The sequence below is a fragment of the Lissotriton vulgaris genome, chromosome 10 (genome assembly GCF_964263255.1).
Source record: "Lissotriton vulgaris chromosome 10, aLisVul1.2, whole genome shotgun sequence".
Taxonomy (NCBI): domain Eukaryota; kingdom Metazoa; phylum Chordata; class Amphibia; order Caudata; family Salamandridae; genus Lissotriton; species Lissotriton vulgaris.
The window spans coordinates 995,800,226-995,944,404 of record NC_141698.1 but is presented as its reverse complement, the minus strand read 5'-3'; positions in this window follow the sequence as shown (position 1 = coordinate 995,944,404).

Here is a 144,179-nt window from a genome sequence, read left to right as displayed (position 1 = left end):
GGTAAGTGAATTGCAGAACGAGGCAAGAGAACTGCAGAACGATAAAAGAGTTGCAGAAAGAGAGAAGAGGGATGCAAAGAAAGGTAAGAGGGATGCAGACATTTGGAACAGAGGTGCAGAAAGAAGCAAGAGCAGTGCAGAAAGAACCAACAGAGGTGCAGAAAGAGGCAAGAGGGGTACAGAAAGAGGTACGTGAAATGCAGAACGAAGCAAAAGAGGTGGAGAAAAAACCAAAAGAGGTGCAAAAAGAGATAAGCAGGGTGCAGAAAAGGTTAGAAGAGATGCACAAAGAGGCAAGAGGGGTACAGAAAGAGGCAGTAGGGGTGCAGAAAAAATGAAGAGAACTGCAGAAAGAAGCAACAGAGGTGCTGAAAGAGGCATGAAGGGTGCAGAAAGAGACAAGAGAGGTGCAGAAAGAAGCAACAGAGGTACAGAAAGAGGCAACAGTGTTGCAGAATGAGGGAAGAGAGGTGTAGAAAGAGGTAAGAGAGTTGCACAAATAGGAAAGAGCGGTGCAGAAATGGGCAAAAGGGGTGCAGAAAGAAGTAAGTGAGGTACAGAAACAGGCAAGAGAGGTGCAGAAATAGACAACAGAAGTGTTGAAAGAGGCAAGTGAGGTAGAGAAGGAGGCAAGAGAACTGTGGAAAGATGCAAGAGAGTTGCAGAAACAGGCAAAAGGGGTGCAGAAATTTCCAAGAGAGGTGCAGAAGGAAGCAAAAGCAGTATAAAAGAACCAACAGAGGTGCAAAAAGAGGTAAGTGAATTGCAGAACGAGGCAAGAGAACTGCAGAACGATAAAAGAGTTGCAGAAAGAGAGAAGAGGGATGCAAAGAAAGGTAAGAGGGATGCAGACATTTGGAACAGAGGTGCAGAAAGAAGCAAGAGCAGTGCAGAAAGAACCAACAGAGGTGCAGAAAGAGGCAAGAGGGGTACAGAAAGAGGTACGTGAAATGCAGAACGAAGCAAAAGAGGTGGAGAAAAAACCAAAAGAGGTGCAAAAAGAGATAAGCAGGGTGCAGAAAAGGTTAGAAGAGATGCACAAAGAGGCAAGAGGGGTACAGAAAGAGGCAGTAGGGGTGCAGAAAAAATGAAGAGAACTGCAGAAAGAAGCAACAGAGGTGCTGAAAGAGGCATGAAGGGTGCAGAAAGAGACAAGAGAGGTGCAGAAAGAAGCAACAGAGGTACAGAAAGAGGCAACAGTGTTGCAGAATGAGGGAAGAGAGGTGTAGAAAGAGGTAAGAGAGTTGCACAAATAGGAAAGAGCGGTGCAGAAATGGGCAAAAGGGGTGCAGAAAGAAGTAAGTGAGGTACAGAAACAGGCAAGAGAGGTGCAGAAATAGACAACAGAAGTGTTGAAAGAGGCAAGTGAGGTAGAGAAGGAGGCAAGAGAACTGTGGAAAGATGCAAGAGAGTTGCAGAAACAGGCAAAAGGGGTGCAGAAACAGGAAACCGGTTAGGCAGACTGAGGCAATAGAGGTACAGAAAGGGAAGAGGGTTGCAGAAAGAGGCAAGAGGGGTGGAGAAAGAAGCAACAGAGGTGCAGAAAGAAGCAAGAGAAGTCTAGAAGGAAGCAACAGAGGTGCAGAAAGAGGCACGAGAAGTGCAGAAAGAAACAACAGAGGTGCAGAACGAGGAAGGAGATGCGTAGAAAGAGGCAAGAGAGGTGCAGAAACAATAAGGAGAGGTGCAGAAAAAAGGAACAGGGGTGCAGAAAGAGAAAAGAGGGGTACCAAAAGAAGCAAGTGAGGTTCAGAAAGCGGCAACAGAGGTGCATAAAGAGGCAAGAGAGGTACAGAAAGAGGCAAGAGAGATACAGAAAGTAGAAGAGATGAAAGGAAAGAAGCAAAAGAACTGCAGAAAAAAAAGAAAGTTGCAGAAAGAAGCAACAGAAATACAGAACGTGGCAAGAGAGGCGCAAAAAGTAGCAAGAGTGGTTTGCACACCATTAATACCAATTTAACACCCCCATTTAGCAATAAATAGCAAGTGACTATTCTAGGATCACAAAGGGCCTTCCACCACGCTGTAAAACTTGTCGCTGCATTTTTGGTAAAGTTTGAGCCGTTTGAGCTAGAAACAAGGCTTTTTTGTTCAAATCTGCAGATTAAGCAGCAGATGAGGGATTGTGTGGCTGATGTGGAAAATATATAACTCTGCGAAAGTTGGTACAAGCAGTGTTTGCTATGGCAGGGCGGGAGCCGTGCTCCGGTCCTGCCATAGTAAACAGCAATGTCCCGGGGTGGTGGTCTCTGGAGCCCGGGGGTCCACAGTGGACCCTTTATTTAAATAATTAGTGCCCCGGGGAGGTGGTTTCCTGGGGCAGTGTGGGCGGGCAGGAGCCTCCCCACACTTTATAATTTTATTTAAAGCCTCAGGTAGGTGGTAGTACCCTGGGCTTGGGGGCCCGCGTGGAACCCAGCCCATAATGATACATGCACCAGGGAGGTGGCAGTCCACGGGGCAGCATGGGGGGCAGGAGCCCCCCCTTGCATTCTTTTTACAAGCCCCGGGTAGGTTGCGGTCCCCGGGGTTGCGGGGGGCTGCATGCCCCCCACACATAATGGCTAAAGCCCCGGGGAGGTGGCAGTCCCCGGGGCTGCGGGGGCCTCCACGGGCCCCGCTCATTTATTACACATTGCCCCCAGGACTTTGGCCCACACGATGCCTTATAGAAAACAAAGTGCGGGAGCCTGCGCTTCTTTTTTAAAATTTTCTTGGCCTGATTCGCTCACCCAGCACAAATTTGTCCAATTTAAAAAAAAAAGAAAACAATGCTCTTTTTGGCCGTGGGGTCCTTGTGGCACCCGTGAGCAGGCCTAGGGAGTTGGGGTGTTTCTACTCTGCCCCCTTTACTTGTTTTTTATATTTTTTTTACTGTTTTCTTGTGACTCAGTTACCAACACATTGTGGTTTGGAGTGTTGGCAGCCAATCACAATGAAGCTCGTGCTCGGGAGGATTCGCAAATATTCCTCGGTGCTCAGATATCGCTATTTTTATTTTTTTAATTTCTTGGAAACTACTGAACAGATTTACACCATTTAAAAAAAGGGCGCTTTGTGAAGCAAGAGCTACCTGTTTGCCAAATTTGGTGTAATTCCGTTCAGCAGTTCGGGCTGTAGCCTGTTCCAAAATTCCTATGGAAACTAAAATGGGGAAAATGCATTTTGGAACCCCCCTTTTTTCTCAACCCCTCTTGACGAATCATCCGCAAACTTTCAAGACTGGAACTGACCTGAGCTGGTCATTAGTTTCGAATATTTCGTGAAGATTTATCAATCGGCGCCAAAGATTTTGGCAAAAGAAAAAACTATTTATTAATAGAAACAAGGTCCTAACTATAACTACCTTCTGGCGACCGCCAGTTGGTAATATATATATATATATATATATATATATATATATATATATATATATATATATATATATATATATATATATATATATATATATGAGGTATGTCCAGTTCCCAGCGAAAGCAGCGCAGCGCAGTCAGCCACACCGACAAACAGGAACCAGCGAGACCCAAAGTGGTGCAATTTGATTTTATTTAAAGATCAGGCCAGCACCAATCCGCCATGACGCGTTTCGGCTAGAGATAGCCTTGATCACATGATATATATATATGTATATATGTATATATACACACAAAATCCTTACTCCAACAGATAAAAGGCACGTACACAAGGATTATATAAATATGGCGTCTTTTAATTAAAAAGCCCGTCACGACCCAGCATATGTAGGAGAGATGCGTTTTCGGCTTTGACAGCCTTTATCAATCTAACAGACGCCATGTTATGCATTGAATATATAATGCCTAATGTATGAAAATGGAAAACATACTGCGCAAGCTGCTGAACCAATCATGGTAAAGCTCACCATTATTCAGGCTGCTAAGTGCAACCAACATATAGTACCAGAAATGCGAATGTGTCCACATTAAAAATGTAAAGCGCAGCGTGTAAAATACATTACAACCACCTAATTTTGAAGTTGCTTGGCGTCAATCACCTCCCTTATTTAAAAATACAATGTGATATTGCAAATCGTCATGGGGTGGATATATTTAAGAGTCATTTAGATGAGCGAAACTGCCATGATGATCATACACATTCTGCTAGCCTAATAGCTGCTGAAGGAAACTGATTAATCAATCCTGTCAGTTCATCGGCATGCGAAATCTAAACAATATTACGATATGCAGGAACTGAGTTTTAAGCACAAAAAAAAACATTTTTCCGGTGATATGCAGCACCTGAGTTTAAAGCACAAAACCATTGTCCCGGTCTTGTGCAACAGTACGTGATCTACAAATAGTCAGCACACACAGAGTAAACTTTGCCATGCTTCATCAACGTACTATTGCGGGACTCCCACTCCCATAATGCAGTAGTGCAGCATTATCAGCACACCGTCCTGGAGTATGGCGATTACTGAGTGTACAAAGCAAAACCAAGGGTTGAACATTGCAAGCACTCATCCCCAGTCAACTGATCTGGGTTTAATCCATCCTCATTCTTTAGCTCACTCCGCCACCCCAGTTCAGACATGGCTATATGCAAATCAGTCTGACCCTGTGCCTCATGAGAACAGTCCAGCCCGATCTGCCAAGCCATGTCTTCCCTGGGTCGGGAACAAGCATCCTGGGACCGGTTTCAGGCTGACAGCCCTCATCAGCCAGACTATCTTGAATCCAGTGGCAAAGTGAGCAAGGGACCCATGATGATAGATTAAACCCAGATCAGTTGTCTGAGCCGCGAGGAGGCCCGCTGCACTTGAGCAGTACTGCTGCTACGTCAATGGACGCTGCGGCTTTGGTGGCGGGTTCATTGCTGATTGAATGATGTTATTGGCATGCAAGATCACCAGTGTGCCTTCACCACCCACTTGTGATTTATAACGCTGTTGCAGTATGGCCCGCTGCCCCTGAGGAAGTGATCGCTATCACGAAATCCGTTGGGCACAGACTTTCAGAGTGGAGCATTGCTGGCGAGCCGTACACTGCTGTTCATTTAATCAAATAAAGAAGCAGAAGTTGTACCTACCTGCTGTGGGTCCCCTTATTCACACGCACCCTTGTGTAATAATTTGTATTGCGGTCCGGTCTAAGCGGCGAGGAGGCCCCGCTGCACTTGTGCAGTACCGCTGCTACGTCAATGGACGCTGCGGCTTTGGCGGCAGGTTCATTGCTGATTGAATGATATTATTGGCATGCAATATCACCAATGTGTCTTCACCACCCACTTGGGATTTATCACGCTGCACTAAGGAAAGAATTCACGGCATTCCACTTGGAAGAATGGAGTTGGAACTTCAAGTACCAGAAGTCCATGGTAACAACCACGCCCACTAGGGCGGGAGAAACATTTCAAAAACTGCAGTGATTCCTCTTTGCAGTATGGCCCGCTGCCCCTGAGGAAGTGATCGTTATTACGAAACACGTTGGGCACAGACTTTCAGAGTGGAGCATTGCTGGCGAGCCTTACACTGCGGTTCATTTAATCAAATAAAGAAGCAGAAGTTGTACCTACCTGCTGTGGCCCCCCTTATTCACAGGTACCCTTGTGTATGAATTGTTCTGTGGTACCGTCTGAGACGCGAAGAGGCCCCGCTTCACTTGTGCAGTACTGCTGCTACGTCAATGGACGCTGCAGCTTTGGCGGTGGGTTCATTGCTGATTGAATGATTTATTGGCATGCAAGATCACAAGTGTGCCTTCACTACCCACTTGGGATTTATCAAGCTGCACTAAGGAAAGAATTCACAGCGTTCCACTTGGAAGAATGGAGTTGGAACTTCAAGTACCAGAAGTCCATGGTAACAACCACGCCCACTAGGGCGGGAGAAATATTTCAAAAACTGCCGTGATTCCTCTTTGCAGTATGGCCCGCTGCCCCTGAGGAAGTGATCGTTATCACGAAACGCATTGGGCAGAGACTTTCAGAGTGGAGCATTGCTGGTGAGCCTTACACTGGGGTTCATTTAATCAAATAAAGAAGCAGAAGTTGTACCTACCTGCTGTGGGCCCCCTTATTCACAGGCACCCTTGTGTATGAATTGTCCTGCAGTCCCGTCTGAGCCGCGAGGAGGCCCCGCTGCACTTGTGCAGTACCGCTGCTACGTCAATGGACGCTGCGGCTTTGGTGGCGGGTTCATTGCTGATTGAATGATATTATTGGCATTCAAGGTCACCAGTGTGCCTTCACCACCCACTTGGGATTTATCACGCTGCACTAAGGAAAGAATTCACGGCGTTCCACTTGGAAGAATGGAGTTGGAACTTCAAGTACCAGAAGTCCATGGTAACAACCACGCCCACTGGCTTTTACAAGCCCCGGGTAGGTTGCGGTCCCCGGGGTTGCGGGGGGCTGCATGCCCCCCACACATAATGGCTAAAGCCCCGGGGAGGTAGCAGTCCCCGGGGCTGCGGGGGCCTCCACGGGCCCCGCTCATTTATTACACATTGCCCCCAGGACTTTGGCCCACCCGATGCCTTATAGAAAACAAAGTGCGGGAGCCTGCGCTTCTTTTTTAAAATTTTCTTGGCCTGATTCGCTCACCCAGCACAAATTTGTCCAATTTAAAAAAAAAAGAAAACAATGCTCTTTTTGGCCGTGGGGTCCTTGTGGCACCCGTGAGCAGGCCTAGGGAGTTGGGGTGTTTCTACTCTGCCCCCTTTTCTTGTTTTTATATTTTTTTTACTGTTTTCTTGTGACTCAGTTACCAACACATTGTGGTTTGGAGTGTTGGCAGCCAATCACAATGAAGCTCGTGCTCGGGAGGATTCGCAAATATTCCTCAGTGCTCAGATATCGCTATTTTTATTTTTTAATTTCTTGGAAACTACTGAACAGATTTACACCATTTAAAAAAAAGGGCGCTTTGTGAAGCAAGAGCTACCTGTTTGCCAAATTTGGTGTAATTCCGTTCAGCAGTTCGGGCTGTAGCCTGTTCCAAAATTCCTATGGAAACTAAAATGGGGAAAATGCATTTTGGAACCCCCCTTTTTTCTCAACCCCTCTTGACGAATCATCCGCAAACTTTCAAGACTGGAACTGACCTGAGCTGGTAATTAGTTTCGAATATTTCGTGAAGATTTGTCAATCGGCGCCAAAGATATTGGCAAAAGAAAAAACTATTTATTAATAGAAACAAGGTCCTAACTATAACTACCTTCTGGCGACCGCCAGTTGGTAATATATATGTATATATATATATATATATATATATATATATATATATATATATATATATATATATATATATATATATATATATATATATATATATTCACTGAAAAAACAATAGGTTTCACACCAGTTATAGTTAGGAATTAGCATTTAAAAAACCTATTAAATTCACTGAAAAAACCATAGGTTTCACACCAGTTATAGTTAGCTGGAAATTTTACTGATATAAAACCATTGAAATTCCCACGTTATAGTTAGATGGACTCACTATAACTTGCGCGTGCAATGCACTGCTGATGACATCACATATTACATCACTCATGACATGGTCAGTGACATCACTCATGACATCACTGATGACACCATCCAGTGAATGTGTGTCTTTCTAAAAAATAAATATATTTTATATATGTATATGTAAAAGTTGATGGAAGAATAAATGTTTAAATAAGTGTCTAAATGGATGGTTTTTAAAAATTGATTGGTTAACTGGCTTAATAAGACATCATCAGCAGTGCATTGCACGCGCAAGTTATAGTGAGTCCATCTAACTATAACGTGGGAATTTCAATGGTTTTATATCAGTAAAATTTCCAGCTAACTATAACTGGTGTGAAACCTATGGTTTTTTCAGTGAATTTAATAGGTTTTTTAAATGCTAATTCCTAACTATAACTGGTGTGAAACCTATGGTTTTTTCAGTGAATTTCATAGGTTTTTTAAATGCTAATTCCTTTGTATATCGAGTTTCTAACCTTTTTTTTTTTTTACAATTTGCTGTTTTTTTTTAAGTATTCATTTTTTTTATATAATTTTTTTCTTTTGCGCTCTGGGTGCGCGCTCCGGGAAGCTTTCAGCTAAGCTCTCCGGTAAGCTTTTCCGAGAGCTCATCTGAAAGCGCACCCAGAGCGCAACTGTCGTTCGTGAAAAAAAATATGAATGAAAAGTTAATAATAATGCAAAACATTTCGTACCATACAAATAAAATTAGTTTTTTTTAATAAGGAAAATGATTATGCATTTCTATAAAAGATTGATGACGTCACTTCGGCGCGCAACGTAAGTGCCCTCGGAAGCGCCTACGTTCGCGGCGCATAAACGCACGCAAAAGCGCCTACGATCGCGCCACGTTTGCGCCCCGGAAGCGCCTACGATCGCGCTGCGTAAACGCACCGGAAGTGCTCCGGAGCGCGCAGCGTAAACGCGTCGGGTCATGTGACCCTAAAATAACACTTTTCATTGGTTGCTAACAGTTTTTTTTTACAATGAATGAAATCCCCACCCATTTCCTTCACTTCTTCTTTCACTTTTGTGACTGAAAGACCTGCCTTTTTTGCTGCTCCATATTCCTGGATTAATCATGGCTGCCAGACCATCCAGCAGTGAAGATGACTCCAATGATTTCATTGATGAAGAGCCTCCTCAGCCGAAGGTCAAAGAACATTTCATCTGGAAATTTTTTAAGTTTCCAGCAGACCAGAAGAAGGTGAATGCACCAAAAGTAGAGTGCAGGATCTGCAAACAGGTCCTGTCACGGGGTAACCCCCAAAAAAAATACTCTTTTGGCAACTTCACCATGATTCGCCATGTGGAGAGGAGGCACCCCCAGAATTTTGCCCGGGAAAGTGTCAGGGCTCTGGCACAAGAGGTTCCCAGAGATGGGGCCTCTACATCAACAGGAGGAGCAACTTCTTCTGGAAGAGAACAATCACAGGAGCAGGTAGCAAACATACAACCTGCATTTAACCATGGGGTCGTCAAATGCAGATACTGCAATCAACTCCTCACCTATGGGGAGCAAAGTGTCCTGCTCATGGTTCGAGCATTGGAGAACCATCGCTGCCCTTCCCACCCCTAATTTTTTTCTTTTCTTTTTGCTCCTGTTGAGCAGTTTCCATTCCCTGTTTTTGTTCCTGTTCAGTTAAAAGAAGAAAACCAAAAGTTCTTTTCAGAACTACCTCCAATTCTCATCAAAGAGCTATATTCTTAAAAAATGAAGAGTAAGTGAAATATAGTGCATTGATAATTGAAAGGAGAATGAGTAAGAAAGAACAGAAAGGTATGAGAGGTGAAAGGAAGTGAAGTAGGAGGAATGAAAGAAGGTGAGTGTTAGAAAAGAAAGTTATGACACAGTGAATAAACTGGAGGCCTCATTTCTGAAAAGTGACGCATCGCTACGTGAAAACAGCGATGCGTCACTTTTCTGGACGCACTCCTTATGACATTCCAGATATGTCATATTAAATATATGACTAATCAATTCGCAAGGAGTTACAGATATGTCAGTATTTCTGACATATCTGTAAACACAAAAGTAACGCATTGCAGGACTGCGTCACAAAAGTGACGCAACTCCAGTAATGTGTCCTTTCACATGGAAAAAGCACCATGTGAAAGGTTTGCTGTGAAGCAGGCGCAAGATTTTGGCGCAACAGCATCCTAAAAGTGACGCACTGCGTCATTATTACCAAGCTTTTTGCAAGGAACACCCCCTCTGCATGCATTATACCTGACACTATTTTTTAAAAAGTGACGCATCTAGGTACATGGGTCACTTTTTAAAACTCTGCGCCACATTGTATCTGCATCAGGTATAATGTATGCAGAGGGGGCAATCCCTCGCAAAAAGCTTGGTAATAACGACGTACTGAAATCTATGAGATTTCTCTGCGTCACTTTTAGGATGCTGTTGCGTCAAAATCTTGCGCCTGCCTCGCGTCACTTTCATGTTTACAGATATGTGAGAAATACTGACGTATCTGTAACTCCTTGCAACATGATTCGTCATACATTAAATATGACACATCTGGAATGTCATAAGGACTGTGGACAGAAAAGTGACGCATCACACCAGCAGTGTAATAAAATGTGCCTCGTTGCACTATATTTAAAGGATGCAACAGCATCCTAAAAGTGACGCAGTGAAATCTCAAACATTTCACTGCGTCGCTATTACAAAGCTTTTTGTGGGGGAACACCCCCTCTGCATGCATTATACCTCACGCAGATATAATGTGGCGCTTGATTTTAAAAAGTGACCCATCTACCTAGATACGTCACTTTTTAAATATAACGCAACGAGGCACATTTTTTTACACCACTGGTGCGATGCGTCACTTTTCTGTGCGCACTCCATATGACATTCCAAGTAACGCATTGCTGGAGTGCGTCACAAAAGTGACGCAACTCCAGTAATGTGTCCTTTCAAATGGGGAAAGCAGCATGTGAAAGGTCTTGCCTCAGTCTAACACCTGCTGTAAAGCAGGCACAAGATTTTGACGCAACAGCATCCTAAAACTGACGCAGTGAAATCTCAAAGATTTCACTGCGTCGCTATTACAAAGCTTTTTGCGGGAGAACACCCCCTCTGCATGCATTATACCTGACGCTATTTTTAAAAAGTGTCAATGGACGCTGCGGCTTTGGCGGCAGGTTCATTGCTGATTGAATGATATTATTGGCATACAATATCACCAATGTGTCTTCACCACCCACTTGGGATTTATCACGCTGCACTAAGGAAAGAATTCACGGCATTCCACTTGGAAGAATGGAGTTGGAACTTCAAGTACCAGAAGTCCATGGTAACAACCACGCCCACTAGGGCGGGAGAAACATTTCAAAAACTGCCGTGATTCCTCTTTGCAGTATGGCCCGCTGCCCCTGAGGAAGTGATCGTTATTACGAAACACGTTGGGCACAGACTTTCAGAGTGGAGCATTGCTGGCGAGCCTTACACTGCGGTTCATTTAATCAAATAAAGAAGCAGAAGTTGTACCTACCTGCGGTGGCCCCCCTTATTCACAGGCACCCTTGTGTATGAATTGTTCTGTGGTACCGTCTGAGACGCGAAGAGGCCCCGCTTCACTTGTGCAGTACTGCTGCTACGTCAATGGACGCCGCAGCTTTGGCGGTGGGTTCATTGCTGATTGAATGATGTTATTGGCATGCAAGATCACAAGTGTGCCTTCACCACCCACTTGGGATTTATCAAGCTGCACTAAGGAAAGAATTCACAGCGTTCCACTTGGAAGAATGGAGTTGGAACTTCAAGTACCAGAAGTCCATGGTAACAACCACGCCCACTAGGGCGGGAGAAATATTTCAAAAACTGCCGTGATTCCTCTTTGCAGTATGGCCCGCTGCCCCTGAGGAAGTGATCGTTATCACGAAACGCATTGGGCACAGACTTTCAGAGTGGAGCATTGCTGGTGAGCCTTACACTGGGGTTCATTTAATCAAATAAAGAAGCAGAAGTTGTACCTACCTGCTGTGGGCCCCCTTATTCACAGGCACCCTTGTGTATGAATTGTCCTGCAGTCCCGTCTGAGCCGCGAGGAGGCCCCGCTGCACTTGTGCAGTACCGCTGCTACGTCAATGGACGCTGCGGCTTTGGTGGCGGGTTCATTGCTGATTGAATGATAATATTGGCATTCAAGGTCACCAGTGTGCCTTCACCACCCACTTGGGATTTATCACGCTGCACTAAGGAAAGAATTCACGGCGTTCCACTTGGAAGAATGGAGTTGGAACTTAAAGTACCAGAAGTCCATGGTAACAACCACGCCCACTAGGGCGGGAGAAACAATTCAAAAACTGCTGTGATTCCTCTTTGCAGTATGGCCCGCTGCCCCTGAGGAAGTGATCGTTATCACGAAACGCGTTGGGCACAGACTTTCAGAGTGGAGCATTGCTGGTGAGCCTTACACTGCGGTTCATTTAGTCAAATAAAGAAGCAGAAGTCGTACCTACCTGCTGTGGGCCCCTTTATTCACAGGCACCCTTGTGTATGAATTGTTCTGCGTCCTGTCTGAGCTGCGAGGAGGCCCCGCTGCACTTGTGCAGTACCGCTGCTACGTCAATGGATGCTGCGGCTTTGGTGGCAGGTTCATTGCTGATTAAATGATGTTATTGGCATGCAAGATCCCCAGTGTTCCTTCACTTCCCACTTGGGATTCATCACGCTGCACTAAGGAAAGAATTCACAGCGTTCCACTTGGAAGAATGGAGTTGGAACTTCAAGTACCAGAAGTCCATGGTAACAACCACGCCCACTAGGGCGGGAGAAACATTTCAAAAACTGCCGTGATTCCTCTTTGCGGTATGGCCCGCTTCCCCTGAGGAAGTGATCATTATCACGAAACGCGTTGGGCACAGACTTTCAGAGTGGAGCATTGCTGGCGAGCCTTACACTGCGGTTCACTTAATCAAATAAGGAAGCAGAATTTGTACCTACCAGCTGTGGGCCCCCTTATTCACAGGCACCCTTGTGTATGAATTGTTCTGCGGTCCCGTCTGAGCCGCGAGGAGGCCCCGCTGCACTTGTGCAGTACCGCTGCTACGTCAATGGACGCTGCAGCTTTGGTGGCGGGTTCATTGCTGATTAAATTATGTTATTGGCATGCAAGATCACCAGTGTGCCTTCACCACCCACTTGGGATTCATCACACTGCACTAAGGAAAGAATTCACGGCGTTCCACTTGGAAGAATGGAGTTGGAACTTCAAGTACCAGAAGTCCATGGTAACAACCACGCCCACTAGGGCGGGAGAAATATTTCAAAAACTGCTGTGATTCCTCTTTGCGGTATGGCCCGCTGCCCCTGAGGAAGTGATCGTTATCACGAAACGCTTTGGGCACAGACTTTCAGAGTGGAGCATTGCTGGCGAGCCTTACACTGCGGTTTATTTAATCAAATAAAGAAGCAGAAGTTGTACCTACCTGCTGTGGGCCCCCTTATTCACAGGCACCCTTGTGTATTAATTTGTATTGCGTTCCCGTCTGAGCGGCGAGGAGGCCCCACTGCACTTGTGCAGTACCGTTGCTACGTCAATGGATGCTGCGGCTTTGGTGGCGGGTTCATTGCTGATTGAATGATGTTATTGGCATGCAAGATCACCAGTATGCCTTCACCACCCACTTGGGATTCATCACACTGCACTAAGGAAAGAATTCACGGCATTCCACTTGGAAGAATGGAGTTGGAACTTCAAGTACCAGAAGTCCATGGTAACAACCACGCCCACTAGGGCGGGAGAAATTTTTCAAAAACTGCCGTGATTCCTCTTTGCAGTATGGCCCGCTGCCCCCGAGGAAGTGATCGTTATCACGAAATGCGTTGGGCACAGACTTTCAGAGTGGAGCATTGCTGGCGAGCCGTACACTGCTGTTCATTTAATCAAATAAAGAAGCAGAAGTTGTACCTAACTGCTGTGGGCACCCTTATTCACAGGCACCCCTGTGTATTAATTTGTATTGCGGTCCCGTCTAAGCGGCGAGGAGGCCCTGATCAACGTATTTGTAAATATTGTTATAATAAATTAAATGAAAACAGAATGCCTGCTAGAGCTGTTCATAATATTCTTGAGTTGGTAGATATTCCTTCTGAATTGATGGATTTAAATACATATGAGTCTATTCTGATTCAGTGTGTGCATCCTTTTCAGGCTATTGTTCGCATGGAGCCTAAGACAGGCAAATTGCCTCTTTCAGATTTACAGAGAGGAATAAAGGGAAGAGTTGTTTATTTACCACTAGATTTTAAGAAAAATATTGATACAATTGGTGTAGAAAAGTGGAAGAGGATTCTCTGGTTATTCTAGTTAATGGTGTTCCGACAAAGAGTAAGAAAATCTGGCAAGAATTAGTGGATGTTAGGAAAGTCAAAAAGGCAACGTTGTATTTGGTAAAAAACAATCACTACTTCAAAAATGTATATGTTGGAGAAGAGGAAACAACTGTAGAAGAGGACAGTGATTTCTCAGCTGGGCAAATTGAAAAAGTTGATGTCTCTAGAAGTGAAGAAATTTATGAACATTATAGTGTTCATCCTTTGCATTCCAAATAAGTAATGGGGAATGCTATTGACTTGTTTCAAATGAAAGAAGCAAAAGGAAGTCCCATTAGTGTGTGGGAAGAAAGTTTGCAAGCTCGTTGTTTTCCTCAGTTATTTCCAACAGGTCAAGGTGGATGATATGACGACCGACCTGTTCAAATTCCTGCATCTGAATACCGGACTTTAAGATTATATGCAGAAGATCCAAGGTTTCGTCAATGCATTCCATATTTGCTTCATATACTGTTTGAGAGTGACTTGTCTGGAATTTCCCATGCAGTGAACCATATACTGAAAAGTGGAGTACATCTGCAAAATGTTTCAGCAAGGGACTTTATGGATAAAGTCAAACTGCAAGACAGTATTTTGGAATCTCACCTAATTAATCTCATGGCATGTCAGCGTGGTACTAACGAGTATTGGTACCATCGTCATGGGGAATTGAAATGTATGCTAAGAAACTTAGGAACCCCTACATGGTTCCTCACTCTTAGCTGTGCTGAGTATGATTGGGAAGACTTACTTCAATTTCTACGAGAGGCAAATGCAAACATTGAAACTATAGAATACAAGACACCTGGAGAACTGTGCTCTTTGGATCCAGTTAATGTATGCAGGTATTTCAATCATAGATTTAAAGCTATGATGTCTTTTATCACAAACAAAATAAATCCTCCGCTTGGAGAGGTTTTGGATTTCTTTTGGAGAAAGGAGTATCAAGCAAGAGGTGCTCCTCACATACATATACTGCTATGGATCAAAGATGCACCCAAATTTGGAAAAGATTTGGATGACACAGTGATGAGTTTCATTGAACAGTATTCTACATGTGCTGTTCCGAAAAATACAGAAGAAAACAATTTAAGACATCAAGTTTTACGCTTTCAAAGCCATCGTTGTGGAAAATACTGTCGTCGAAAGTTCAAATCCAAGGACAAGTTCTACACCAAATGTCGTTTTGGATTTCCTCGACTAGTAATATCTAAAGGAAGAGTGAACAATTTTATGTCTTCTCTGCAACATACTGTGACAAGAAAATCACCGAAAAATACATACAACTTAAGAAGAAATGAAGAGTCCAAATACATAAATGACTACAACCCAGTCATTTCGTCCATGTGGAATGCTAACATGGATATTCAATATGTTGCTGACAACTCTATTGCTGTGGCTCGATATGTGACGTCTCACATCACAAAATCAGAAAAGACGGAACTGAAGGAAATGTGGGAGGAAATTTCACATGAAAAGAGTCTAAGTAAGAAATTGTACAGTTACAGTCTGAAGATGTTGTCGCATTGAGAAATTGGAGCATATGAATGTTCTGATCGGTTATCATCAGCAAGTCTATATGCCAAATCTAGAACAATCATTTGGGTGAGTCTAGGTCTTGCTGCAACACGAAACCAAGTTTTGAAATTTGTACAAGAAATTGAGTATTTGGCGGAGAAAGAACCAAACAGTATAGATATTTTGAAGACAAACATGTTGGATACATACTATCCAAATAGAAGCAGTCATCTTGAGAACGTTTGTCTCTATGAAGTTCTGCAAAGCTATACTTTTAAGAGGAACATGACAGAAGATATCAATAAAGGGGTATATGCTGTAATTGGATGTGAAGGATGTCTGGTGAAACAAATAAAAGGCCATTTGATTAATCATCGAAAATTGAGTTGCGAATCTTCTGACAAAAGGGAATTTTACTATTTAGCTCTTTTGCAACTCTTTAAGCCATGGCGTACAGAAAAGGAACTACTTAGAGATTTTCTCAGTTATGAAGATTCTTTTAATGCAACCAAGGATACCATAGAATGTCCTGTTTTTGCAAATTATCTGCAAATGTTGAATGAGGAAATACAGCAAGAAGCTACAATTTCAGCACAGATTGCTAGAGACAGTTCTCAAGACAGTCAGAGTTCTGCTTCATTGAGTCAGGATCCACTAGGAGGACCAATTATCCAAAATGAAGCTGCCACTGCCATGGATGAAATGGAAAGAGCCATGGAACAAGCTCAGGAGGATGTAGTTAACTTACAAGATTTGGAAAAAAAAATGAAACGTTGAGCAGAAACAAATATATGACGAAGTTGCAGAACAGATTGAGCATGGTTTATGTCATGAGAAAAAAGAGTGCTCATGTACGTCATTTATGGCTGTCCGACTGTACGTGAGTGGAGAAGCAGGAACTGGAAAAAGCTTTCTGATTAAAGCAATTGCAACTTATCTGCAGAAAAGAACTGAGTTGTCGCTCTCTTGTGTTGTTACCGCTCCAACTGGGTGGGCAGCACATAACATTAAAGGGATTACTTTACATCGTTTATTGATGCTGTCAGTAGAGCATGATAATAAATTACAATACTACAAGCTATCTGGAGAAGCTTGTTGGGAAGTTTCCAGAGTCCTGAAGAAAATGAAACTTCTTATCATTGATGAGGTAAGCATGGTATCAAATGTAATGCTTGCTTTTGTGCATTTAAGAATGCAAGAAATTCTTAAAACAGAGTATGATGTGTTATTTGGAGGCAAACACATCATTGTTTTTGGAGATCTACTGCAGCTAACTCCAGTGAAAGGACAACCAGTGTTTAAAATGCTTACGAATGAAGATACCAGGAAGTGCCTAGGAAGCATTGGAAATGTTAATATATGGTTATTATTATTATTATTATTATTAATCGGGTTTTATAAAGCGCAAACAACCCGGAGGCCTCGTAGCGCTGAGTATAGTCATACTATTGCAAGGGGAAGAAAGTTAAACGAACAGATAGGTTTTCAGATCCTTCCGAAATTTTAAAAGGCTGGGTTCACTACGAAGGAGAGTGGGCAGAGAGTTCCATTCCTTTGCGGCATTCCAGGAGAAGGAACGCCCACCCCATCTGGTGCGTCTGATCTTATTGACAGTAGCCAGGAAAGCAGTACTAGATCGCAGCGATCTGTGAGGAAGGTAGGGTTTTTCTAGCGAGCAAATCATGGTGGGGGCAGTCTTCCACATGGCTTTGTGCATGATACACAGGGATTTGAACAACACTCTGGCCTTGATGGGAAGCCAGTGCAGTTTCCTCAAGGCCATGGTACCTGATTGTCGTTTGTTGAGGCCTAGTAAAAGGCGGGCTGCAGCATTGTGTGTCACCTGCAATTTCCTTATTGTGGAGGTGGGAGCCCCTAAATATAGGGAGTTCCCATAGTCCAAACGGGACAAAATAATGGCTTGCACCATTATTCTGCGGGCTTCGAAAGGGAGAAGTAGTAGCACCTTTCTCAGCATACGCATGAGCCCAAAGCATGTGGTGGACAGAGTAGTGGCTTGTTGCAGGAAGCTGAGATTAGTGTCCAGCCAGATGCCTAGACTCTTTATATGGGATTTTGGTAGGGGCGGGGGGCCCATACACGAGGGCCAATCCGACAAAGGACTGGGGATGGCTGAGTTGCCTAGCATCATGAGCTCCGTTTTCTCGCCATTTAGTTTTAAATGCGAGGTGGCCATCCACTGAGCGACCGCTACCAGACACTTGCTTAGATTTGAAGGGGAAGAGTCCGACTGGTTCATAGATACAACTAATTGTGTATTATCGGCGTAAGTCACTATGTCAAGGCCGAATGAGTGCACTATATCAGCTAGAGGCTGCATATAAATATTAAAAAGAGTAGGGCTCAAAGCAGAGCCCTGGGGCACACCTTGATCCAAGGGCCAGATTTTTGAATGGGCAGTGCCCTCAACAACCTCAAAGGAGCGGTTCTCCAAAAAAGACTGGAGCCAGTGCATGGCCTTCCCAGACATTCCCATTTGATAGAGGCGGTGTAGGAGAATGATGGTGTTGACAGTGTCGAAGGCGGCACTAAGGTCGAGCAGCATGATTGCTGTGGTGCCGCCTTGATCCATTTGTTTCCTGGCCAGCTCAGTTACCGCCAAAAGAGCCGCCTCAGTTCCCAATTTGGGGCGGAAACCAGCTTGGGAATCATGGAGGAGATGGTGGTTTTCTAAGAATTGGGTGATGGACGTGTTGATGTGTTTTTCTAAGAGTTTGCTGACCCACGGAAGGAGAGAGATAGGTCGGTAGTTGGCCATGTTCTCCGGGTCCAAGGTAGGCTTTTTCAGTAGAGCCTTGATTTGGGCACATTTCCAAGCAGTGGGCACTGAGCCTGTAGTGATAGAAGCATTCAACATATTAAGAATAACAGGTTTGATAGTATCCTCAATAGTTACTAGCTGGCAGGGGGGGCAGGGTCCGTAGGAGATCCAGATTTAATTTTCAACATGAGGGCTCCAAGTGAGTTCTCATCCAGCAGTGGAAACTCATCTAATTTTGGAGTCATGGTGTTTGGTGAGGTGGTGCCTGTATCCTGGAATAGATTAGGTGGGTTAAAAGCAGAAGCAATTTTCTGTATTTTACTATGAAAGTATTCAGCTTGACTATCACAGCGAGCCTGAGCTTTGCTAGGGTCAGTAGGAGTCGGAGGGGTATCAATCAGGAATTTAGCTATCCGAAAGATTTCTCTGGATGAGTTGGAGGCGGTTATAATTTTTTCCTCGAAATACGCGGTTTTAGTGCATCTGATTTCTGTTTTGTATTTTTTGATGGCTTCAAGATGAATGGTTTTGTCTATATTACTACGGGAGACCCTCCAATTCCTTTCAAGTTTTCTACACACCCTTTTTTTTTTTTCAAAACCATTTTTATTAGAGGGTCAAGCAAATGCAGGCACAGCCCTCCACAATCAGGAGGAGACTGTCAACAGCAAGTATAAAAAGGCACATTTATGGCATAGCATCGAACCCCTCGTATACAGCAATTTTCAAAATATTCAGAACACACAGCCACCCACCAACCCCCTAGAACTCCCCCCAGTCCCCAACTACTGCCCACCCCTTATCCCACCCTAACCCTGTGCACGTGATCATTAAGCAACCAGAATAGAAGAGGGACATATGTGGGGCCGGCCAGCGGCCTAAGGTGCAGGGTCCACATCTTGAGGCAATGCATCGTCCATGTCCATGGGAGGGTCGAGGGGGAGGCCCCTATAGTCCGCCCACCGCTTCCATATATTGAAATGCTTGCGGGGGCACCCCCGAGCCTCAAAAACAGGCTGCTCCAGTCCCATGATGAAGTCCAGGCCTGCCTTCCATGCACTAAGGGGAGGGGCTCGTTCGCTTTTCCAGGCCTGCGCCAGGTCCCTCTTTGCCACCACCAGTCCCAACAGCAGTAGGTGGCGCTTGTAGACGTTGCCTCCAATGTTTTCCAACACATGCAAAAGGCCCAACCGGGGTGTACGGGGCAAGTCCCATCCCAGCACTTCAGACAGGCAACCCCAAACCCCAGCCCAAAACCGAGTCAATCGCTCACAAGACCATACAGTATGAAGGAGGGTGCCCCTCTCTGAACCACACCGCAGACACTCCGGGTTGGCAATCAGACCCGCCCGCCACAGTCGCTCCCTCGTAAAATAAGCTCGGTGCAGATATTTAAATTGTATAAAGCGGAGGCGGACTGCAATGGCCGTCCCCCGGGGGGATTCCAGGGCTTCGCGCCAATCGTCTTCGTCCAAGGGGCCGACATCGGCTTCCCATAGGGCCTTCAGTGTCAGGAGTGAGGGGGAGCAGTGCGTGACCAGGGATCGGTAGATCTGGGAGACTTTTTTATCACCCAAGTCACCCATAAACAGCTTTGCTTCTATGGGACTGAAGTCTGGGAGCTGCTCCAGCCCTACCAGGCTAGGAGTAAGGGTGTGGCGGAATCGGAGCTAGCGAAAGAATTGGGACCTGGGCATGTCGAACTCAGTGCTGAGCTCCTGAAAGGATTTAAGAGTGGTGCCGGAGAGAACATGCCCCAGGGACGAAATCCCGATTGTGTCCCAGCCGTCAAAGCCCTGCAGCGACGCCAGCGCCGGCAGCAGGCCGTTACGCCACAGCGGAGTCTCCGCCGTAAGTTTGCCCCACCACCCCATGCGGTGTAGAGCCCACCACCAAACGGCAAACACTAACTGGGTCACGCGGGGGAGCAGCCGTCTCCTCCTGGCCGAGTACAGCAGAGTGTGGAGAGAGGCGCCGTCCATCAGAATGTGCTCCAGGACATAGGCCGGGTCACCACGGTCCCCATACCACCACTCATTGAGCACCAGGAGATGGGAGGCCTGATAGTAGGACAGCATATCCGCGGTAGCCAAGCCACCGCAGTAGGTAGAGAGGAAACAGGTACGGAGCGCCACTCTAGAGGCACCTCCAGCCCACAAGAACCTGCCTAACACTGAGTCAACACTGCGAAACCACTGCGGGTCAATCGGGTATGGATGGTTCTGCAGCTGGTAAAGAAGACGAGGCAAGGCCACCATTTTGAAGATGGCCGACCGGCCATATATGTTAAGGGGCATACGTGTCCACGTTTTGATGTCCAGCTGGACCCGGTCCCAGACCGGCTGAATGTTCCGGCCCCATGCCACCGTAGGCGAGGCAGAGAGAAAGACTCCCAGGTACTTCACCCCCTCCACTGCCATCCGAAGGGAGGCTGCCCATGGAAGGTCCATCGCGCCATCACCCAGCACCCAGAGAGTCGATTTGCGCGGGTTAAGATAGAGTCCCGACGCCTGGCCGAAGCCCTGCATCAACTCTAGAACCCGGGGGCCAGTAACTCGGAGGTCGGTCATAAAGAAGAGCACGTCGTCTGCATATAAAGCAATGCGGTCCGTGTGGTCCGAGCCCCAGACGAAGCCCCGATACAGCGCGTCAGCGCGGACCCTAGCAGCCAGCGGCTCCATGGCCAGCGCAAATAGGTAGGGAGAGAGTGGACACCCCTGACGTGTGCCTCGGGTAACCGGGAATCGTGCTGAGGCCGCCCCCGATATCCGCACCGAGGCAGTAACCTCCGTGTAGAGCAAGCGGACGTAGGAGATGAAAGTCGGGCCAAGGTTCAACAGCGGTAGAAGAGTGAATAGGAAGGTCCAACTGACGGAGTCAAAGGCGCTGTCTATGTCGGCCAGCAACAACGCCGCCTGGTCCTCCGAGGCACCGATAGCATCAATCGCCGCCTGTGCCCGCCGAATGTTGTGCCGCGTCGCCCGGCGCGGCATAAAGCCAGCTTGATCAGGATGCACGAGGGCAGTGATGTGTGGAAGCAGGCGGTTCGCGAGTGCTTTGGCCAAGAGCTTGGCCTCGAAATTAATAAGGGAGATAGGTCGGTAGGAGTCGTGGCGGTCCGGGGGTCGCCCCGGCTTCTGGAACACAACGATCTCAGCATGCCGCCAGTCCGGCGGGAGGCGGCCCTGCCCACGCGCTGCCTCCAATGCACGCAAGTAATGCGGCCCTAGCTGCAGATGAAATTTTCGATAGAACTCACTGGGGAAGCCGCTTGGTCCAGGCGCTTTGCCCACATTCAATTGACCTAGCGCATCTCCAAGTTCCTCCGCCGTCAGGGGGAGGTCAAGAGCGTCCCGCACCTCATCTGGCACCGCAGCCGGGGGGACCGAGGCAAGATAGTCGGCGATGGCAGCGGGAGCAAGAGCCTCCTGGGAGGCGTACTGACCCCTATAGTAATGCGCAAAGCTTGCGGCCAGAGTAGCCGGGTCCGTGATAGCCACACCCGCAGCGTCTACAAGGCCTGGGAGTGTAAGAGGCTGCAAGGTTTGTTGACATAGTCGATGAAGCATCTTGCACGATTTGTCGCCCCACTGATATACCCGGCTACGGGTGGCCAGCCACGCTTGTCGAGCCTCATTCAATAGGATTGCAGAGTGCGTCTGCTGCGCCTGCAGGAGTTGTCGCAGGGAGATGTCATCCGCCGCAGTTCTGTGGTGCGCCTCCAGTTCCTCCACCCGTTCCGCCGCCGCGGCTATGCCCTCTAACCGCGCCCGGCGAGCCGACGAGCACCATGCTAGATCGACACCCCGCAGCGTGGGTTTCATGGCTTCCCAAACTGTCACCGCGTCCACCCCCACATCTAGATTATCCTGCCAGTACTGGGCAATAGCACCACGAATATGCTGGGAGTAGTCGGGTCGCTGCAGATGCCACGTGGACATCCGCCATCGAAAGGGCTGGCGCGGTCTATGTAGGTCTATCTGGACCGCCACCGGGGAATGGTCGGAGAGCCCGCGAGGCCGAATCGCCCCCCCCCTTCACTCTGGCAAGGTAGGCCCGTGGGACGAAGACATAATCTAGGCGCGAAAGGGAGCCATGAACCGCTGAGACGTAAGTGTACTCGCGGCGCTCCGCGTGTAAATGCCGCCATACATCAGCCCAACCCAAGACATCCAACATAGCGCCCAGACGTGTAGGAGTGGGAACAGGCGCCACCCCAAGACTCCGCTGCCGGTCCACAGCCACATTCACCACATCATTCCAATCGCCGCCAATCACCGCCAAAGAATCGGGGAGTTCAGCCCATAAAGCAAATAACCGTTCAGCCAGAGCCCATTGCAGAGGGGGGGGAGCATACACACACCCAAACACCACCGGCTCCACACCAACTCTCCCCTGGATGAACACGAAGCGCCCCTGGGGGTCTAGCCACCTACACACCCTTTTTAATTCTTTCAGTTGGGGAGTATACCAAGGCGAATCCTTGGATTTGGTCTTTTCTTTAAGGGCTTTGATGGGTGCAATAGAGTCCAGGGCTGTACACACCCAATTGATGTAGTTCTCATACTGCAATGCCGGGTCTGTCTCATTTTGGGGGGGGGGCCAAGGAGAGAGAGTTGGCCCATTGATCTGGGGAAATTTTGGACCAGTCTCTCCCTTGTAGGATAGTGCAAGGGGGGGGGGGCTGCAGTGACATAGCTGGTGTCCACTGTATAGGTATTAAATAGTGGTCTGTCCATGTAAGGGGCAGCGGGGTCCCTACTTCCAGTCTATGATCATTACTGAGTACCCCATCAAGAAGATGGCCTTTTTCATGTGTGGATTCAAAGCCCTTCTGGGTGATCTGGAGAGCTGCCAGACTATCCAGAAATGCCTTAGCCGTAGAGTTATTGGGGTCGTCTAAATGAATATTTATGTCTCCTAATAGCGAGAAGTAGGGTCTGCTAACCACTAAGTTGGCTATCTTAGATTGTAGAGAGTCAATAAATTCTCCCAGTTGGTTAGGGGGACGGTAGATGAGAGCACCAGAAAATGAGACTGTAGGTGAGAAGTCCAATGTGAAGAGCATACTTTCACAATTAGAGATTGCGGCCGAGGAGGTCCTACAGAGGTAGTGATTTTTTAGAAGAATGCCTAAGCCACCTCCTCTGCCTTCTGGTCTGTCTAGTCTCTGCAGAGTATATCCCATTTGCAAAATGGAAGTGATATCCGAGTCAGATGCATCTTTTAACCATGTCTCTGTCAGAAAAATTACGTCGGGATCATTCTCCTCTAGCAGGAGGGACATTTGCACAGCGTGTTTAGTTAATGATCGGCAATTTAAGAGAAACATTTTGTATGTTTTAATAGGGTGCAATTTGCCCTCATAGCTGGAAAGTAGGAATTTACAGTGAGAACAGATTCCAGTGGTAGAATTAGGATGAATAGAGTGCCGACAGGTATCATCAATTGGTCGCATTAGGTTTTTTAATGTGACAGAGTCATACCGAATCGGTCCGCCGCATTCTGTTCCACACTGCACAGGGGGGGTGGCCCCTGGTCCCGTCTGGTCGCGGATGGGCGCAGACGGGCTTGCCTTTGGCGCGCCGCCGGCGCGCCCGCTGCGCGGACGGGCGGATCTGGTGTTTATATCCACTGTAGGGGGCGGGAGGAGGGTGGGATAGTCGATCATCTAGACCGCGATCCTTCCCCTACCCAAGATGGCGCCCAAAGTCAGTTCTGCGCCCAGCGCCCGACAGTTAAATTTCAAATATGCAGAACTGCTTCAAAATATGCGACAGGCAAAGGATGAAGATTATAAAAATATTCTACAAGATGTAAGAATTGGAAAAGTGAGTGAGCATGGCAAAGAAGCTTTACAGGCACGATTAATTTCAAATTTGTTTCCAAGCGAAAAGAAAATTGCTGAGAACAAATCTGTGATATGCTTGATGCCAACTCTGCAAGAACGTTCAATCTTCAACAACAAAATGTTAAAGTTAGAAAATCAAGAGATTGTGAAACTGGAAGCTATTGATAAAATAGAGCATGAAGGAGCAACTATTATTTTGTCAGAAAAGTTAAAATCAAAATTGGATTGTTTAGAGAAGACAATATCAAAAACTGCTGGTTTGGAAAAAACTCTGTATGCATGTTTAAATTGTCGTATATTTTACGACGGAATTTACATGTGGAAAGAGGTTTAGTAAATGGAGCAATGGGTCATGTTGTTGATTTTGTGAATTACCGAAATAGAGATGGAATTAAATTTTTAAAAATTAAATTTGATGGAATTGAAGAAGTTCAAAAATTCAGTCGTTGTTCTGCTCGAATTTTGCTTGTGAAAGATTTATATGTGTGCCGAAAACAGTTTCCTGTTTCTTTGGCATATGGGGTGACTATTCATAAATCTCAAGGTTTAAGTGTCGATAGTGCTTTGGTGAATATTGGAAGTTCTGTGTTCAAGGAGGGTATGGCATATGTTGCTTTATCTCGAGTCAGAACTTTATCTGGATTGTACTTGATTGATTTTGATGAGACAAAGATTAGTGCAGATCTAAATTGTATAAAAGAATATAATAGGTTAAGAAGAGAGTATGCTCCAAATTTACCTCAATATCCTCTATTTGAAAAACGTGTGGTAGGCCAAAAAAGATGAAATTAGAAAAATTGAAATGAAGTTGTAGAAAAAAGAAAAAAAGTAGATGAACCAGCAATTGTAAGCAGAAAGGAAAAGGATTCAGGTAAAGATGTTGTTGGATTTCAGTTTGAAAACAGTTCTGGTGTCAAATGTAGTGGTTAATGTTGTTTTTTTTCTACAAACTTTACAAGAAAAGATTGTTGAAAATCAGGATCGAAGATTTTGTTCTTTGTTGAATTATGTGTTTGAGAAGTGTAGCAGTGATAGACTAAAAATAGAAAGTGTTTCTGAAATTCGAAATGTTTTAGACATATGTTCTGGTCTAAATCAATTTTCACAGAATATTCAGCAAGATTGTCAGGAATTTCTAATGTATATGCTTGTTGTATTGCAAGATGAAGGTATAGATGTAGAATATCTTTTTGGCCTTTCTTATAAATGGCAGCATAACTGCGACAATTGTTCCTTTTCAAGTACTACTACAACAGACACTGAAAGATTTATATATTTGACTTTACCAGACTGCAAATCAGTGTCTTTTAATAATCTAGTTAGAGAAGCAAATCAAAACATGGTCTGTACTCAATGTAAATCTGCAATGCTATCAACATTATTTATACAAAGATATGGACAGTATGTAATTTTAATGTTCCAACGATGTAGACCTGATGGAACTAAGTTGACAACTTTAATTAAAAATGTTGTGGCTTCTCAATTATCAATTTCAGGAAGAACCTTTGTAACTGCAGCAATTATTTTCCATGATGGTCCTTCGACAACATCAGGACATTACACAGCTTATTTAAAATGTCAAAAAGGCTGGACTAATTGTAATGATCATCAATTTACTTTCAAACAATGTTTGCCTTTTGACTTACAAAATTCTTACCTAGTGTTTTTACAACCAAAATTTTAGGAAAGGTAGTTGGCCTATGAAGATTGGAGCTGTTAATAAAAGTTAGTCTGCTGTACAAAATTACTTTGTGAGTGAGAGTGATCAAGATAATAAAAAACTTGTAGTTGTCATAGCGGTAGTGTAAGGGTATCACATAGTGAGTGATATCAGTATTATATGAAATGTTGATCATGAGTGAACCAGAGGTGGAAATATAACTATTGTTACCTGATCAAAAAGATGTTAGAGCTTTTCATTCAGAAAGTCGGGTAAATGGAAGTTTAAGAGTACTATTGAGTAATTTCCAATGAAAAGGACTTTCCATATACTATTTGGCCTTGTGGAAAAGTAAGTGAATCAAAAATGAGTTAAGATATGTTTTTTCTAAGTTTTACATTATTTATTGAAATGTTGTATGGGTTTTTTAAACACAATCTTTTTGATTGTGTTTTTTTCGCCCGCTGTCATATGATGAGTAGTATTGAACTCACTGTTTTTAGTGAAATTCAATATATTCTGAGAACAGCAAAAATAAACCATATAACATGTTGTACAAGTTATTTTGTATTTTGTATTGTGAAATATATATTATACTCCCCTTGTCTCACGCTCACTTACCTTTTTCCACCCTCTCTCACCCCTCTTTACTCACCCTCACTGCCCTTCTCTCACTCTCCTTCACCCCCATTCCCTTACTCCACTTCCCTTACTACCCCTCATTCCCCATTCCTTCACTCCACTTCCCCTCTCTCCCCTCCACCACTTTCCAGCTCTCAGTCTCTCTGTTTCACTCTCCTTCCCCTTCTTTCCTTCCTTTGCTACCTCAGTAATTCTCCTTCCCTCACTCACCTTACTCCACTTCACTCACTCCTTCTCTCACTCCCTGTGTCCTCTCACATCCTCACTCCCCTTCCCTCACTCCCTCTCTCTTACCCTCACTCCCTCCATCCCCTCACTTTGTCACTCCCCCTTCCCTCACACTCACTCCCTTTAACTCAGCAACACTCCTTCATTTACCTTTCTATGCTCCCTTACTTAGTCCCCTTCTCTCACTCCTTCCTGCACTACCTCTATGTCCTCACTCCCTCACTCCCCTTGTCTTACGCTCACTCGCCTTTATCCACCCTCTATCATCTCTCTTTCCTCAAACTCATTGCCCTTCTCTCACCCTCCCTTACCCCCGTTCCCTTACTCCACTTCTCTCAATTATCCTCATTCCCCATCCTTAACTCCCCTTCCCCTCACTCTCCTCCCACACTCACCTTTTCCCAGTCTCTCTGCTTCACTCCCCTTCCCCTTCTTTCCTTCCTTTGCTCTATCAGTAATTCCCCTTCCCTCACTCACCTTACCCCGCTTTACTCACTCCTTCTCTCACTCCTTCTGTCCTCTCACTTCCTCACTCCTCTTCCCTCACTCCCTCTCTGTTACCTTCACTCCGTCTGTCCCCTCACACTCTCACGCCCCTTCACTCACCCTCACTCATCTTCCATCCCTCATTGTCGTGAATGCACCCTCACTCACTCCCCCTTCCCGCTCACTCACTCCCCTTCCCTTACTCCCCTTTCCTCATTTAGTTTTGCTAACTCACATTCCTTTAGTATCTTACTCACCTTCAGTTCATTTCTCTCTCTCTCTCTTCCTCTCTGTCACTGAATCTATCTGCCTCATTATCCTCTTAGTAATTTCCTCTCCCTCTATTTCTTTTTCCCTCTCTCTGTCCTTCACCGTTACTTTATTTCCCTTTCTGTGTCCTTCACTCCTACTTTATCTCTTAGTACCCTTTTATGACTTTTAATCTCCTGCCTTGTCTCTTGTATTTTGAAATATATATTATAAAAATTATAACTTATTTTTTTTCCTCTTCCACAGATATTAAATTTAGTAAAAATATGTAATTAAGTTTACATTAGTTAAAAGGTAAGTTTGAAAAACAAAATTTAGTTCCTCATCACTCTTTTCCTTAACCTCACTACTGTTCTCTCACCCTCTCTCATCCCATTCCCTTACTCCGCTTCCCTCACTTATTCTCATTCCCCATGTTTACTCCCCTTTCCCTCACTCCCATCCCACACTCAACTTCTTTCAGTCCCCCTACTTTACTTCCCTTCCCCTCTCTTCCCTTCCTTCGCTCCCTTACTCATTCCCCTTCCCTCACTCACCTTACTCTACTTCACTCACTCTTTCTCTCACTCCCTCTGTCCTCTCACTTCCTCACTCCCCTTCCCTCACTCCCTCTCTCTTAGCCTCACTGTCTCCGTCCCCTCACTCTCTCACTCCTCTTCCGTCATGCTCACTCCCTATAACTCACCCACACTCCCTCACTTACCTTTCTTTGCTCCCTCACTCAGTCCCTTTCTGTCACCCCTTCCTTCCCTCCCTCTGTCCCCTCTCTCCCTCACTCCCCTTGTCTTACCGTCACTGACGTTTATCCACCCTCATTCACCCCTCTTTACTCACGCTCACTGACCTTCTCTCACCCTCCTTCACCCCTGTTCCCTTCCTCTGGTCCCCCACTACCCCTAATTCTCCATCCTTCACTCCCCTTCCCTTTACTTTCATCCCCTACTCACCTTCTCTCAGTACCTCTGCTTCAGTCCTCTTCCCCTCTATTCCCTTCCTTCACTCCCTCACTCATTCCCCTTGCCTCACTCACCTTACTCCACTTCACTCACTCCTTCTCTCACTCCCTCTGTCCTCTCACATCTTTATTCTCCTTCCCTCACTCCCTCTCTCTTAACCTCACTCTCTCTATCCCCTCACTCTCTCAGTCCCCTTCCCTCATGCTCACTTCCTGTAACTTGCCCGCACTCCCTCACTTACCTTTCCATGCTCCCTCACTCAGTCCCCTTCTCTCACTCTTTACTTCACTCCCTCTGTCTCTTCACTCCCTCATTCCCCCTGTCTGACGCTCACTTGCCGTTATCCACCCTCTATCACCACTCTTTCCTCAACCTCACTGCTCTTCTCTTACCCTCCCTCACCCCGTTCCCTTACTCCGCTTCCCTCACTTATCCTCATTCCCCATGTTCACTCCCCTCCCACACTCACCTTCTTTCAGTCCCCCTGCTTCACTTCCCTTCTCCTCTCTTCCCTTCCTTCGCTCCCTTACTCATTTTCCTTTCCTCGCTCACAGTACTCCACTTCACTCACTCCTTCTCTCAGTCCCTCTCTCCTCTCACTTCCTCACTCCTCTTCCCTCACTCCCTCTAAATTACCCTCACTCCCTCCATCCCCTCACTCTGTGACTCCCCCTTCACTCACCCTCACTCCCCTTCCATCTTTCACTGTCATCAACTCACCCTCACTCACTCTCCTTCTGTCATTTGTTCCCTCAGTCACTTTCTACCCTTCATTCAGTCATTTTATCCATTCATTTATGCAGTGCACATTCATTGAAAAAAGAATGACACACTATTTAAGGAATATAGCTCTTTTTTGAGAATTGGAGATAGTTCTAAAAAGAACCTTTATTTTTTCTTCCTTTTTCGATTTTATATTTTATTTATACTGTTTCAGAACGATTTTATACTTTTTTTGTTTTTTTGGGGGGAGAAAAACAAAACCAGGGAATCCAAAACTGCTCACCAGGACCTAAAAAAAAGGGAAAAATTAGTGCTGGGTGGAGCAGCGGTGTTCCTCCTTCTTGCGAACAATCAGCTCAATGCTCTGCTCCCTATAGCAGAGCAGTTTGTCGCACTGCTTGCAGACGATCTTCAAGTCTCCGAAGACCGGCTGGATATTAGGAATCAAGTGAGCTGCTGCACTCCCAGAGGGTGTTGCTCCTCCGGTGGAGGTGTTGCCGCCATCTCAGGGGGGATTGCGTGCCAGGTCCCTGACACTCTCCCTCGCAAAGTTATTGGGGTGCCTCCTCTCAACATACCTAATTAAGGTGGCGTTGCCAAAGCAGTACTTTTTTGTTGGGTCACCACGTGACAAGGTGGTGCCACAGATTTTGCAGCACACCTTCGCCGCATTCACCTTTTTCTCACCTGGAAAGGTAAAAAATGTCCAAATAAAATGATCTTTTCTTTTTCGCTGAGGAAGGTTCTCAGGCAAAAAACCATCATCAAAGTCACTGGAGGTTGTCTGTCTTCCAGCCATTCTTCAGAAAAAGACAAGATTCTGCAGAAGAACCAGGGAACAGCTCTTGCTCTCTCCAAGTTCAAAGTGGTAGTGAAGGAAATGGGTGGGGGCTTTCAATATTTGGAAAAAAAACTGTTATGAACCAACGAAAAGTGTTGTTTTAAGGTCACATGGCTTGACGCGCTTACGCTACGCGCTCCAGAGCGCTTCCGGGTGCGCTACGCGGCACGTACGTAGGCGCATACGGAGGCGCTTCCGTGGGCGCTTACGCAGTGTGCATGAATGACGTTTTACTTGATTTTCGGAAATGTGTTTAGAGTCAAAATACGGTTTTTAAAAATCAAAAATACTACTTTTATGAGTATGCCACTGAATGTCTTGCATTATTATTTACTTTAAATACATATTTATATATTTTTTTGCTCGTGGGAATAGCGCTCACGCTACGTGTACGGATGCGTTTACGGGTGCACTCACCCTGAGCGCTCCGGTGTTAAAAAAAAAAAAAACACACTAAACATACGTTGAAAAATTTATGTTACAAAAATGCACAATATTTAAATAATTAAAAAAAATAATAGCTATAAAAAATAGCTATTAAAAAAAAGTAATAATTCACTTTAAAAACCGTAGGTTTCAAACTCGTTTATAGTTAGGACTTAGCTTTAAAAAAAACTTTGACATTCACTGAAAAAACCATAGGTTTAACACTAGTTATAGTTAGGAATTAGCATTTAAAAAACCTTTGAAATTCACTGAAAAAAACATAGGTTTCACACCAGTTATAGTTAGCTGAACATTTTACTCATACAAAACCATTGAAATTCCCACGTTATAGTTAGTTGGACTCACTATAACTCGCGCGCCCGCAATCCACTGCTCATGATGTCACATATTACATCATTCATGACATGGTCAGTGACATCACTGATGACATCACTGATGACATCTCAAATTACATCACTGATGACATCATCAACTGACAGCACTGATCACAACACTGATGACATCATTCATGTGATAATACGATTCACCTCGTCAAACTCTAATATAACCTTTGATACACCCAGTGTTAAATACAGACTACCATTCTTGAGACCATTGACACGCCAATACCAGTTACCACATACGCACTCACTGATTCCTAGGTCTACACACACATCCACTCATTCACCCATACAATTACTCATACATACAGTCACTCATCAACACAACACTATCATATGCACACATACACCTATACAGACACTCACACACTGCCACTCATCTATGGAGTTACTCACACACCTAGTCAGTCATGCAAAGAATCAATTACACTCTCATTTCCTCATCTATACAGTTATACACACAACACCTTACTTATTCAAACATATACAAACACATACTTACTCTCTTATACAATCACTGATACAAGTACACATTGATCCATACAGCCACTCGCACAATCACTGGCTCTCATGTATAGTCATTAATATATGCCAACTCTCACATGCACTGTCTTTTACATATGTACTTACTTGGACATGTAGCACTGAGTTATTTATTCACTCACCAACACACCCATGCACACAGTCAACCGCCCATACAGCTGTTTCCACATGCACTCTTGAACCCCTACACCTAGTGAATCAACTGCTCACACATCTATGCACAGAGTCACACACCTCCCAGCCACCCACACACACACTCAGCCTAACATACAAAAACTTGGGCAACCAATCAATAACCCATATAGCCACTCATATAGCTACTGATCAACACATGCAGCAGCTTACACAACAACAGACATACTGATGCACACATTCAGACAGTTATTCACTAACCCATGCATTCAGTAAGAAACATTTAATCACTCACTCATACAGTCAGTCACGCACCTACTAAATCCTACATCCAGCCACTTATACATCCACTCATTCTTCAATATGTAAAACATATTTAAACTATACAGAAACACACAGTCACTGGATGATGTCATCAGTGATCTCACCAGTGATGTCATTTGGGATGTCATCAGTGATGTCATCAGTGATGTCACTGACCATGTCATGAATTATGTAATATGTGACATCAGCAGCAGTGAATTGCGGGCGCGCCAGTTATAGTGAGTCCAACTAACTATAATGTGGGAATTTCAATGGTTTTGTATGAGTAAAATGTTCAGCTAACTATAACTGGTGTGAAACCTATGGTTTTTTTCAGTGAATTTCAAAGGTTTTTTAAATGCTAATTTCTAACTATAACGAGTGTTAAACCTATGGTTTTTTCACTGAATATATATATATATATATATATATATATATATATATATATATATATATATATATATATATATATATATATATATATATATATATATTCACTGAAAAAACCATAGGTTTCAGGGGTGTTATAGTTAGATGGACATTTCCCTCGAACAAAACCATAGAAATTCCTCCGTTATAGTTAGTTTTGCTAACTATAACTCGTGCGCCCGCAATGTACTGCTGATGATGTCACATATCACATAATTCATGACATGGTCAGTGACATCACTGATGACATCAATGATAACATCACTGATGACATCATCCAGTGAATGTGGTTTAGTTTGAAATTTAAAAATGTATTTTATATATATTTATATATATATATATATATATATATATATATATATATATATATATATATATATATATATATATATATATATATATATATATATATATATATATATATATATATATATATATATACCAAACTGTATTGAAGATTGAGTGGATATATAACTGTTGGGATGGAGGATTTAGTAGCTGTCTGACTGTCTGTTTAAGTAAGTAATTAAAAGTGTCTTACTTAATACATAGATTAGTAATTAAACTATGTTAATGTATGACTCACTGTCTCTGTTGTTGTATAACATGCTGAATCAGTTGGTCACTAACTACATGAGTGTGTATATTAGTTATAGATTAGTTGGGTGAGTGTTTGTATGGGACACTGAGTTTGTGTGTGGTTGGATGGGGTGTGTGTAACTCTATGCATAGTACTGTGAATGGTTGATTGACTAGGTGAATAGGTTTAAGAGTGCATGTGGAAACAGTTGTTTGGGTGACTATTTATTTGTGTGTTGGTGAGCAAATATATGTTTTAGTTGTATATCTTTAACAATGTAAAAAAATAAAAGGCATTGTATGAGGTGTTGTGTGTATAATTGTGTAAGTGAATAAATGTAAGTGTGATTCATTTTTTTTATGAGTGAGTAGGATGACTGCATAACCAACTAAGATGACTGCTGATGTGTCAATGTCTATATATGTGTATAAGTGCATTTGATAGTGTTCTATTAATTAGTGACTGCATGTATATGTGATTCTGTTGTTGAATGGGTAGTTGTATGTGTAGATTTAGGAATCAGTGAGTGGGTATGCAGTGATTGAAGAATTGCATGAGACTGACAGGAGGTATCCTGCGCTGCATGGGTACTAATTAAGTATTTAATGGAGTGGACCAATAGTATGTATCTGCTTAGAGATTTGTAGAGATTATGCACAGAATATTTTATGTGTACGTGTGTTGGTGCCTAGGTCATTTTATAAGAATACCACTAGTAACTTGAATAATGACAGTGCTGCAAACAGAGTGAACACTTAAGTGATAGAATAAGTAGATAGAGGTAGATACGTGATTAAAGAAGTGCATGGGACAGACTGGACGATTCCTACACTGCATGTGTACTAACTGGGTATTTAGAAGAGTGTATCAATAGTATGTAGCTAGTTAGAGGTCTGCTTGGATAGTGCACAAAATATTATAGCTGTACTTGTGTTAGTAGCTAGGCCATTCCATAAGTTCATGACTAGTAACTAGAATAATTACAGTATTACAAACAGAGAGTATAGTGAATTTATAAGTGCTTAGGTATTGGTGAAGTAATACGATAAGTAGATAGTTCTCGATGGGTGATTGGAGAAATGCATGGGACAGACGAGAGGATTCCTACACTGCATAGGTACTAACTGGGTATTTAGAAGAGTGTATCAATAGTTTGTAGCTGGTTAGAGGTGTGCATGCATAGTGTACAAAATATTGTACCTGCACATGTGTTAGTGACTACGCCATTCCTTAAGTATACGACTAATAACTGGAGTAATTTCAGTGTTGCAAAGAAAGTGCATGCTGAATTTATAAGTACTTAGGTATTGGTGGAGTGATAGGATACCTAGAGAATGCTGGAAGGGTGAATAGAGAAGTGCATGGGACAGACGGAAGGATTCCGAGACTGCATAGGTACTAGCTGGATATTTGGAAGAGCGTACCAATAGTATGTAGCTGGTTAGAGGTCTGCATGCATAGTGTACAAAATATTGTACTTGCACTTGTTAGTGGCTAGGCCATTCCTTAAGTATATGACTAATAACTGGAGTAATTTCAGTGCTGCAAAGAGAGTGCATGCTACATTTATTAGTGCCTAGGTATTGTCAGAGTAATAGGATATGTAGATAGTGCTGGATGGTGGAATGGAGAAATGTATGGGACAGACAAAAGGATTCCTAGACCGCATAGGTACTAATTGAGTATTTAAAAGACTGTATCAGTGCTATGTAGATGATTAGAGGTCTGCATGCATAGTGCACAGCATATTGTAGCTGTACTTGTATTACTGGCTAGGCCATTCCTTAGGTACATGACTAGTAACTAGAATAATTTCAGTGCTGCAAAGAGAGTACATGTTGAATTTATAAGTGCTTAGATATTGCGGAGTGATAGGATACATAGATAGTGCTAGATGGGTGATTGGAGAAGTGCATGGGACAGACAGGAGAAATCCTAGGTTGCATGGGTAGTACTTTACTAAGTAGCTGGTTAGAGGTGTATATATATATAGTGCACAGCTGAATGTAGTTGTGCATTGATAGTGTTTTGATTACTTAATCTTACCTTGACAGTATACATATCAAATAATGCTAAAAAATAAATTTAGTTATTGTAAGTGCTTAGGTATTGGTGGAGTAATAGGATAAGTAGCTAGTGCTGGATGTGTGATTGAAGAAATGCATGGGACAGACCTCAGGATTCCTACACTGCATAGGTACTCACTGGATATTTAGAAGAGTCTATCAATAGTATGTAGCTGGTTAAAGGTCTGCATGCGTAGTGAACAAAAAATTGTACCTGCACTTGTATTAGTGGCTAGGCAATTCTTTAAGTATATGACTAATAACTGGAGTAATTTCAGTGCTGCAAAGAGTGTGCATGCCCAATTTATCTGTGCTTATGGATTGGTGAAGTGATAGGATACATAGATAGTGCTGGATGGATGAATGGAGAACGGCATGGGACAGACAGAAGGATTCCTAGACTGTATAGGTACTAACTGAGTATTTAAAAGACTTTATCAGTGCTATGTAGCTGATTAGAGGTCTGCATGCATAGTGCACAGAATATTGTAGCTGTACTAGTTTTACTGGCTAGGCCATTCCGTAGGTACATGACTAGTAATGAGAATATTTTCAGTGCTGCAAAGAGAGTACATGTTGAATTTATAGGTGCTTAGGTATTGGCGAGTGATAGGATACATAGATAGTGCTGGATGGGTGACTGGCACATGTATAGTACTGCATAGGTACTAACTGAGTATTTAAAAGACTGTATCAATGCTATATAGCTGATTAGAGGTCTGCATGCATAGTGCACAGAATATTGTAGCTGTACTATTATTGGTGTGTCTATAGTTTCGAGAATGGTAGTCTGTATTTTAGGGTGTGAGGAGGTGCATCAGATGATCATGTGGATGATCTCATCAGTGATGTCATTTGAGCTGTCATCAGGGATGTCATCAGTGATGTCACTGACCATGTCATGAGTGACGTCATCAGCAGTGCATTGCGGGGGTGCGAGTTATAGTTAGCACAACTAACTATAACGGCCGAATTTCCCTTGTTTTGGCGAATTCCATGAAACCTGTGTTTTTTTCAGTGAATTTCTGAAGTTTTTTAAATGCTAATTTCTAACTATAATGTCCCTGAAACTTGTGTTTATTTCAGGGAATTTTATATATATGTATTTAATCTCCTCTCACTCTTACAAGGAAGGAATCAGCATTCAGGTTGTAGTTTGGAAGTATTTAAGCTGCAAAGGGCGTGACCCACGCATTTCGGCTTGTCCGAACCTTGATAACGATACAAGACATCATTGTAGCATCCTTATTTAAATGTACAAATGCCTCCAGTTGCCAACATTAACAAAGGACTGCATATTACTTTAATCCAAAAAGCTGGCGGCCATATTGGCCTGGTCACAATGTGAAAATTCAAAAATTGATACAATAAAGAAAAGAAAACAAATGTTAATATGCACACAATGTCAATTCAGCATATTTTGCCCCGTGACCGCCATACTTGTATGCTCGTCAACATGACTTATTCATAATAAATATACTTAGGATTGCAAACATTAACATAAACAATGGACTACACATTACTTTAAATTGAAAGGCTATCGTCCATATTAATCTGGGCACGTTTTGTATTACAATGGTTCTTACACGAAAGAAAAGAAAAAAAGGGGTGTTAATATACACACACTATCCCTAAATAAAGTTCTAGCAATTATAGTTCCATTCAATTCACAGCTCATTTGAGATGTCATGAGTGATGTTATGAGTGATGTAACTGAGCATGTCATGAATGATGTAATGTCTGAGGTCATTAGCAATACATTGCGGGGCGTAAGTTATAGTTAGCTCAGGTAACTATAACTGCTGAATTTCACTGGTTGTGTACGAGTGAAACCTGAGTCTAACTATACCGTCCCTGTAATCTTTGTTTTTTTCAGCAAATTTCTAGTTTATTTTTTTACGTTAAGTAAGATGCATATCACAATGGATGGTGGGGGGTTGGAAGCAGGTCCTGGCATTGTGCTGCTTCCACCCACGCTTGCTGCTCCTGCCTTACCTCCTCCTAGCTATCCATTGTCCAAGTCCATGTGCCTGCTCTCTTATTACAGCCCTGTGTGGCAGTTGTTCTGCCACTGGCCTTCCTGCCTTCTTTGAACAGTTAGCTTACTTACCCATCAACCTCCTCCCTATCCTCTGTTGTCTAAATCCATGGACTAGCCTCCTCCCTTCTGCCATGCATGGTCTGATGTGCTGCCACTGCCCTCCATTTAACATGATGTACCAGTCCACTTCTCCTGCCCTCCATTGCCTAATTCCATGCCCCATCATGGACCTCCTGCTTAGTCTTTTTGCTTAACGTTATAAACAGGGGGTAACCCAATGAAAGTCAGAGGACCTGGGTATCGAGTATTATAGAGAAAAGTGGTCCTAGACGTTAATTCAAAATATACAGTGTAATTATAAATCAGATCAATTATTCATTTCATATTTGATCGCCATCAGATTAGATCCGTGATGGTAGATATTAATCAAAACAAAGAACATACATTAGCCCAAGGTGTTTGTTGTTACAAGAAAAACACACCTGAAACAGAAAACTTTGTCTAACCGAATCTGGGAGACTGTATGATTTAATGCATACATAGACAGCATTTTTAGACTTTTACAAACTAGAAAAACACAGCTAATTACATAAAGGTGTCATTGTCAAAATGACGTGCATAGAGAAAGGAGATAGTAAGTGCTTGTGTGTGAAAGTGACCAAAGAGGTCAGTGAAGATCAAGTTAAAACACAATAAGGCTTTTTGGACAAAGAATAAGGTTCAATCCTTAATGTAGAGATTGAATGAGCCTGCCCTACACATCTGCAAAAAATGTAATTCTTTCTTGCCGGGACGTAATTGCAAAATCCTCCGTATTCTGATGGGCACAGGGAGAGGAGGGGGGGAGCGTAGGAAGATCACAGGTGCAGGCTCGGGAAGAGAATATGTCGACGTTTCGACCCAAAGATAAACAGGGTGGCTGGCATCCTCAGGGGCGGGTCTTCATCAGGACGGGTGAAGGATAGGGACTCAATATACACAAAAGTAAAGTAACCCCAACGAAAAGTGGGCACCCGTTAAATGGTGTGCCGCTGAATGCGCAATCAGTCAGCGCCCAACAGCCTTGGAAAAACTCAGGCGGTTCCAACGCACTAGTCAATGCCACATTCAATTTCAAAGTAAAATCCCAAAGATTGTAAAGATGTAACTGGAATTATCCGCAAGGGACCAGGAGCCATACAACTTGCTCCGTTTAACCACGCTGCCTCTGCAACCTAGTCGGCGTGACTAGGTTGCAGAGGAAGCGTTTCTTTGTCCAAGAAGCCTTATTGTGTTTTAACTTGATCTTCACTGACTTCTTTGGTCGCTTTCACACACGAGCACTTACTATCTCCTTTCTCTATGCACGCCATTTTGACAATGACCCCTTTATGTAAATAGCTGTGTTTTTCTAGTTTGTAAAAGTCTATTATGCTGTCTATCTAAGTATGCATTAAATCATACAGTCTCCCGTATTAGGTTAGACAAGGTTTTCTGTTTCAGGTGTGTTTTTATTGCAACAACAAACACCTTGGGCTAATGTATGTTCTTTGTTTTGATTAATATCTACCATCACGGATCTAATCTGATGGCGATCAAAAATGAAATGAATAATTTATCTGGTTTATAATTACACTGTATATTTTGAATTAACGTCTAGTCTTTTTGCTTAGCTTGCTTCCCCTATTCTCCTTCCCCTTGCCCTCCGATGTCTGTGTGCATGCCCCTGCTCCATCCTTTTTGCCCACCATGTTCCATGGACCTGCCACTCCTATTTACTCTGAGTGATCCGTTGAGCTGCTACTCCCCTCCCACCTGCCTAGCATTGTCAGATGACTGGAACCTTTCCCTGCCACCTCCACCCTGCATGTCCACATTCCATGCCCCTATGCCCTTCCTCCTGTCCCCCATGGTCTATTTTACTGCCACACCCTTCTGCCCCCCTGGTGTTGTGCTGCAACTGCTTCTCCTGCCTGAGTGCCTGCCCCATGTGGCCTGTTGTGAGGCCCCTTCCCCTGAACTCTCTTGTCTGTGCCCAGGTCCTGACCCTCCCTTCTATCCTCCGTGGTCCTTTGTGCATGCCCCTGCACCCTCCTTCTTGCCCATCATAGCCATTGTGCTGCCACTAATCCTCCCGCTTGCCATGCATGGTCTTCTGTACTGCCATGGCCCCTCCCACCTTCCCTGTGTGGTCAGCTAGCTGCCCCTGACCCCATCTCACCTTCCTTCCATGGTCTGTGTGTATGCCATTGTAGTCTCACTGTTGCTCTCCATGGTGTGTCTTGCTTCTAGTTCCCATCCTGCCTGACCTCCATGGTTATCTTGCTGCTCCTGCCCTGCCCCTTTGCCCCCCAGCCCTCAGTTTACATGTGCAGACCCCTATTCCCTCCCTCCTGGCTTGTCTGTTCCATTGTAATGCCCCTGATCCATCCCTCCTGCCCTTTACGATCAGTTATGCTGCAGCTTTCTCTTCCCTCTGTCCATTATGGTCAGCTAGCTATAATTGCCTCTTTCCCCTCTGTTCTCTGTTGTCCATGTGCATGGTCCTGTCCCCTCCCTATTGCTTTCTATGGATTGTTGTGCTGCACTCCCGTCCCGCATGCCCTGTGTGGTGTATTGTGCTGCTGCAAACCCTGATATCCTGCCCTGTAGGGTCAATTTGATGCACCTCTCTGTGTCCCTCCTTTCCTGTTATCCGAGTCCATGTCACCACCCAAATTCTTCCTGCCTTCCATGATCCAATGTATCATAATTGCTAACATTTTGAACTTGGTGAGAGGGAGATTTTGAAAAAAAAACGGGGTATTGATTTTCCCCTTTGACTTATATTGAAAAAGAGGAGATTGTAGACAGGAGACAGATCAAATAAAGCCTATTTGGTCTTTAAAACATTGGACATTTCCTTGCTGAATTGGGTCTTTTGGCATGTATTGTTGTACTACCACTGCCTCTTCCATCTGCCCACAATCGTCTATTATATCGCCACAGCCTCTCATGCCAGTCCTGTATTGTTGGTTTGTTGCCCCTGCCCCCTTTTCCACTGCCCTCCAAAGTCTGTTGTGCTGCCTCTGCCCTTCCTGCCTACCCAGTGTGGTCAAATTGTTGCCTCTGCACCCTCCTACCTCCCTTCAATTTTCAGAGGCCGTGCCCCAGGCCTCTGCCTCTCAACAGTATCCTAATGAACAACTAGATTGCTAACATTCTGTATTTATCACAAAAGTGTGGAACGCCTGATGTCATCTTGATGTAATCAAAACTGTAATACCTAGAGCATTTCTTTTAAACATTACATATATGAGGGTCTTATTTGCATCAAAACTATGGTTAGTGCTTTAAAAAACTAAAATGGGGACATATTTTCTGAGTTTTAAAATAGCGACAAAGCACTTTTAAATTATTTGTTATCTTTATGTTTTTTTATCCAGCTGACCACTTGCTTAAATGTTGCACTTAGGGGAGAGGATGTGGTGTTACTTTCAGAGCTGCAGACTTTGCAACTGGTGAACCAGGTTGGAGTTTCTGCTTCTGCTCGACATTCTGGGATTCTGGTTGAATCCCTTAATCTCCCCATGTTTACAACCAAAATGAATGTGTTCTTGTGTGATGTAACCAATGCTCATGTAAATCACTCCAATACCTGACAAGTCTGCACTTTATAAAACTGCAAAAACAAAAAAAATAAAAAGTGTTTTGCATACTTCTGTCATTGGGCTACATGGGGGCTACATCTGGGTGATATTCGTGCTACATTTGGGCTCTTTTGTCTCTGGTGGCCATCTTGGGAAATGTATTTGGTATGAAATTTCTTCATTTACTGCAGTCTCCTCAGTAGGAAATTCTTTCAGTTTTTTACTTTGATTCCATCAAGAAGGTATTCAGATATGTCACACATTTGCCATAAATTCTGAATGTTAGCACTCTAGTTGCTCATTAGATCACTGTAGTAAAGCTACTGCTCACCGTGGAAGTCTGCTGCTGTTATTAAACGTTATTACGTCGCTGCAAAGAACTGCTGGTAAGCCCAATGTTATAACTATTGATTTGGACCACACATTGAGCTCCACCTGACGAAAGCGTTACACGCGTTGCACGCGCCTGTCACCCGAGGCTGTTACAAAGTAATCTATTCTTACTCGCTGCATTTTCTTTTCCAGCCTCAAGCTTGTAAACTAGAATCTCCGTGTGCCTTTCCCATTGCGGTCACTCGCAGCTAACTTGTAAAGCCGGTAAGCTGCTATCTGCATTTTTTTAAAAAAAGTCATTACATTAAATCTAATACGTGTTGGCACTTAATGGTGTTCGCTGTTTTTTCAGCGGAACACCACGTTAAAGGCCCTATTTTATCAGACGGTTGTCCGCGAACAAGTGCGACTTTGTTATACTGTAGAAGAATACATATTGGTAAGGTGCCAGATTAATTGCGTCCTTTGCCCGCATATACGTTTAGAAAGGTCTTACTGAATGGTTCCTTTTTCGATTTCCTTCTAAAGATTCGTCCCACGACGGAAACTTGACAGCTTTTACAGACACGGCCTCCTATATATACTAACACAACTCCTATCAGGTGAGACCCCCTTCCAATACCAACAGCTGTTTCATTTCAATGCACACAGTTTCCAACCTTGAATTATTCCTTTTCTTTGTGCAGGTCATCCATTAATCTACTGTGTCAACAAATCCCCACTTGTGATTACACATTCTTTATAAAACACAGAAGGTGAGCAAAGCCTAGGCGTTTTTGTCTGAAAGCCCCCCTTGGCGTATGCTTAAATTTTCAAAAGAGTAGTCAGCTTTCACCTCACTAACTAGTGGTAGTATGAGGAAGCCTAGGTGACTACTGAGTAGAGGTGACTGATGTTGGTCTTGTGATTCAATGAATCTAGTGTCCTGAGTTCTTCCTAAACCCTTTTCCTTTTGTCTTTTCTTTTTCTTATAGAAGGCCCTGAAGAGAATCCCCCCAAACTATTGGGATTCGAAACGCGTAGGCCCCAGCCATCTCACCGTCTGCTCCAGTGATAAGTGTGAATGCCATAACAACTGTCGCTTATCACTGATCCTTGTACATTATCCTTTTTCAGAAAATCATACAATTATTTTCAAACGCTTAGTTATAGGAATGTACGCCATAAGAGATTGATTATTGAATGAATTTATTTAAGTGTTTTTGCAGACACTTGGCTTCTTATGTTTCATGTATAAGTACTGTATTATATTGTAAATAGTGTACGTTTTGATAAATTTTGTAGTTTCTCTATTCAATGTCCCCCTTCTCCCCTTGAATGATTGTTTTTTGCTTGGTTGTGATATGAGTGATATGATGAATGATTACCTTTAGTTTTGAGTTTAGTTATTGAATTGTTTTTCATGTTTGTCTTCAAAAAATAAAAAAGTACTTTTTTGATAAAATCACAAATAAGAATAAAAAGCTATTAATTAGCATCCAGTCTTGAATCTTTTCTCAAGTACTGTGTCTTGAATATTCGTTACTGTGATGTTATCAGTGCTGGTAATTTCTCTTTTGTTATGCTGTTATTAAAAGGGCATGTTTCAGTCCGCATGTCAGAATTTTTAATGAAATAGAAGAGGATTTTAGAAGTCACTTAAAATTTGCCCTAATATTTCTTTCTTCAGCACTAATCATAATTTTTATAGCAAACTGAACCTCCTCATTGTGTTTATTTTTAAATTAAATGTTTTAAGTGTTATTAGTTTATTCCAATCAAGATGGCTTCAGGTGTGCCATACTTTGGTCATTAGTAAGACAGTAAGCGCTCTAGTTGTTCTTAAGAACACTCTGGGACATTCTGTCATGGAGCTATAAGTGGGCTACATCAGGATGATATGTGTGCTACATTTGGGCTCTTTTGTCTCTGGTGGCCATCTTGGGAGACTGATTTGTTATGATTCCTAATTTCCTCATTTACTGCAGTCTCCTCATTAGGAAATACTTTCAGTTGTTTACTTTGGTTCCATCAAGAAGGCATTCAGATGTGTCACACATTTGCCATAAATTGTGAATGTTAGCACTCAAGTTGCTCATTTGATCACTGTAGTAAAGCTACTGCTCACCAGGGAAGTCTGCTGCTGGTATTCAAAGTGCATGTTGCAGTATGCATGTCAGAAATTTTTAATGAAATAGAAGAGGATTTGAGAAGTCAAAATGTGCCCTAATTTTTCTTTCTGCAGCACTCATCATAATTTCTATGGCAAAATAAACCCCCTCATTTTGATCCTTTGCAAATTAAATGTTTTAAGTGTTACCACTTTATTCCAATCAAGATGGCTTTAGGTGTGCCATACGTTTGTCATAAGTAAGACTGTTAGTGCTCTAGTTGTTCTTTAGAACACTCTGAGACATTCTGTCATTGGGCTATACTTGGGCTACATCCGGGTGATATTTTTGCTACATTTGGGCTCTTTTGTCTCTGGTGGCCATCTTGGGAGACTTATTTGCTATGAATTTTCCTAATTTACTCATTTACTACAGTCTCCTCAGTATGAAATACTTTCAGTTTTTTACTTTGATTCCATCAAGAGGGCATTTAGATGTGTCACACAGTTGCCAGTGTTAGTACTCTAGTTGCTCATGAGATCACTGTAGTAAAGCTACTGCTCACCAGGGATGTCTGCTGCTGGTATTGAAAGTGCATGTTTCAGTCTGCATATAAGAATTTTTTAATGAGATAGAAGAGGATTTGAGAAGTCACTCAAAATGTGCCCTAAGTTTTCTTTCTGCAGCACTAATCATGCTTTCTATGGCAAAATGAACACCCTCATTTTGTTCCTTTTTAAATTAAATGTTTTAAGAGTTAATACTTTATTCCAATCAAGATGGCTTCAGGTGTGCAATACGTTTGTCATAAGTAGGACTGTTAGTGCTCTAGTTGTTCTTTAGAACACTCTGGGAAGCTACAGTAGAACACAAAGGAATCAACTGACAGTCTCTGCCCTTGTTGGATGCACATGTTTTGCTGAGAATGTCAGACTTCATTCTCACATGATTAAGAAAGATAATGTGAATTTACAGAAAATATGCTCTCAGTTTAGCTTATAGATCACCTTCCAAACCTCTGTGGGAAAAGCATGTGAAAATAGTTTTCTCTCAAACATTATTCATGATATCTCAGCAGAAGGCTTTTTCACATGGTAAAATCACCTTAGAACACACCACAATTCCTAACCTGAGTATGGTACCATAAACAAATGATTTATAATGTAACTAAAGTCTTAAAACCTTCTATTAACTGCAATGCTTTTTAATGAGGTGCTATCATGTATATTGGTCCCAAGATGGCTGCCAACACTTTTTGTAAATAGTGCTGACAGCCAATCAGATCTCACGATGAGATGTGTGATTAGGCTCCACCCAGATATATATATTTCTTTTTCCATTAATATTTAAAAAACTACTGAATGGAATTACACCATTTAACAAAAAGAGTTCTTTCTGAAACAAGGGCTACCTTTTTTGCCAAATTTGGTGTAATTACGTTCAGCAGTTTGGGCTGCAGCTGTGTCTAAAGTTTCCTATGGAAAATACCATGAAGAAAACACGTTTTGGGACCCCCTTTTGACTCGCCCCCCGCTTGCCAAATCACCCCGAAACTTTAAGGATAGGAGCGGAACAGAGCGCCCCACCAGTTTTGAAAATTTCTTGAAGGTTCGTCATCCGGCGCCAAAATTATTGAGAATAGAATTTGTGATTTTCCTATGGTAACTGGGTCCTAACTATAACTATCTACTGGCGACTGTCAGTAGGTAATATATATATATATATATTCACTGAAAAAACCATAGGTTTGACACCAGTTATAGTTAGCTGGAAATTTTACTGACATAAAACCATTGAAATTTCCACGTTATAGTTAGTTGGACTCATTAAAACTGGCGCGCCTGCAATGCACTGCTGATGACGTCACATATTACATCACTCATGACATGGTCAGTGACATCACTCATGACATCACTCGTGAGCAAGCGGCTGTGGCTGCGAAACGCATTGGGTGTGATCGCCAAATAAACTTCACTTAAAATGCAGTTTGGGCCTCGACTTGTTGTCTTTTAAAACTTACTGAGACTGCGTTTTTTGGATTACTGGGGGTAAGACGAAACCCCGTCGAGGCCCGCCATCAGAAGAAGGCGTGGGCTTATTTTCGACAAGCGGATGGTATATATATATATATATATATATATATATATATATATATATATATATATATATATTTCGCACATCTCTTCCAACTAGAGGGCAAAGAAGGGGTGACACAAGATAACATTAGCCCACTGGAGGGCATAAATGTATTCTGAATAATGATGTTTTTAGCTATATCTACAGGATATACTATCATACGTGACAATAATTGAGACATATGATGACAAACTGTTTGTGAATGCTAATTAGATGAATGACCTCAGCTACAATGTTTTAAAAAACCCAATGTAAATGCGTTTTGATGGATCATACGTAATACAGTAGTTTAAAATTGGAAATAAACTACATTTCCCATGCCACTTCCGCTTTCTGTAAACAGGAAGTGACATAGTAAGAAGTAAACATTTTGGCGGTTCCCCTATAGAAATAGGAGGGGCTCAAAAATATCTGCGTATTAACCGTGAGCAAGCTGTGTGTGTACAGCGAAACACGTCGGTTTTATGTGCTGATTTACTGGATACCATGAGAAAATAAACCGTGGGAATACGCAAGGAACTTTGTGAGTGCGTATTTAATTCTTCCAGTTGGAAGAGATGTGCGAAATAAATTAAGGCTGGGCTCGGCCGAGTAATATCGCACCGGAGAAAGAAGCGCCAGACTGGTTAATATATATATATATATATATATATATATATATATATATATATATATATATATATATATATATATATAGATATATGTATATATATATATATATCTATTCACTGGAAAAACCATAGGTTTCACACCAGTTATAGTTAGGAATTAGCATTTAAAAAACCTATTAAATTCACTAAAAAAACCATAGGTTTCACATCAGTTATAGTTAGCTGGAAATTTTACTGACATAAAACCATTGAAAAATAAAAAAAAATATAAAACTGTTCTGAAAAGCCCAAAAAAGTACAAAATGTTCAAAAAACACGAAAAAAATATAAAACAACAAAAAGAAGAGAAAAAAAGTTCTTTTTAGAACTACCTCCAATTTCTAAAAAAAGGCTTCATTTTTTAAAAACTCTGTCATTCTTTTTTCCTCATAGTACGCTCCCGGTCCGCTCCCCGGTGCGCGTACCGGGTGCTCCCCCCGCGCAAAACAAAAAAAAAATATTTTAAATGCCCCGCAGGGCCCTTTTATAGCCCCCACATCAAACCTAGGGGGTCAGAGGGGGTCTATCCCTGACGCCTTATGGTCATTTCCCCCTTTGTTTTAGCCACCTCTTGTGTCTCGATTTTACCAAGACACAAGATGGCGACCGCTCCGGACTGTTTCGAATGTTTACAGACACCCGAGAGCCAATCAGCTTTCCGTGCGCACCTCGCGTGGCGCGCCCGGAGCGCTCCCCGGGGCGCGTACCAGGGCGAGGCCATAGATATATATATTTTTTTGAAGCTAAATTACTCAAAATCCACTGGAGCACATATCTTGAGACATAGCAAAGGCACATCGAGCTACCAGTCCCTACAATTTTGCCAAATTTGGTGGAAATCCATTCAGTCGTTCGGGCTAAAAGTGAAATCGACCGCCCTATAGAAACTAACATGGGGAAAACGCGTTTTGGGACCCCCCTTTTATCTCGGCCCCCGCTTGCCGAATCCCCCCCAAACTTTCAGGGAAGGACCGGAACGCCGCGAGGCCATTTTGAGTAAATTGTCTGTCAGATTCGTCAACCGGCGCCAAAGTTATTCCAAATAGAATTTTGAGATTTAACATTGAAAAAAATCCTAACTATAACTATCTACTGGCGACCGCCAGTAGGTAATATATATAAATATAAATATATATATATATATATATATATATATATATATATATATATATATATATATATATATATATATATATATATATATATATATATATATATATATATATATATTACCTACCAGTAGGTCAACCGGCGCCAAAGTTATTCCAAATAGAATTTTGAGATTTAACATTGAAAAAAATCCTAACTATAACTACCTACTGGCGACCGCCAGTAGGTAATATATATAAATATATATATATATATATATATATATATATATATATATATATATATATATATATATATATATATATATATATATATATATTTACATATTACCTACCAGTAGGTTATATATATATATATATATTCACAGAAAAAACCATAGGTTATACTCCATATATAGTTAGGAATTTGCATTTACAAAACCTTGAAAATTCAATGAAAAAACCATTGGTTTTAGGCCATATATAGTTAGGGATTTGCATTTAGAAAACCTTATTTTACTCGCATAAAACCATTGAAATTCCATATATAGTTATAAGCGCTAACTATATATCGCGCACCCGCAATCCACTGCTGATGATGTCACATATTACATCATTCATGACATGGTTAGTGACATCACTGATGACATCACTGATGACATCTCAAATGACATCACTGATGACATCACTGATTACAACATCCAGTGACTGTATGTTTCTGTAAAGTTAAAATATGTTTTACATATTGAAGAATGAGTAGATATATAAGTGTCTGGATGAAGGATTTAGTAGGTGCATGACTGACTGTATGAGTGAGTGATTAAATGTGTCTCACTGAGGGCATGAGTTAGTGACTAAACTGTCTTAATTTGTACATCATTATATCTGTTGTTCTACAAACTGCTGCATATGTTGATCAGTAGCTATATGAGTAACTGTATGGGTTATTGATTGGTTGTCCAAGTATTTGTATGGGAAACTGAGTGTGTGTGTATGGGTGGCTGGGAGGTGTGTGACTCTGTACATAGATGTGTGAGTAGTTGATTCACTATATGTATAGATTCAAAACTGCATGTGGAAACAGCTGTATGGGCGGTTGACTGTGCATGAGTGTATTAGTGAGTGAATGGATATCTCAGTGCTACATGTCAAATTAAGTACATATGTAAAACACAGTACATGTGAGAGTTGACATCTATAAATAACTGTGCATAAGAGCTAGTGAATGTGTGAGTGGCTGTATGGATCATTGTGAACATGTATCAGAGATTGTATAAGAGAGTAAAGTAAATATGTGTTAGTATATGTTTGAATAAGTAAGGTGTGTATAACTGTATAGTTGAGAAAATGGAGGTGTGATTGATTTTTGGCATAACTGACTAGGTGTGTGAGTAACTCCATGGATGAGTGACTGTCTGTTTACACTGATTGTATCTAAGGTTATATTAGAGTCTGAAGAGATTCATGGTATTATCACATGAATGATATCATCAGTGATGTGATCAGTCATGTCAAATGAGATGTTATCAGTGATGTCATCAGTGATGTCATTTGAGATGTCATCAGTGATGTCATCAGTGATGTCACTAACCATGTCATGAATGATGTAATATGTGACATCATCAGCAGTGGATTGCGGGTGCGCGATATATAGTTAGCGCTTATAACTATATATGGAATTTCAATGGTTTTATGCGAGTAAAATAAGGTTTTCTAAATGCAAATCCCTAACTATATATGGCCTAAAACCAATGGTTTTTTCATTGAATTTTCAAGGTTTTGTAAATGCAAATTCCTAACTATATATGGAGTATAACCTATGGTTTTTTCTGTGAATTTCAATGGTTTTTTAATAGCAAACATCAAAAGCTGTCAAATGTCAAGTACGTGATAGGTAAAAACGTTTTCGTGTTTATGCACGCTGATGTGCTTTGAACGCTGCCCCCCCTCCCCACTCCCCTCTTTTCTCTTAGTAGTACTCTCTCTTTGCAGATAGTGAACGGTAGTTAACGCAGACCTTTACCCCTGTTGTAATCCGTCGTACCTGCTTGTCTCTCCATTTGATTGATTATTATCCAAGCATTTACTGTTTTACAATTGGTTCTCTTTGGATCATTCTCTATTTACAAACAAGCACAAAGTCGCAATACTCTGTTTAGTCTTTGCAGATAGTGAAAAATCGTGTAAAAAAATAAAAGTAATCGAGCAAAATCAGTAGGCCACTAATTGGATCTCTTTTTAACCTCGGTAAAATACAAACATTAGGAATAACCCTTCATGAGAAATACGAAAATAGTGAAATGAATTGAGCTCCACACCATGAGGGCTGCAAAACAGCTCGACTCCGCCACCCACACCGCCCAAAATAACGGCAAACCCTATGCAAATATTATAAATATACACAACACACCACCAAAGAAACAGAATAAAACATTTTATTAAATAACTATTTACATAACTATTTTATACTTTTTATTGCCCGATCCGGCTAGCTCAATCGATCGAGCATGAAACTCATGCACTGATAACAAGCGTTGAGAGTTTGTAGAATGATGGCTTCAGATTTTCCACATACGGTGTAGTGGCGCGAACTGGCAGGGGCCGTTTGGATTCTACCCCTTCTCCAAATAAGATTTTCATACGTGAATGTTCGTTCATGCTTTTTGTCCCTGAGTTGCTTCCATGTCACTGCCTTACATAAATGGCATAAGTCTTGGTTATTGAGTGCCATACTTCAGAATTCTAAGCAGGTCTTGTAACACTGTTTAAACCTTATTGGCACCTGCTGCAGCTTCACTATTCAAAGTAAGTGGGGTCCATTTGTGGACCTGACTGCATTGGAAAACAATGTGATACGGTGCCTCCCTAAACCGCTTGACGGAGGCCCCCGAGGGGCGGTGAGATGGCGCGGACTGAGAGGGGGCGCTTGGCTCCTGCCCCCTCCCCAAGTCGTGTTGCCCTGGTGAGGCCTGAGATCGCCCCCGGCATAGGCGGCCGGCTCCCGGGGTCCGGCGGAATTTTTTCCCTTTTGAAGAATCTTTCATTCTGGACCTTGTCCCACAATCCGTTTCACCTGAAGACACGCTGTCGTAGGGCGCCCCTTTACCGTTTTAGTTGCCATTCCGCCCGCTTTTGGTACTCTGTGCCTCTTCCGCCATTCAGCTGTTTACCGCTCGCTCTTGCGACTACAACGTCTCGCTCACCATGTAGTTGAGTTGCTCCCGCTCTTAAGATTTGACCGAACTTTTTGGACTGCTGAAAGCGGTGGAATTCCGACCGCTGGTTGGTGGAGACATTTTGACTATATTCTGCACCTGCATTGTCGCGTAATGCGTCATATGACGCGACGCGTTAGCGCACCCGGAAGTGCTCCGGTGCGCAAGGCGCAGCTTCCCGGAAACGATCCAGAGCGCGCCGCGCAGCGCGTAACGTAAGCATAACAGGTCATGTGACTTGTTAATAAAACTTTTCATTGGTTCATTTTACTTTTCTTTTCCTAATTATGTAAGACTAGGTCATGTGACCTAAAAATAACACTTTTCATTGGATTAAAACATTTTTTTTCCCCAAACGATGAAAGCCCCACCTTGTTTCTGGATGTTTCAGACTGAAGCTGGCGTCACCATGAGAGCACCACCATCTCGTAGCTCCGTCGTGGCCATTCCGCAAGAAATCATGGCAGCCGCTCCCCACCGGAAGCCTGCGGGAGTCGAGGGCCCCCAAGACTTTTGTACAATCTTCAAGGCTGAGGGGACGCTTTCGAGAATGGAACCCAAGCCCTGGCAGACAAGCGTCCGAGTTCCAAGGTGTCCCAGGGCCATTTTACTGGACCAGGCCCAAATCCGAAGAGCCGGCCGCCATTTTAAGAGTCCTGTGGCAGCCGCCTACCGCTGCACCGCAAGAGTGGGAACAACTCAACTACATGGTGAGCGAGACGCTGTAGCCGTAAGAGCGGGCGGTAAACAGCTGAATGGCGGATGAGGCACAGTGTAGCAAAAGCGGGCGGAATGGCGACTGAAACGATAAAGGGACGCCCCACTACAGCAGACAAGCCTCCGCCATGTGCTTCAAAACTGCATATGTATCTCGTGATATCAAGGTTGGGCAACCAGTACAGAACAAGCAGTTACGAGTCCCATTTACACCGGCGCCATTTTGGGCGCGGCCGGGCAGGTCCAGGATCTACTGAAACATAAAAAATGAGGCTGACGTCTCTGAAGCAGTTCACGAACAGCAAGACATAGCAAATAAACATGAACTCTCTAAAGCTGTTAACTCACTGCAGAACAAAACAAGTGAACCTGAAACCTCTGGAATAATTGTCGCTCAAAAGAACAACACACAAAACTCTGTAGAGCCTGAAGAAAAAAAAACAGAAGGGCACTGTAGTTTCAGACACACTTAACACTAATGACGAAACAAAGATATCGTCTGTTTATAAAGCAGTTATCATCTTGACAGAATTGACAAAGAAGTGTACAGACACCAATGCATCAGCATTCTCGGAGATAACATCTTAAGGAACAAAGAAAGACCTGTTCACTCTTGACACCCCAGGTGCTGTGTATATTGCACTATAGTGCTGCATCGAGAAAACGGGCAACCCTATTGATGTGGATTTTTCATTATTGATTATTGTAAAGAAATGGCGACTCCCCCCTTTAGCAGATTAGCTAAATGTTTGCGTAATTTAGGCATAAAAGTTATATTATTGTTGTTGTTGTTGTTATCGTTATAGTTCTGGTTAATTTCAAAAAATGGTTAAATATATTTACAGTTTTTGTTGCGTTCGTTATATTTAAATATTAATAAAGTTTTAAAATGTAACTGTCTTGGAGTACTATATTTTTTTTAAAAATCGGGAGAATGGGGCCTTGAATCGGGTTATTGTCATGTGTGGGCTTTGCAAGTGTACTACTACAAGATCGGACATTTCAAACTCAAATGCACGTTCTTTTTCTTACCTTTCCGAAGAATGGAGCGCAATAGCAGGCAGAGAAAAGGTGATGCACGTGTTGAACACTGCCTGGCCTGCAAATTGCTGCCAGTGCCCCCCCGCCCGCTCCTGAAAGAGGACACACACACACCGCCGCCCCGAGTACTTCACAAATCTTTAAAAGACCATGCGCTTGTTCAATGGGAAGTGGATAACATGGCTAAGAGCATTTGCTGACTAATGCATGAATATCGCTGACTTTTCAGCGATATTCATGCATTGCGGCCGTTTTTTATCGCATTTGCGATAAACCTTGCTAATAGCAAGGTTTATGTGCGATAAAATTCGCCGAAGTGCGGCGATAATTATTGTCTCTAAACAAGTTAGAGACAAAAATTACCGCTAGCTGTTGGAAATATGCCCCCGGGTTTTTCCTTGCAGGAATCGGGAAGCGAAAGACTAGCACTGAAATCAGTAGTCTCACACCTGAATCGGGAGGGTTGGCATGTCTGGATACTCTACAGCTGGAGCCATAAACTACATCCGCAGGGCTAGGTGATAGCCTAGGTCCGGCCTGGACAATCGGACACAGAGGAAGAGAAGTGTCAGAGGGTGCGGTAGTGAATAGGGTGAAAGGGAGGTGTCGAGCGGGCACAGGGTGTGATTCTCAGAGAAGAGCAGCGCAGATGGGGGGAAGTATATGGCCCATGCATGAGAGAGAGAGCGGGGTGACCAGTGCGTGGGGGAGATTCTTGCGAGGGTGGGGAGCCATGCTGAGAATCGACGGCGTGCAGAGAGTGGCCCTGGTCAAGGCATCTAAAATGGCTGCCGTGCACGACAAAATTGTGGCATTGGACAAAAACGCAAGATGGCGCAGACAATGTTTATCAATAAGGATTCATTTATAACAAAATATTTACTCGCAGTGACAAAATGGTGTTCAACACTTCCTGATTTCCATCGAATCGAACGTTAACAAACGTCACGCAGCAAAAAAAAAAAAAAAAAAAAGCTCACGCACAGAGCGGTTTTTAGCCATGTTATCCAATGGAAGGTGGATAACATGGCTAAGAGCATTTGCTGGATAATGCATGAATATCGCTGACTTTTCAGCGATATTCATGCATTGTGGGCGATGTGCGGCGATAATTTTTGTCTCTAAACAATTAAAACGAAGCACAAAATGGCGAATTCCCGTTTCGCTACCAGTTTGCGGCCCAGTTCGCGGCCCGTGAAGCGCTTCTACCGTGAAAAATCAATTTTTTTTTATTTTCCCCACGGGACCCTTTAATAATCCCAACAACATTCCTAGGGGGTCAAGAGGGGTATACCTTGCCCCCTTTCAATAAATTCCCCCTTTGTTTTTCACCTCTTCTTCTCTCTCAATCCTACCGAGAGATAAGATGGCGGCCGCTCCGGACTATTTAGAATGTTGACAGACACCGGAGAGCCAATCAGCTTTCTGTTATCCAATGGAAGGTGGATAACATGGCTAAGAGCATTTGCTGGATAATGCATGAATATCGCTGACTTTTCAACGATATTCATGCATTGTGGCCGATGTGCGGCGATAATTTTTGTCTCTAAACAATTAAAACGAAGCACAAAATGGCGAATTCCCGTTTCGCTAGAGCGGGGTGACCAGTGCGTGGGGGAGATTCTTGCGAGGGTGGGGAGCCATGCTGAGAATCGACGGCGTGCAGAGAGTGGCCCTGGTCAAGGCATCTAAAATGGCTGCCGTGCACGACAAAATTGTGGCATTGGACAAAAACGCAAGATGGCGCAGACAATGTTTATCAATAAGGATTCATTTATAACAAAATATTTACTCGCAGTGACAAAATGGTGTTCAACACTTCCTGATTTCCATCGAATCGAACGTTAACAAACGTCACGCAGCAAAAAAAAAAAAAAAAAAAAGCTCACGCACAGAGCGGTTTTTAGCCATGTTATCCAATGGAAGGTGGATAACATGGCTAAGAGCATTTGCTGGATAATGCATGAATATCGCTGACTTTTCAGCGATATTCATGCATTGTGGCCGATGTGCGGCGATAATTTTTGTCTCTAAACAATTAAAACGAAGCACAAAATGGCGAATTCCCGTTTCGCTACCAGTTTGCGGCCCAGTTCGCGGCCCGTGAAGCGCTTCTACCGTGAAAAATCAATTTTTTTTTATTTTCCCCACGGGACCCTTTAATAACCCCAACAACATTCCTAGGGGGTCAAGAGGGGTATACCTTGCCCCCTTTCAATAAATTCCCCCTTCGTTTTTCACCTCTTCTTCTCTCTCAATCCTACCGAGAGATAAGATGGCGGCCGCTCCGGACTATTTAGAATGTTGACAGACACCGGAGAGCCAATCAGCTTTCTGTTATCCAATGGAAGGTGGATAACATGGCTAAGAGCATTTGCTGGATAATGCATGAATATCGCTGACTTTTCAACGATATTCATGCATTGTGGCCGATGTGCAGCGATAATTTTTGTCTCTAAACAATTAAAACGAAGCACAAAATGGCGAATTCCCGTTTCGCTACCAGTTTGCGGCCCAGTTCACGGCCCGGGAAACGCTTCTACCGTGAAAAATAATTTTTTTTTTATTTTCCCCACGGGACCCTTTAATAACCCCAACAACAATCCTAGGGGGTCAAGAGGGGTATACCTTGCACCCTTTCAATAAATTCCCTCTTCGTTTTTCACCTCTTCTCTCTCGATCCTACCGAGAGATAAGATGGCGGCCGCTTCGGACTGTTTAGAATGTTGACAGACACCGGAGAGCCAATCAGCTTTCTGCGCGCAAAGTTCCGTTTCGCGAAAAGTAAGCGGACCGGATCGCTGCCCGGAGCGCTGTTACAGATATATATCTTGTTTTGAACGTTAATTTCTCAAAAACTACTGGAGCACATATATTGAGACCTAGCAAAGGCACATCGGGCTAACAGTCCCTACAATTTTGCCAAGTTTCGTGCAAATCCATTCAGCCGTTCGGGCTAAAAGTGAGTCCAACCGCCCTATGGAAAACTCAATGTTAAAAACGCGTTTTGGGACCCCCCTTTTTTCCCAGCCCCCCCTTGACGAACCCCCCCCAAATTTCCAGGAGCTGCTCAGAAACAAAATGTGCCATTTTCCTGAAAATTTCAGCCGATTCCGTCCACAAACGCCAAAGTTATTAGGCATAGAATTTTCAGAAATCCCATAGGGAAAAAATCCTAACTATATATACCTACTGGCGATAGCCAGTAGGTAATATATATATATATATATATATATATATATATATATATATATATATATATATTCAATGAAAAAACCATTGGTTTTAGGCCATATATAGTTAGGAATTAGCATTTACAACACCTTATTTTACTCGCATAAAACCATTGAAATTCCATATATAGTTAGAAGCGCTAACTATATATCGCGCACCCGCAATCCACTGCTGATGATGTCACATATTACATCATTCATGACATGGTCAGTGACATCACTGATGACATCACTGATGACATCTCAAATGACATCACTGATGACATCACTGATGACAACATCCAGTGACTGTATGTTTCTGTAAAGTTAAAATATGTCTTACATATTGAAGAATGAGTGGATGTATAAGTGTCTGGATGAAGGATTTAGTAGGTGCATGACTGACTGTATGAGTGAGTGATTAAATGTGTCTCACTGAGTGCATGGGTTAGTGACTAAACTGTCTTAATTTGTGCATCAGTATGTTTGTTGTTGTGTAAGCTGCTGCATGTGTTGATCAGTAGCTATAAGAGTGGCCATCTGGGTTATTGATTGGTTGCCCAAGTATTTGAATGGGAGGCTGAGTGTGTGTGTGGGTGGCTGGGAGGTGCGTGACTCGGTGCATAGATGTGTAAGCAGTTGATTCACTAGGAGTATGAGTTCAAGAGTGCATGTGGAAACAGCTATATGGGCGGTTGACTGTGCATGGGTGTGTTGGTGAGTGAATGGATTTCTCATTGCTACATGTGCAAGTAAGTACGTATGTAAAACACAATACATGTGAGAGTTGAGATATATAAATAACTGAACATAAGAGCCAGTGAATGTGTGAGTGGCTGTATCGATCACTGTGAGCTTGTATCAGGGATTATATAAGAGAGTAAATATGTGTTATTATATGTTTGAATAAGTAAGATGTGTATAACTGTATAGTTGAGGAAATGGAGGTGTGATTGATTCTTTGCATGACTGACTAGGTGTGTGAGTAACTCCATGGATGAGTGACAGTCTGTGAGTGTCTGTTTATACTGAGTGTATGTAAGGTTATATTAGAGTCTGAAGAGGTTCATTGTATTATCACATGAGTGATGTGATCAGTGATGACAAATGAGATGTCATCAGTGATGTCATTTGAGTTGTCATCAGTGATGTCATCAGTGATGTCATTTGAGATGTCATCAGTGATGTCATTTGAGTTGTCATCAGTGATGTCATCAGTGATGTCATTTGAGATGTCATCAGTGATGTCATCAGTGATGTCACTGACCATGTCATGAATGATGTAATATGTGACATCATCAGCAGTGGATTGCGGGTGCGCGTTATATAGTTAGCGCTTCTAACTATATATGGAATTTCAATGGTTTTATGCGAGTAAAATAAGGTTTTGTAAATGCTAATTCCTAACTATATATGGCCTAAAACCAATGGTTTTTTCATTGAATTTTCAAGGTTTTGTAAATGCAAATTCCTAACTATATATCCACTATAACCTATGGTTTTTTCTGTGAATTTCATTGGTTTTTTAATAGCAAATATGAAAAGCTTTAAAATGTCAAGTACGTGATAGATAAAAACATTTTCGTATTTATGCACGCTGATGTGCTTTGAACGCTGCACCCCCCCCCCTCCCCTCTTTTGTCTTAGTAGTACTCTCTCTTTGCAGATACTGAAGGGTAGTTAACGCAGGCCTTTACCCCCGTTGTAATCCGTCGTGCCTCCTTGTCTCTCCATTTGATTGATTGTTGTCCAAGCATTTACTGTTTTAGAATTGGTTCTCTTTGGATCATTCTCTATTTACAAACAAGCACAAAGTCGCAATACTCTGTTTAGTCTTTGCAGATAGTGAAAAATCGTGTAAAAAAATAAAAGTAATCGAGCAAAATCAGTAGGCCACTAATTGGATCTCTTTTTGACCTCGCTAAAATAGAAATATTAGGAACAACCCTTCATGAGAAATACGAAAATAGTGAGATGAACTGAGCTCCACACCATGAGGGCTGCAAGACAGCTCGGCTCCATCACCCATCCCGCACAAAATAACGACAAACCCTATGCAAATATTAAAAATATAGACAACACACCAGCAAAGAAACAGGGTAAAACATTTTATTAAAAAACTATTTACATAACGTTGGTTTATAAGATGATGTCAGTAGTGGACCGATGTGTGAATAGATCGAAAGCAGCACAAGGCTCCAAGATCCGGATGGCAAGCTCCTGGATGTTGGGTGCCATAGTTTAGAGTTCTGAATTTCAGCCTTTTTCAATGCCTGTGCTTTGTTGAATCAAAATGGCGGCTTGACACAAAGCTGACTCAAGCGTTGCTACTGATGCTATGCAGACCAAAACTGGTTTTCAGTTTGTACATTTTTCTAGATTTTTCAATCCAAGTTTGGTTGACTTTGTAGAACGATGGCTTCAGATTTTCAACATACGGTGTGGTGGCGCTGACTGGGAGGGGGCGCTTCGCTCCTGCCCCCTGCCCAAGTAAGATTTTCATACGTGAAAGTACGTTAATGCTTTTGGTCCCTGAGATGCTTCGATGTCACTGCCATTCTTAAATAGCATAAGTTCTGGATGTTGGGTGCCATAGTTAAGAGTTCTGAGCAGTGCTTGTAACACTGTCTGAAGCTTATTTCCACCTACTGCAGCTTCACTATTCTCAAAGTAAGTGAGTGTCGTTTGTGGACCTGACTGCATTAGAAAACAATGTGATATGTTACCTTCCTAAACAGCTTGACGGAGGCCCCTGAGGGGCGGTGTGATGGCCATGGACTCGGAGAAGACGCTTGGCTCCGACACCCTCCCCAAGTCTTATAGCACTGGTGTAGCCTGAGATCGCCCCCGACATAGGCGGCCGGCTCCCGGGGTCCGGCGGAACTTTTTGCCTTTTGATGACTCTTCAATTCTGGACCTTGTCCCACAATCCGTTTGACCTGAAGACAAGCTGTAGTGGGGCGCCCCTTTATCGTTTTAGTTGCCATTCCGCCCGCTTTTGCTACACTGTGCCTCTTCCGCCATTCAGCTGTTTACCGTCCGCTCTTGCGACTACAGCGTCTCGCTCACCATGTAGTTGAGTTGCGCCCGCTCTTGCGGTGCAGCAATAGGCGGCTGCCACAGGACTCTCAAAATGGCGGCCGGCTCTTCGGTTTTGGGCCTGGTCCACTAAAATGGCCCTGGGACACCTTGGAACTCGGACGCTTCCCTGATAGGGCTTGGGTCCCATTCTCGAAAAGCGTCCCCTCAGCCGTGAAGATTCTACAAAAGTCTTGGGGGCCTCCGACTCCCGCAGGCTTCTGGTGGGGAGCGGCTGCCATGATTGCTCGTGGAATGGCCACGACGGAGCTACGAGATGGTAGTGGTCTCATGCTGACGCCAGCTTTAGTCTGAAACATCCAGAAACACTATAGACTACCAATTCGATCAGTTCCGGTAGCGCCCCAACATGACCCGGAAGAGAAGAACTTGCCCTCCCCTCTTTGACTGATGGTTCTTGTTGCCTGTCCCCTCTGTTGTCATTTAACAGAACTTTTTGGACTGCTGAAAGGGGTTGTGTTCTGAACGCTGGTTGGTGGAGACATTTAGACTATATTCTTGACCTACGTTGTCGCGTAATGCATTTTATGACTCGCCGCGTTAGCGCACCCGGAAGTGATCCGAGGTGCGGAGCGCAGCGCGTAACGTAAGCATAACAGGTCATGTGACTTGTTAATAAAACTTTTCATTGGTTCATTTTACTTTTGTTAATTTAATGATGAAAAGCTTGGTCATATGACCTAAAAATTACGCTTTTTATTATTTTCGAACAATATTTTTTTTTCAAACATATGTTATAATATTCCAGGCTAATGTACTTTCCCGGAAAATTTACAACTGTCTTGCAAGTAAAATATATTCCTTTTTCGAGAAAAAGGGCGTTTCTTCCTTCCATGACGGAGCCGTTGAGTAAAAGAGATTCGGCCTGCTGTCTTAGTCGCCGATACGCCTGATTATCAGATTCTTATCGATCACTTTATGTTGCAGACATGAAAAACACAACTGCCCTTGACCATTTATCTTTACTGCGTTCCTACATATTATACCTTTTATCCGTCATGTAATTGGACTGCTTTATTTCACTTGCCTTTTACTGATTCGAAAACAGTGACTAAAAGTAAAAACTTTACCAATGTAAATACTACTACCGTGTTTTGTTTTAAAAACCTTTATTGTGAAAATGTCAGTATACAAATACGGGCCTATAACCACGTGGGCCGGCCACGGAGCAAACTGAAATCGTATATGATGAGGAGACATTTACACTGTAGAGGAACGTAACGAGCGGGCCATTAGGTTGCAAGAACTAAGGTGTCTAACAGTTGCGGAATCGGTGGACATACATTTTGTAATTAAAATAGAACAGGGCCACTTACAATAACATTTTCTAGATATACATTTGCGGGCAAGGAGTTACGAGTCCCATTTATACCGGCGCCATTTTGGGCGAGGCCGGGCAGGTCCAAGATATAGTCAAAATGTCTCCACCAACCATCGGCCAGACCAGGAACCCCTTTCGGCCCTTTATGCTACAAGATGGTGTCTTCCATTCAGAAAATATTGTTGGCAGCATTTTGAAAGGAAACAGAAACAGCCGTTCTCCTAGTGAGTTTCACATTGTTACATTTAGGAAGAATGTTGAAGAGTAGTATGTGGAAAATCTGAAGCCATTTTTCTACAAACTCTCAATCAGACTTGGATGGAAAAAAAAAACCTGAAGAATGTACAAACTGAAAACCAATTTTTGTCTGTATAGCACCAACAGTAACGCTTGAGTCAGCTTTGTGTCAAGCCGCCATTTTCATTCAATCAATAGCGTCCCCCTGCACACATTCAGGGACCTGATCGTGTCTTCAGATGAAACGGATTGTAGGAAAAGAAGCAGAAAGGAAAAGGAAAAAAGTTCCGCCGGACCTAGTGAAGCTGCAGCAGGTGCAAATAAGCTTCAGACAGTCTTACAAGCACTGCTCAGAACTCTCAACTGAGGCACTCAACATCCAGGACTTGCCATTCGGATCTTGGCGCCTTGTGCTGGTTCCGACCTATTCACACATCGGTCCACTACTGACATCACCTCATAAGCCAACGGGGCACCCCACGCCGACTTTCGGCGCAGCATTGTAGGATGGCCACACCAGTGCGGCAACTTGCTGGACACAACATCGGGGCCATCCAGATCTCGGCACGTTCGACTCACTGTACCGCAACAGTGACCGCAACTCAGCTGGACACGCCGTCTTTCGGCGCAGCATTGTAGGATGGCTACACCAGTGCGGCAATTTGCTGGACACCACCTCGGTGCCATCCGGATCTCGGCGCGTTCGAGTCACTGTACCGCAACAGTGACCGCAATTCAGCTGGACACGCCGTCTTTCGGCGCAGCATTGTAGGATGGCCACACCAGTGCGGCAATTTGCTGGACACCACCTCGGTGCCATCCGGATCTCGGCGCGTTCGAGTCACTGTACCGCAACAGTGACCGCAACTCAGCTGGACACGCCGTCTTTCGGCGCAGCATTGTAGGATGGCCACACCAGTGCGGCAATTTGCTGGACACCACCTCGGTACCATCCGGATCTCGGCCTGTTGTGCTGCCTTCGGCCTATTCGCACATCGGTCCGCTACTGACGCCGCCTCACGTGCCAACGGATTTTCTACGCTTTTTGTAGCCCTATGCCGCATAACAGGTCATGTGACTTGTTTATAAAACTTTTCATTGGTTCATTTTACTTTTGGTTTCCTAAAGATGGAAGGCTTGGTCATATGACCTAAAAATAACACTTTTCATTGGTTTAGAACATTTTTTTTTCCCAAACGATGAAAGCCCCACCTTGTTTCTGGATCATTCAGACTGAAGCTGGCGTCAGCTTGAGAGCACCACCATCTCGTGGCTCCGTCGTGGTCATTCCGCGAGCAATCATGGCAGCCGCTCCCCACCGGAATCCTGCGGGAGTCGGGGGCCCGCAAGACTTTTGTACAATCTTCACGGCTGAGGGGACGCTTTTCGAGAATGGAGCCCAAGCCCTAGCAGGCAAGCGTCCGAGTTCCAAAGTGTCCCAGGGCCATTTCAGTGGACCAGGCCCAAAACCGAGGAGCCGTCCGCCATTTTAAGAGCCATGTGGCAGCCGCCTATCGCTGCACTGCAAGAGTGGGAGCAACTCAACAACATGGTGAGCGAGACGCTGTAGCCGCAAGAGCGGGCGCAACTCAGCTAGATGACCGCCACCTGGGGAGGCCCGTTCACGCCGCCTCCCCCACGCCCCCCCCCCCCGGCCGCCGCACGCCAATTTTCGGAGCAGCATTGTAGGATACCAAAACCAGTGCGGCAGTTTACTGGACATCACCTGGGTGCCTGTCGTACATGTTGTGTCAGCCATGGGACACTGGACACAGTCCCATCAACATCTCAACGCGTTCTGCTGCCTTGGGACTATTCGCACAACAGACCGCTACTGACGAGGCCTCCCCCCGCACCACCCGGGACGCCCCACGCTGTTTTTCTGTGCTGCATTGTAGGATCCCTAAACCAGTGCGGCACCCAGGCGACATCACCTGGGTGCCGTCCAGAACTCTGCACGTTGTGCTGCCTTGGGACTATTCGCACAAAAGACAGCTTCTAACCATTGTTGCTTTTTGTGTTGAGAAATGTTTAAATGTTTTTAGTTTTTGTTCCGTTCGTTAAAGTTAATAGTTAATAAAGTTTTATAACCTTACTTTGTTGGAGTGTTATCTATTTTTTTAAAAACGGGTGAATGGGGCCTTGAATCGGGTTATTGTCATGTGTGGGCTTTGGAAGTGTGCTGCTGCAGGATCGGACATTTCAAACTCAAATGCACGTTCTTTTTCTTACCTTTCCGAAGCATGGAGCGCAATAGCAAGCAGAGAAAGGGTGATGCACGTGTTGAACACTACCTGACCTGGCAAGTTGCTGGCAGTGCCCCCCCGCCCGCTCCTGAAAGAGGAAACACACACACCGCCGCTCCGAGTACTTCACAAATCTTTAAAAGACCATGCGCTTGTTCATGAGGCTTAAATGGTTTATCACCTCTTCTAGAACCCCTGCATCGACCCTCTGACGTTTCCTGGAAAAATTACCATGTAACACAATACCAAGCCCTGTCAGCTGAAACCCCCAAGGAATCGTGGGGCATATTATCAAGGGGGTTTATCTCCGCTTTTTTGGCTTTAAAAGCCTTGAAAGCGGAGATAAAATTATCTCCCTATTACCAAGCTGTCGCTAACACCAGTTAGTGACAGCTAAAAGGAGATAGCGACCATCTTGGGCCCCGCTTTGCATGTCAGTGATACTTATCACTAATGACATGCAAAGTGGCGTGCCAAGATGTTAGCGACTGGAAACAGTCCCTAACATCGCTACCTTCTATTACCAACTTTTTGAGATATTCGCGCTAAGCGCGAATATCTCCAAAATCTAACACCTGCCCTGAGCAGTTCTTAGCCATGTTATCCAATGGGAGGTGGATAACATGGCTAAGAGCATTTGCTCGATAATACATGAATATCGCTGACTTTTCTGCGATAATAGCAAGGTTTATCTGCGATAAAAATCGCCGATGTACGGCGATAATTTTTGTCTCTAAACAAGTTAGAGACAAAAATTATCGCTAGTTGTTCGTAATATGCCCCCGGGTTTTTGCTTGCAGAAATCGGGAGGCGGGAGACTAGCACTGAAATCAGTAGTCACACGCCTGAATCGGGAGGATTGGCATGTCTGAATTCTCTACAGCTGGGGCCATAAACTACATCCGCAGGGTTAGGTGATAGCCTGGGACCAGCCTGGCATCTAAAATGGCTGCCGTGCACGACAAAATTGTGGCATTGGAAAAAAGGCAAGATGGCGCAGCCGCTGGAAGAGATGTATCAACATATATCAGCCTCCTCAGCCACCCTCAGGAAACATAGGGGATTAGGATACGTCTCCCGCACCCCCTTATACCTAGTACTTTAATTAACGAAGCACAAAATGGCGAATTCCCGTTTCGCTACCAGTTTGCGGCCCAGTTCGCGGCCCGTGAAGCGCTTCTACCGTGAAAAATCTTTTTTTTTTATTTTCCCCACGGGACCCTTTAATAACCCCAACAACATTCCTAGGGGGTCAAGAGGGGGATACCTTGCCCCCTTTCATTAAATTCCCCCTTAGTTTTTCACCTTTTCTTCTCTCTCGATCCTACCGAGAGACAAGATGGCGGCCGCTCCGGACTGTCACGCAGCAAAAAAAAAAAAAAGCTCACGCACAGCCGCTGGAAGAGATGTATCAACATATATCAGCCTCCTCAGCCACCCTCAGGAAACATAGGGGATTAGGATACGTCTCCCGCACCCACTTATACCTAGTAATTTAATTAACGAAGCACAAAATGGCGAATTCCCGTTTCGCTACCAGTTTGCGGCCCAGTTCGCAGCCCGTGAAGCGCTTCTACCGTGAAAAATCATTTTTTTTTTTCCCCACGGGACCCTTTAATAACCCCAACAACATTCCTAGGGGGTCAAGAGGGGGATACCTTGCCCCCTTTCATTAAATTCCCCTTTCGTTTTTCACCTCTTCTTCTCTCTCGATCCTACCGAGAGACAAGATGGCGGCCGCTCCGGACTGTTTAGAATGTTGACAGACACCGGAGAGCCAATCAGCTTTCTGCGCGCAAAGTTCCGTTTCGCGAAAAGTAAGCGGACCGGATCGCTGCCCAGAGCGCTGTTATAGATATATATCTTGATTTGAACGTTAATTTCTCAAAATCCACTGAAGCACATATATTGAGACCTAGCAAAGGCACATCGGGCTAACAGTCCCTACAATTTTGCCAAGTTTCGTGCAAATCCATTCAGCCGTTCGAGCTAAAAGTGAGTCCAACCGCCCTATGGAAATTAACATGGGAAAAACGCGTTTTGGGACCCCCCTTTTTTCTCGGCCCCCCCTTGACGAAACCCCCCCAAAATTTTAGGGGCTGCTCAGAAACAAAATGTGCCACTTTCCTGAAAATTTCAGCCGATTCCGTCCACAAACGCCAAAGTTATTAGACATAGAATTTTCAGAAATGCCATAGGGAATTAATCCTAACTATATATACCTACTGGCGATAGCCAGTAGGTAATATATATATATATATATATATATATATATATATATATATATATATATATATATATATATATATATATATATATATATATATATATATATATATATATATATATATATATATATATATACATATACATATATACATATCTATATATTTATATATATATATATATATATATATATATATATATATATATATATATATATATATATATATATATATATATATTTATATATTACCTACTGGCGGTCGCCAGTGGGTAGATATAGTTAGGGCCTAGTTTCCATAGGATATCCACAACATTCAATTTGGAATAACTTTTGCGCCGGTCGACGAATCTTCACATAATTCTCAAAGGAGATGGCCAGCTCTGCTCCGCTCCTATCCTGAAAGTTTGGGGGTGATTCGTCAAGCGGGGACCGAGAAAAAAGGGGGTCCCAAAACATGTTTTCCCCATGCAATTTTCCATACTGACCTTTAGCCTTGGCTACAGCCCGAACTGCTGAATGGAATTACACCAAATATGGCAAAAAGGAAGAGTTTGGTTCACAGATCACGCTTTTTGTTAACTGGTGTAGGTCTATGCAGTAGTTCCTGAGAAAATAAAAAGTAAAATCATAGATAAATCTATGGATGGAGTAGGGTATGCGTATCCTCCGAGGATCATGCACGTACCCTTACGAGCACGAGCTGCATGCTAATTGGTGGGGCCAACCAGCCCACCAGATACCTCCAGTATGCGCCAGGGAGCTGCGTTGCAGACAGGTGTTCAGAGGCCACGCCCATTTTTACACCTCTCTACAACGCAGCTCTGTGGTGCTTACTGGAGGTACCTAGTGGGATAGTGTGACCCTAGGGATCCTTAAAATTGAAGGGGACTTAATCTCTAAACTTAGAACGGTGACAGGGCATGTTTACACTAAGCATGGGCGAATTTTGCGAATCTCGCGTTCGCGAATTTTGCGGATTTGCGAACTCGCAATTCGCAAAATCCGCGAATTCTCGCGAATTTGCGGATTTTTTTTTTTTTGGTGTTCGCGCGGGTTTCTGCCAGTTCGCGAGGGTTTTGTACAATTTCGCAAACGCGAACTTACCTGTCGGGTCGCAAGTTTTGCGAACTTGTTGTTTCTACGTGTCCAGCCTGTTTGGGACACTCTTCTTCATCACTGCCACTCTCTGTCACCACAGCCACTCTCTGACTACTCATGCCACCCTCTGGCCCACCCATGCCACCCTCTGTTTCATCACAGCACCCTCTGGTTGTCCAGTCAGATTACATTATTGTGGCAAAGCAAAGCACACCTTCCCTGCCTCAAGTGACCTGAATTAATTTGGGGCTGATTAATGTGTCACAGAATATTTTTTTAGCTGGCACCTGCTTCCTTAGTGCTTCCTGATTAGTGATCTTTTGCACTTGCTAAGTGCTTTCATTGTTGCAAAATTAGTTACAACACCTGCCCTGCCCCAACTGACAATAATGAATTAGGGGCTGATTTATGGATTTGAACTTCCAGCCTGGCTCCTGCTTGTCTCCCTTAGCTGTAATTCAGGACCTTTGTGGCATATGTGTAACTATTCTGAGGTTCAGAGCAGGGTCACATAATAGTTGCAAGTAGGCAACTGAACTCTGGAGGGGCCCCTCAGGAAGCACTAGAGGAAATGGCTACTAATGATGAGCCTGAACTTTTGAACCTGGTAAGTAGTTTCAGTTTTGCTAAGATCGTATTTCTGCAATTTAGCGCTTATTCGCGGGGCGCGAAGTTGTACTGGGAAGCCGCGAACTCACGCGAACAGTGCGAGCAAGCCATAAAATCCGCTGCTCGCGGATTTGCGGATTTTGCGGGAGATTCGCGAATCTCGCGGATTGCGAATTTACCAAAAATCCGCAAAATCCGCGAGCGAAACGGATTTTCCGCCCATACTTAGTTTACACAGTGGTGAAGGGAGGGGACGGGGCCTGACGTGATGTGTGCAAACAAGCCCTATGGCGTGTTTTAAGTTGTGGAAAAAATTTAACTTCAAACCTGAGGGACCATGGGGACAAGTAGTCCACCAGGTGCTTCCAGGAAGCGCCACTGTGCTGCGTTGCAGAGAGGTGGTGCATGCCGTGCCCCTTTTTACATCTCTCTGCTACGCAACTCTGTGGCGCTTTCTGGATGTACTACGAATTCCGATTTACTCACCTGTTATCAGGAGAGACCTCAGTGCTGCATCTTTGAGCCCAGTACTGATACTCAAAAGTAATTCTAACCATACTTACCAGTAACTTGAATTTCCTTCCATAGGCTAACATTGTCTGGTTTCACTTGGAAATTCTTCTAAGTGTGGAGTTTTGGAACTTTAAAATATTCACCTAAAATCATCCGAACAACGAATTCCGATTTACTCACCTGTTATCAGGAGAGAACCCAGTGCTGCATCTTTAAGCCCATCAGGGTCCCTGACAAATTAATTATAACCATACTTACCAGTAACTTGTATTTCCTTCCTTAGGAATCTATGGTCTGGTTTTCACCAGAAAAGTTTCTGTCTATATTCACAAACTAAAAATATTCCTTAAAAATTGCCTGTATGACTTCAAAACATTCTTTCAACTGTTTACAGGAGATTTACCAGTGCTGGATCCAGGATTCACCACTGAGTAAGAAAAAGTAATGATAACACTACTTACCTGCTAAGTGAATTTCCTTCCATAGGGTAACATTGAGTGGTTTTCACCAGAAAAGTTTCTAAGTGTCTATTTTCACAAACTAAAAATATTCCTTAAAAATCACCTGTATGACTTAAACTCATTCTTTAAACTGTTTACAGGAGATGCATCAGTGCTGGATCCAGGCTCCACCACTGAGTAAGAAAAAGTGACAATATCACTACTTACCTGCTAAAGGAATTTCCTGCTGTAGCATAGCATTGGTTTCTGGCATTATAGCCGTCTTCGGCCTGGCTTGCTTGAATCCTGATGGTACAGTGAGCAAGGGACTCATGTCTTAGCATACCCTTCCACGCTTATGGTGGACAAAACGATTCAGAAAAGGGGGTGGTGATGGCTCACTGCACCATCAGGATTCAAGCAAGTCGGGCCGAAGACGACTGTAATGCCAGAAACCGGTCCCCGGAAGCTTGTTTCCTTTCCAGTATAAGAATTGGCTTGGTAGTTTGGTCTGCCCTGTTCCCATGATGCACTGGGCCAGGGACAGACTAATTTGCGTGTAGCCAGGTTCTGAGCTGGGATGGTGCAGTGAGCTAAAAAACGGTGATGGATCAAGCCCTGATCTGTTGACTGGGTACGAGTGTTCTGTTTAATTCAGATACTCTGTCCCGCACCACCCCCTTTTCTGAATCGTTTTGTCTACCATAAGCGTGGAAGGGTATACTCAGATGTGAGTCCCTTGCTCACTGCACCATCAGGATTCAAGCAAGCCGGGCCGAAGACGGCTGTAATGCCAGAAACCGGTCCCCGGAAGCTTGTTTCCTTTCCAGTATAAGAATTGGCTTGGTCGTTTGGTCTGCCCTGTTCCCATGATGCACTGGGCCAGGGACAGACTAATTTGCATGCAGCCAGGTTCTGAGCTGGGATGGTGCAGTGAGCTAAAAAACGGTTATGGATCAAGCGCTGATCTGTTGACTGGGTACGAGTGTTCTGTTTAATTCAGATACTCTGTCCATCACCACCCCCTTTTCTGAATCGATGTCACATATTACATCATTCATGACATGGTCGGTGACATCACTGATGACATCTCAAATGACATCACTGATGACATCACTGATGACATCATCCACGTGACAATAAGATACACCTCATCATACGCTAGTATAACCTTTCATCACTCACTGTAAAAAACAGACCCCCACATGCATCAATCTAGGATTTTGCATTTCTTAAATAGCGAAAATTAAGGAATCGCTATTTAGGAAATGCAAAATGCTATGCATCAAGAAATCCTAAAAGTTTTTAGGATTTCTTAATTTTCGGAAATTGCGATTCCTTAATTGCGAAGTGCAATTAAGGAATGGCATTACATTGATTCCTATGGGCCTAGAGGCCCATAGGAATCAATGTAGTCAATTGGAAGGCAGTAGCAAATTGCGAGTGGCACTTAGAAAATTTCATGGGTGCAGGGGGGGGTCCAAAGGACCCCCCCCTGCACCCCTGAAATGCATTTGAAAGTGCATGTTTCACACACACATGTCCTAAGGACATGTGTGTCTGTAACTGGACAGTTTAAAAAATGCATTTTTAAGCATTTTTAAACAATTTCGCAAATTACCACGAGGTTGAACCTCGTAGTGATTTGCACTTCCAATTTGAATAATCGCCATTTTTTTTAAAATGATGCATAGCTTTTAAGGAATCGCAAATTTGCAATTCCTTAAAAGCAATCGCATTTTTGGAATTCGGTAAAAATACCGAATTACTCAAAAATGCTTGATGCATCCCAAACACATATTTAGGAAGTGCAAACGGCCGAATTTACCGATTCGCACCGTTTGCACTTCCTAAATAGGTTAATGCATGTGCCCCAGAGTACCATATTTGAATCTATTGACACACCAATACAAGTTTCTAAAAACCCATTCAGTGATTCCTAGATCTATTCACACATCTAATCCCTTACCTACAGATTCACTCATACATGCAGTCATTGATCAATAGAACACTATCAAATATACTTATACACCTACATCGACATTACACACCAGCACACATCCTATTCACTTATAAAGTCATCCTATTCACTTATGCAAACAATAGATCATACTTACATTTACTTAGCTATACACTTATACAAACACTACTTTATATATTAATATAGATAGTAACTTATACTTAGTGTGTTTTAAAATCACTATTACAAGGATAGAGTTCTCCATATTGTCACGCACACAATCACTGAGTCTTATGTATACTTATTTATTAACAACAACTGACACATACACTGCCTTTTATTTTTGTACTATGTTGGACATGTACCATTGAGAGAGATATTTGCTCATCACCACACTCATCCAGATATTCACTCACCCAAACAACTGTTATAACATGTAGTTTTAACTTCATATACCGACTGAATCAACTATTCACACATCTTTGGGTAGTCACCGCCCCCCCCCACCGAACAACACACACATTCACTCTCCCCGTACAAATACTCAGTTAACTAATCAATAAAAAATATAGACTTTCAAATAGCTAGTAACCAACTGGAGAAGCAGTTTACACAACAACTGACAAAGTGATACAGATGTTCACACAGTTTAGTCACTATCCAATATATTTAGTGAGACACTTTAAATTAGTCAAGTAAACAGTCAATCACACTGCTACTAAATGCTCCATCCAGATATTTATATTTATATATCCACTCATTCTTCAATGCAAATTGCTACATATATAATACATATTTAAATACCGAAGCAAACCACATTCACTGGATGATGTCATCAGTGATGTCATTTGAGATAGATGTCATCAGTGATGTCACTGACCATGTCATGAATGATGTAATATGTGACATCATCAGCAGTGGATTGCGGGCGCGCGAGATATAGTTAGTACAACTAACTATATCGGACGAATTTCAATGGTTTTGTATGAGTGAAATGTCCAGCTAACTATAACACCCCTAAAACCTATGTTTTTTCAGTGAATTTCTAAGGTTTTCTAAATGCTAATTCCCTAATTCCTAACTATATCAGGCCTGAAACCTATGGTTTTTTTCAGTGAATATATATATATATATATATATATATATATATTCACAGAAAAAACCATAGGTTATAGACCATATATAGTTAGGAATTTGCATTTACAAAACCTTGAAAATTCACTGAAAAAACCATAGGTTATAGACCATATATAGTTAGGGATTAGCATTTAAAAAACCTTATTTTATTTGCACAAAACCATTGAAATTCCATATATAGTTAGTTGCACTAACTATATATCGCGGACCCGCAATCCACTGCTAATGATGTCACATATTACATCATTCATGACATGGTCAGTGACATCACTGATGACATCACTGATGACATCTCAAATGACATCACTGATGACATCACTGATGACAACACCCAGTGACTGTATGTTTCTGTAAAGTTAAAATATGTCTTACATATTGAAGAATGAGTGGATGTATAAGTGTCTGGATGAAGGATTTAGTAGGTGCATGACTGACTGTATGAGAGAATGATTAAATGTGTCTCACTGAGTGTATGGGTTAGTGATTAAAGTGTCTTAATTTGGCAATCATTATTTATGTTGTTCTGTAAACTGCTGCATGTTTAAATCAGTAGCTATATCAGTAACTATATGGGTTATTGAATGGTTGCCCAAGTATTTGTATGGGAGACTGAGTATGTGTGTGGGTGGCTGGGAGGTGTATAACTCTGTGCATAGATGTGTGAGCAGTTGATTCCCTAGGTGTATGGGTTCAAAAGTGCATGTAGAAACAGCTGTATGGACAGTTGACTGTGTGCATGAGTATATTGGTGAGTGAATGGATATCTCAGTGCTACATGTCAAAGTAAGTACATATGTAAAACACACTCCATGTGAGAGTTGACATATATAAATAACTGAACACAAGAGCCAGTGAATGTGTGAGTGGCTGTATGAATCATTGTGAACTTGTATCAAGGATTGTATAAGAGAGTAAATATGTGTTACTATATGTTTGAATAAGTAAGGTGTGTATAACTGTATAGTTGAGGAAATGGAGATGTGATTGATTCTTTGCATGACTGACTAGGTGTGTGAGTAACTCCATGGATGTGTGACAGTCTGTGAGTGCCTGTTTACACTGAGTGTATCTAAGGTTATATTAGAGTCTGAAGATGTATTATCACATAAATGATATCATCAGTGATGTAATCAGTAATGTCAAATGAGATGTCAGTGATGTCATCAGTGATGTCATTTGAGATGTCATCAGTGATGTCATCAGTGATGTCATTTGAGATGTCATCAGTGATGTCATCAGTGATGTCACTGACCATGTCATGAATGATGTAATATGTGACATCATTAGCAGTGGATTGCGGGTCCGCGATATATAGTTAGTGCAACTAACTATATATGGAATTTCAATGGTTTTGTGCAAATAAAATAAGGTTTTTTAAATGCTAATCCCTAACTATATATGGTCTATAACCTATGGTTTTTTCAGTGAATTTTCAAGGTTTTGTAAATGCAAATTCCTAACTATATATGGTCTATAACCTATGGTTTTTTCTGTGAATTTCATTGGTTTTTTAAAAGCTAATATCTATAGCTGTAAAATATATTCTTTATTAAGTGACGTATCACGTAGCCCGTGAGACGCCTCATGATGCATCGCATAACCGTGACGTATCGTCTCTGCAGCGCAAACCAAACCCAAAACGTAAGCGCGCCAGAACACGCTTAAAGATATATATATATTTTTTTAACCTTAATTAGACAAAATCCACACGTGCACATATCACAAACGTTCAAAAAACACAATATGTCGGACTCCCGTTACGCTGCCGGTTAGCTGCCCGGTTAACGTACAAGGAAGCACCTTTACCGCGAAAAATCGCAATTTTTTTTTCTTTTGCCCCGCAGGGAACTTTAATAGCCCCCTCATCAATCCTAGGGGTTCAGGAGGGGTCTGCCTTACCCCTTTCATTCATTTACACCTTTTTTTTTCCACCTCTTGTCTCTCGATCCTACCGAGAGACAAGATGGCGGCCGCTCTGGACTGTTTACAATGTTGACAGCCAATCAGCTACTCCTCAGGATTTTTTTTTTTTGGGCCCCGCGTGGTTTTATAATATCCCCCTCATCAATCCTATGGGGTCAGAAGGGGTCTACCTTGCCCTCTTTCCTTCATTTCCCCCTTTGTTTTGGTCTCCTCTTGTCTCTTGATCCTACCGAGAGACAAGATGGCGGCCGCTCCGGACTGTTTACAATGTTGACAGCCAATCAGCTACTCCTCAGACTCCCGTTACACTGCCGGTTAGCTTCCCGGTTAGCTGCCCAGTTAGCTGCCCGGTTCGCTTACCAAGACGCGTCTCTACGGCGAAAAAATCGGATTTTTTTTTTTTTTTTTTTGGGCCCGGCGTGGCTCTATAATATCCCCCTCATCAATCCTAGGGGGTCAGGAGGGGTCTACCTTGCCCCCTTTCCTTCATTTCCCCCTTTGTTTTGGCCTCCTCTTGTCTCTCGATCCTACCGAGAGACAAGATGGCGGCCGCACCGGACTGTTTAGAATGTTGACAGACACCGGAGAGCCAATCAGCTTCGCTTTGCAAAGTTCCGATACGCGAAAGGTTCGCTAACCGGATAGCTGCCCGGAGCGCTGTTACAGATATATATCTTGATTTAAACGTTAATTTCTCAAAATCCACTGAAGCACATATATTGAGACCTAGCAAAGGCACATCGGGCTAACAGTCCCTACAATTTTGCCAAGTTTCGTGGAAATCCATTCAGCCGTTCGGGCTAAAAGTGAGTCCAACCGCCCTATGGAAATTAACATGGGAAAAACGCGTTTTGGGACCCCCCTTTTTTCTCGGCCCCCCCTTGACGAACCCCCCCCAAATTTTCAGGAGCTGCTCAGAAACAAAATGTGCCATTTTCCTGAAAATTTCAGCCGATTCCGTCCACAAACGCCAAAGTTATTAGACATAGAATTTTCAAAAGTCCCATAGGAAAAAAATCCTAACTATATATACCTACTGGCTATCGCCAGTAGGTAATATATATATATATATATATATATATATATATATATATATATATATATATATATATATATATATATATATATATATATATATATATATATATATTAGTATACAAAGGAGGCGGCACAACCAGGATACTTTTCAAGCCTTGTTTATTTCACTTCACCCCACCAACACGTTTCAGCCACAACTGGCCTTGCTCACGGTCAGTTAGTCCTTCCACAGTGTTGCCTTTTGTACTATCCCATGTTAGCCAATTATGAAGCATTATGGGAATTGTAGTTACAATTATTAGAAAACTTAAAATAAAATACCAAAGAAAGACATTGTGTGCTTTTCAACTACTGCACTTTTGTGACTAATAGTTCACTGTGGCGTATCAATTTTTAATGTGTCAGTTATTGGGTGTAGTACCCTGGTCTTGTTTTGTGGTTCTCCGATATCTCAATTATTGTCTTAAATTGCTGGGCATAGTACCCTAGTAATTTCAGGAACATGTTATTCCAGATGAATGTGCAAGTCCTCTCCAAAGTTCATCCCTTTCGGGTGTTTTTCGTTCTGAGACTGATTATCATCCGCGACTCAATTTGACGTAGTTTGCGAACTAGGTCTCCACCTCTTTCCATTTTGTCCAGCATTTTTGCCCCGTAGAATTGCATTTGTCTCCAATCTCCATTTTGGCAAGAACTCATGTGCTTGGCGGTGGCGTATTGCATGTTGGAATTTTTTACCGCCCGGATATGCTCTAAAATCCGCTTTCTTAGCATACATGTGGTACATCCCACGTACTTCATTCCACACTTGCATTCCACGATGTATACTACATTTTTTGAGGTACAAGTGATCTGTTGGTCAATTCTCATTACTTTACCATCTGGTTCTTCAATTACTTTCATGCTTTTACCGATCTTGCAAGCTTTACATGAATTACATGGTTGGAACCCTTTTCGTTGATTTTGCAACCAGTTTGATTTTGGTTCTACTTGAAAGTAACTTTTGACCAGTAAATCTTTGAGAGATGTGTTTTTCTTGTACGTTATTGATGGTGCTTCACCGAGAGTTGCTCCAATGTCAGGATCCCCTAACAGGAGATGCCAGTATTTTCTCATTATACGGGCAATGTTTCCACTTTCTTTGCTGAAGGTCGTTATGAATCTGGGTGGTGCATTAGTTTCAGTATAGTTTGTTCGATTAGTGTTTGAGTCCTCGTTTTCAAATCAATTTTTCTTTTACATTTTGTCAGAACACGTTCTTCATATCCTCTTGCTCTGAATCTGCACTTGCTCTCTTGTATCACTCTTTCCGCATCCTCTGGTACAGAACAATTTCTCTTCAAGCGTGTAAATTCTCCGTATGGTATACTATGTAGGAGGGATTTGGGATGAAAACTAGTCCCATGTAGCACACTGTTTGTTGCCGTTTTTTTGCGAAATAGAGTGGATTCAAGTTTGTCATCAGACACATATATTTTGGTGTCCAGGAAGTCTATTTCTTGTGTGCTTGTGTTACATGTGAATTGTAGAACCAGATCGTTTTCATTCAGTTTGTTAAAGTAGCTCTGAAACTGAGTGTCTGTGCCATGCCAAATAATGAACAGGTCGTCGATATAACGTACCCATAATATTATTCGATCCAAATCCTGTTGTTTATCTTGATTCCATGCTATGGTCTTCTCCCACCACCCCATGGTGATGTTTGCGTAGTTTGGAGATAGAGAGATGCCCATGGCAGTACCACATACTTGCTTGAACAGTTGTTTATTGAAGAGAAATATATTGTTCTTCAAACACAGGTCAATCATCTTTATCAGCATTTTTTTTTGAAGATAAAGATGATAAATTTTCCTTTGGGTCAGGATCCGACCCCTGGGCAGAGCACACACTGCGGAGCGCTCTCGTGTAGCGATATATATATATATATATATATATAAAGCACACAATTCCGACCACTTCCGACTCGCGGCGAAGCAGGAACTCAGACCACCACAGCAACTTCAGGAAAGGTATGATTTTATTTACGTTCTTTCCACAGCCTGCAACAACACGTTTCGGGCTTCACGAGCCCTTAATCACATTCAGCTTTGTATACGTCTTTATCACTTTTTATATACGCTTTTCACCGTGCACGCCCCCTCACAAGTGGATCTTTGGTCATGTGATCATAGATATAAACAACAGACTTTCCGTACATGCTGTATTTTTTCAACCGGTATACATGCATAAATGCAGCTGTGTATTTAATCATAATGAGCCATAAAACTTATCACTTCAAAATATATATCGTAAAAAGGCAAATATCAGAGTATCATAGTATAAATAGCAAATAGAAAACGGATGAAACTTTCATCATTTCGTTTTGATTCACTGGATAAATCCCAATTGCAATACTATCCATATAAAAGATTTCTCTGCTCTGTATAGCTAGTTTGCTATTGTATACACCTAGTCCTCCTGTTTTCCGGTGTTGATCATCACAATTTTCCCAATGGATCCCCATTTTCTCAATTAGAAAAAAAGTGCTTAAGTGCCTATTCAATTTGACTAGTGCAAATACTATAATAAAGTGCCTTATCATATGTGCAACAACCAGCAAACAATAAATATAAAGTGCATTATATACATTTACAAACAGGGTTTATGAAGTTATATTTCGCAGCAAATCCATTCCATACAATCTCAATAGTTAAAAGTTTCCTCCAGCCGGATAAAAACCACTAATAAAAATATACAAAAGATTCATAAAATGCTAAAAAATACATTATCAACATTGATTGTTAAAAATTACTTTTCATGTGAGAGAGAGTGTATAGTTCATGAGTTTCGTTATTATGGGCAACATAGCATAGCACCAACATTCTTCGCTCATTTTGTATGGTACCACTAATAACATTTAAATATACTCCTTCTAATCCCAGGTACATGCAGAATCACTCTTATTACAGATAGGTATGCATATCCTCAGCATTATTCAAACCTCCGGGCCATTTACTGTCTAACTCAAGAATAAACTTGGTTTCTAGCTGTCTTAATTGCCTTTCTCTATTACCCCCTCTTTTGCTATTGGGTACAGCACTGATGACAAAATAGGAAAGGCAATTTATATCTTTGTTATGACATTTGTAGAAATGGCGTGCCACGGGATAGGCTGCATCATTATGGAGGATAGCTTTCAAATGTTGTAATATCCTGACGTGCACCTGTAGTTTTGTGCTTCCCACATAATTTAAACCACAGGTACACGTCAGGACATAAACTGCAAATTCTGTCTTGCAGTTATAACTGCCTTTGATGAGAACTGGGGATGCATCAAATGGTGTCTGGTACGATGTTTTATCACAACCAAATTTGCAAGCACGACATACAGTGCATCTTTTAAATCCCCTGGACGGCTGTAACCATGGTGTCACTTTTCTCGTTTCTGGGGAGTTCTTGTCTAAATCGTTACCCATAGATCTACCTTTTCTAAAAGTTACCACAAGGGAAGGAGTCAAACAATCCTGTAAGATACTATCTGTTAGGACAATATGCCAATGTTTCTGGACAATCGCTCTGATCTTTTTCTCTTGTCTTGAATAAGTGGTAATAAGTTTGGGGTTATCTATTTTATTATTCTCATCTGCTTCTTTTGTCTCATCTTTTTTTAAAAGACTAGCTCTTGGCCGTTCATTTACTTTCTTAATGGCATCATTGATGAGTTTATCACTGTACCCCCTCATTCTTAATCTTATTCACATTTCTTCTTGGCAGCTGTTGAAGTCTTTTTCATTGCTACAGATACGCTTGAGTCTAAGGACTTCTCCATAAGGTATGCTTGCAATTAAATGCCTATGGTGGGAACTATTAGCGTGAAGCGTAATGTTCCCAGCCGTCGGCTTCCTGAACATAGTACTCTCAAGCCTGCTGTTTTCAACGCGGAGTCTAACGTCTAAAAACTCTATCTGCGTTTTGTGGATGTGCGAGGTTAATGTCAGGTTCATGGAGTTATCATTGATGTCCTCGATAAACTTATGTGCAGCCAACATATTGCCACGCCATATTATAAACACATCATCGATGTATCTAAAATACGTGGCAACATGTTCATCAAATTATGTCTTGGGCTTACGCCTGAGGACCTGTTCCTCCCACCAGCCAACGTGTAAACACGCATAGCTGGGGGAAAAATAGGCCCCCATGACAACTCCTCTTAACTGTTTGTAGAGTATGTTATTAAAAAGGAAGAAGTTGTTATTAGGACACCAACTCATGAGCTCAACAATGACTTTATTATGACCATAGAACTCCATTGGTCTGCTCACCAGAAAGTATTGTTATTAATTACAAATCATCTGACCATACTATATCTTCCATTTTTACCAAGAAGTCGCCTGTATCTTTTACAAAACTGGGGAGTAATTTAACAAAATCTTGTAAAAAGTGGTTGATGTACTGACCAATATTTTAGCCAGCACTGTCAATGGCAGAAATGATGGGTCTGCCTGGTACTGGTGTTACTCTCTTATGTATCTTAGGAATAAGATACAAAATGGGCAACACCGGAAGGTTTTTATGCAAGAATTAGCTTTTTTCATTTGATATAAGGCCCTCTCTTCTCCATTGTGCCAACAATTTCAGTAATATTTCTCTTGCTTTTTCATATTCCTTAATGGAGGTTTTTTTTATAGCATGTTTCGTTATCCAATTGCTTGTTGGCTTCTGCTATGTAATCTTTTTTTGGGCCTTAGTACCAGGTTTCCGCCTTTATCAGATTTTTGTATGATAATGTCACAGTTGTCCCCCTGTTTTTTGATTAATTTATCATAGGCTACTTTCTTAAAGAAAGTGCTGCGTTGTTGTTTATTTTTCCTAACATTCAGATTTAATTTTTTTAAGTCAGTTGTAATCATATCATGGTAGGTATCAATCGCATCTTTCGGCATAAGGGGTACAAAGCAGGATTTATTTCTGAATGGACTAATCCCAGCCCCTTTCTAGACAAAATCTATTTTACATAATCTTTCTTGTGTGGATAGATCAATTAAATCAATTGAGTCATTATTAGCTAACCTGTCTTCTTCCTCATGCAGGTCATGCATTGTGACTACACCGGAAACATCAGAAGCCAGTAACGGCGGAACATCATCATCCTGTCTTGTATGACTCGCTGAGACATTTGTTTGATTTTTATCTGCTTTTAATGCAAGGTATGTTCTCAATTTTAGCTTACGAATGAAACAATATACATCTATGCGAGTTCGTGCATAGTTAAAATATTCGCCAGGGCAAAAGTTTAACTCTAAAGCCAGAAGCTGTTGTTCTGCCTTAGTGAGATCCACATTAGTTAGGTTTACAATGCTATTATCCATTAGCGTCTGCTCCTTTGCCAGAACATTTTCTTCTTTTTGGCTGCTTTTCCACCTTTTGTGCTGGTCCATCCTTCGCTTGTTCCTGCGCTTTCTTCTGGCCTCCTTTGTTGTCTCGGACGTAATGTTTTTTGTCTCTCTTCCACTAAAAAATCAAGTTCTTCACTCATATTCAAAATCGTTTTTTTGGTTGGAAGTAAACTTTGTGGTTCCACTTGAACCACTTGTGACAGATACTGTGTCTACATTGGAAGAATCATCGTTGAGACTAGTTGATGGATCTGTATTGTTAATTTCACTTGTAATTTTCTCCCTATATTGTTTCCTTTTAACAGAGTCACATTTTCGAGAGAATGTAAAAATGTGGCCGTTCTCGTAGTTTGCCAGATCCCTAGCAAACTTGTGGGCTTTCCTCGCCTTGATTTTTCCTTCGTGCTTTTTCAGTCTTTCTTTAATAGCCGCTTTTGTCTTAGTGATGTAATCCGATTTTGGTATTTTGTCCAGTTCATTAGTGATTGCTTCAATTTCCTTCAGTATTTCCATGCGGTCCATTTTAGCGTATTTAGTGAGAATGTTTATATATATGAAACAACTCCTTCCCACGAAGAGAAACAGCGGAGGCCAGAGGGGGTTACTTCGGAAGCACTTTATTTCTCAGGCTGCACAAGTAGGTAACGGCGAATGCATTTCGGCATCTAAAATGTCCAACAGTCCATGCATCTGGGTCGGCGGTATGGGGAGCAAAGCAATTGATTCGGATGTCTGTAGCAGGCTTGGATGGTGTGACTCCTTCCCATGCAATCAGGGTCCAAGGCACCTCCTCGGGTCCCCTCAGGCTGCTAATGCCAGACAGCAAAAGAAATCAATGTGCGGGGCAGCCATGAGGCTCACAGTACCCTAATGGAGATAAAATACCTCACACCGCACGCGCCTTCCAATTGCTGTGGCGGACACCGGAACTCCTGATTCCTCAAGTATCTATAGCGCTGCAAAGCAGTACAATGCCAGTAATGTCCGGGTCACTTTGAAAGCAGGGCCATCCGTACTGCGCATTCTGGCATGGCGCAGAAAATACATGAAACAACTCCTTCCCATGAAGAGAAACAGTGGAGGCCAGAGGGGGTTACTTCGGAAGCACTTTATTTCTCAGGCTGTACAGGTAGATAACGGCGAATGCATTTCGGCATCTAAAATGCCTTCTTCAGCGCCCTGCACCCAAAAGAGTCTTGCAATACATCCAACTGCTCTGCTGCCTATGATATGGCGTTGGCGACCCTAAGCTCCTCCCCAAGCAAATCCTGCTCACCTGTTTGCAATCCAGAGCAAGTAGCAGACTCAAACTCCCAACATGCAACAGTCCATGCATCTGGGTCGGCGGTATGGGGGGCCAAGCAAATGATTCCAATGTCTAGCAGGCTTGGATGTCATGACTCCTTCCCATGCAATCAGGATCCAAGGCGCCTCCTCGGGTCCCCTCAGGCTGCTAATGCCAGACAGCAAAGGAACTCAATGTGCGGGGCAGCCATGAGGCTCACAGTACCCTAACGGAGGTAAAATACCTCACACCGCACGCGTCTTCCAATTGCTGTGGCGGACACCGGAACTCCAGATTCCTCGAGTATCTATAGCGCTGCAAAACTGTGAAATGCCAGTAATGTCCGGGTCACTTTGAAAACAGGGCCATCCGTACTGCGCATTCTGGCATGGCGCATAGTCACATCAGGGCCACATGAACCCCCGCCCCACATGCCCAAACCCGCAAATAAAACAAAGACACAAATGTTAGGTTTGGGAAAAATTGCTGCAGGTTTATTACATACAACATATGTAATGACGGTGGGTTAGCTTACGGGCGATCCTAGGGCAGGCCGCATTCTCGCCACCTGCCCGCCTGTTGAGCCAAACAACACAGTGGCGAACCACCCAACTGTTGTACAAATACCATAATTATACTGACACGCCCATTGCTGGGCGTGACTAGGCAAACCCCCGTTTGCACAGGCCCACAACCGCCCGAAGGACTACTGGGGCACCGACACGAATTCCTGCACCTTCCATGAGGTTACAGGTTAGGCTCTGAGGTTATGCTCTGGCACCCCTATGTGCCCGCTGACGTCCAGCGTTTGCACCTCTCTTCTTCCGGATCGCCCAGTAACTCCGCCTGCAACAAAACAGGAACACATTAAAAGCTCCCCCATGAGCCCCTCAAGCAGACACTCTGGGTTAGAGGAAGGGCGGGAAAAGAGTGTCCCAACATGGCACTGCGACGTCCGGAGCGGTAAAGAGGCCTCCCCAGCGGGGCAGAGGTCAGAAGTACTCCCGACGGCTCCTCCCAGCCGCCCCGGACGTGCATCACCTACCAGTCTCCACCAACCAGGGGAGACTGCTTCGGGTGAGAAACTACTACGTCATGCGGGGGCGGGACAGCCCTCCGTGACTAGGAGCCCGCCCTCCTTATGGCCACTGCGTGGCCTCGGGCAGGCGCATAGTCACATCAGGGCCACATGAACCCCCGCCCCACATGCCCAAACCCGCAAATAAAACAAAGACACAAATGTTAGGTCTGGGAAAAATTGCTGCAGGTTTATTACATACAACATATGTAATGACGGTGGATTAGCTTACGGGCGATCCTAGGGCAGGCCGCATTCTCGCCACCTGCCCGCCTGTTGAGCCAAACAACACAGTGGCGAACCACCCAACTGTTGTACAAATACCATAATTATACTGACACGCCCATTGCTGGGCGTGACTAGGCAAACCCCCGGTTGCACAGGCCCACAACCGCCCGAAGGACTACTGGGGCGCCGACACAAATTCCTGCACCTCCCATGAGGTTACAGGTTAGGCTCTGAGGTGATGCTCTGGCACCCCTATGTGCCCGCTGACGTCCAGCGTTTGCACCTCTCTTCTTCCGGATCGCCCAGTAACTCCGCCACAGCCCAGTGCGGTGGTTCCCGCTGCCGCACGGGCCCCCCCACCACTGCTACTGCTCTTTACCTGCAACCTTAACTAGAATAGCTTCCTTCAGATAGAGGAGGAACAGGGCAATGCCCATAGGTGTGGGATGACACCATCGGCCACCATAAACCAGGGGACCCTATCCACCTTGAGGAGACCAAGGCCCCTGTCATGACCTTACAAGCCAGAAGGCAAGAAAGGCCCCTTCTGTCACTAATCTGCAGGTCCCCACGGGTCCTTTCACCAAATCAGGGAAACTAAAGGGTATAGGAGGGGCCCCTACTACTGAAAGTCCTTTGTATCGTGGATTAGGCTGTCCTGCGCATGCCGCTGGGATGCCAACACATCCCTTCCCACTGAGCGGCAGAATAACTGTGCCAAGGAGAATTCACAGCTGCAGCTGAACGCCGTCTTCTACACCATCTAGTAGAAAATGTGCTTACTGAAACGCAGTCTTCTGCAATCTAGCAGAAAGTGTGCTTACATGACACTTGAGCTGCTAACCTCAATAAGGGACCTGGCCCCCCTGATGAGAATCCCTCCCTAGTATGCAGGCGCAGACACAAAATTCGAAACACACTGCAAGATTATGCTAGAACAACTAATCCCGCAAAGGATACAGAAGTCTATTGCAGTGCCCAAATGCATATATTGGTATAACTAGCGACGTGGTCGTAGAAGAGAACAACAGAAAACCACGTAAAAACATGCCCCCCCATTCCAGCCTGTCGGCAGCAAGTCTATCCTGCCAGAGGGATAACTTTTCCTTAAGGTTAGCTATGAAACTAGGACCCCCCCAAGGGAAAGGGAACTGGCACCGGGGGGGGGGGGGGGCACTGGGTAAGATACCAGATAGAGTATTCTCAAAAGTCCGCTAGGGGCCCACCCTAAAGGATAACGTTTGTTCTTGTGCCTGGTGTGCATTGCGTGCAATACCCATTGAACCGCACACAGGTTGGCATGTTTGCCGACCAAGCATGGCACAATCCTTGTGCTGCACACCATTAGACTACCCAAAATACTATGGGGGTACTATTAACTCCCAGCGTTCTAAGCATGTCTGATTACCCTAGTTAATAATTCAACACTTAGAAATTCGCTTACAGGACCTGCTCAGAGGTAGCCTAAGAATAGCCACACCCTAAAACCTCTGGCATAAGAGAACATGCCTAACAGGGACGATTTTGCTGGGAGAATTGTTTAATTTGAATGAGATAACATAGGGGGTAGAGTCCTAATGTGGAACCATTCAGGATTCTCTGGTGTAACACAGTACTTAGCCTGGTGATTGTTAAGGAGGAATCGAGAAGTGAGAGGAGGAAAATTCATCCCACCCAAGATGTGCTGAGTACAGTCTGGGTAGCTGGTTCAAACCCAGGAGGAGGAGTCTGCCCACCGCATAGTAGCTTAATGTTGCAAGAAATTGGTTGGTTAGCATGAAACCAACATTTGGGAACAATACACCTGTACTAGCGCTAACTTCGTCGACAGGGCACGCCAGGGCAGTACATATGGTATTGGCTTATTTGCCATGAACACTCACTTGTTTGGCATAAACTTAACTCCGGAGCTGGGGAGTTTACGCCAGTCCGCATACTGCCAAGTACAGGTTGCTTAAGTGAGACATTTTATAATTTGAGTGTAAATATGAGTGACAGTTCAATAGCTAAAAGAGACGCTTTCCCGAAAGACGAGGGAAAAGCAGTTGCTCTGCAAGGGATCGTAATTATCAGATCATAATGATTCGTGCCCTAGCGCATACCTGTTTGTAGGCTTGTATATTCACACCTTATTCACACACATACACAATATTTATCGTCACTGTAAAACCATTAAACCCCTAGTATTTCAAATATTAGCAAACCTCCTTGTTAACTTACTGGAGAAGATACGGGGACTTATACATAGGTGACAAAGTTAAGACAATGTATGTGTGGCATATCCAGACCTTTTACGTGTGGCATATGGGTGTCTTAAGTCTAGCACTTCGCTGCATGTAAGAAAAAGGACTGAAAAGAGATCGGCCGTCGTGCCTATGTAGTAGGATGGAGACCTCTTTAGTGGTAAATGGGACCCAGTTATAACGTAAGTGCTTCGAAAATAGTAATTAACATAAACGCTACTGGGTTTTCTTTGGAGATTACCTGCGTGGCAGCTGCAAGGCAGAACTATTGAATTAAAGTAATCGTGCGTTGCTAAGACGTCAGGTTACTTTCCGTAACATGGCCCGGAGTGCCAGGCCCCATGAAGATGATAGAAAGATAACATTGAAGCCATGAACAACTACAGCAATGAGGGGGGGGGGCAAGTGTCCTGGTGCCACTGCCCCTGCTGCCGCTACACTCCTGTTTATGCGTATCTCAGTGACGGAGTTTCTTCATATAAGAACAGGTGTAGGGTCTTATTCTCAAATTCTTGTCCAGCATACAGCTATAATATTATCATGCCAGTTCTATCACATGCTAAGCTGATGACATACTCCCACCCACACCATTGCTGATAACCTGCAATGCTGATCTATAGCTAGATGAGGGAGTACCAGGGCTACATAAGAGTAGAGTTATAAGCAATAGTATCAAGCTATAGAGGAAACCGATACATATGCGACATGATGACCAGTGTCCCTACCACTTCCAGACTTTACAAGGGGCAAATCAGTCATAAACATCTATTTCTAGCCCGAATGAGCAGGTCATAATTGGATCTCTATCGCAACTCATGCAAAAAACCCAGGACGAAAGATCAGATAAAAACAGATGGGTAGAAAGCGGGCGGGGCATCATGTCCTTATCGTGCCTGCCACTCGAAACCTAACCAGGCCGCGCCAGGGCTTAATCAACATGCATCTTAGTCCTAAACCCAACAGGTGTAAAGCATGCGACCGACTTCTGATAATAATCTGAGGATTGAATGTACTCAATTTCGCAACGGAATGTATAGGATGAAAAGGAGCTTGGTCTCATGAAGGGGGGGGGCACCTCTAATTAGGGGGGGTGCTAATGACAGGCCAGCCAAGCCAGCGCATAAAATAACGTGTCGCTCAATAAGCCTAACCAGTGGGTCTGGATGGTGAGGGCGGATGCCCCAGCACCGAAAACCAGGATGCTTGTATCCAAACCAGGGAGGGCCAGGATTGGCAGGAAGGGCTGGACTATTGCCAAGAGAAGACGAGACTAGATTAATTCACATATAGGAGCGTCTATACTGGGGTGGCGAAGAGAGCTACCGGACGAAGATGGATGCAACCCATAGCAAAGACTGGGGAGGGAGTCTGGAAGGAATCCGCGCTCCGCCCAACAACCTATGTGTCTAGTTACTGGATGACAATTTGCATCCAACAGGTGCACACGTGAGCCAAGACAGCCCCAGAAATGCTTCGTAGTCAGGTATAGCTCTCTCCAGCCCTCGAATAAAGTTCTGTTGCTTGAAAAATGACCTGTCCGGTCACACTGTTAAGAAAGAACCAGGCCAACTCGCACCGTACATGTTGTAGACCACAGGACCCTAATGAGTCGTCCCTGCCACGGGAATCGTAAAAAATTGTGGGTTCGTAGAGGTATGTGGGCGCGGAGTGACAGGGAAACCCGCCCCCACTAACTTGGCATGCCGATGACCGGGCCGCTGGCAGGAGAATGTCCGACGAAGCCTGTTATGGAGGAGCTCAGGACACGGGAGCATATCTATTTATAATGTAAATTGTAATCTTTCTCCTGTTAACGGACACACACCATATGTTTTTTGCTATTTGGCAAGAGCTGTCAGTTCATAGACCACCGCATATCTCGCACAATGGTTTGTGCTGTTGATGTTCCTTGGGCTAACAGCTCTGTACCCGAGTGCAAATACACAGGAGCGCATGCGCAGCTAGCTATCAAATGACTATATGCGAGGAAGGAGGCTGCCGCTATTCACCACGTTTGTTAGATGCTTCATTGCAGTGAGATGTCTCACTCGACCGGGGCCAGGCAAGCTACACCCATCGCTGATCCACCTTCTAAGTTCCTGCGTGGACCACCAACTTTTCCCAGGTGCGCACCTAACCGAGAGCGCTGCAGGCAAGCACCCACAGACTCGCCTACGGCCGGGCAGCTAGAGGCATGCTTTCGAGATAAAAGGGAAGCAATCTAGCATGTCTGACGTACATGACTCGAATTTCGAAAGTCGCTCATGTAATTACCTTTGCCGGTCTGGGGGCAGTGGCCCACTTTGGCCCCGCCTAAAGCATACCTGCCTGTCTGGGCCCTTTGCCTAATAAGAGTATTGTTTTTGCTTCCAGCCACCATTTTTGACAAAATTCGCTCCAGAAGCTGGCCAGGTGCCCCACCCTATGTAAAATTATGGCAACTGTTTTGCTACAACCGAAGACTTAGATCCCCTTAGCCTAGAAGGCACCTGAGTTTGTGAAATAAACATGCGTGCAATAGGAAAATTATATTACACCTTCAGGCACGGGGGGATGGGGTGATCAGCCCAGCATCACAGAATGTGAACGCGACCTCGATGCTCGAACCCTGGTTTCCTACACCAAAGCCGGCAGATTATCCAACGCACCACATCATCGCCATGTAGCTGCAGCCATTCTACCATAGTTATATGCTGCTACGATGCGAAGAGAGGTCTCCTCGGCCGGGGCCAACCCAGCATCCCCCCTGTCGCATAACCGAGTGTTCCCCTAGAGCGCGCCTTACTATCTGGGGACACTGTCGAAACTTGCTAATCACTCGACCCGCCAAGCCCACCTGTCAGCTCACGCAGAGTGCCTTTCTCACGGGGGGGGGCGAATGGCCCAGGGGTGAGACGAAGATCACCCAACTAACACCCGGGTGATCTGTTCCGTACCGTGTGCACTGAACCAACCGCACAGGCAACCCTGCGGCCCCCGCCCCCAGTAGCTCACTTTTCCCGTGGAGGGAGGGCCAAGGGAAGTACGACACAGTCGATAATCCAACTAGCGGAAATCTACAACTTACTAACATGCTGCCTTCCCTGCACATGGTGTCAGATCCGGGCGACCCCAAATTTTATGGGTGCCCATAACCTCTTGTGGCCCCAAGGGAAGACAGAGAGGGGGGGGGGAGGGTGTGTCCCAGGGGCGCACGTGGGCGCCAATTGACTAGTGGTCTTGGTCCCGTGGGGGAGGTGCTCGGACACGCGGGCGCCATGATGCAAAGTGTACCCGACATAGCAACCCCCCACGGCAACAGGTCAGAACGAACCCCTCCCGATGACCCGTCAACCAACTACGAGTGCACCTATCCGGTGATATAGCGTGGAGCCACGGGGGCACCTTGCAAGATGAGTAGCAAAGCTGAGGAGCGCAGCTGTTGGACGCGCCTCAGTGACCATTACTTGCTACTCCTAAGATAAAAGGAGACGCTCTGGTATAATGAATGTGCGCATGTGACCGTAGCTGTGGCACAGCCCCCACCGACATAAGCAAATCCATCAGGTGCTCCGCAGTTTGACCAAGGGATAGGACGCTTTATGGAGCACCGAGTAAACATTCCAAAAATATGCCCGGGAGGGGGGGGGGACCGCTTGGGGGGGGGGTTCCACAGGCATGATCAATCCCATCAGGTGCTCCGCAGTTTGAGCAAGGGATAAGACGCTTTATGGAGCACCGTGTAAACATTACACAAATATGCGCGGGGGGATTCGGCACCAAAGACGGCAGTCTAGAAGATTAACTGCATCCTCACCCTGTTAATAAATGTGGCAGGATATAAAATGCTCCCCGTAGCAGACAGCCAGCGCCGACACAGCGGAACCGATGTGTGCGGCAACTGTTGAGGAATGCAGGCTGCTAATATATGGGGTGCCTTACACCTTCCTGCCGGTACTGCTTCTACCCCCCGCCTGCAGACCGCTGTTGTCGGTCTAGGCCCACCATCGGGCCTGCTGCGGCGTGGGACTCTGCATCTATTCAGAGTCCCTTTGGCTGCCTCCAACCCCCTTTGTGCATCGTATGTCAAATTTGGCATAAGGGGTAAGAACGTGCGCTCCGCCGGACCCGGCAAGCGTAAGTTCCAAAAGGTGATGGCACATGCGCGGCGGGCCCAGGCTACGTGAATGCCATGGCATCGCTGGGCTGGCACCACATGGGCGGGTTGAGCATCTACGGGGACCTGACCCGGCCGCGCGCAGCGACAGGCAGCGCCGCCCCCACCCTGCGTGCGCCCCGCTCCCGAGCACTATCTCCCGGTCCCCTCTAAAAGGGTGGCTGAAAGTGGAGCCTGTGCAAAAGGGAAATGGACTGCCGCACGGTATCACCGATACCCGATAGGGACTGTGCAATGTGCCCGAACGCTCACGATGGTGAGTGACTGCTGGACACGGACTCCACCCAACCCGTACGCCCATACAAAAGGCTAAGGAGGAGTGAAAGGGGGTGGGGGGGGGGGGGGGGGAAGGGGCGGCCCGGGCCGGGACTTGCACGGCGGGCCTGGAAAACTGCCCCCTCCCCTTTGGGCCTCACTCGTGGAAAATCGTTAGTGACCAGCGACCGTGTGGGCTAAGGTATCGCCCGCACCCGAAGAAAGGCGCGGGGCAGGAATAACTCTATGCCGTTTAGCAGCCAAAAGGACGCGAAACCCCCATGTGCCGCACCGTCGGCCTCGTGGGCAACAACATAGCCCGCACCCCGAAGCAAGGGGCGGGACGGAAGTGCATTATTAGCCGCATAGGAAGACAAGGGAAACCACACGGAAAACCGGACGCCCCCCCCCACAGCAGCCCAACGCCAGTGGGCCGCCTCGCCAGGCTCACTACTCCGGAGGAGGGAGCAGGCGGGAAAGGGGGGGGGATTAGGCCCAAGGCCTCGCTCACCGTGATCTTCAAAAGAGTGTCCCAACATGGCACTGCGACGTCCGGAGCGGCAAAGAGGCCTCCCCAGCGGGGCAGAGGTCAGAAGTACTCCCGACGGCTCCTCCCAGCCGCCCGGATGTGCATCACCTACCAGTCTCCACCAACCAGGGGAGACTGCTTCAGGTGAGAAACTACTACGTCATGCGGGGGCGGGACAGCCCTCCGTGACTAGGAGCCCGCCCTCCTTATGGCCACTGCGTGGCCTCGGGCAGGCGCAGAAAATACATTCAATAACTCCTTCCCACGAAGAGAAAAAGCGGAGGCCAGAGGGGGTTACTTTGGAAGCACTTTATTTCTCAGGCTGTACAAGTAGGTAACGGCGAATGCATTTGGACATCTAAAAGGCCTTACTGAGCACCCTGCACCCAAAAGAGTCTTGCAATGCATCCCAGTCTCTTATCCACAACAAAAGAGTGTGACAACAGCTCCGGGGGTTCAAACAAAGGTCTTTATTAGTGGTACAAAGCGCTGGAAATCCAAGGGACCCTGAAACGCTAGGCAGATACGTTTCAGCCTTATACAGCTTTCATCAGTGCCTCATTTCAGTGTCTTTGATGGTTCACAGGACCTGCAACTCTGTTGTTTAAAACGTGATCACACCACATCACGTGATCACCTAGCTCCTCCTATGCCTCACAGCTGCAAGGCACCTCATGCTCCTCCTGCTGCTGCGCTGCATTCTGGGTTTTGAAATCCACCTGTGGAGCCCTATGCAGTGACGGACTCCACCAACATCACGTGATGCCTCCAAACAGGTTCGGACGGTGCTCTCCTGCCGCCGCATTTTCACAGCAGGTAAAATCCTTCTTTTGTCCCCCTTATTCCAGGAAGAATAAATTCTGCCTCCTCTCTCCCCAAATGTTGTATTCCCTCCAAGTGGAGCACGGGGGGGGGGCGATGCATTGCAGTTCTATGCACAAACAAAAGGTTGCAGGCAACGCGTTGCTCCAGAACGAGAGAGCGGTCACCCGCTGCTACCTGCAAGCCAGCACAAACATCACTCCCATTGTCTTCTCCACAAGAAAAGAGTGTGACAACAGCTCCGGGGGTTCAAACAAAGGGCTTTATTGGTGGTACAAAGTGCTGGCAATCCAAGGGTCCCTGAAACGCTAGGCAGACGCAATTCAGCCTTATACAGCTTTCATCAGTGCCTCATTTCAGTGTCCTCGATGGTTCACGGGATATATATGAAGAACCACAATCCTGATTAAATCCAGTCCAACGGAAATCAGGTACGGCCCACAGTGTGCTTGGATGTAGAAGTACTTTATTGCGGAAAGATCACAGCATGACGCGTTTCGACCGGGTCTCCCCAGTCTTGATCACATGATGTACTTGAACCTGTAGCAGTATTATATATTGACACAGTGATTACTTAAACCCTCCCTTTGACAGAATAAAGCTAAACAAAATACTATATGTATGCATACATTGATAATCAACTCAGTATATATAGATGGATGCAGCTGCTACCAGCATAAATTGTACATGCAAAACAATATTGTTTTATACAAAAGCCAAGTGGCTAAATGCGGTAGTGCACTATCAAAGAATATTAACAACACGGAAAAACTGTAATTAATTCAAAAACAGTTATCCATAGTGCATCAGTTATCGTATATGGGGAAGAAAATAGTGCATAATAGTTAAAGTACTGGTGCTTGAAAAAGTGCTCCTGTCATAAGTTGAAACAGCTATTTAATTCATCATAGCTGAAAATGTAATACAAATACATTGATAGCCATGCTATGCCTGCAGACATATATTCAGTTTATAAAAGTGCTTGTGCAAATATAAATTGAACATAGTGCAAAAAGCGGACAACAATGAATGCCATTGTATACTGCAACAAAATTAATTCACAGCTAGCAGATAAATGGGGTGCAGATTCAAAGATAATATCAGCTTGATGTGCAAGTAGGCAGTGCAAATAAGCAATGTCAGACCTTACTGCTAACTAATGCAGATATTGATACAGTACATAGATAATTGGGGCATCATATACAGTTTTCTAAAACAGATTAAAAATCAGGTAAAACCAGGTAATAACTAGGTTAAAACAGGACTAAAATCAACCGGATAAAAAACTGAGATATACAAATCACCATAATTCATATACAGAGGGAAACAAATGCAGAGCTATGTATACATTAGATAACAAGAAATTATGCAGATCCTCTCCCGTATTGAGACCATTTGGCATCTTTGTGTCAAGTTGTAAGATATATCGTGTTTCCAACTGACACAATTTCTTTTCTCTATTGCCTCCCCTTATTGACCTTGGTACTGCATCAGTTACAAAATAGCTCAAATCATTCAGGTTGTTGTTGTGAACAAGCTTAAAATGTTGTGCAACAGGGTATCTGGGGTCAGATTAGACTATTGCCCGTAAGTGTTGCAAAATGCAATTGAACACCTGCAGCTTAGTGCTGCCCACGTATTGTAATTGACAGGAACATTCAAGTATATATACCGCAAAATCTGTTCTGCAAGTGAACATCCCATTGATCTTGGAGGGAGTATGTTCAAATGAATCGTGTATTCCTGTTTATTGACTCCAAATGTGCACGCTTGGCATGAGCTACATTTGTAAAACCGGTCCTATTAGCTAGCCAGTTGCTGGGAGCAAGTACCTCAGGGCTGGTTTTAACCAGTGTATCCCTCATTGATGGTGCCCTTCTGAAAGTAATCTAGGGAAAATCTGGCAAGACTGGTTATAGAGTTATATCTGTTCTTACTATCGGCCAGTTTTTATAGATACTGCTCCTTACTTGTTTTTTCCTGGCGACTATAGGTGGTTATTAATCTAACTGTGTCACTGTTATTGTGTGGGTTGACATTCATCTCAATTCTATTGGGAGTTGTTTCTTGGACAGCATTAATTAAACATGTCTCTCTGTTGGTGTTGTTAGCCCTAAGTAATGCTATGTTAAAGTCTTTTATTTTGTATCCTCGTGTTAGAAATCTCTGTAATGCTTCTGCTTGGCATTGGGTAGGGTCTGTATCTGAACTGCAGATTCTTTTAATTCTTAGGAATTCTCAAAACGGGATACTCTTTATGAGATGTCTGGGGTGGGAGTTACTGGCATGTAATACTGAGTTTCCTGCTGTGCTTTTTCTGTGAAGTTTCATCTGTATGGCATTATTGTCAATATATATCTCCACATCAAGAAACTGAACTCACTGGTTACTTATGTGGGCTGTATATTCTAGATTTAAATCATTGTTGTTAATAGCATTGACAAAATCTTGTGCCGACACCCTTGATCACTGCCAAATCACACAGACATCATCTATGAAACGCGACCATTGAAGTACATGGGTGTCAAACGGTTCCTTGTGAATGTGCCTGAGGACATGCTCCTCCCACCAACCTACGTTGAAGCACGCATAGCTGGGAGAGAAGCATGCCCCCATGGCCACCCGGCGCAACTGCTGGTGGACCTCTTTCTTAAACAAAAAGTAATTGTTCAATAAACACTGTTCAATCATTTTCAATAACATAGCGTTGTGTTGGAAAAGTTGTATGTTCCTTTTAGCTAAAAAAAATATTTTACAGCTTCCAAACCATTGGTATGATGTATACTAATATATATGCAGGGAATATATATCCATGACTATACAATGGTAGTTCTCATTCCAGGTAACTGACTGTAGTTTTGAAAGGAAGTGTCACGTGTCTTTAATGAAAGAGGGAAGGTTTTCCACAAAGTCCTGTAAATAAAAATCCACATTCTTGGCCATAGCTTCAAGAAGGCTTTTCTGAGCAGAAATGATAGGGCTCCCAGGTATTGGAGTGACTTTTTTGTGGCCCTTAGGAATGAAGTATAAGGTCGGTGTAATGGGATGATCATTTTTGAGAAAGTTATACTCATTTTTACTTAACAGTCCTTCTCTTTTCCACTGAGCTAGTTGCTTGAACACAATATCTTTAATTAGTTTTAGATCCTGAAATGAAGCCTTTCTATAGCATGATGTGCCATTTAGATGTCGTTCTGCTTCCTTCATATAAGAATGTCTGGGCCACAACACTATGTGTCCTCCTTTATCTGCCTTATTTATAATTAAACTCCCGCTGTTCTTAAGTTTGCGCATCAGTTTGGAGTACTGTATTTCTGAATATCTCCTTTGATGTTGTTTGCACAAAGAAGGCAGTTGATTTGGATATACTGCATTGGCTGAAAAGTGTAATGACCGCTTTGCACCGCTACTATTTGAAAAATAAAAAACGATATCTGAACAAGCAGAGTCAACGTATTGGAGAGACCGTTTCTCATTGCGATGCCTGCATGCATCTATGAGCATTAACTGATATATATATTGTGCATTGGACGCACAAAAACAGGTACATACAACTTCTTAAGCTGGTGCCAGATATTCTTTTATTTATTCAAGTTATGTGCAAATATATGTATATATATATATATTTACATAACATATATATATATATATGTATATATATATATATATAAATCACTGAAAAAACCATAGGTTTCACACCAGTTATAGTTAGCTGGAAATTTTACTGACATAAAACCATTGAAATTCCCACGTTATAGTTAGTTGGACTCACTATAACTTGCCCGCCTGCAATGCACTGCTGATGACGTCACATATTACATCACTCATGACATGGTCAGTGACATCACTCATGACATCACTGATGACACCATCCAGTGAATGTGTGTCTTTCTAAAAAATAAATATGTTTTATATATGTATATGTAAAGGTCGATGGAAGAATAAATGTTTAAATAAGTGTCTTAATGGATGTTTTTTTTTTAATTGATTGGTTAACCGGCTTAGTGTGTATATGTGTGTGTTAGTGAATGAATGACTGTCTCACTACTGTCTTTATCAGTAACTATATATGTTTTAATCTAGTATATGTGAGTATTGATGTATATAAGTGAGTATATGTGAGAGTGAGAGATTGAAAGAGTTCTTGTTTAAATAAGTATGTGTTTCTATAAGTGATTGTTTAAGAGAGTAAGTATGTGTAAGTTTCCTTAGAAGTAAAGAGGTAGTGTGTGTATAGTTGTATATGCAAATAAATGGATGATCAATAGTTTATTTGCATGTGTGATTATGTGTGTGAGTAACTTTTGGATGACTGTCGGTGTGTAACAGGATGTATAGGTGTTTCACTACATATGATGAGTGAATATATGTATGAGTGACTATATAGAACTGTTGGTGAATGAGTGGATGTGTATATAGATGGTGGTATTACTGAATACTGAATTGGTTGTTGAAACTGGTATGGGTATCTCAATTTTTTTGAAAATGTTAGTTTCTATTTTTGAATATGTGTTTCAAGGGTTACATTACACTAAAAGGAGGTCTGACACTCTGTCACAAGGATGGTGTCATCAGTGATGTCATGAGTGATACATATATTTAAATATTTAAAAATTACTCGCTAATATATGTATTCACTAAGATACACTTTATAAGCCAGTTAACCAATCAATTTTTTTTTAAAAACATCCATTTAGACACTTATTTAAAAATGTATTCTTCCATCGACCTTTACAAAAACATATTTATTTTTCAGAAAGACCCACATTCACTGGATGGTGTCATCAGTGATGTCATGAGTGATGTCACTGACCATGTCATGAGTGATGTAATTTGTAACGTCATCAGCAGTGCATTGCAGGCGCGCAAGTTATAGTGAGTCCAACTAACTATAACGTGGGAATTTCAATGGTTTTATGTCAGTAAAATTTCCAGCTAACTATAACTGGTGTGAAACCTATGGTTTTTTTCAGTGAATTTAATAGTTTTTTTTAAATGCTAATTCCTAACTATAACGGATGTGAAACCTATGGTTTTTTCAGTGAATTTATTTGGTTTTTTAAATGCTAATTCCTAACTATAACTGGTGTGAAACCTATGTTTTTGTCAGTGAATTTCATAGGTTTTTTAAATGCTAATTCCTAACTATATATAAGGCCCCAAACCTATGTTTTTTTCAGTGAATTTCAAAATGTTGTTAATAGCAAATGTCTATAGCTATGAAATGTAATATTTTTGGAAATGAATGAATCCTATATTATATTTGTATTTTAAACAATTTTTTTAATGTATATATATATCTCGGGGCGCGCCCCGGTGAGCGCCCCGGAAAGCTTAGTCTTTTGAAGCCCCCCAGGGAGCGTCCCGTTAGCGCTATTGCCGCGAACGAAAATATCATCGTGACGTATCGCGTAGCCGCGTCCACGTGGTACGCACGGCGTAAGCGCACCCGGAAGCACTCGAGCGAATACGATCGCGCAACATAAACATCCGACGCGCTTACGCGACGCGACCCGGGGGTGCGTCGCGTAAGCGCGTCGGGTCATGTGACCTGAAAATAACACTTTTAATTGGTGCAGAACAGTTTTGGTTTCATAATGATGAAATCCCTGGTCTTGTGACCTGAAAATAACACTTCTCATTGGTTCAGGGCATTTTTTTTCCAAATGAAGAAAGACCCCACCTTTTTTCCTTATTCTGACTTTGTCCTTTGACTGAGGAAGACCTGTTTTGAAATCTTTGAGGTATATTTTGTACTTTGAAATGGCTACAGTAGCAGCATCAGCACCACCACCACCACCACCAAGAGGACCACCACAACATCACATTGGTGGTCAAGAAGAAGAGGAGGAGAAGGAAGAGGAGGAGGGGACGAGGACGAGGTGACTGGAAGAACACAATACCCCATACCAACCCAAGCCACACATTGTATGGGAGTTTTTTTCCATCCCTGAGGGAAAAAAGAAAGTGAATGCGGCAAATGGGACTTGCCTTATCTGTGACATGGAACTTTCAAGGGGTAACCCAAATAAAAAAAATTCATTTGGGAATAATATCATGATTAGGCACATGCAGCGCAAGCATCCGAAGAACTATGCTGCCGCAGAGATGAGAGAACTGGCCAGCAACCCTCCCCAATCTACACCCAGCACCTCCAAACGAAAACAACCCACTCCATCGGGACCAGAGACAAGGGAGGCAATCCCTTGCATTCAACCACGGTTTGGAGAATTTAGGGTCACCTGTATTTTTTGTGCTAAGACCATCTCCTATGGTGAGCAGAGCCTAAAGCTCATCCTCCTTGCTGGTGACAACCACAATTGCCCCAAAAAACCCTATTTTTTTCCTTTTTTTCTTTACTCCAGTTGAGCCATTTTCAATTCCCTGTTTTTTGTTTCTCCCCATAAAAATAACAAAAAAAATACAAAATAGTTCATAAAAGCCAAAAAAAGTACAAAATGTTCAAAAAACATAAAAAAATATAAAACAACAAAGAGAAGAAAAAAAACAGTTCTTTTTAGAACTACCTCCAAATTATAAAAAAAAGGCTACATTTTTTTAAAACTCTATCATTCTTTTTTTCCCATGGAACGCTCCCCGGTACACTCCGCGGTGCGTGTACCGGGCGCTCCCCCCGCGCAAATCAAAAAGAAAAAACATTTTTTTTTGCCCCGCGGGGCCCTTTTATAGCCCCCACATCAAACCTAGGGGCTCAGGGGGGTCTACTCTGCCCCCTTATGGTCATTTCCCCCTTCATTCATTTACACCTTTTTTTTTTCCACCTCTTGTGTCTCGATCCTACCGAGACACAAGATGGCGGCCACTCCGGACAGTTTCGAATGTTTACAGACACCCGAAAGCCAATCAGCTATCCGTGCGCACCTCACGTGGCACGCCCGGAGCGCACCCCGGTGTGCGTACCGGGGCGCGGCCATAGATATATATATTTTTGTGAACCTAAATTACTCAAAAACCACTGGAGCACATTTCTTGAGACGTAGCAAAGGCACATCGGGCTACCAGTCCCTACAATTTTGCCAAGTTTGGTGGAAATCCATTCAGCCGTTCAGGCTAAAAGTGAGGTCGGCCGCCCTATGGAAATTAACATGGGGAAAACACGTTTTGGGACCCCCCTTTTATCTCGGCCCCCGCTTGACGAATCCCCCCCAACTTTCAGGGAAAGACCGGAGCGCCGTGAGGCAAATCTGAGGACATTTTCAGTCAGGTTCCTCAACAGGCGCCAAAGTTATTCACAATAGAATGTTGAGATTTTGCATTGAAAATAATCCTAACTATAACTACCTACTGGCGACCGCCAGTAGGTAATATAACATATATATATATATATGTATGTATGTATGTGTGTGTGTGTATATATATATATATATATATAAAAAATGATTACCTACTGTGGTGGCCAGTAAGTAATTATAGTTAGGACCTTGTTTCTATTAAAAAATATTTTTTTCTTTTGCCAATATCTTTGGCGCCGATTGACGAACCTTCGGGAGATATTTTCCAAACTAATGACCAGCTCAGGTCCACTCCAGTCTTGAAAGTTTGGGGGTGATTCATCAAGCAGGGGCTGAGAAAAAAGGGGGGTTCCATAACACATTTTCCCCATGTTAATTTCCATAGGAATTTTGGAACAGGCTACAGCCTGAATGCTGAACAGAATTACACCAAATTTGGCAAAAAGGTAGCTCTTTATTCAGAAAGCGCACTTTTCTAGGTCTCGCCTAGCGTTGCTGCGTACATGCGCAGCTCGCTCGGCGAGATTTATTGCAGATTAGGAGTTTCAGTAGAGGGCTTGAAGCCCTGCCCCTCATTTCCATTGGCCAGCATCACCGTTTATGCTAAACAGTGGCCTGCCATTGGAAATTCGGGCTTTTAGTATCCACCCTTTAGCTTGCGATCCGGACTGGGTCTTCTGCTTCATGGCTGTCGTGAAGCACTTTCTTATCTTTATGGAGCCATGTGTTTAAACACATGGCCCCATAAAGACAAGAGACCCCGCTCTGATGAGGACAGCCACGCAAAGATGCAGCATCTCTCAATTACTCTGTCTGCTTTGCTTATTGCTTGTGGCCCCTTTAAACTCTCTTGTCTTTGTTACTAACATACAGTGAACTGAAGGAAGAGAGTGGTGCAGAGATACCCGGTAAGCATGGGCGAATTTTGCAAATCTGGCGTTCGCGAATTTGCGTATTTACGAACTCGCAATCCGCAAAATCCGCGAATTCTCGCGAATTTGCGGATTTTTTTTGTGTTCGCAAGGGTTTCTGCCAGTTCGCGAGGGTTTTGTACCAGTTTGCAATTGCGAACTTACTTGTCGGCTCGCAACGGTCACGACTATGTTGTTTCTACGTCTGGTTCATCATCACAGGTTCACAGCACCCTCTGTTTCACCACTGCCACCCTGTTTCACCCATGCCACCCTCTGGTACATCAATGCTACCCTCTGGTTCATCACTGTAGATTATGGGGGGGAAAAGCAAGCACACCTGCCCTGCTTCAACTGACATGAATTAATTTGGGGTTGATTTATTAATGTGTCACTGTTTTAAAATTCCAGTCTGGCACCTGCTTCCTTATCTGTAATTTGCTTTCTGTTGCAGTGCAATTTTTTTTCTCCAGGACCTTTGTGGCCTACTTGTAGCTATTCTATGAGCCTGCTGTGAGGGTCAGAGCAGGGTCATAGAATTGTTGCAACTAGCAACTGAACTCTGGAGGGGCCCCAGTCAGGAAGCACTACAGGGAATGGTTACTAATGATGAGTTTGAACTTTTGCACCTGCTGAGTGCTTTCAGTTTAGCAAAACTCGTTTTTCTGCAATTTCGCGGGATGCGAGGGGCGCGAACTTGCGCGAGATTGAATTCGGAAGTCGCGAATTCGTGCGAATATGCGATTTGTTTTTTTGTGGTTTGTTAGTTTGCGTGGTTTTGTGCGTTTTAGCGAGCCACTGGTAGCGCAACGAGGCCAAGTTACCCTCGCGGTCGTACATGGGCGCGGCCATCTTGTTTGCGTGACGTATGTCCGTTTCCGGGCGCGATGTGTAATCTCGCAAAGTGTGCGGCTCGCTAGAACAATTTTGCGTGTGATCGTGAGGAAAATCTCGCGCGAACTTACCCACGCGGTTGTGAACGGGCGCGGCCATCTTGTTTCTCATTCTTTGCTATGGTTCTGGGCATGCTTTCTTTATCCTCTCTGAATCTCTGCCATCCTTTGTTTGGTTGAAGTTTTTTTTAATCTATTTTACTTATTATCTATCCCTCTATTTATCTAGCTCTGTATTTTTGTGTTTTCTGCTACTGGTGGCTCGGTGTTATTGTAACCCAAGAAGACCTTATTGTTAAGGTAGGCACGATTTTCAGAGCAACTACGTCTCAGACCACACTTTAAGTGATCCAATATAACGTGGCCCCTCCTTCCATTTCTCCTCAGAATTCTATTGAAGTTATCCAGATTTTCACAGACTGACAAAGGAGGTCTTATCTTTAAAATCCTATGGTATCAACTTTTTATAGGTTCATTTACCAATGTCATAACATGATGAGCAGTCACGTCAGGTCTTCTTGGGTTACAATAACACCGAGCCACCAGTAGCTCCTATAAGCTTCTCTAAGGTTATTCATGATGACAAGTCGACCATATTAACCAAAAAATGTTTATTTATGTGTTTTTCCTGTATCATTATACCTGAACTCAAAGTATAAGTTTAAGGCTGTCTGGACTACGTGAAATGCATTGCTTTGACAATTTTTTCTCAAACTAGAGGTTTTCAAGTAGATATTCCTGCATTTTTCTTTTGTGATCTAAAAGTTATTCCAAACAACTGATTATGCATATATATGATTGATTTCAGTTCTTCAGTGATTCATGAAAGATATACTCGTTTCAACTTTTTAATTAGAATTTCATCTGGTACCATATCATGAAAATGCAATTATACTCATTGAAAGATTAATAGAGCCATATTTGACTTCATTAGTACATTTTTTTTATTAAACTTCTCGCGGGAAATACCTGGAAGGTGTATGATCCTGTGAACATTCACTGTTTTTAAATAATCTCAGAGCTTTTATGTATGTAACAAACATAGCAATATATTTTGTTTATTCTATTGATTTATTGTTTTACATAGGGAGTCCATTCTTCAGCAATTGAATAGACATCGTCCTGATGATGGTCTTCTTGACATCTGCAACCAAGACCGAAACGTCGACATTCCATCAACTCCTCTAATGTTGTTTTATAACACGAATTTACAACCACTTTTTTTTGATTATTTTGGGTTGTCTTTCTTCACTAAATAGGAGCTGATGTGGAGCTGATGTGTTAAGTCATGAACTATAGATAAAAAATGTTGCTAATCTTTGTTCATGATTTTTTGCTAAAATTAATTTGTGTATCTATCTCCCAAAACTTGTTTTCAGTAAAGACTTTTTGAAATATATATCCCTCTGCTCTGTTTTACTTTTCACCTTCCATCAATTAATTTATTTATATACAACAAAATCGTTATCCTGTGGATACTATTGAGTGTGTTACTGTGGTACAACTCACAACTCAGACTGAATAATTTAAAAATAAATCCCTTGTAGCATCCTTTGTTTTGAATTGTATTTACAATGCGGCGCACCATGGGCCCAAAACGTCACCGAAGCGTTACGCATCTGTGCCGTAAAGGCGGCGCGTTGCTGGAGTTGCGTCGCAACGATGACGCAGCTCCATCAATACTCTGGGCTTCCCTATCTCCCCAATGCTGCGTCAAGCCATACGTCTGCTTCAAGCAGGCGCAGGGTTTGAGTCACGCATCATTGTCCTCAAAGTGACTGATTGAAATCTTGTAGATTTCCCTCAGCCACTTTTAAAATGCGTTCCTGCGCAGGAACGCCCTCCCTTGCGCCAGAACGCCCCCTGATGGCGCAGGGCTTTACAACGTGATGCATCTCCCATATTCGTCACATTGTTAATATACGCCGCACCATGGCGCCTCTTTTGTTCTGCCGCTGCGTCACAAAAGTCACGCAACAATGGAGCAAAAGAGCCGCAAGGGGCTTCTAAATCAGCCCCTACAGACTCAAGTCCAGTCCTTCCTTTGTACACATGGCGATAAGAAGAAATAGTGGTGGTGGATTGATAGTTTGAGTATTTTAATGACTGGTTAATGTAGTAGGAAACTTTTTAGTGTTGTCGCTGATCTGGAGAAGTGTGGCTCACTGGTTAGAACAGGCAGACCCTGAAGCAGAGGTCAGACCCGGGACCAGGGTTCAATTCCCAACGCGGCAGGGTCTTGAGCTCAAATGTCCATGGACTCGATAATTCTTGCTTCGGTGCCTGACCTAATCATGGGTTCACACTCTGCAACTCTGGGCATTAAGCTTGCTTAATCTCCACAACGCCCCCCCCACGGCGGGATGCCTGGCTTTCACCTTGGGGATGCCCTGTATGGGCTATCTCACAGGGAAAAGCCAGGATGGGTTCCCAAGGCAAGCGCGGAGATACCCCTTCGGGGGTCGATTCAGGCGCTATATAAGAAACATAATAATAATAATAATAATCTGCAATCACGATGGATTTTGTCTGTCACTTCGCGTGCTGCGGACTGCTGCCTGCCAGTCCTAGGCGAACCTTTTTAGTACTTTGTTTAGTGAGTTACATAAGAACTTTCCAAGTCAATGGTCCGCAAATCAAGCAATACTAATAACGTAATAGACCACATGAGATCGGTCAATATATCCCGTGGAATAGTTGTCTATTTGCTATTTCGCCAAAATATTTTGTTATTGTTCTTTTGAAATGTTTGATTTGGTTGACAAATATCATCAATGTTTTCTGGTCTTTCTTTCTTTCATGTTGTACATCAGCTCCCCCCAGGGGCAAGAGGACACAGGAGGAGGACGCTGCTGTTCAACAGGATGCAGGCCAGGATCGGGCAGGCGAGGGCTCCTTTGCTGGCCCCGGTAAGTTTTAATTTTAATATAGAGTACCTATTTTTTCCTAGCGTTCCTCATTCGATTTTTTCTAAATCGTCTTTGATCTTCTTGTAGACTGTATCTAAATTCTTATCCCGCCTCGACTATGACTCCCTGTGGTATTACTAGATTATTCTTATTAGTCTGTCTGTGTAGCTAACTAAGATTGCACATTTGGCAATCCCATTGGACTCCCATTCTAGTCAGCAATAACTCTATGCACTGAGTGCAGTCCTCTGGGATTGTCCATAATGTCTTTTCAAGTCTTCTAAATGTTTATGCTTTGACAATTGCCACCAATAAAAAGGTGAATGACCACCAAGAAAGAATACAATACTACTTTACTTTTGGTTTGGATAGGAGGACAATCCATTCTACTACTGTTGCAGGGACAAATCTGCACAAACAGAACTATGGACACTAAATAATGCATTGCTTAGCTTATCAATTATAATAGACGCTGTTAGACTTTCCACGTACCTCAGTGATAACAGACTTTGTAGTTGAACCCCCAATCTCCTTACTGACCAGATAGTGTGGCAGAGTCATTTAGCTCCCAAAGTCACCGATGATTGATCCCCAATGATGATTATCCAACGCAGGACAAGAGTATGGAGTCAGAGTCAAGAAGTGTCAGAGGCACGGACTCATGCTTGCAAAAATTGCAAAACCTGTAGCTCAGCCACTCTAGTCTGGAGGACCAAAAACCACAGAGTCTATTTAAGTTTAAAAGCTTTATTAAAAGTAAACACATTTTTTTAAATCAAGTTTGTCATAAAACTAAACGTTTAACTGAAAATGGAAAAGTGCTTAGTGCTGACGATTAATTGAACACATTTCTTGTGGTCGAGCCGAGCTCTCACCTGGTTTGAACTTGATCTTGCTCGTGTTCTTAGAAGTCAAGCTTCTGTCTGTTAGGAGAAAAAGTGGTACGTGTTAAAAATAAAAAGCAAGCATTCATCAGTTGTGCCAAAAAGTGCAGCAAGACAACAGCCTTCCCTGGAAAAAGGGACATTTTTACTTTAGAGTAGACAGTCACAAATTATTACATTGTTTTCTGTTTTTTTCACATTTCTTTATTCCTAGACCAAATATTATATAGTAGTGAGTGGTGTATTCTAACATTCTTAAATGTACTTTGTAGGTGGAACATCTGGTGGCGGGGCCAGTGCGGAGGTGGTGGTGCTGGATGAGGGGAACACTTCTGGGGAGGATGCGGTGCAAGTGCCGGACGACACCAATGTGCCGGTGAGGGTTCACACGGTGGTGGCGGGCAGAGGTAAGCTATATATTCCTTATTTATTGAGATTGAAGACTACAGAGTGTGCTTTCTGCATGGGTGTCTTATAAATCAACCAGGTAGTAGCCTCCTCTAAATGTACTTCGACTTAGCTGTGAAGTTTTTGGCGAGAAGAATCCCAATCAGATCTGAGATGAACTTGATGGATGGGATGAACGAAAAGCGAAAGAAGGGTGTAAGTAAGTGTGGAAGGACGAGAAATTTAATGATGACTGGCAAAGAAGAATGATATGTGTTTGCTTGGTCCCCGAGGTGGCTGGGAAGGAAAGAATATGGTATGGTGCATGGCTGGGTGAATGATGAAGCAAGGATGGGTGGAAGGAGAACAGCCTGGGTGGGTGAAACAGAAACTGTATGTGTGCATATACTTTGAATGGATGGATGCCTGGATCATGGTACTATCTGACTCTTAGATAGCATATGTGTATCTAGAGAGAGTAGACAGTCACTGGATGAACTAGGTGTTACTTTGAAGAGCATGTAACACCGCACCCGCACGTCCGTTCCAGTGTAGGAAAGGCAAGGAAAAGAAGTTGTAATTTTGTCCAAATACTACCATGAATAGTAGCAGTAGTTTGTATTGCAACTGTAAGCACAGCATATATCCAGTTATTACGGTGGCCACTCCCTACCTCTCTTAATAGGTTTAGTTTAGTAGTAGTACGTTATTCATGTGTGGGTGTATCACTGTTCACTCAATAAAAAGCAAAGCACCTAAAGTCATCCCATATGTAATCAAATACATCCCATGTGAAGTGATAGATAATCAGATTATTTAGCTTCTTCATTTTCCTTTTCTAGTACTCATTTGCACTGTAGGGTGAAAGTTAAATTAATTGAACAGTAGCCCTTTTAACAGAGTATTCTCAGTGCCACCCGTAATAGAAAAGTAAGAGCTTCACCACCTGCATGTACTGGGCCTGTACAGTAAGGCAAGTCTGTCTCACTCATCATGGTGTGCGTCTGTTTTTCTCGGGTGCAAGTTCACTGCGCTGGCATTATGCCGGCTTGTATAAGATAGCGTACCAATTTTCCTAAACAAGAGAGAAGAAGACGAATAAGACTGGTGTACTGTCATAGTCGACTGTAATGGAAATCCATAGTGCTCATAGAATTTGTTCCTTAAACTCCCACTAATGTTAGAGAAAGGATGAAGAAGTGGGAGGTTAGATAGATACTGGCCTCAATAGTTATGTACTGTGCTTTCAAGTTGCTAGTTGTACTGTGACACAACTTTCTGCTCAATCATTTTGTGTTAATCTTAAGGAGCATTGGTTACAGACTATGTCTTTCTTTCTTCATATAGTTGCTCCTTCCAAATCAAACAAACCATCAAGGAAGGAGCTGGCTCGATTGGCCCGGCAACGGAGGCTGGATAACACTGTTGACGAATATCGGCGGCTGGTGGCCATGGAGGAGGAGGCCTCGCAGTTTACTGGTACATCCACTGGGACAGCTGCATCCTCCTCCGTGCCCCCACGAACTGCCAGCCAGCGCAGTGCTCCAGCGGTACGGAGCCGAGCTACCAAACGCCACCGCAAGACGCAAGACGCCCCGACAGACCTACGGCGCTGCCGCCCTCAATGCACTCAACACCGGCCGGATCCCTGGATGCTACCGAGCCACCCCGAGACACACACAAGGACCCTTCAGCTGCCACTCCTGCAAGTACTCCTGCATCCGGACCTGCGCGGCACTCGCACCCGCCAACCCGAAAACCAGCAGCAACCACCTCAAGTGCATCCTCCTCAACACCCGCTCCGTCCACAGACACGCCGTGGAACTCTGGAACCTGCTCGACACAACATCACCAGACATCGCCTTCCTCACGGAAACATGGATGAACGCCTCCTCAGCACCCGACATCGCCATCGCCATCCCGGACGGATACAAGATCACCCGGAGGGACCGCGTCAATCAGACCGGAGGAGGCATCGCCATCATCCACAGGAACACCATCCGTGTCACGACCATCATTGACAACACCTTCCGAGCCGCAGAACACCTGCACTTCCAGATCCACACCGACCCCAAGACCACCCTCAGAGGCACCCTCATCTACAGACCCCCGGGACCACGTACACAATTCAGCGAAGACATCACCGACTTCATCAGCCCACACGCCCTTCCCTCCGTTGACTACATCCTCCTCGGGGACCTCAACTTCCACCTGGAGAACAACAACGACCACAACACCACCACCTTACTGGACAACCTCGCCAACCTCGGTCTCAAGCAGCTGGTGACCACCCCCACCTACTACGCCGGACACACGCTCGACCCCGTCTTCTCCTCCAGCAAGGACATCGCCTTCAGCCACACCACCGGACTCCACTGGATGGACCACAGCTGCGTCCACTTCAGCTTCAAAAAGAACACGATCCACCACCACCAGCAACAGGTTGCACGCAGAAGCTGGAACAAGATCAGTTTGTCGCATCCCTGAGCCAGGACCCCCCTGCCAGCTCAGCGAACCCCAGCCAGGCCGCCAACAACCTCACGAGGTGGATCAGCAACTGCGCAGACGACCTCGCCCCACTGAGGACCCCGCCCAGCAGACCCGGCAGTAAGAAAGCACCATGGTTCACCGACGAACTCAAGAGCTCCAAGGAGAACTGCCGCGCCCTCGAGAAAGCCTGGCGCAGAGACCCAATACCAGACAACATGACCACCCTCAAGCTCGCCACCCGAAAACACCACCAACTGATCCACACCACCAAGAAAACCGCATTTAAGGAATGACTAGACAACAACGCACACAACAGCAAAGAACTCTTCAAAATCGTCAGAGAGCTCGCCAACCCCAGCACCGGAAACAACAACATCACCCCATCGCAAGACCTCTGCAACTCCCTCGCCTCCTACTTCCACAACAAGATCGTAGATATACACAACAGCTTCAGCACACAGTCAACGCTCCCCACGACCGCACCTGCTCCTCCCACCACCACCTTCCGCGCCTGGACCCCGATCAACACCGAAGAAACCCTACGCACGATGAACTCCATCCACTCCGGATCTACAACCGACCCCTGCCCTCACCACAAGGCCGACTCCATCATCGCACCCCACCTACGGGACATCATCAACACCTCCTTCGCCACCGCAACCTTCCCGGAGAGCTGGAAGCACGCCAAACTCAGCGCTCTACTGAAGAAACCATCAGCGGACCCCACCGAACTCACAAACTACCGCCCCATCTCGCTTCTCCCGTTTCCGGCCAAAGTCATCGAGAAGACCGTCATCAAGCAGCTGGTCGCCTTCCTCGAGACGAATGGATCCCTCGACCCCTCGCAGTCTGGCTTCCGGGCCAACCACAGCACTGAGACCAGCCTTATTGCCGCCACTGACGACATCCGAGCCCTGCTTGACAACGGGGAAACAGCGGCCCTCATCCTCCTGGACCTCTCTGCAGCATTCAACACTGTCTGCCACCGCACCCTAGCACAGCGCCTCAGCAATGTCGGAATCCAAGAGAAGGCACTAGAATGGATCACCTCCTTCCTCGGCTCGCAGGAAGGACACAGAGAGTCCGCCTCCCCCCGTTCAAATCAGAGGCCACCGAAGTCATCTGCGGAGTCCCTCAGGGTTCATCGCTCAGCCCCACCCTCTTCAATATCTACATGAGCCCCCTTGCGGCCATCGCACGCCAGCACAACCTCAACATCATCTCTTACGCCAACGACACCCAGCTGATCCTCTCCCTCACCAACGACACCGCCAGAGCCAACCTACACGAAGGGATGAAAGACGTGGCCGAATGGATGATGAACAGCCGCCTGAAACTGAACTCAGACAAGACGGAGGTCCTTATCCTGGGATCTTCGCCCTCCTCCTGGGACGACTCCTGGTGGCCCCCTGCCCTGGGCAGCACTCCCAAACCAACGGACCACGCACAAAACCTGGGCTTCATCCTGGACTCCTCCCTCTACATGACCAGACAAGTCAACGCCGTCTCCTCGTCATGCTTCAACACCCTGCGCATGCTACGAAAGATCTACCGGTGGATCCCCACGAGACTAGGAAGACGGTCACCCAGGCCCTCGTCACCAGCCGACTGGACTACAGCAACTCCCTCTACGCCAGAACCACTGCCAAACTCCAGAAGAGACTTCAGCGGATCCAGAACGCCTCAGCAAGACTCATCCTGGACATCCCCCGACACAGCCACATCTCCGAACACCTGAGAGACCTGCACTGGCTCCCGATCAACAAGAGAATCACGTTCCGAGTCCTCACCCACGCACACAAAGCCCTGCACAACCAAGGCCCAGGATACCTCAACAACCGAATCAACTTCTACACTCCAACCCACCAGCTTTGATCGACCAGCCACGCCCTCGCCGCCGTTCCCCACATCAGAAGAGCCACCACAGGAGGAAGGTCCTTCTCCTACCTGGCGGCCAAGACACGGAACTCCCTCCCCACCCACCTTCGCCTCACCCAGGACCACCTCTCCTTCAGGAAGCAGCTCAAGACCTGGCTGTTCGAGCAGTAGCAAACCCCCCCCCCCCCAGCGCCTTAAGACCCTCTGGGTGAGTAGCGCGCTATATAAATGCCTTGATTGATTGATTGATCTCCCTGCCGTAGTGTCCCTTGCCCCTTTTTTAGAGACTTTTGGGGGTTGGGAATTGGGAGTTGGGTTGTTTTTGGGACTTTTGAAGGACAATCGTTGGGGTTAGGGAGGGTCTTGCGGGAGATTATTTTGTTAGGGCTACACAAATATACTTTTTGAAACTTTATCTGAGCATACCTGTTTTTTACAGCTTTTGAGTCTGGTGGGTGGGGGTTTAACAGTAAGATTGTGTTCCTGAAACTTAAGTCTGTGTCATTTTCTTCCTTTGAGTGTAAATGGCTAAATGTTTTCAACACTAAGTGCCTCTCACAGAGTAAGTGAATTCAAGAGTCCTAGGACTTTAGTAGTACTACCGTCAATCTCTCGTCTCTCCTAATACTCCATTATACTACCTCCCACCAAACGCTCATCTTACCTGTAATTTGTGTTTGAAAGTAGGGCTAGGCCCAGAGCTGGCTCCACGGGAAATGGCGATTAAGGTTGGCAATCCTGGGCGGATGAAATGTCCTCATTGCGGTGGTACTAGTGGTGTGACACAGTGGCAGTTGCATGACTCTGGAAAAAAAAGAAAATGAAACCTGCTTTGTCCTCACTGGAGCATTACAACGGTACGATAGAGAATATAGCAGGTGACAGTACACTAGAACAGTGCCACAATGTAGCCTAACAAATGGTAAAGTATTGAAAGTATAACTAGTACTTGCGTTGAATTTCTTTGACATTGGCTACTACTACAAGAAATAGTACTGAAGCTGAGTAAGTCTAGAATATATCCTCGGATTCCTTCACCAGCCTGTTGCTATGACCTTATCCTCCCCAGCAAGTGTGTGGAATAATTTCTGTCATTTAGTCACACATCAATCAAAACCACACAGCCCGGGGGAAGAGGGTTAGGGTTTGGAAAATGGATGGGAATGGGGGGTTCTTTTTGGGTAGGTGTTGTTGAGAGATGAAAAAAAAGCACAGCATGGACAAACAATAATTGAAGATAAAGAAATCTTTGGGTACAAAGCTAACCATAAATCTTTTAAGTGACATAAAGGAAGTGCATGCACTACTGCATGCATTGTTACTGAAAAGTAAGTAGTACTTTCGACAACCGTGAATGACAGAATGCAACAGTACAGGGCTGCAGCGTTTTCACTTGCCTATCTCTGCACTCAGAGAAACACTTCTTACATTAAATTAGGTTTAAAAATTAGCCGAAGTAAAACCTATAGAATGGCTGTAGAGAGAGATCCAAGAAATGCAGAGTCAGACTCATAGAAGTTCACAGCAATAACATTACTTTAAAAAAAATTGAAAACAATGGATACTGTATCTGTATGTTGTTGTAGTTGTCCTGTTGAATTTGGTAAGTAAGTTGCACGCATCAAACCTTTCCTCTTATTAGCGGCACTCCTCCATTCCAGCTGACGCTTCGTCCATCAATGTTGGTGACCAGAAGACACCCTGTCCACTGCCTGCCTGGCGGATGCTGAATTGCAGCTCGCTAATGTGAAGCCTGACTTCATCCTTTTTTTCCCATTGCACAGACTGAAACCCGGCCTGTAATTATTGATGGAAAAACAGGAAGTGATATTAGAACACCACTGATAAATAAATATAAGGTATGTATGCTGTGTAGTGCAAAAAGTCACACTTTGAGTTTCCTAATAGACAGTACAATATTTTTGAAAGTGCGTACTCTGTCTGAGTCTCCTTTTGAAGGATAAATAAGTATGGGCAAATTAATTTAGCAGATCTTTCCCCTCAAGCTAGGTGTACTGTAAACTATGTTTTAGAACAAAATTAGACCTTTCCAGCAGTGCTCCCACCCAGACCCTTACTAAAGCCAGTCGCAAAAATGTAGAAGACCCCCAATCAGATCTCAAAAAACGAGGCCTAGTAGAAAACCGGTGACAAAACGTACTTTGAAAGTAAAAGTAGGCCCAAATACTCCCTTACCCACTGTGGATTGTATTCAAACCACTTGAAAGCAAGCAAAAGTATCCATATCCAGCATCGCTCCAAGACTCGCAAACCCCCCCACAAACAGCCCCCCATCCAAACACATGCAATACAAATACTGCTAACCCCTAACGAGCCCTAAGTTAAGAATAGTGGCAAACGCTTTCTTTAATTATGCCAAATCCCCCCTTTCCCACCATGGATTTTCATCAAATCACTTGCAACCAAAATTACACATTCCCACGAGTGCTCTAAGACTCCAGAACTCAGTTGCAAAAATCTAGAACACCCAGAAGCACATGCAATCCTGCTGCTAGGGCTAACCCTAACAAACCCTAAGTTACAAAAAGTGCCAAAAGGCTTTTCCGCATGGATTTTCTCCAAACCAGTTTTATCCGGTATTAGACCTTCCCAGCAATGCCCCAAGACCCACCAACCCACCCGCAAAAAAGCACAACACCCCCAAACAGCCGAAAAGCCAAAATGGAAAATCTCATACTTACAATATTTATCGGCCTTCGGTCCAAACGCGCTGTGCAGCTAGGTCATAACTCCCGTTTTCCACCACGGATTTCCTGAAAAGCAAATTCAATCAAAATTAGACTGTCCCAGCAGTGCTCCCAGACCCCAAAACTCACCCACAAACACCCAGAACCCCCCCAAAGAGCACCTCAAAGGCAAGCAAGTCAGCAAAAACGCAAGCAAATTTTCGCCTCCGATTTGGTCCAAACCACTTTTATCTGGTATTAGAGTTTCCCAGCAATGCCCCAAGACCCGCCAACTCACTCGCAAAGAAGTAGAACACCCCCACAAGTGCAGAGTCTTTCTTCATTGGGCGTAATCCAGCCCTCTGCTTTGAGAGAAATAGGAGTCTGGAGGAGGAGGATAGAGGAGCATGTTCTTGTGAACTTGTGAACCTGAGGAATGCAGACTGCGGCACTTTCAAATCAATAAGCAAACAAGTGAAGACAGTTCTGCTGATGGGCTTGTTTTTGTGATTAGGTGATTAAAGTTTTAATTATATTAACTGTGCAAAACAAAGACAGACAGACACACAGGAATAAAAGTGAAAAAGGACGAAAAAGAAAGTTATTGATTCATTGGCTCATTTTCAGGGCTCAGTGTCGGGGAATAAGAATAAGAGTTCATCCTCATACTCTGCGAATTCAGGCAGGAGTAGGTCAGTGTCACCTAACAGAGAACAAATTCCCTCATTTAAGTCTTCATCCGGCGTTTGTTCTCGTACGTTGTAATCTGGTGGTATGAGGTGCTGATTCATCTTGATCATTGTTAACCTCTCCACATTTTTGGGTGAGAGGCGGGTCAGTTTGGAAGTTAAAATGCCACCAGCAGCACTGAAAACACGTTCAGAAGACACACTTGCGAGTGGGCAAGACAAGTAGTTTATAGCCAGGTTGGAGATCTGTGCCCACAATTCTTTTTTCCCATGCCAATACGCCAATGGGTCAGCATTAACATAGACCTCTGTTGAGTCATTCAGATAGTCCTGCACCATCGACTCAAGGTCCTCCAAGGTTCCTCCACTTTGCTTACTTTTTGCTGGGACCTTTTGAGAACCAAACCCAAGCCGAGTTAGCCAATCTTCTTCTTCACCCAATGTTACTGTTGTGTCTGGTGCAGATGATCCGGTTGCCAGTGTCTTTAACGGCTGAGAGGTCACTTGTGCCACAGCCACAGGTGCAGAAGTGGATTCTTTTGACTGGGGATGTCCTGCTGATGCTGATGTACTGCCTTTTCCTTCAATTTCCTGCCGTTCTCTTTCAAACCTCATGGCTGAAAAGGCTAGCCAACGTTTGTACTTTGTAACATCTTCATCATCAAAAGGAAAGAATGCTCGGCCTGCCAGTGCCTTTTTGTAGCATGGATCCAGAATAGTAGCACAAATGTAATGCTGTTCTGAGTGGATCATTTTAAGACGTTCATCGCCAAGTAGGTGCTCTAATAATTTCTCCGCCAAAACAAAAGCGTCTTGCTTTTTTAAATCTTTTTGAAAAATAGAAGACACCGCCTTCAGTTGGTGCTCCAGCATGCGCAACAATGGGGTAGCTTTTCCCAAATTACAGTCCTCCTTGCTGACTGCACGCGTGAAGACCTCAAAAGGACGAAGCATGCCTGTCAGGCTTTTAACTAGGTTCCAATGCGCCGCATCTAGCCTCAGGTCCTTCTGAGCTGTACCCAGTGTTAAGAAATAGTGATCGAGTACCGTATACTGCTCATACAGACGCTCAAGCATGTAGAAGGTTGAGTTCCAACGTGTTGGCACCTGGATGAGTGCTTTCCCTGGCATTCGACGTTCATGTAGCAGTTTCCTCAGATGCTTCCGGGCCTTAAAAGAATGGCCGAAATGGTTGCACATTCTTTGGCAGGTGGCCACTAACTCGCACCCTGGACTGTCTTCATCACTCAAGAATTTTTTAACAACCAGGTTTATACAGTGCGCCAAACACGGCACTCTGAAATATTGACCCAGACCCATGGCCTTAACTACATTGGCGCCATTATCTGTGGAAACATAACCAAGCTGGCGTTTTTTGGGGGACAGCCAGTGAAAGACCTTTGTGTTAAACTCATTCAAAATACTTTCTGCTGTATGACGTTTCTCCAAGCCAAACATGGCTAGTGTTGCATGATTCTGAGCAGCTTTAAAAACTTGGTCCGGGTCAACACCTGCGTTTAGCTTTGCTTTAACCCCTGAAAAAGAGACCCAGTGTGCAGTGATGCACATGTAAACAGCACCTGCGCCACTGGTCCACATGTCTGTTGTCAGATGTATAGTGTGAACAGCACTCTTCTGCAAAGCTGCCCCAATCACCTCCAGCACATCTTCATGTAGTGCTGGAACCGCAACTCTGGCAAAATAGAACCGGCTAGGAACCTTCCATTTAGGGCAGAGCGCTGCCACTAATTCTAGAAAACCAACCCCTTCTACAAAAGAAAAAGGGAGAAGGTCCAGAGCTAGCATTTTAGCCAGCTTACTGTTATACAGACGCGTCAGTGGGTGGTTGCGATCATATGGCGCTGCTGAAAACAACATGGTTCTAATGTTGCCCTGGACCATGCTTTTACGGGATGATGATGATGATGACTTCTTCGACCCAGTTACGCTCGCTGATGAACTTTTTCGCATTGGTGTCTTATGCTCTCCCACACTCTTAGTGTGGCTCACAGGGGGTGTGCTGCTGACAGGGGTACTTGGTGTAAGTGAAGTGTTTGACACATCTTCCTCCTCGTCATCATCAGATGAAACATCAACGTTTTCTTGACTTGCAATTCAGGCTTCCTTGGTCTCCTTTAGGTGCGCAAACCATTGGACAGCGTGCTGTCTCCTAAGATGACCTGTCTGGCCTCCGGTACCATAGTTGGTACTAAACTTACCACGACTAACTGCATGCTTACAAATGCTACAAATAGTAAAGTTTTCCTTTTTTGGGCAAACACTAAAGAAGTCCCAAACTGCGGACTTGAAATATCTGTGGGGGCCGGAGAAGGCGGCGATACTGGTGGTCATGCTGCTAATGCCAGATGAAGTGGAGGATGTGGATTGCCGAACTTTACTACGTGGTGCACTTTCACCACCACTAATTGAGGTCGAGGTGGATGGAGGTCCCTTCTGGCAAGGAAGAAATATGGAAGCAGTAGGTGTTGATGTTCCATCAGTTGGAAAAATCGCTAACACCCAACTGATGGAACATCTGGAGACACATAATGTTTTCCATAATTCCCAGTCGGATTTTAGATCAGGGTTCTCAACTGAGACAGCCCTCCTGAGGGCCACCGAAACCCTACGTGAGGGAGCAGATGAGGGAAAGACAATGGCCCTCATCATGCTTGATCTCAGTGCCGCTTTTGACACTGTAGCACACTCCATCCTGCTACAGTGTCTAAATAAAGCTGGAGTCACCAATAAGGCACTGGGATGGCTGAAGGCTTTTTTGCTTGACAGAAGCTTTCAAGTCCAAAGGGGGAGCTTTCTCTCCGACAGGGTGAGGCTGGAGCAGGGGGTGCCTCAGGGCTCTGCCCTGAGCCCCACCCTGTTTAATCTATATATGGCCCCTCTGGCAGAGATAGTGCAATCGTTCGGCGTGGAGCTTGTCTCCTACGCCGACGACACGCAGCTCCTTATTTCTCTGACCCAAGCCCCATCCAAGGAAGCTGATAATTTCAATGTCTGCATGACTAAACTTGCCACTTGGATGAACGACCACTGTTTGAAACTGAACGGGACTAAGACGGAGGTCCTCATCATGGGAGGCAATGAGGCTAAATGGACAAATGAGTGGTGGCCCAGCTGCCTTGGTCCTTTGCCCTCCCCATCCCGAGAGGCGAAGAACCTGGGTGTTTGGGTGGACAATAAACTGTCCTTTGATAGCCACATAAGAAAAACGGTGGGCAAATGCTTTGGGGTAATGAAAACCCTGAACCGTACCCTTGACCTCCTTGACCTATTACCTATTGATTCCAGGCGTACCATGACGCAAGCACTTATAACGTCCCGTATTGATTACGGAAACGTGCTGCTCATGGGTACATCTGAGAAAAATATTAAAAAGCTTCAGGTGCTACAAAATTCGGCAGCTCGCCTGGTCTTAAGACTCCCTCGGCGAGCTCCATCTCACCCCTCTCTTGTAGCCCTTCATTGGCTGCCCATCAGGAAGAAGATTGATTTTAAAGCTATGCTGTGGTGCCATAAAATAATTCATCACAGAGCACCGGCCTACATGTCTGATTTGGCTACTGTCTATGAACCGAGCAGATCGCTTAGGTCTAAAGGTATGGGTCTGCTCAGAACCACATGCCCCAAAAAGGCCAGAATGGGAGGCAAGTCCTTCCGGACTTTGGCGGCCAGGAAATGGAACCTTCTTCCTGCGGATATCAGGATGGAGAACAATGAAATCCTGTTTAGAAAGAAACTAAAAACCTGCCTTTTTACTTGGTGATGGGTCTTCCTCTACTCTCTCTTACACTCTCTCCACAGCGCGGGGACACGCCGGGAGGCGTCACCAGGCGCTCTACAAGCTCCTTTAAATTAAATTAAATTGGTGTACTAGTTAACTCCAATGATTGTGGTGTTTCCATTGCCTCCTCGTCGACAACATCATCACGCTCAGCAGCTTCTCGGGCTAGGGTCAAAATGTCTGTTTGCTGTATGCCCGCTGGGGCTGCAGTGACCTTTATGATGACTGGGTCGTCGTGGTGAGAGTCTTCCTCAGCAGTAGTATCCGCCACTTCTTGATGAGCCTCATCACACTCCATAACTCTGAGACTTTCGACGACCTTCCTTTTACGCTTAACTACCTTTGTCAGATCATGGTGTGCCTCACTCTCAGATCGCAGTGGTGGTTCCCAAGTTTGATCCATATCATCAGAAGGAGGTGGGCTTGAAGAAGATGTAGACACCACCCTTGATATTCTCCTTGCTAGGGATGAGGAAGACAATGAATGATCATCAGGAGGAGTGGCTTCCTCAAATGATACCCCGGCTTGATTGTCGATTTCCTGATGTGCCCCTACTTCGGGAGGAACAACAATTGTGGGCACTTGTGACCCTCCATGCACCTCTGCTTGCGCATCTCCTTGCGCTGCCTCTCCTTCCACAAGTACTTGGGCTTGTACTTGCACATGTGGTTGTTGTTGCGGCTGTGGTTGTTCAACACTCGTCAGATGAGTTACAACAACCTGTGTTGATTGAGGGACATTGCTCCTACTTTCTTGCGATGAACCAACATCACTGGTCGATGGTGATTAAACAACTAGACTAAGTGCCTCTGCAGCACTCAAGGGCTTGGACTTAAGTTGGCGTGGTCGTGGTGGTGGTGGCAGTGGGCCCAATGGTGCGGGGGTGCTGCTCCCAGCTTGGTCCCCAGCAGATCCCGCTGCTGCTGCAGGCGTACTTTTTTTTTACTCCCAAAAAATGATGCGGGCGGCACACCAGTCTCCTTGGTAACTTGCTTCTTCTGCTCCTTACTGGCAACTTTCTTGCTAGAGGAGCTATGGGGAACTTAGTTTGGGGCCATCTTCTTCAGAGGTCAGAACAGCAGGCCGTAGTTGCACGAGTTGCAGAGTTGTCTGTGGCCAGACGTGACGTCGCGTGTGGTTATGCTACACACACACACCACTGCAGGACTTCTTCCTGGCACTGGTGGTTCTCTTGAGTCTTGTGCACCTAAAAGCAATGGAAGACAGAGGAACATCAGTTCAGTTATACACCCCAAAAACTCGAAAACCACATAAAAATCAGCACAATCCCATGCCATCCAAGCCCTCCATTCAAGACACCCCACATAAAGACTAGGCCCATGCACCACTCACTACCCCTGGTCAAAAGGCCACAACAACAGCCCAAAAATCGAAAACCACAGAAAAATCAGCACAATCCCATGCCATCCATGCCCTCCATGATGTTTAAGTTCAAGACACCCCACAGAAAGACTAGGCCCATGCACCACTCACTACCCCTGGGCATAATGGTTGAAAACTAGGCAAAATGGTTACAGGCCTAAGAACACTGCCTGCATTCAAAATGGCCACTTGCCTCCCAGCACATGGCCTGCCTGTACCAGCACTCAAAATGGCCCCCACCCACGTGGCCTGTCCCCATGAACACCCCAAAAAATCAAAAAATACAGAACAATTAGCACAATTCCATGCCATCCATGCCCTCCATGATGTTTAAATTCAAGACACCCCACAGAAAGACTAGGCCCATGCACCACTCACTACCCCTGGTCAAAAGGCCACAACAACAGCCCAAAAATTGAAAAACACAGAAAAATCAGCACAATCCCATGCCATCCATGCCCTCCATGATGTTTAAATTCAAGACACCCCACAGAAAGACTAGGCCCATGCACCACTCACTACCCCTGGGCATAATGGTTGAAAACTAGGCAAAATGGTTGCAGGCCTAAGAACATTGCCTGCATTCAAAATGGCCACTTGCCTCCCAGCATATGGCCTGCCTGTACCAGCACTCAAAATTGCCCCCACCCACATGGCCTGTCCCCATGAATACCCCCAAAAATCGAAAAACACAGAAAAATCAGCACAATCCCATGCCATCCATGCCCTCCATGATGTTTAAATTCAAGACACCCCACAGAAAGACTAGGCCCATGCACCACTCACTACCCCTGGTCAAAAGGCCACAACAACAGCCCAAAAAATCGAAAAACACAGAAAAACAGCAGAATCCCATGCCATCCATGCCCTCCATGATGTTTAAATTCAAGACACCCCACAGAAAGACTAGGCCCATGCACCACTCACTACCCCTGGTCAAAAGGCCACAACAACAGCCCAAAAATCGAAAAACACAGAAAAATCAGCCCAATCCCATGCCATCCATGCCCTCCATGATGTTTAAATTCAAGACACCCCACAGAAAGACTAGACCCATGCACCACTCACTACCCCTGGGCATAATGGTTGAAAACTAGGCAAAATGGTTGCAGGCCTAAGAACACTGCCTGCATTCAAAATGGCCACTTGCCTCCCAGCACATGGCCTGCCTGTACCAGCTCTCAAAATGGCCGCCACCCACATGGCCTGTCCCCATGAACACCCCAAAAAATCGAAAAATACAGAAAAATCAGCACAATCCCATGCCATTCATGCCCTCCATGATGTTTAAATTCAAGACACCCCACAAAAAGACTAGGCCCATGCACCACTCAGTACCCCTGGTCAAAAGGCCCCAACAACAGCCCAAAAATGGAAAAACACAGAAAGATTAGCACAATCCCATGCCATCCATGCCCTCCATGATGTTTAAATTCAAGACACCCCACAGAAAGACTAGGCCCATGCACCACTCACTACCCATGGTCAAAAGGCCACAACAACAGCCCAACAATCGAAAAACACAGAAAAATCTGCAGAATCCCATGCCATCCATGCCCTCCATGATTTTTAAATTCAAGACACCCCACAAAAAGACTAGGCACATGCACCGCTCACTACCCCTGGTCAAAAGGCCACAACAACAGCCCAAAAATCGAAAAACACTGAAAAATCAGCACAATCCCATGCCATCCATGCCCTCCATGATGTTTAAATTCAAGACACCCCACAGAAAGACTAGGCCCATGCACCACTCACTACCCATGCTCAAAAGGCCCCAACAACAGCCCAAAAATCGAAAATTCCAAAATTGTAGTTGCAGCAACTGTAATGCCCCAAACAAACTTACTTGTGAAATTTCTAATCCAAAAGTGATCCAAAGAAAGTCAAAAAGGCCTCAAATGCAAATATCCAGAAGCATCCACAAAAAGTAATCCTTCCAGGTCAAGATCCGAATGAAAGTGACCAGCACATGAAGAAAGCACTGGGAGGAGCCTGCTGGACAGGAACAGGAAGTTGGAGACTGTGGGGCACTTCCTTCCTCCCATCCCCCCCCCCCCAAAATGGACTCCTTGCAAAAAAAGTGCAGGCAAATGTCAACCTGAGGAGTTATTCTGATAAAAATCATCATTTTCAGAAGGTTTATGCTGCTTGCTGGTGGATTTCTTGTGCAGAATTGCTAATTTTGTAATTTCGCGAGTGCGAGATTGTTGCTGCCCGCCGCATCTACGTGTTCGCAATTGCGAACTCCCGCGATACGTGATCACGGCGTACTCGCGTTGACAAACTCTCGCTGTGCAAGGTGGCAAGCCGCGATGACATAATCGCGGTCGCCAAACTCCCGCGGGATCCCGCAGCAAGATCCAAAATGGCGCAGCACTCGCAAAATATCGAGAATTTGCGGATTTTCGGTAAATTCCCGAGAGTTCGCGGATTGCGAATTTACCGAAAATCCGCAAAATCCGCGAGCGGAACGGATTTTCCGCCCATGCTTAATACCCGGCACATTCTCCAGCGTTCTGCCTCCCTCCCTATATCTCGCCCCTTCCCTTTCCCCTCCACAGGTTGGCCAGACGGTGCAGGCGCCCTACGGCCCAGGCGGGTACCTGTTCCTGTCCCCTGGCCTGCCAGTGTACACGCCCGGTCGTATATTAGCCAGAGATGAGCAGGGGTGCACGCTGTTTATTTGAGGTGATAAAGCGGCCCCTCAGCAGTAATCTGCATTGATATGTGCCAGCAGTGGAGGAGGGTTGAGGGGACAGGCCGCAATTAATTGCCCTATGGTGTGTGGGAGCGAGTTGAGCCAGCGCTGACCAGCCATTGATCCTTCAGCAGAGCCGATTCATCATCCCCGGCGGGTGCGGGATATTCGGGGACGGGGGTCTGTCCAGGCCCAGCTGCCCCACCCGAGCACCAGGGCTCTCTGCTGCAATAAATGCTGGAAGATGTGGGGCAGACTCCACACAACCGCAAGCACACACGCGTCATAATACACTCAAACATAAACACAGACTCATGTGCAAATACTAACACACAGAACAGACTGTGCATAGTCACACACATTAACGCAAAGACGCACTCACACAAACACATCAGTAAACACATTGAAAGGGATACTCGACCGCAAATAGTGACAAACCCAAATACTTAGACAGTCGAACACCCCTTCCTATCCCAGACCGTCGGCAGGTCGCCATGAAGTAGGTGTTGGCCGCCCTCCACTCCCGGACCCCCAGCGGGATATATATATTACGTGTGACCGAGCCACTGTGTGCGGTGCAACCAAGCGCTTAGGCAGCAGTGCGTTTTTACAGTAGGGTCACATGCCACAGCAGATGGGTTGTGTCGGCAAAATGGAAGTTTTGTTTTACTCGACACCCGTCATGGAGACCCCCAGTGTCGCGCTCACAGGGTACTAGAGGGGGAGATCGGACCGTCGAATAACGGCACACATATTTCTTTTCCTTAAGTTTAAATACAAATGACTTTGTGGGAAAGTACTCAAAATGTTTTGTAACTGTCGACAAGACAGCTGAATCCTGATTATGAATTTGTGATGAGTTGTAGCAACTCTTATAATGAGAGTTATGGTTCGTATGGGATAGAGTTGTGGCAAATCTTGTCAAGCACCAGCAAATCCAAGTGGGCTGCCCTTGCTTGATGTGAATTTTTCTTAAACATTACCAAAGCCAATAGACCTGCTATTTCTTCATAAGCGTGTTATAATATTTTATTTTTTGCCCTCATGCAATGTGGCAATAAAAAAGTCACACATTTAAAAGGAGTGGGACCAGCAAACTGAACGCTTCATCCCCAACACTGGAGTGAAGTTGTTTTCAGGGGGCTATGCACTTGTGATAACAAAAATGCCGTCACTCACAGTGCGCGAGAGCCGATGGATTAAGTGGACTGACCTATTACACCCTGTTTGTATGCTCTTGTACGTGGAGGTACAATCTGAGCGACAGTTGAACAAACCAATAATTAAAGGGGGTTGACCAAATGCTTGTAGTATTTGTGTGTGTATATACAGCTTCTCCACCAGCTCTGCCTGTTTGCACATGGGCTGGTTGGATGATCTGATCCTCACGACGGAACACCAGGGGGCCATGACAACTAATGTCAAGCTATGGTTGTGCTTTATTGATGACTTTTTCATCATATGGGATGGCAGTATAGACAGAGTTCAGGAGTTTGTACAAGCAATTAATGTAAACAATTTGAACTTGCATTTTACTACCAGCATTATCGCACTTTCAGTGAGTTTTCTTTTTTTTTTAAATTCTTTTTATTAAAGACAAGAAACAGATACCGGTCAACTCATTTTCAGATTATAGTCACTTCAACACATCGTGAGTAACACAGAGATACAGCTGTTCATCGGTATTTGAGCAAACATAGCAGCATGTCTTATAACACATTATGGTTCTGCCTCTACATCTGTGCATATGGGTTGAGGTGGCTCACATATGTAGCCCCTATACTCGTTTCATCTGGACCACACGCCACCCATTTTTTGGGGCATCCCCGTGACGTGTATACAGTCTTTTCCTGGAGCATGCACCAGTCCATGTCTTTTTTCCACTCATTAAGCTTCGGAGGCTCGACTGCCCCCAGAGTCTCGCGATATTATGCTTTGCCACTGCTTGCCACAGTGTGACCCATATTCTCCCTTTTGCTGAAAGATCTGTTGGCTCCCAAACATTTAAAATACATCTTATAACCTTCACACGTAGCTCCACTTCCCACACCTCCTGTATACAGCGAACCACTCACCTCCAATAGGTTTGCAACACTGGGCACTCCCATATTATGTGGAAGAAAGTGCCGACTCCCCCGCGCCCCCTCCTGCAGAGCTCCTCCTCGCTACGCCCCATCAGTTTCAGCCTGGTGCAGGAAATGTAAACCCTGTCCAATACCTTGAGCTGGATGAGCCTTAGCCTAGACGATATGACCACCTCCTTAGGGGAGGCGAGCGCAATCCTCCACTCCTCCTTGTCGATCTCTAGATCGTCAGCCTCCCACTTCCCCTTGAGGGCCGTAAGCGGGTCTGGAGAGTTATTTATGAGTTTTTTATAAGTGAGGGAGATTGCATGTTCCGGTAGGTGACCGTCCAACAGTCTATCCTTCATAGGGGAGGCCTGTGGGGGCATAATTCCCGGAGGGATGTTCTTCTGAAGGTAGTGCCTGACCTGCAGGTACCGGAAATATTCTGTACTTGTGAGTTGGTATGTGTCCAGGAGTGCGGCAAAGGACTTGACTCCGTCTGAGCCCCAAAGGTCCCCGATTCGGGAGATACCAATGAGGTCCCAGTTGCGGAACCCCTTGGTACGACCCAAGTTACCCAGCGTCTCGGAGACCCAGAGTGGAGTGTCCATTGTATGAGTGTTGGACCAACCTAATTTTCGCTGGACTATGTGCCATAGTTGCACCGAGTGTCGGGTTGGCCCGATGAGCTTGTATCTATCAGGCTTCGAATACAGTGCCGCCTCAAAATTCCCACCCGGGAGTAGCCACCTGTCCATTCCATATCCGGGGTCGTTCCCGTCACAGTATGTGCCCTGGTTAATGGCCGAGAGATGTGCGGCCCAATAGTACTTGCGGATATCTGGGAGAGCTATACCCCGTCAAACCATCCCAGTGTCAACTTTTGCAGGGCTATCCTGGGTGAGCCAGACCAGAGGAGGTCCCTTTGTGCGGCTTCAACAGCTGCAAAGTACGCCTGCTGTACCAGGTCGGGGTAGTTTTGAAGAGCATAGAGAAACCCCGGCAGCGCCATCATTTTAAAAAGCGCCACTCAGCTCAGCAAGGACAGCAGGAGTTGTTTCCAGGTCGCAAAGTCTCATTTGAGCCTCTGGAGGAGGGTCCTTTCATACATGGCAGCCTTGTCCTTGGAAATAAAGACGCCTAGATATTTGAAGCCCTCAGTGACTACCTTGATAGGGCAGTCCCTGGGAAGCACCGGGGGGCCACCATGGAGTACATATAGGAGAGATTTGCTCCAGCTGATGCTGTAACCGGAGTTTTTGCTTAAGTTAGTGAAGATATCCAGGGCCACCGTAAGGGACCTGCAACGTCGAGTGAGGTACAGGAGGATGTCATCCGCATAAAGTGAGATCCTGTCCTCCCAACCGTCTGCCCAACATAGCCCTTTTAGGGACACGTCCTGCCTGATCCAGGCCGCGAGCGGCTCAAGTGAAAGGGCAAAGGGGAGAAGCAAAAGGGCCCATCCCTGCTGTGTCCCTCTCTCAAGGGCGAAAGCCTCTGAGGTTTTATTGTTGACCGTGACTTGAGCCAAGGGTTCTGAGTAGAGGAGACGCACCCACTCAATAAAGCTAGAGCGAAAACCCAATTTGCGTAGTACTGCCATCATATAGGGCCATTCCAATGTATCGAATGCCATAGTGGCATCAAACGAGACCACAACTGCGTCCTCCCTGATGGTGTGGCTCCTCCCTATCACTCCGTTGATGCGATGGAGGTTGAGCGCTGTGTTCCGGTGAGGCATAAAGCCGTATTGGTCCGGGTGGACCAAAGTGGTCAGGACAGGCTGGAGTCTGTTTGCAAGGACTTTGGCTAATATTTTTGTCTCCGTGTTCAGCAGAGAGATGGGCCTGTAGGAGGCACAGGACTCTGCAGGTTTCCCTTCCTTCAGGATGGTCACTATAGTGGCCAATCTTTGATCACGGAGCAATATGCCCTTCTCCTTACTTTCCTTGAACATTCTTTTAAGGTATGGGCTGAGGCCGTCGGGTTTGAGCTTATAGAGCTCGATCGGGAGGCCGTTGGTCCCATGAGCTTTACCTGGGCAAAGGTCACCGATCGCCCGCTCCAGCTCTGCTGTGGTAAGTGGTTCATCGAGGGCCTTCCGCTCGACTTCTGAGAGAGTTGGCATCCGAATGTCAGCCAGTAAGGCCACCGAGTCTTCCTTCGGGCGGGCAGAGCCCCTGCTGTATACCTTCTGGAAGTGCCGTGCAAATTCAGCTACTATCTCCTGGGGTTCGGTGATAGTATCTCCGGAAGCAGTCTTGAGTTCAGCCACTACTCTTCTGGCCTGTTGCTTTTTGTCGAGCCAGGCGATGAGCTTACCCGCCTTGTCCCCTTGGTCGTATATTCTGCCCTCTCTGCCACTGGCTAGAGTCTTGGCCGCCTCTGTGGCCAAATCCATATATTCCGCTGTTTTGAGGAGCAGCCGATGGTGAACCCCTGGTTCCTCGCCCGCCCGCGCCGCCTCCTCAAGTGCTCCTAGGTCAGTCTCAATGGCAGTCAACTGCGCCTCCCTGTCCCTACGCCGGCCGCAATTGCTGACGGTGCCTCCCCTCTGAGGACGGTCTTGAAGGCTTCTCACAGTACCACGAGGAGTCGACAGATCTGTTGTTACCCTCAAAGTAGTGTTCTATTGAGAGGGTAAGCGTCTTACGAAGGTCTTCATTGCGAAGATACCAGGCATTGATTGGCGCTATACACTCTTCACGCCTGTTTCCGATGGTGAGATGCGCCAACACTGGTGAATGGTCCGAGATACCCCTAGCTAGGTGCGTGACATCTTGAAGTGTGGTGTCCTGCTGTAGGGGAGTGAGGATGTAGTCCATTCTAGAAAAGGACCGTTGGCAATGTCCTCCAATCTTTCCAATCACGATGCAACAGCTCCCCCCTTCCTCGCTGCATCCACAAGCGATAAGGGCGTGTAGGCTACAAAGTATCAGTTTCTTTATTCCCCAAGGATTGTTCATAACTCCTAACGTGTCTCGGCCTGAACACGTCTCACCGATCCCTTCCTCGCTGCAGCCGCAAGCGAGAAGGGTGGAAACAACAGGTAATGTAATGTAGTTTTAGCCTCCGCTTGGCTAATTCCCCGATTCGGATGTGTCACAGCCAATGACACGTTTCTCCTTTCCCGCCGCAGCCGCAAGCGGCAAAGAACGAAAATACAAATACTTTTTGCCGGCACTCTCACTCTGGTAGCAAACTCCACAGAAGCCCCAATTCCAAACAAGCAGGCTCCTCAACAAGGAACCAGTACGTAAACAAACTAGGTTCAGAATTGCAAATCACATACAGCGCACCCCAGTGTTTGGCGGTGGGATATACCCTAAACTCCTCCCTCTCGGTTTGCATTCTGGGAGATGTAGTCTGGTAGGCGCCCTGTGGCAGATCATGACAGTATATCCTCCCCCCTTAGCGCCTCCTAGCACCGGGCTTCCCCGGATGCCGGGCATAGAACAGCTTCAACGCACGAGGAGCACACACTCCAGTACTCGGTTCCCATGAGTCATCCTCTTGTGGTAAATATTTAATTACCGTCTTAATTTCTATGCAGGTAAGTACTAAAAATAGAATAACTCAATCGGAAAGAAAGACGCAGAGTCCGTGGTGTTAGAGTTCTTAGGGGTTTTATTCCTTAAAAAGGAATGGTTCTTGAACCGGATATCGTGTTCCTGACACCACTGGGGTTCAGGAAGGGATAGAGCATACTTTATTGACAAGACATAACTTTTATACTTAAGGCATATACTGAAAACCAATACGGTAGGCGTAACAGCTGAGAGAAACAAGATAAAAGCACACACGTGTTAGCAATACGTAATCAGAAGGCGTGAACTAGGCGTGAACATAGAGGTGTGTGCTAGAAACGTCACATGAAAGTGTCACAAGTGGGTGGGTACATAGCAGAATCTTGCAATGTCAGCAGAAATCTGAGGTCTGGATGCGCGCGCAGCTGCATGACATGTGATTGACGTGAAGCTGGAGGGTGCAGGGGACTTGACATTTACACTAGCGGAAAGAGACAGAAGTCTGGCATGTCAGATCAACTTGTACCTATATCATATCTGATATCTGATGTTTGGGAACCATATTATCTAGAGGGAAAGGTCTCTTGGGCAGAGGCTATCCTATACTGACTGTGAGTGCGTGTATAAGCGTCTACGTGTCTGCATGAGATGCGAGGGGGCATGGGCCTACCATGGTAACAGAAGCTATGAATTACTTGCACGGAGACAGTGAGGCCGGGCCCTTTGCTCTGCAGCTGGAAGGATGTTTACTTGAACTAGTAGGCAGGAATGTATGTTGAGGAGCGGAGCAGATAACTCGAAGGTTGAATACAGTCTTGGCAGGCAACAGGCTGAGCTAAGCGCCGTGAGCCGCGCAGAGAGTAAGGTAAAGGTCACGGATACAGAGGCAGCCCCAGACTGAGGCATTCTGAGTCAGAAGGCAGGAAAAGACTCGATGGCAGAATTCAGGGCCTACTTCGCCTGGGCTGGAAAACGTGTAAAGTACACTACATAAAGACGTTGGCACGGCATACTTAGAAACGGAATATTCAACCCGTTCGGGGTGGATCTGAAAGAGGACATGTTAACGTTGGACGCAAATGTATTTGCGTCTTCATAGCTGGCACAGGAGGGAAGTTACATGCACTTTAAGCTCGTACATGGAGACGGTGGGGTACACGTTAGGGAACATTTCTTGACCATAACATTTATATTTCCTCATTCCCTCCTTGTTCCCTACGGACCCTTCATGATATATCAATCCTCATGAACCGATCAGTCTGTTCATTTAACATCATTTGCTCTTCTTTCTTCTTTTCGCGTTTTGAATGAAAACTGGAATGTGGAATACATGATGTGGCGCACAGACCACAAATCGCTGGCCCACATTGTAGGCACAGGCAACAACTGAATACTATGACAAGGGCAATGCCTAGGAAGGATAGGATCTTCCATCCCCAAGCGGTCAACGTTGTCCAGAACCAACCGGACCAAGTCCAGGTGCCTGGATTCTGATGTATCAAACTTGCAATTTTATGAAGACGTGTGATAGCTTTATATACTGTTGGCGCGTTTTCTGGAATGAAAACACAGCAACTTGACCCGATGACCTTACAAGCTCCGCCCCTATCTGCTAGGATGACGTCAATAACAAGACGATTTTGAAGAACCACAACCCGCATGGCAGATTGCTCCTCTGTTAAGTTGCCTAGAGCGGAGGTAGTTTCATTCACTACTGCTTCGAGGGTTCTAGTTAATTTTCGTATCAGTTTACTATTAAAGACAGTACCCAAGTAGGGGAAGAAACCTTTATTGAAGTCTGTGTATTGCTCCCATGCCGTTTCAGTATAGTCGACAATCGGGAGATCTCTTCGGAGTCTATTCTTTACTAGATTTGTATTTCTGTGATAATCAGGAGGGTCTAGGAAAACAGGTGGCAGAAGGAATGCAATGTAACAGGTACCATCCCAATCTGGAGGTAAGCGTATGTATGCGGTATGGCCACAAACAAAGTAGGAATGACGAGTAGCTCTAAATGAAGACTTGCCTTGATCACTGAATTCGACCACAGTAGTACATTTACTATGACCTAAGTGTACTGAACCCTTCTTTCTGACACATAAATCACCAGTGACTGGTAATACTGACATAGCAGGGAGAACTGGTGCAGCTTCGGACTCAACAGTAAGAATCATGAGGTTAATTGTATAATTACCTAATCCATATACTTCATTTTCTAGATCAGTTCCTATCCTAGTGGGAAGTCCCTTCTTGTCAGGATAACAGGCGTTAAGCAGAACTAAGTTCAGGTTTCCCCAAACCCAATTTCCTTCGAAAACAGCAATATCAGGATCTAAGGAATTAATTATTCTAAACCATGCTCCACATGAGCCATTGTGAGTGAACGGGTATGGAAAGAGAGGCAGAACTCCCTTGTATTTCTGATAGGGAGGGAGTCGGCCACATATCCAACAGTTTGTAGCATTATTAGTCTGATGGGAGTGATGTAACATACTAATGAATGTGTTGTTGCGCAGCGCAAGTCTGTAAGATAACTCATGAGGGGGTAATTCGCTAAAAGAATGTTCGGCAGTGACATTGTAAGCAGATTGTTCACGCTTGAAGATAGGGTAATATATATGCAGCAATATACTGGCAGCAATAATCAAAAGACTTAGAAAAAACATAACCAATAATGTCACTATACAGTGACTACGAAGTGATTTACAATATGCACGTTTCTTGAATTGTCTCTCTCTCTCTCTATCTCGGTCTAGGGGATACATGTCAGAAACTAATTTAACCGATTCACCTAGGGGAGGACTTAAACAATTAAACTGTCTGACTTTCTAGACCGCAATTTTGTTTTATACTCCTCTTGTGGAGTTTTCTCTCTCTTGGGAACTTTAAAGTCACTAAAATCGGGGCAGTCCTTTGAGGGGGTGGAAGAGTCAGTTTCTGGTAACAGTTCATTACATTTTTTAATATGACTCGTATGGATCCACCCCTTTCGGCCCTCAACTTTAATTGCAGTCCTCGTGGTCAGAAGGACGAGCTTCGGCTCCTGCCAGCGGGGCTCCAGCGGGCTCCTCCTATCGAAGTTGCGGATCAGTACAGTATCACCAGGACGGACATCGTGTGGCTTCACATCAGTGTTGTCGGGAAAGGCTGCGGCAACCTGTGAACGACATGATTGGAGTGCAGACATCAAGGAGGCAAGGTAATCTGTCAGCATATTACAGTCAACATCGGTTATTTTCTTAGGCATGGGCGTCCCCCACATATTTGGTGGTCGGCCAAAGACCACCTCATACGGGGATAGTCCTGATCTCGAATGGGGGACCATTCTCATATAGAACAGTGCAACTGGCAGGGCGACTATCCAGTCGACCCCTTTCTCTTTACATATTTTCGCAAGACGTGTTTTCAGTGTCTGGTTATGCCTTTCTACAAGGCCAGCTGCCTCGGGATGTTGGACGCAATGGAATTTCCACTGATATCCTAGCAGAAGTGAAACCTGCTTCATGAGCTCGGACGAGAATGGCTGTCCGTTATCTGAGTACACGATACGAGGCAAGCCGTACCGTGGGAAGAATTCACGAACCAGCTGCCTGGCAGTGGTCGGGCAGTGTAATCTGGGACTGGATATGCTTCGGTCCAACGGGAAAGTGCACAAACAACTACGAGGACATACTTGAATCCCCGACAACGGTCCATCTGGATATAATCCATCTGGAGGACTTCAAAAGGGTGATCGGGAGGATGAAATCCACCTTGCTCTACAGGGACACTTTTACCTGGATTGAACTGACAACAGATCATGCAAGTACGCACTTTCTGTTTTGCTGCTGCTCGTAAATGTTTGTTGTACCAGAGATTCTGTAAACTGTCTAACATAGCTTTTTCTCCTAGGTGTGCTGGACTATGTGCGGTATTTATTATGACTTCAACCATAGAGTCGGGGAGAAACCATGTAGATTTTCCCTTCGTCATCCATCCCTGATCTGTCTGGATCCCTCCTAGTTCAGTCCATTTCTTGATTTAATCTGGAGTAGCATGTGTCTGAATATCGATTACATCTAGTGTGGGATCCCTAACTGTCATACAATGTGTCGGCACTATGATCTTTGTTACATCAGTTGTCTGGGTGTGAGTCAATGCTGTATGTTTTGCTGTTTGGTCTGCCAGGTCGTTACCCTGGGAAATGGAGTCTGTAACTTTAGTATGTGCTTTACACTTCATGATAGAAATGCCTGAAGGCAGATGTATTGCTTCTAACAGTGCTTGAATGAGGGGAATGTGTTGGATCTTGGCACCGTGAGAGGTCAAGAAACCTCGTTCTTGCCATAACACCCCGAAGTCGTGTACGACTCCGAAAGCATAACGTGAATCTGTGTATATGTTAACATTTCTGTTCTTGGCTAGTATACAGGCTCGGGTCAGAGCGATGAGCTCTGCTGCTTGAGCGGACAGTGTATCAATACGATGTGTTTCTTTAACTTCAGTTTCAGTGGTCACTGCATACGCGGCCACTAATTCTCCTGTGCTTGTTCTCATACATGAACCATCCACGTAAAGTGTCAGGTCTGGATTTGTCAGTGGAACATCTGTTAAGTCTCGTCGGGGCTTTGTTACTGCATTAATGATTTCTATACAATCATGCGGGGCTGAATCCGTCGTAATTGAAGGTAACAATGTTGCAGGATTTAGAATGTTACAGCGTCTGATTTCTATGTGTGGCTGGAATAGCGTCAATTCATAACCTGTCAGTCGTGCTATAGTCAAGTGTTGAGTCTGGGTTCGGTTTAGAAGAACCTCTACAGAATGTGGAACTTGTACTGTCAATGGATGTCCTAATACAATTGAGTCGCTCTGTCTGATTGCTAGGGCTGTCGCTGCAACTGATCTTAAGCACGCAGGGAGTGCCTGGGCTACTGAATCCAATGTACTTGAAAAATAAGCACAAGGCTTATGTGAACCTGCTTGATCTTGAGTGAGGACAGACAACGCTGTACCATCACGTTCTGTAACAAAAAGTGTAAAAGGTTTACTGTAACATGGTGTCGCTAAAACTGGTGCTTGACATAAAGCTTTCTTTAATTCCTCAAAGGCCTGTGTATGTTCCTGAGTCCAAGGAAGGGCAGTCGAAGTCGCTGCCTCCTGCGTTGTCAACTGAATGAGTGGCTTAGCTAGAAATGCAGATTGAGGAATCCATTGTCTGCAGTACGAGGTGAGGCCTATAAAGGCCCGCACTTCCTTTTGTGTCTGGGGTTGTGGCATGTTTACAATTAACTGGATGCGGTCAGGAGTGAGCTGTCTCCCCACTTTGGACAGCAAGTGACCCAAGTACACAACTTGCTGAACACAGAATTGTAGCTTCGAAGGAGACACCTTGTGTCCCTTGTCGTCCAGAAAATTTAAAACTGTCAGTGATGCTTGTTCACATTCGGGTTCACTTCGTGCGGTGATCAGCAGATCATCGACGTACTGTAGTAAGGCAGTGTTAACTGGCATTTGGATACAATCAAGTTGTCTTTTCAGTGCTTGGCTATAGATGCTGGGGCTTTCTGTGAATCCTTGAGGTGCGCGTGAAAATTTGAAACTTCGTCCATTTAAACTGAATCCGAAGAGGTATTGGCTCTCTGGATCAATGGGGACACTGAAGAAGGCGTTCTTGAGGTCAATTACAGTAAAGAACGTCGCTTCTGAATCAATAGCAGTCAATGAGGATGGGATGTCGGGAACCACAGGATACTGTGGGACAATGCATTTATTGAGTTCTCGTAAATCAATCACCAGCCGATATACTGGCGGTGCATTGGGATCAGTACGTTTAAGAATCGGAATGATAGGGGAATTACAGATATTGGAGTCTGTTTCTACGACCACTCCTTGGGCAATGAGCTCTTCAATGATTTCCAGTAAAGCCACTACAGCATCGGGTGGTAACTTGTATTGTCTGATTCGTGGTAAAACAACTCCTGGTTTGAGTGTAACACGGTATGGTGTAATGTGCATGCAACCTACATCGGTTGGGCCTTGTGCCCACAGGTGTTTCGGTACATTTTTCAATCTGGCATCAAACTCTCGTAATATATAGTGACCCTTAAAGTCACGCAGAAAAAGTCTAACTCCTTCCGGAGAACAACATATCACTGCTCCTAGAGCCTTCAATGTTTTGATACCTAACAAGTTTTCTGGACATGATTTCGTGAGTAACAAGTCTGTAACGCGTGACAATGGACCTACTGCTAGGGGGACTGGTTTCGATACTTCATTTACAATAGGCTGTCCTGAAAAACCAAGGGAAACATTCTGTGAGCCTGAGAGGGGTGCCCCTGGGACCTCATTATGGCTGATTGTTGTGCGGCTTGCCCCTGTGTCAATTAAAAACTTTCTGTCTTTTCCCAACACTTGACTGTGTACATAAGGACCCTCTTGATCTACAGGAATCTCAAAAGGGCAAGCCAACCTCCCTCTCTAGGCTGTTTCATGTGTATCGCTGATAATCGGGATAATCAGATTGGGCATACTGGTTCATCTGTCGTGAAACTTGCTGCGTCGCGGCAATGGGCTGTGGCTGTGGCTGTGATACCGCTGCGGTCTGTGCTGTATGTGGTGGAGCATGCATCGGTTGTGCATTCTGTGAAGTCTGTTGCTGGACCTGGTCTTGTCTAGGCGGATGCGGTCTTTCTTTAGTTTTACCTGTTGCTATATTGTGTTTCAGGACTGGACATTCATGTACGTAGTGACCTGGCTGTTTGCAATAGTTGCATGTTCCTTTAACGGGAGCTGCTGCATTACCTGTCTGGGTCGTACCCTTCCTCTGACCGTCGGCTGGAACCGACTGGGCCACTAACATTTTCATTTTCGTGTCTTTCATACGTCTCTGTTCGTGATCCTGTTCTTCTCTAATTCTGTTCTGGTGGTATTGTAACATTTGTAACATCTGGGATGGCGTATTTGCTTGCCATGTACTTTCAACTTTATATACACGGTTCTTAACTGATGTTAGGGAATTCTCGACTAATTTTGTTACAAAAAGATGTGGGTACGACTCGCTACCTGGTTTCAGGCCACTATTTATAATGAAACATTTCTCGAATCTGGAATAGAAATCACTAGTATCTTCATCGTGTTTTTGTTTACAGGCTGAGATTGCGTCCCAGTCTTCCTTTTTAGTTGTCAATAATCTTGGCAAGACCTGTACTATTAAACCTGGTAATGCTTTAGCTTTGTCCCCAAGGCCTAGCCCTGGAGTACGACCTTTTTCCTCGTCTTCTATTTCAGTCCATATAATCTTTTTATCTCCCACCTCCCATTCTTTTTCCTTGAGTTTCTCGTAGATGCCGGTGGGCAGCAGTACTTTTAACAATTTCATGATATCTGTATACGTGTAATCTCCCATGAGTAACATGTCTTTAAGTTCTCTGTGAAAACCTGCAGGGTCTTTATCATGACAGGGTACTAGTTTCTTCATTTCTAACAATTCCAACTTTGTTAAAGGTGTGTACACAAACACACGTTCCAAGGCGTTATTGGCATTCATAACTGGGTGTACTTCTCGTAAAGGATTCTGCCTGTCAAAATGAAACATTTTTCTTTCTGGGGGCGGAGCTGAAACATATTGTGGGCCTAAGAAAGCGTTATATTTGCGTCGTTGTTCTAGAATTATTTGAATTAATCTGGTACTTAGGCCTCTCCATCTATTCATAAGTAGTGCTTCTAATGTATCAGGTAAAGGACCTGGATCAGAATGTTGTTGTCTGTATAACGTGATGAGATGCTGAATCATGTATACACCGGCTAATTTCTGCTCGTCTGGGGAAAGGTTCAGAAATGTCTGTGCTACTGTATCATCATTGTATGTGCTAGGATTGTCAGCCCATAGCACTGCTGACCGGGCTAGTTCTTGTTCATCCATAGAATTGAGTACATGGTACCCCATTTGTTCTTGAAGAATTTTATCGGTAACCTGAAACAGATATTCGGGAGAACTTGGTTTTGATATGCCGGAGAGAAAAACTCTCTTGCTTTCTGGACGAATGCCTTTCCTAAGGTAATTTCCCTTACCTACATACGCTATCATTTCTTTAGTCGTGTCTGGTTCTTCAGGTCCTTCCTCCTCGGAGGAGTCATTCCTGTCACTTTCTTTTTCTTTTTCTTTTTCGTGTATTTCTATTACTGCTTTTCTAATTTTCTTGTACATACTTGCTATACAATTCAGTTTATCATGGTTTCCGTCGGCTATATTTTGACCCCACTTGTTTAGTGCTTCCATCTCTTCCTGGTCTACTCCAGGCCTGTCTCGTTCTCTTATTAAGCAATTTATGAAGAAACGTAATATACAACCTTGTGTGTCAACTTTCTGGTGAGCCAGGGCCTCTTTAATACTTTCAGGATCTTCCCCAGTCTGGACAAAATGATATATTCTATCTAGGTGTTCGGTCATTCCTGGAATTAACACTAGGTAATCTGCAACTTTTCGTAAGCGTAGTGATGCTAACAACATTCTATCGTCTTTACCGGGTACTGGATCATATCTGCAAAATGGAAGGGGTTCTTTAAGCATGTCGAGACGGGGTGATTGGGGTGTACGTTGCTTCAACATGTCCCTAAGGTTTAATCTGTGTGTTGCTGGCGGGGTCTGGAGACCTCCTGTCGCACCTCCTGTAGTGGGGGCTTGAAAATTGTATGTCTGTGGAGTCGGTATCTGTACCTGAACTTGTCTCTTATTAGGATCAGGCGCAATCGGATTTGGTATATTAACCCCTTCGATGCTTATGATGGAACGGTTCCGTCATCAGCGTCGGTTGGGCTGTGCTGATGACGGAACCGTTCCGTCATGACCACACCCGTTTTTCGAATCTTCAGCACAGCGCGAAAATTCACGCCGCACTGAAGAGGTTAATCTTAGATGTGGGAAGTGGTGGAGGTGGAGGAGGGGGCGGAGCAGGCTGTCGAACGGGTGAACCTTGTTGCGGTAATGGCGGGATATTGTCTTGAGGTGGGTTGCCACCTCCGTCACCGTCAGTAGGCGGGACGCGGGCACGTGGGTTGGTGTAAGCGGGTGCTACATCATCTAGATAGGAAGCAAGGAATATGTCTTTGGTGGTCCTGTGACTTACTTTAGTTGGAACCAATGGCGACGGCAGATTTTTTGCTATTTCTGAAGTGGCTTCAGGCAAACCCTCGGCCACAAAGTACATGCCATTTACAAGATTGTTTCGCATACGGTCTACTTGTTCTGCTTTTACTCGGATCCCTTCATTAACTAATTCATTTTCTCGGACTCTATCCGACTCTTCTCTATGTCTGTCTTCTTTTCGGAGTGCTTTTTCGGCACGTTTATGTGATTCTTTACGCCAAAACTCTATGGCGTCTTTCTGAGATTGTCTGGCTTTCTTTTTCCATAGCGCTTCTTCTACCTTCATGATGCACTCGGCATCCCATGTTCCTGTAACGGGCCATCTGTGTCTCGCGTCTAGGTGCTTGGTATAATCGGCCCATAAATCTAGATACAGTATGGCATCTAAGCCATGCTTATGGTACATAAAATTTCCAGGAGTGTCCCTAGGGGGGATGGGAATTTCTTCCTCTAGTATCCCTTTCCTAGTCCCTATCTGTCTTAATTTATTGAAAAACGGCATCTTGTTACTTAGTACTGGATACTGGATACTTGTTACTTACTCTGAACACAGCTAGTTACACAAAAACACAGTAATGTACATCAAACAGTCACTCATACCACGACATTAATCACATGAAAACATTTTGAACATATATGACTACCCTTGATACTAGATGTACTGCTAAACAGCACGGATACACTGTCGAGAACAGTGCAAGAACTTGAATGCTTGATATACTGCTAAACAGTACAGATACACTGTCTAAAACAGTGCAGACCGCGTTTGTGTACCCAAACCCGTCTTTACCGGATACATAATAATGCACCCGTCTAGATACGTCCCAGCAATGGTACTCACCGGGAAGCACGGAACAGAAGGCCTCGGAAAACTCGACTGGACTGGACCGGACTCGGCTCGACTCGACTCGACACGTGGATACTTCGGAAACTGGTGGGCCTCTTGACACCTCGGACCTTGCTTCTTTCGGCTAGGCTCTGGTCGGGATCCTCCGCACTCCTCACCGCCTCGTCTGGGTGCTGATCGCAGTCTCCGTCACCTCCGTGGGCCAGAGGGAGATACAGGAAATCCTGCGGGTACGCGTAATTGTCCGTCTTGACTTATGGCAGGGGGCAAAGGTTGCAACGCACCAACCGGCGCGTAAGGTGGGGGAGGGGTCCCTATTCGGGTGCCAAAATAATGTGGTAAATATTTAATTACCGTCTTAATTTCTATGCAGGTAAGTACTAAAAATAGAATAACTCAATCGGAAAGAAAGACGCAGAGTCCGTGGTGTTAGAGTTCTTAGGGGTTTTATTCCTTAAAAAGGAATGGTTCTTGAACCGGATATCGTGTTCCTGACACCACTGGGGTTCAGGAAGGGATAGAGCATACTTTATTGACAAGACATAACTTTTATACTTAAGGCATATACTGAAAACCAATACGGTAGGCGTAACAGCTGAGAGAAACAAGATAAAAGCACACACGTGTTAGCAATACGTAATCAGAAGGCGTGAACTAGGCGTGAACATAGAGGTGTGTGCTAGAAACGTCACATGAAAGTGTCACAAGTGGGTGGGTACATAGCAGAATCTTGCAATGTCAGCAGAAATCTGAGGTCTGGATGCGCGCGCAGCTGCATGACGTGTGATTGACGTGAAGCTGGAGGGTGCAGGGGACTTGACATTTACACTAGCGGAAAGAGACAGAAGTCTGGCATGTCAGATCAACTTGTACCTATATCATATCTGATATCTGATGTTTGGGAACCATATTATCTAGAGCGAAAGGTCTCTTGGGCAGAGGCTATCCTATACTGACTGTGAGTGCGTGTATAAGCGTCTACGTGTCTGCATGAGATGCGAGGGGGCATGGGCCTACCATGGTAACAGAAGCTATGAATTACTTGCACGGAGACAGTGAGGCCGGGCCCTTTGCTCTGCAGCTGGAAGGATGTTTACTTGAACTAGTAGGCAGGAATGTATGTTGAGGAGCGGAGCAGATAACTCGAAGGTTGAATACAGTCTTGGCAGGCAACAGGCTGAGCTAAGCGCCGTGAGCCGCGCAGGGAGTAAGGTAAAGGTCACGGATACAGAGGCAGCCCCAGACTGAGGCATTCTGAGTCAGAAGGCAGGAAAAGACTCGATGGCAGAATTCAGGGCCTACTTCGCCTGGGCTGGAAAACGTGTAAAGTACACTACATAAAGACGTTGGCACGGCATACTTAGAAACTGAATATTCAACCCGTTCGGGGTGGATCTGAAAGAGGACATGTTAACGTTGGACGCAAATGTATTTGCGTCTTCATAGCTGGCACAGGAGGGAAGTTACATGCACTTTAAGCTCGTACATGGAGACGGTGGGGTACACGTTAGGGAACATTTCTTGACCATAAAATTTATATTTCCTCACTCTGAAGTGTATCCTTTCCAGGAAACCAAGAACCACACCTGCCCTTTCCTGAAGCGGGAATCCAGGATACGACTTTTGGGATCCCATTTAACCGAACTACCTGCGTCAGTAGCAATTGAGCAGTCTGTGCAGCCGTAGGTAGATTCCTACAAGGGATAAAGTGTCCCATTTTCGTCATGCTATCCACCACAACTAGGATTGCATCATATCCCTTATCCTTTGGCAACCCTAAAACAAAATCCATACTTATCACCTGCCAAGGTCTTGAAGGAGTGGGAAGTGGCATTAAAAGACCCTTACTCTTTGTTTGTTCTCCTTTCGCCCTATGGCAGGTTTCATACTGGTCAATCCAATTCTTCACATCTCTTGTTAGACCCTCCCACCAGAACTGTCTCTGAAGAGCGTGAATAGTTTTTTGATGACCTGGATGACCTGGATGACCTGCAACCACAGCGTTGTGGCACCAATTGAAGGCCATCAAATGGAGCGCATGTGTGGGAAGGAACAGTTTATTATCGTGCATCGGCAAACCATGTTTGAGAGACCTTTGCCTCTCTTTTGCGGCCCACTGCTGCCATTGCGCTAGCGAGTGATGATGACGAACGGTGTCCAAAAAATGTTCTACTGTCGTGGCACACACCACCATTTCTGGTGATAAGATCGGCAAGGGCTCTCCTTTTATAGATGATTCAGAGTCAGTCTGTCTAGACAGGGAGTCTGCCTTCCTGTTTTCTGTACCGGGACGATAAGTGATGGTAAAGTCGTACTCCGCAAAAAACAACATCCAGCGCATTTGCCGTTGTGAGAGGTGCCTAGCCGTCTTCAGGTACTGCAAATTTAGATGGTCCGAATACACTGTAACTGGGTGTTGTCTCCCCCAAAGGTATTGCCTCCATTCCTGAAAAGCTCTCTTCGAAGCAAGGAGTTCCTTCTCAGCCACTGTGTAATTCACCTCTGCAGGGTTAGGTTTCTTGGACAGAAATGCTATGGGGTGCTATTGGCCTGTTAGCTTGTCTCTTTGTGATAGAACAGCCCCTATCGCCACATCCGAGGCATCTGCTTCCACCACAAAGTGAACGTCAGATTGAGGATGTCGGAAAATGGGCGCTGAGCAGAAAGCCTCTTTCAACTGATCAAACGACACCATGGCTTCAGGGGTCCAGCAGAAAGGTACACCTTTTCTTAACAACTGGGTTACTGGAGAGGCCAACTGTGGGAAATGTGCTATAAATCTCCTGTAATAATTGGAGAATCCTAGGAAACATTGGACATCTCTCACACTCCTAGGAACAGGCCACTCTCTCACAGCCACCACCTTTCTGTCAGCCATCCGGAAACCCTGAGGGCTCAAAATCACACCCAAAAATTCCACTTCAGTTACCCCAAACTCACACTTGCTGAGATTACAGTACAGGCTATATTCCTGCAGCCTTTTTTAAAATTAACAGAACCTGAATAACATGTTGAGCTGGGGTATCCGAGTAGATCAAGAGATCATCAATGTAAATAACTACAAATTGGTCAGTGTAGTCTTTCATGATATCATTAAGAAAGTACTGAAATGCCGCTGGGGCATTACAAAGCCCAAACGGCAGTAAAAGATACTCATAAAGGCCAAAACGAGTTTTAAACGCGGTTTTCCACTCATCCCCGGCCCGAACGAGCACCAAATGGTACGCGCCTCGCAAGTCCAACCGTGTATAGATGTTCGCCTCCTTTACCTGATCTAGCAGGACTGGGATGAGCGGAAGAGGATAACGATTTTTAATGGTGATCTTATTCAGCTGTCTGAAATCAATACAAGCCCTTAACTCACCATTTGCTTTTGAAATGAAGAAAAGAGGCGAGGCTGCCGGGGAGCGTGTTGGGCAAATAAACCCCCAAAGGACATAGATGGTCCAAATAAGCCTTCAAGTGTTTCGTTTCGGAATCCGACAAAGCATACACTCGGCATGACAGTATCCTAGCCCCCTCCACCAAATCAATACGACAATCATAGTCGCGATGGGGCGGGAGTCTCTCTGCCTCTACTTCACTAAACACGTCCAAATACTCATGATATTCTGAAGGCAAAACAACCTCCTTCTCTGCTGCTGTACCCACCTGGAACGCCTGAGTCAATGACAACGTATGCAAGTCGTCATTTCTTTTCAAGCATTGAGCCATACACTGCTCTGAATCAAACTGAATAGTTTTTTGCTTCCAGTTCATAGTAGGATTGTGTTGCCACAACCAGGGCATCCCTAATATGATTTCATATTGTGGAGCCTCTATCATGTTTAACCTGATGTTCTCCACATGATCCCACGGTTGTCCCCAAAGAGACAATTCCAACAACTCAGTATGCTCCACAATAGGACCAGATTTCAAAGGGGTACCATCTACTGCCAAAACTGTTTCGGGTCTATGAGTGGGTACTTTAACAAGCCCTAAACGTTTCACCAAACCATAATCTATGAAATTCCCTGTAGCACCAGAGTCCACCATAGAGCGTACCGGATGCTGTTGCTGCCCTATAGCCAAGAACATGGCCAAGACTACATGTGACTCTGAATCCTTTCTATCTGGCACCTCCAATGAAGGTATCCTCCACTCTTTAACGGAGGTCTCCGCTCTCTCACGAATCTCCAGTCCATCAGGATTACCTTCGGCTGATGCAACAGCCACTTTCTTTACAGGAAAAGAAAAACCCCTTTTCTTAGGTTTCATAGTGCAATCACGCACGTAATGCCCTTTCCTACCACAGTACATACATAATACCTGCGCGCGCCTACTTTCCCTTTCTGCCTTAGTTAACGGGGGCCGAACAGCCCCAATCTCCATTGCTTCTGGTCCTGGTTCTTTCATGTTTGGTGAACCAACAGCCTGAACGACCCCCCTTGATTTATCACTCCTCCTGTGCTCACCCCCCCTCTCAGAGAGACGATGATCCAGGGTCAAAGTAAGATTAATAAGATCTACACAGCTAGTGGGCTGAGGGTCAATTTGGGCCAACACATCCTTAATGTCCTCATTCAATCCCTGGTAGTACAACGCCATCCTCTTCTCCTCTGACAATGCTGTTTCCACCATCAGACGATTAAAGGTTGTCATATAAGTCGCAAGATCTTTTCTCCCCTGACGCAAGCTCAACAGATCACGATCTGCACTGAGAGTGGTTGCCCGCCTATCGAACATCCTCTCAAACTCCTTCCTAAAGGCAGCCCAATCTGACATTAAGGGGTCGTCATTACGGACCAAAGGAACAGCCCAGTTAGCCGCGTCTCCCGTAAGATAGGAAACAGCAAAAGCAACCCTAGACAGGTTAGTAGGAAAAGAGGCTGGCCTGCATGAAAAATGCAAAGTTATCTATGTTAAAAAGGTCTGTATTTTAAGAGGATCCCCAGTATAGCGCTCGGGCTGGCCAACGGAATAGGAGGAGGCACTGTGACCTGTATCTGGGGAGCACCCCCCTGATGCATTAAAAGGATTACGAGCTTGTCTATCCACCCTTTCTCTAAGTGCCGCTGTCTCAGCCCGGGAATTCCCTAACTCTTGCTGCACAACCAACAAGACATGCAAAACATCATCCAAGGTAGTCATCTTTCAGCACCCCCTGACCGGGAGGGGTATGGTATTACTTGGGTACGTGATTCTGTCATGGTTAGCTCCTCCTCGGAATCACGGTGATGCTGAAAGGGGTCCACCTCCTGATTTCCCCACACTCTGGTTAGAAAAACACACAGAGCGTAGAGGTAATCAAGCGAGGGAAAGGTAAGGGAAGGGACTGGAACGGAAGGGATAGCTGAAAGACAAAAAGAAAGGATTAAAACATATATCCTGACTACTCTCGTTTCATTCTCGCTAATGAACCTCTACCTACCACATAAGTCAGGAGGTGAGCCCTTCCTCTCTGTCTTCAAAACTTCCCAATATGGTTACTTCCTAAAGACAGACCAAAGATTACTGTTTGTTCACATGCACTCAGGAGGTATTATCAAGTAGGCATAAAACAAGTAACATACCTATTGTCCTTCCCTTTTAAACATAAAAATGACTCTCTCCAGTAACCCAAGCCGTTACTTCGACTGAGTAAACAATTATCAACTCGGGGTTCTGGAGCTGAAGGATTCAGTATTGTTTGTAGCACGATACTAGTTCATCCATGAAGCGTAAACCAAAAAGAGCACAAATGCATTCCTAGCTGGGCCCAACTAAACGGAACACAAAAAATATGTTTTTTATCCGGAACGAGTTCCTTCTCTTCCGAGGCTTACCAGCATGAAGACATGAGTCCGAACGATGCAAACCTTTCTGGCTCTATGAAAGGTCAAAGAATATGTGAAGCTCTAACCACTCGCCTTCTGTTTGCACAGCTTCCAGAGAATAGACAATACGATTTCACAGTGGAAAGAGCGCTGTAGCAATGTTCTCCAATCTTTCCAATCACGATGCAACAGCTCCCCCCTTCCTCGCTGCAGCCAGAAGCGATAAGGGCGTGTAGGCTACAAAGTATCAGTTTCTTCATTCCCCAAGGATTGCTCATAACTCCTAACGTGTCTCGGCCTGAACACGTCTCACCTATCCCTTCCTCGCTGCAGCCGCAAGCGAGAAGGGGGAGGACAACGGGGGAATGTAATGTAGTTTTAGCCTCCGCTTGGCTAATTCCCCGATTCGGTGCCTGTTCCGGGGCTTCCGTTGGAAGTCCCCCGCGACGCTGCAGCGAGGCGCCCCCGGGGCACCCCTGCCAGTGACCCCTCGGTCGGGCTCCCACCACTCTTCTCGGGGGCCCCTACTGCCTCTCCACCGGGGACCCGTGCACTCCCTGGCTTCCCCAAAGGTCGGGCCCATCGCACCGCGGGGCCGGCAGCCCTGACCGATGCAGATCTTGGCGCGCACGCCTCCCGGCTGTAGCCCTGATGCCCTCCTAGGCCGCAGCACTGTTTCCCCCCCTGGCCCTCGGCGCCTCCGGGGGGTAAGGGGCCATCTCCTCACCTCAGCAGTGTGATGCGGTCTGCCGGAGCCCCTGGGCCAGTCTTCCTGCCCGGCGCGGCGACCGAGGCACCACCCGAGCGCCGCCGCGATGCATCCTCCGCAGCTAGGCCCTAAGCCGGGGCCTCTGGTAGTCAATCTGTCCAGCCGCTGGGCTCCCACCCCGCACTGCTACCTCGGCCGCGATTGTGTCCAGGGGTGAGTCTCCAGCCCCTGGCAGAGTCGGGGTCCGAAAGGGATATCCTCGGAGAGCGCTTCTCTTCGGGTGTCCGGGGAGCTTGTGCAGGGGACAGGGTCAGTCCCGGCCGAGCTCACTTCCTAGGCAGCCATCTTCGTTGGCGCCCGGCCACGCCCCCCTAAGTGAGTTTTTTGATACAGAAGTTTATGTTGAGAACAATAGAATTAAAACTAAACTCCATCGCAAGGAAACAGCTGGGAACTTGATGCTCCATGCGAGTAGCTCCCATGTAAAACATCTGGTGAACAGTATTCCCTACGGTGAAATGGTTAGGCTGAGGTGGATTCATAGTAAGGAAAACGATTTGCAGATAGCCCAGACCGAAAGCAATCAGAGATTTAACGAAAGGGGATACTCTGAACTGACCATAGATAATGCCATCAACAAATCTATGCGTAAATGTAGGGTTGAGCTACTATGTGAGACAGAAAGTAGGACCTTAATCAATAAATAACAGCACTGGCTATATACAGACTAGGACGTGGGAGGGGCCCTCATACTATAGAGTTGGAAAGAAAAAAATGTAAAAATAAAAAATAATAATAATTTTTAGTAGAGATACCCCATGGATTAATATACTTATTTTTTCCCTGCTAAGGAAACCCCAGTAACAAAATATGTAACTACGTCTCCATATCCACGAAATGAGTATGGCTGACACCATACTTGAGGAAACTTCTCATTTAGGAAGTTAGCCTGCAGCTATGTGTATAATATCAGGACCACAAATGTAATGGTTTAGAATCAATATGGTTATTAGTTGTCTATATTAGCATCATAAAATATACAGCTATGACTATGAATTATGACGTGAGTGTGCACTTTATAGCCTCTCACTAGAACAGCTATGATATCAGCGGTCTACAAAAGAACTAAATGACTGAATAGACAACTAAAGTAATTTTTAAATGAAGGAATATTACAAATATTCTCCTGCCCTTTCAGGTGCTAAAACTCGCCGCCATTTTAGAGGAGGTGGTGATATATCGATTAAGGCAGTCCTATCCTATGAGACCCTTCGATCTACACATGAGCACCAAATGAGACCATCATGAGAAAATTGGTTGTCCTATAATCAAAAGGATAAGAATATATATCCTTTGCACACAAAGTAAGTGTATACGTATGCAGAAGGAAGTGATATGGATTAGGAATAAGTGTAACTTAAAAACTAATAGTGAGTCTCTTTTGCTCCTATATCATAGGCAACGGAGGTTAAATTGATAAGACACTCCAAATAATAGAGACCCTGAGAAGGAAGAGTGAAGGCTCACCACTGCATGAATGAAAGCCAATGGTTTGGTAATTCATGTAAGGAAAATAAACCCATTTTGTATGACCATTCTAGTTGACACAATTTTATTAATAAAATCTAAGGGTAAAACTGCTGAAATAGGTGTTTCTATAAAATGTACACAGGCATTCATGATTTTAACTGAATATATTTATTTTTAGATTGAAGATGATTTGTTTTTAACTGATCTGTCCTGAAGAAGGTGTATTAACAACTTTAAAGACACCGAAACGCGTCGACAAAAGGACTTCTATGAGTATTGTTTTAAATTGCTTGTATAATTCATTGTATACTAATTTTCATGTGAATATCGCTGTATACTAGTCTATAGATGCAACCTGTTAGATGATAGAGACCATAGGTTGAATGAGTATGCTCTGAGTGAGCTAGACTCAAAACTGTGTTGTTGTCTATACCACCTGATGTACTGAACAATTTTTATTGATGAAAAGAGAAAAAAGTGTTTTTAATAAAATTAACAAATGAAACCTATTTTGTATTTGAATAATCCCTTAGTTGTGTCATGACAGTTAATAGATGGTTGCTTTATTAGTATGAGAATTAATTGAGGAACAGAAAAGAAATCTTTTTGTTTATTGTTTATACCACCCAGTCCTTTCTGGTTTTCTGGGTAACTCTCTCTTTTATGAGACAGAAAGTAGGACCAACATTTCAGCAATTGAAACAGAAATCAATAGGGATGAAACTGACAAGGAATTTAGAATTGTTGTCCAATTCAGTCAACAGCGTAAAAAGGTTGAATCAATTATATCTCGAAATTGGGCTCTGGTTCTAAGTGATCCTGTAATAGGTCCGAGACTACCTAAAAGACCTTCCATAACCTACAGAAGAGGTCGCTCCATGAGAGACGACCTAGTCAAAACCAGTCCTGAAGTCATTGAATCTACAAGTTGGCTACAAACCCATGCCAGTCTTTTTTAATTGTAAATCATGTAAAGCTTGCCAACACGGTAAAAATAAAACCACATATATAACTCCCTTTGACCAGAAAAAACACAAAATTGGTAAATTGCTTATATGTAAAACCGAGTTTGCGGTTTATGTGTTGTAATGCCCATGCAATCTACTCTATGTAGGGAGCACTAAGCTCCAAGTTCACAAGAGAATATTACAACACTTAAGGGCAATTAACAATCAAGACAACACATATCCGGTGGCACGACATTTCAGAGCCAAACATCACTCTAAAAGCAAAGATTTAAGGTACTTTGTAATTGACTCAATACCTGCTAGTAGGAGGGGCGCTAATAGAGAGGAAAAATTACGCCAAATGGAAACTAGATACATTTTAGAACTGAACACTAAACAGCCTTTCGGTCTAAATGTAACAGAGGATCTTTTTACATGCCTATAAGAATATTTTCCAGAATATTTTCCATATTGTTGACTAAATTCATTATGTGACTTTTATATTAGGAATTTTAAAATATTCCTCTAGAGCAATACGTATGGGATTTTATAAAATTGTGGATTTTATTACTATATTTATTGATTATTTATGGATAGTCTAGCGATCTTTTATATATATATTTATTTGTTACATATATGAATATGACCCCATAGGCCTGCTCAGGGGTGCCACAAGGACCCCCAGGGCCAAAAAGAGCATTAAAAAAAAAAGATTTAAATCGGAGCTCTGGGGCTTTATCCATTATGTGTGGGGGCACGCAGCCCACCACACTGCCCCAGTGGACTTCCAGCTCCCCTGGGCATTTACTATTATAGGCGGGGGGGGCCTCATATGCTGCCCCAAGACCAGGGGACCGCCTCCTCCCCGGGGCATAAAATTATAAAGTATGGGGGGCTCCCGCCCACCCACACTGCCCCAGGGAACCACCTCTCCGGGGCAGTCATTATTTAAATACAGGGTCCGCTGCAGACCTTCGGCACCGAAGACCACCACCTCTCCGGGGCTCTAAACAATTGGGAGGGGGCCGCGCGTCCCCTATCCTGGAGCACTCCTTGGCCCTGGGGACAACCACCCCCCAGGGCAGGCTCCTACAATGTCCAGGGACATGGCCATTTGCTATGGCAGGACGGGAGCACGGCTCCCGCCCTGCATAGCAAACACTGCTTTGCTTCATGGAAACAAGACTGCTCTTGCTTCCATGAAGCAAAGCAGATTTGTGTTTGGGCAAGGGGAGCTGCATGCTAGCAGCTCCCCTTGCCCAAAAGCAATGCCGGCTCCCGCAGAATACAGGGAGCCGGCTGGAACCACAGGGGCATTGGGGATTCCCCACGGTCCCCATCAAGGAGGCCAGCCCTGAGGTATGGGGTCCCCTGGGCCAAAAGTGTCTCAGGGAAGTGTGGCTATGCGCCCCCCCCCTAAATAAAATAAATGAAAATTAAACATCAAAACATATGTATATGTGGCCATGTCCCAGGGGATCGAAATTGGCCTCGGGAGGGGTGGCTGCGCGGCCCATTTTAATCATTGTTTTTTTAAATGTAGCAGTCCCAGGGAGATGGGGTCCCCAGGGCCCAAAAAAGAAAAAAAGAAGGGTGCCCACACAGACCCCATTCGAATTTTTTTTTTTTAAATGGCTGTATCTCGCCAGAGACCTTGCGCCCTTCCTGCACCACTCTGCAAACGCTCCATCTGGTGCGTTCTAAGTTGGGGGATTAAGTTCCCTTGAATACTAAGGGTCCATGGGTATCTCCAATAAGTTTCACACAGCTGGATTGCTGAGAGGTGGTCCAAGGCCACTCCCCTTTTTACACCACTCTGCAAGCGCGCCTCGTGGCGCACTGCTGGTGGGGCGATGAGGTCCTCTTGTGTCTCAAGGACCTCAGGACTAAAGTGGACTTCACCCCTATTCATGACGAATTTCATTGCGCATGCTGCATTGCCAAATGCGATGCAGCGCGCGCAACAAAATTCATTTTATTTATTTATTTGTTTACTTACCACCGTTGGGCCATATTCTATAGTTTACTACCCCCCCACCCTGCTCCAACCCCGCCCCACCCCACCGCCTGCAGCACTCCCACCACCGGCCACTACTGTTAGTCATCAAACAATAAAGGCTAGGTGGCATATGGTAGTGTATATTTCCTCCTTTAAATGTTAAAAGAAGTGCCAGATCA